Genomic DNA, 131,389 nt, shown 5'->3' with positions numbered 1-131,389 from the left:
CGGCTGCGGGCTTTTGGCTGAACTGGTTTTATCAAAAAAAGCCCCAAAATCGAGCTGGGGACTCCCGCGGCTGCGCAGGGGCCGAGGGTTGTAATCGGGAGGGGATTGAACCGCGACTGCACCGGGGAGTCGTTCGAGACGAGGTGGTCGCCGATGCTCTGCCTCCCTTGGTTAAAAATTCTCCTCTATCGGTTAAACGCGCGTTTCGCTGCGCGATGGGGTTACGCTGTGGGTGGGAAGGCGGCTCTGCCACCCAGGCACCCTCTGGGAACGACAGCCCAAAAGCAAAGCGAAGCCAGGAGGCCTCCCAGGGCAGCCCGGTCGCCAGCAGCGGAGAAACGCTGGGCGAGGTTGGAAGTTGTGAGTCAGGTTTCGGGGTGAGTGCAGCTGCCCCTGGAAGCAGGGATCCCTCCCCGGCTCTCCGGGAAAGCTGCCGAGCACCGCAGCCCTTGGGGGGGATCTAGCCCCGGCATCATTAGGATGGAGAGGTGCGAGCGAGAGGGCAGCCAGTGGATGTGCGGAGCCCGGGGCGGGCTCCTGGATGGGGAGCAAATTCTCCCTTTCCAAGAGGAGCCAGTGCCCATGGGAGAGACTGGTGTTAACTGGTGGGTGATGGCGGGGGGGATGTCCCCCTCTGGGGTGCGTGGCGAGCAGTGCTGACCCTCCGCTTGGTCTGCCACAAGTTTGCCTCCTCCCTGGCCCTGGCATCCATCCGCCCTCGGCAGAGGCAGCCATGGGGGGCTCAACATGTATCACCCGCAGGCTCGGCCTCCACAGGAGGGGAAATGGCAGGGCCAGAGCGGGCGTGCAGGGCTTTACGCTGAAACCGCTTCGGCGAGACACTGGCAAGCCCTTCAGCCAGCGCCACCAAGCGCAGGGCCGCCGTCGGCCAACTCACCCATTTATTATTTTTTTTTTTAAGGAAACTCCAGCTTGGAGCTCAACCCGTCCCCAACCTCCCGAATTTCCCCGTGCAGCTGGTGTGAAGGGCAAAGCAGCGCTGCCCCCCCCCCCCCCCCCCCGCCCCCGGCAAGCTGAGCCAGCAGATGGCAATGCCATCCGTGCACTGAGGTGAGACGGTGCTCAGCGCTCCATCGCCGTGAGCAGGGGCTCGCTGCAGCTGGTTGAGCGGGAATCGATGCCACGCGGGGCAAGTCAGATAGAAAATGAGTTTATTTCCAGATGCTGCAGGGAAACTCATTTTGATTTAACAAGCAGGCAATAGTGAGGTATCTTGAGTTTTTATTTCAATCCTACTCCACAGAAAACAGCATTCACTAGCGTTATCTTCCTTACGTTTGTTTTTAATTTGACCCAGTACTGTGTTAAATAGAAAATACTGATTGAACAAGAACGGACGGTGAAAAACACGAGATGCTAAAAAGTTCCCCCAAACCCTCCTCCGCAGACACCCTGAATGTTACGAGTCATTTAAAATTAGTATAAAATAGGAGGACTAATCTGATAACCTGCTCTGTGCCTCCCACCCTGCTTTGCAAGGGAAGGATTTGGGAAGCAAGAGAAGAGAGGGCACTTCTCAATTACAGAGGAGCCCCCCCAGCAAATCCAGGCCCAAGGCAGGGTGGCAATGTCCCCAACAGAGCCCGGTCACCCATTCCCACCCGGGCATCTGCCCTGCCTTGGGTTTTCAGCAGGGAGCTGAGATGAAGTGGCCTCGGAAAGGTCCTTCTGGCACCTCCCTGTGCCTCGGGAGCACCCAGGATGGATTTAGGGCTGAAAGCCCCACTGGCTTCCGAGATAAATCCCCTGGGATGAAGACTGGATAAAACACGATGGTTGTCCCTGGGTGTCGTCAGCCCCTGCCCAGGGACGTTGGCCCAGCGGCTGGGACTGCTGTGCGCACGGGCTGTCCCCAGGGTGGTTCCCCCATGGGATTTAGTGATGGAGGCGGGGAGACCTGGCCACACTGAGCTGCAGTTGTCACCGTGCCCCACGGTGGCTCTGGGAATCCGGTCCCCTAAACTCGGTGAAAATTGAAGCCTGTGTTTGTAAAGCACTGGTCGTTCTCCAAGTGCTTCACGGGGTCCTCACATGAGCCCTGTGAGGTAGGTCAGTGTCTTCACCCCCATTTTATAGATGGGGAAACTGAGGCACGGAGAAAGGTAATGACCTCCCAGACAGCAAAAATGGCAGCTCCCACTCTAGGACCCCATATCCCGCTATTCCAACCCCAAACGTGCTCCACCAATTGCTGGTTACTCACAGCTCCTCCCTCTCCGCCCCTCCATCTGCGGTAGGTGATGGAGCAAGGGCTGGGACGTGGGGGCCTGGGAGAGGGAGCAGCAAAGACCAGGCTCACATCAGGTCACTCACCCCCTGTCCCTAGGACCACCCATCACCCCAAAGGCTGTCTTGGGGTGCCCCAGGCAGAGACACACACCCCCCCCCGCAGTCCCATGCCAGGCTGGGGGGCCGGGCGCAGCACCCAGGGCTCTTTATCAGAACCTTCTGCCTATGGAAGTGAAAACCCACCGGATTTTTTTGCCGACCCGGTGAGCCCAGCCACCGCGTCAGGAGGTGATGAGTATCTGGACGCTTTCTCTTTGGTAATTTGCTGCAAAATGGCACGGCCCTGGGGAGACGGTCCTGGGGCGCCGCAGGCTGGGGGGACCCTAAGCTCTGCGGAAGGTGGGACAGAGCCGGGAGCTCGTCTCCTCGGCACACTGCCGGAGAAACAGGAGATGCAGGACGGTGGCCGTAAATCTCCTTCGCTTGCCACGTCACGCCAAGACTGCTGCAGCTGCGATTAATCAAGAGGCCGAAGAGAGGTGATGGGAAATCGATGCCTTTGGGGGCTCCTGGGGAAGGGCTGAGAGCGGCGCCGCTCTGCCACCGGCTCCCAGCACAGACCCCGGCACACACCAGACCCTCCCGGCTCCAGCAGCTCTGGCGGCGTGTTTGGGAGTGGGACTGGGTGTGGTTTTCCCATTCCGGCAGCGTCAGGGCTGCTCCTGATGGCTGGGCAGGCACTCCATGTCCCATTATCCTTCCTCGAAGAGCACCGTGTAGCCGTGGTTAGGGGTTTAAAAACCAAGCGTCACTGGGACCTCCCCATCACAGCTCACCTCCCAGCATCACGCAGATGAATCCCTTCCCTGTGGCATTCCCAGGAATGTCGGAAATCCTCCCAAAAGTAGGTTTAAGTCTGCTACTGAGCAAGAGGGGCTCATCAACGGAATGGGAGCAGAGAAGGCAGGCAGCCCCTTGATCCCAGTCCAAGGAGGTTCGCTTCCCTCCTTGGAGGAGAAAGTAAATCCCCTGGTGTGGATGGGCTGACCCCAGCCAGGGGGATGCCGGGAGCCGGAGCCCCTGCTCTGCTCCCCATCAGGAGAAGGCACGCGTGTGGCAGAGCCTGGGAATGGGGCCGTGCTTCGGGGCTGCCGCCAGCACTGAGACCAAAGAGGAAAACGTGCCCCAGGGACAAAATGTCCATGGGGGCTTCAAGGGCCCATCCAGGAGGGACATACCAAGTTGCGCATTTAATACTGGCTTAGAGAAAGGGTTTTCCAATGCTCAGGGGTTCTGGGAAGCCCTGGAAGAGATTCAAGTTTCAATCTCGTGTAAGGCTTTGTTGACTCTGGACCTTCCCATCAAAAACTTGGGAGGGGGCAGTTAATGCTGATGTGACTTAGGACCATTTAGGAGCCAAGCGGGTGGTGTGGGGGTGCCGATGTGTCCCACTCCCCGTCTAGGGAGCCCAGGGGTTCCACGTCTCTCCCCCCATCCCAACTCCTCCAGTCCCCTGGCTGGCCCCTGCTAAGTGCTCCGGTAGCCTAAACCACGGTGTCACTAGCCAGGGGTGTGCGGGACCAGGTCCCCAGCTCCCGCAGGATGCTCGGGGTCAGGTGGGTGAGCGAGGCCTCCCCAAGCCCTCGGTGAGCGGTCGCTCCCCTATCGCCTGCAGCCCGGTGGTCGGTCACCCTGTTACGAAACCTTTGCTTAAAAAAAATAAACAGTTCCCGAGGTTAAAAAAGAAAAATCTGTTTAAAATCAACCTCCAGGATCTCCTGTCTGTGCAGGAAGGGCACCGGTGGCTGCTGGCCGTGGGACGAGCGGGTGGCTTGGGGGGATCCCATGGTGCAGGCTGCCTCCCCGCTCCCCTCCACGTCCCCACGTGCCAGTTGGTGGAAGTGATGTCTTTAAGGCATCTACCGAGACGTTTTAGCCTCCAGCGTGCCGGGCCGGTAGAGGTACCTCCAAATGGCATAGTAGTGGATGCCAGCTCCGATGGCCACGAAGAGGTGCCAGATGGCATGGGCAAAGGGGATGCGGCCGTCACTTTTGAAGAAGACCATGCCCAGGCAGTACGAGAGTCCACCGGCCACCAGCTCTGGGAGGCCATCCCTGTTGGGCTGGGAGCAAGCAGGGAGGTAGGGCTCAGTGGTGGCCGTGGTGTCCCTGCCCTTTTCCTACCATTCCATCAAGGTCAGAAGCATGGTCCCAGCTGCAGGGTGCAGGCAGGACCCTGGCTCTGCTTTCTGCTGCACCCTCCCCTCCAGCAAGGCAGCGGGGGCCCAGCAGCCCGGCTTTGCCAGGAGGGTTTCAACCCAATGGAGCCCAGGCAAGAGGTCTGCTGGAGATGCACGTGGTATCTGCTGGGCACCCAAAGGACTTGCAAAACCAAGCCAGGCCACATCGTATTTGGGCATGGCTTTATCCATCACACACCCTGGACTCCGCCAACCCACCGGAGACAAACCAGCCCCGCTGGGAATTGTCCCTCGCGCTGAGCCCGCGTGCTTTCCAGCAGTGGCTTACCATGGATAGAATGACCAAGGCAGGGAAGAAGCCCATGATAACGTAGCACACCAGCTCCACCAGCTTGTACCTGCAACGGATAGAGAAGCTGCTTGGAGGCAGGTACAGAGGGAGCATTGAGTTTTATGTGTGTAATGTCCACTGCCATGCTATAGGAAAAGGGATGGAGGTGCCATCACGGCAGGTCCCATGTCCTCATGTGCGAGCCACACCACAGCGGTGGGGTGGCACCCTTCTCCAGGGGTGATGGACCCCCACCTTGGCTTAGGGAGCTGCGAGCTCAGGGCCAGGCGCTTGGGGCTTCAGGGAGCCATCTGGGGCCTTTTGCTTTCTATTTGGTGCCACCATGTGGAAGAAGCAACTCATGGCAGCACTCCTTGCTCCCACGTCCCTTGTCCCGCATCCCTCCTCCCACATCCCTGCCACCAAAGCTTCTAAAACCGGGGTGCGGATGGGGAAGAATGTGGTCCAAGGAAGTTCTCCACTGTCAGTTGACCAGGAGGCTTCCCAGGGACCCTGTACCCATCTAGCTAGCTATCTCTATTCTTCTTGCTCTCCCCTGCAGCTCAACTATTGTCAGGGCATTAAGAGGAGCTGGCAGAGCTGAGCTGGGCTCTGCGAGACCCACCATCGCGGGGCCAGGAAAAGGCACTCACCGTTCATGGAAGAAGAAAACATACACGGTCCCGATGGATGCCATGATCCAGATGATCCAGCGCATGTGGGAGGCCCAGGGACCCAACTCCCGCAGGTTCAGCCTGCAAGAGCCAGGTCTGCAGTGAGGTGGGTCTAGGGCAGCACCCCGGTCCTGGCTGCGGGCAGCGAGGTGCCAGGGAAATGCTGCCTTCACCCCCATGGCTGTCCCACCAAAAGGTCCTCCCAACTTGTCACTTCAACTTAAAGGGGTTGAAATCTATAGGATAGGAAAGTTTTGTGAAAAGGGGTAGGGTACAGCCTCCAGCAGAGCCAAAGCCCGAGAGGGAAACCTTATTTGTTGGAGCTGGGCTGATTTTCTCCCCTCTAGTGGGGCCAAGCAACAGCTCCCACCCACCGGTAACTCACCAGGGAGCGTATGATGCCGCGATGAAGAAGTAGATCACCATCCTGTCGAACATGTGCAAGCAGTGCTCCACAGTCCTGCGGGACAGACAGCCAGACGGGTCACAGCCTACGGCATCGGGGGCCTCCGGACCCTCTCCCCCTTCCCGAGCCCCAGGCAATCAGGGCTGGTACCTGAGGTGCCTCTTCTTCCAGGAGATGGTGTGGAAGATGGTGGAGACGATGAAGAGGCTGGACAAGCCCAAGCCATAGATCCAGGCTGAGATGGTTTCCCACTGGTCATCGGAGAGGATGTAGAGGATGGAGCTGCCAAGGATGCTGGGAAGGATCCAGAACTGGAAGGGAGATGCAAACCTGGTTTTGACTTCTGGGTTTCCATGGAGCAGCTACAATACAGTCTCTGCTTTTCCTTTTAGGTGTTTCTTTGGCTTCTGCTCAAAGCTACCACCCATAAGGGGCAGACAGGCCACCCACACCAGCCAGGAGGGTCTCTCCCTGCGTGGTGCAGCTCCAAAATAGCTTCTCCAGGTGGAGACAGGGAGGAGGAGGAAGGCACAAGGAGGATGGCTACCTCCGAGTCATCTCCCAGGGCTTGGAGTGAGAGCTGCCAGCTCCTGAGGGAAACCCTGATGTGGGGAGCGCTTGCTCCTGCCACCACGTAGGCAGCCCCATAGGGCACCTGTCACCATTCCTGCTGTGAAAAACACTCCATTTTCAGGGAGCTTTGCAAAGTATTCCTGCTCCACTAAGCTCACGGCTGGCTTCCCCAGGGACAAGGGACCACGGTGAGTGAGAGCGAGGGAGATGCACACCAGCTTCCCAGGGCAGAAGGAGGGAGAGCATCCCCGTTCCCCGGCAGCACCTGGGGCACATCTGCCTCATCACAGCCCCAAGACCCTCAGGAGCTGCTCCAGGGCTGAACACAGACATTTTCAGGTGTTCCTTGAGGTTCCTCAGGGGATCCCCAGAGACCTGAGCACCATCCTCCCTCACCCTGGGACAGAGACAGGGACTCACTGCGTGGGTGGCACAGTTTGCCGCGTGCTCGTACTCCGTCGGCTGGTACCTGCAGTTGGACGGGACACGGTGATTCATAAACCTGCAGCGAGAAGGACGGGGAGAAACACGCTTAGGGGATGGGGTTTGGGGGAAAGCCTTTTGGGAGGGGTCTGCACAGGGACACCCACCAGCCCCAGCGTGGAGCCCCACCTCAGCTTTGCTCCAGCTGCCCCTGCAGAAGTGACCCCACACTGGGGACAGCTTGTCCATCTGGCTGGCTCCAAATGCCAGGACCCCAGGTCTTGTTCAGCTACGGCTCAGGCTGAAGGAGCTTGGAGACCAGAGGGCAGGAGCCAGCTCTGCCTGCTGCTGCGGGCAGGAGAGGGCAGCGGTGGGAAGGATGCAGGGGAAGCTGCTGCAAGGATGGATCGATAAGGTGTGGAGCATCTCCCGACCTGTCCCAGCATGGGGCACAGGTGACAGTCAGCAGCATGTCTGCCTGCCTGCTCTTGTGACACCGGCACCTCACACCACCTTCATGTCACAGGCGGAAAAACTCAGACACCACGTAACGACACGATCTAGTTACAGCCCATCCGCCCCAGAGAAAAGGGACCAGCACAGCCCTGGCAGTGCAGAAGGCGGCATGTGGCTGCGCGTCCATGACCCATCCAGTGGTGACACCCTCATGTCACAGCAGCGTGCCCGGCTCCGACAAGGGTATCCCCATGATGCCTTTGGTTTCTGGGTACCACCTGCAGCTCCCCCCTACCCACAAGGGCCACGTGTCCCGGCACAGATTGGTGCCAGTGGAAACCCCAACCGCGCTCCCTTGGAAACCTGTAACTTTATTTCTGTTTCTCTTGGTCTGAGGTATCAGCTTGCTCTTGGTGTTTGGAGGAACGTATCGATTTCCCCTGTCGGATCAACACACAGCAATAAAAAATAGTGTCAGGCTTGGCTAGTCCACTGCTTGGTACGTGACACGGTATTAAGAGGCAAATTAAATGTGCATCCGTGGTAACAGGTTGGAGCAAAGCCTTGCTCAGCATCCTCTTCTGGCAGGGCCCGGCAGCGGAGGCTTAGCAAAAGGAAATAAGGAACAGGCAAGGAGATAGCGATCCTTCCCTGCCTGCTCCTGGTAACCAGGGGTTTAAAGACCTTTTCTGCTGCGGCTCAGGTCAGGGCAGCCGAGCCGAGCGGGCGCCGGTGGGGCTGCCTGGCAGGACCTGGGCTAATTGCTTTCTGACCCTGTTTGCTCTCGGCTCCGGCACCATCTGCAGCGCGTTTCACAGCTGAGCGGCGCCCGGCGAGGGGGCTCGGGGGCTGGCAGGACCTTGCTGCTGGGCGCAGGGTGACCCCTCGGCCCGGGACACAGCGAAAGGCACCAAAAGTCCCCTCTCCCCGTCCCTGAGCCACCCACGCCCACGTGTACTCCTCTGCCATCTCCTGCCTGCTCAGCCCCACCGCCTGAGTCACTCCCTGCTATTAAAAGTGAGCCAGGATGGATTAAATATCTCAAAGAACATGGGTTTGAGCATGGGGGGGAGCGTGGCCGCAGCAGGCTCGGGCATGCGAGGCGTTCCCCAGCAGGCTGCGGTGACAACCCACGCAGGGACCCTGTCCCCAGCCCTGCCCTGGCGCTGCAGGAAGAAGCGTGGTCATGATGACCCAAAAATGTCGTGAATTAAGAGGGGGAAGCGGAGGGGATTAAGCTCCTACCACTCTGCAAATCGAGGACCCATGCTGGGTAAATCAGGGCTTAGCAAGGCTGCATGGCAGGGAAGCAGCCCGGCATCCCGGGGGACACGGCTGTGCCCGGCGTGCCATTGCCTCCGTCCCAGGTGGTACCAGGGATGCCCTCCCCATCCCACCGCTCCGGCCACGAGGGCTGGCCAGGCTCCCCGCGCTGGAGCCATGTCCCCCTGGCAGGAGGACAGTACTGTCCCCAGCGTTGCCAGGAGACTGTCCCCAGCTCCCCTTTGCTTTCTGCTTTCCTTTCTTTTCCCTTTTAATAATAAGGCAGCAGGGGGGGGTGGGAAGGCCAGACATCCCTCGTGACGTCGCGGTTGCTGAGGAAACATGCACAAGGCCTTTTCCTTTAATTTATTTGTTTTAACAAAGCCCTGCACCGTCTCCCCTCTGTTCTGGCGGTTGCTGTTCAGAGCAGTAACAGGGAGCAGCGACGGGGCCGGTTCCCACAGCCCCCCCACGGGGACCGAGGGGCACCTGGACCCTTTGGGAAGGGATCCCTGGGGTGCAAACATCCCCCCTAGCTCTGGTACAGGGACGGAGAGGCCAGGAAGGGCCACCCCTGCCATCCCTGCGGGATGAGGTCAAACAGCATGCGTGTCCCTGAAGCCCAAAGCGGTGGCACGCTGCAAACACCTGCTTTTCCCGCAGGGAGAAATAGTCTTGAGGAGGATCTTCTTTTTTTTGACCTGGGGAGAGATTGCTCTTGTTTTCCTGCCCTGCTTTCCATTAAGCATCACCCTGTGAAGGACGGGAAATAGAGCATCGTGAATGCGGGACCTGGCTGCAAAGTGCTGGGCCAGCCTGGGCACAGCCGGGCCCTCCCGGAGCAGCCAGCGTTGCAGTTTGGGGCTAGTTGGGCACATTTTGGTGCTCAGGAGCAGAGCTGCGCAAACAAGCATGGGAGCAGCCGGAGTTTGCGCTTCTCCTGGCAGGGCAGGACGAGTCCCTGGCTGCCCTGCAGCATCTTGCTCCCCAGAGAGGCCGTTTCCCCACCTTCTCTTCTCTCCTGGGACTGCATCTCCCTCCCAGACCACCCTGGGATGGCAAGCATCCACCCAGCTCACGTCGTTGTGGCTGTGGGACAGGACATGGGGAGCCCTGCATCATTCCCAGCCTGCAGAAAGTTGCCATACCGGTGTGCAAAACCAAGCTCAAACCTGAGCTGCAGCCCGGACAGATGGATGGACACGCTTGGAGAGGGCACCCACCACTCTCATTAGAGCTGATGAAAGCCCAGAGCAGCCGAGAGCCCCAGGGGTGGCTGCGGCGTGATTCCCAGCCGCGGCTCTCTGCGATTGGGGTCGGGAGAAGGGGAATTGCTGGCAGCCAGGCAGAGCTCTGGGGTTTTTCAATTCAAGAAAATAAGGAGAAGAAGAGAAACACCTCCCCAGACTGAGATCTGATCCCTGCAACAAGTCTCCTTGACTTCAGCCCGGCCGGCTGAATGCACGGTCATCGCCAGCTCCGTGTCATTGCACCCATATGCCTGGGGACACGCTGGCGGTGTCCCTGGGGTGGGAGGAGACGACAATGGCTTGTCCCCAACAGCCTCCAGCGTATGCTGCCACCTGCCCAGGGACCCAGGGAAGCTGCAGTGATGTGTCTCGCTCGACACGGCCGGTCCGGGAAGCCGCGGGCAGGTGACGACACACCGTCTGGGTGCTGCAAGGCATTTTAGCAGGTGCTTTGGGATTGCAAAGCCCAAGAGACACAGAAAAGTTCAAAACCTGCACGGCAGCAACACGAGCACGTTCATTTTCTAAGGATGCTGCATGGGAAGCAGAGACCCGAGGGGCTCCCGAGCAACTTTTTCTCTCAGTCCCATTCCTGGCAGACGCTGGTCACACCGGCTGTATGAAGATGGGCGTCCGAGCAGGGGTTATTCACTGCAGCCCCGGGCTTTTTGCCTGCCCGGCTTGTGCCTGCTTCCCCCTGGCCCCTTTCCCAGGGAGGGAGACTGAAAAGGGCCAGTGCAGCAGGCTCCGGCCGGGGAAACAAAGAGCCCCTTGTCCCAGGCAGCCGAGGCAAAGTGCAGAGCTGCCTTCCCAGGCTTGTTCCTTTCTCCTTCTCTTTCTCCCACTCTGGTTTGTTTTTTGGTTGGGTTTTTTTTTTTTTTTTTTGTGGCTTTGGGGTGGGTTTTCTGGAGTTTTTCAAAGACTTTTATCCAAGAACAAAGTTCTGACCTCAAAAATCAGGCAGACCTGCCTGGCTCTTGCTTTGCCAGGGTGGGGGAGAAGAAGGGGATTAAATTACATTATTCCTCGGGATGGCTCATGTGTGAGCGTTGGAGCATCCGAGCTCTTCTGAGGGCACCAGGGCAAGGTGCATTGGCCACTCCATGGGCACCACGCACTCACACGGGCAGAGCTGTGGGACACTTTGCAGGAATGCTGTCCCCTACATACACCGGGGGGCGGGGGGAACAGCCCCAATGGAGACCCAGGCCAGGGTGCCATTTGGAAAAGGTGGGGTTTAGTCCTGCCTTCGACACTGACTCTCTGGCCAGCCTCTGCCACATCACTTCATTTCCCTCTCCAAGTGAGGATGATATTTTTGACATCCTTTAGGCAAGCTGGTGGAAGGATAACATGGGGAGGGTGTAAAATCACCACTGAAACACGGACGGGGAGGTGCGAGCTGGGGGGTTGCCTCTACTGCCATTGAGCAGCTCATCCCTGCTCTTGCAAGAAGCCGGTCCAACACCTGACACCCCCAACCCTGCTATAAACCAGGCTATATACATGACACATGGCTGTGTATCTGCGCATCGCTGAGGCCGTGGCCACGGCTGTGACACTTGAAGAGTCACCACATCCCCTTCACCACCCGTGAAACACTAAATGCTGGAGCCGTGTTGTGGCACTGTGGGGACAAAGGAGCAGCCGGCGTATTCAGGGTTGCTCCCAGGTGATGTGAATCTCCCCAGACCAGCTGATCTCTACAGGTTTCACCTGTGAACAGCTTATAAAAGGGCTGGGCTTGCTCAGCATCTGGCCTCATGTTGTTGGAGACAGGGTGCTGGTTTGCTGTGCATCCGCTCTCCTGCCCAGGGAGCTGGGTTGTTTCCAGGCTGTGTTCCCTGCTGGGCGGCTTCCTGGAGATTTGGCTGCAAAATCAGGAGATTTCCCCTTGTGACTGGGTGCCACAGCTGGCTTTTAAGTAACAGAGGAGCTGTTGAAGGATTGTATCCTGATGGTGGCCTCTTGTCACAGAGGAAAGATAAGGTTCAGCCTCGAGAAGAAAAAGGCTTGAGGGAGACCTTATCACCATGTTCCACTGTTTAAAGGGTGGTTACAAAGGAGATGGAGACTCCCTTTTTACAAGGAGTCATGAGGAGAAGACAAGGGGTAATGGATACAAATTACTCCTGGCGAGATTCCAATTGGACACAAAAGGAAAATTTTTCACCACGAGAACAATCACCCATTGGAATAATCTCCCCAGGGAAGCGGTGGATTCCGCATCATTGGACACTTCTAAGATTCAGCTGTACAGGTCATGGGCCATCTTCTCTGGACCGTGCTTTTGCCAAGAAAGGTTGGACCAGACGATCCTGAGGTTCCTTCCAACCTGGACTTCCAGAACAGAGATAGTTGGATGCTGACCAGCGGTGGTGGTAAGTCCTGCTGGGGCCCTTTGGGTTGTCCCTTGGCAGAGCAAGTGTTGTGATGCCCGAAGTGACAGTGACAGAGCAGATGTGTCCCTGCAGGGCAGACTGGCCACAGATGCCTCTACGGTGCGTGCTCTGGGTTTGCCCTAATGAGCCCTGTGGCTGCATGCCCAGTGCAGATGCCAGGGCTTGGTCCCCAGGCTTGTGCTCATGTGTGAGTGGCTGCGGACGCACCCCTGTAAGCTGGGGCTTGGCGTGTGCTCAGCTTCTGACCCGTAATCCGGTAATGCTCCAGCTGCAGCCCCTGCTAAGAGGCTTCATCCCCTTGAGCTCCTCCGCGGCTCCTAATTAGCTCAGTACCAGGGAGCTGCGTGTGACGGTGTGCTGCAGGGGACAGGATGCCAGGATGCAGGAGACAGATCAGGACCACAGAGATGTGCTCAGCCACCCCACCCCCCATCCCCCCTCCTCAAGTGCAGGACAAATTCTGCAACTCCATGATGTGGGACAGGCTCAGCAGCCCTCCTCTCTCTCCCCATGGTTGCAGCTCCTCGTGGGGAGCCCCCAGACTCTGCAGTACTATAAAGCTGCTTTATCCAGCCCAGGAGCACAGGAGAAATCTGGCTTTTCCTTCCTACCCATTGACACGGGAGCATTTGCCACTGGGAAGCAGAGATGCGAAGGCTCAGGCTGATGCTGCCCAGCGTTGCCATCTGCAGAGCCACCCACGCCGGCATGTGTACGGCTGCGCGGCACCCCGTTAGGAGCTCAAACCTCTATTTCCATGCCTGTTCCTCAGCGCTTGCATGCTCCTACGCGAACATATGGCACTCCTGGTTTGGAAAGCTGAGCCGTGCGTGCTGTAAACTCGCGGGTCGGCTCCCTGGGCTGGGGAGAAGGGACAGCCAGGAGAAGCCTGCTCCGTGGGATACTCCTTTGACTCTAGTCCATCCCACGTGAGAAGCAGCAAGATGGCACGGCATTTTCTTTTGTGCTGCTTTCTGGCACCGTGCAAAGAGCTGGCAGCTTGGGTGGGGAGAGACCGAGGCAGCAAACTGAAGGGCTTTTCAACTAAACCAGCATCTCTCAACCTTTCTTATGGGTAAATTAGCGGATCACCAGATTTCTGGAGTAACCTGCCCAGAAGGCGCTGGTGCAAGCCTTGCTTCCACAAAGGAAGTCAAAAGGCGCTGCAGACGGAGTGCTCGTTTATCACCTCTGATTACCCTCCTCCCAGTTTCGCTTGCTCCCAGCACCCTGACATGTGGAAACACCCTGGGCTGGCTGTAGACCATCCCCCGGCACTATATAGCCTGCACGCCATGAGAAATGCTAAACAAGTCCGCTTGCTGGCTTAGAGATGCTCCTGGATGGGGACTGTGTGCTCAGCCATGTCGATGCTCTACCTGCCCTGAGCTGCAGGCACAGATGTCCCCTGTGAAGGGACAGGGAAGACCCCAGCATATCCTGCTGCCACAGCAGTGGGTACACGAGGGGCTGAGGCTGGCGGGGGGAGGCAATATGCTGCTGTTATTTCCCCAAACACACCAGGGACCACACCACGGGTATGCCCGATTCCTGTTCTTTGCTCCTCACCCTAGCAGAGATGAAGCACGGGAGGGTCCAAGCCAGGCTGGGTGCAGGCATGGACCATTTCTGCACCCATGAGAGCCTATATATATCTAGCAGGGCTTGGATGGTGGGTGGAAACTCAGCAGGTCATTCCCAGCAGGGTTACAACTGTCCACGTTCCCATCCTCTCTGCAGGGATATTTGATTTTCTGTCCAGCAGGATCTCTGCTCTTTATGTAGACGGTATCTCAAACTCTTCCAAGGCAATTCATGACCCTGCAACTACAGCAGAGCTGTTTGTTTATTCACAACAGATGGGATTGGTGAGTGTTTCCCAAATTACTTTCTGAGCTGGGACTTCTTGTTTCATTTGGTACTCGTGAGACCTCCAACAACAGCTGATTAGTCACAAAATGACTCTGATGTCCCAGGTGTTTTGTGAATGTTAGGAGGACTGTTTCCAGAACTGAAAATTCTTTATTATTCACTATTTTTCTCTTTGGAAAGTCATTGTGCGTGTTCCTCACTGCCTTGCCTGCATTGGCCTGAGCACAGAAGTTAGTGGGATAAGTCCTGAGCTGGCTCTGCCGGCTTAAACTCTGGGACAGCCCCAGGTGGGCAGGACTGAGCACAACCCTCTGCCTGCTGGCAGAGGATTTGGGCACTTTGGGGGGCTGGAGCCTTCCCAGCCTCTGACCCCAGCTGCCACCAGCTCTTTGGAGACCCAGCTTCTGCCGTGACATTATGGGAGCAGGTCATGGTTTCTCAGGTCCATAAGGTCTCCCTATAGCATTCCCTGAGAGACAGAGAGAGCCTGGCCCTCACTGGGGATTCCTGGATGCTACTGAAGTACAAATGATACCTGTAAATTCAGCAAATGCCTCTGGAGAATGAATGCACAGGAGGAATGTTAGGCGTTTCACCAGCCAGGTAAGCAGATACCAGGATTTCAATTAGTATCATTACCAACAGAGAGCAGGGCTGCGTCTGCTGCTGCGGTACCAGCCAGTGCTGCTGAGCACAGCAGAGGAGGGAAACTCCTTGCCCCTGACCTGCTGATCTCTCGCTGCACAAAATCCTTTCCTCGGCAGCAGCCGAAGCACAGCCCGGACTGTGAACTTGAACAGGATCACAGACGTGGACCCAAACTCTCCTGAAGGTCAGCGCGGCTCAGCCCAGCTAAGCGGCACCTGAAGCAAACACCGGGAGCATGATGCTTGTAGTTCCATGCTATCATGAGAAGTCGTAGTGTATCACATCGAGCCCATCGGACTCTGGATTTTTCACTGCATGAAAATGTTGAGGTTCAATTTCACCTGGAGAACCCCGAAGGGGCTCCTGTGCATGTGTTTGGTCGTATCTCCTCGGCCTTGCTCAGCCCCTGCTCTGGCCGTCCATCCCCTTGCAGCATCTCTCTGGGCACCCAACCTCCTTTTGCAGCTGCAGCCAAGCACCCTGCAAGAGCAATGAACTGAAAGAACAGTTGTGCTCTTTTCCCTTCCCTTCCATAGGAGTTCTAGCTGGTTCGCATGGCTTTGTCCGGCTGTGGAGCTGGGTGCGTGGGAAGGGAGGCGGAGGGGAAGACGAGCCTGGGAGCAATCCTGGCAGAGCCCTGTTTCTCGCATCCACTGACCTGCCGCGCTGGGCAGTGGCTTGAATTTCTCGTGCATCGTGTTGGCCGCTTCCTCATGAAGCTGGCCATAGTGAGCTGTGCCAAGGAATCACATCAGGCTGATATCCAACACCAGCTGAAGGAGGGAAAAGACCATCAGGCATCCGCTTCCCGGGCGGCCAAAAGACTATTCTTCCCCCAAAAGCATGGCACTTGGCTTGCCAACTGCTGTGTGTCTCCAGTGTGGTGATCCCCCACCTGAGCCTGTCCTGCTGGGTCCCCCGACTCTCCCAAAGGAAGGAAAGGGGCAGTATGAGGGGAAAACCCCATGACAAAAGATGGCAGCTCATCAACTCTGAGTACTTATTGCCTTCCAAATACCCGGCTCCAATAATAACTGCACCCTGGGCTTCTGAACCTACATGAGATGAATCCTACCAGTGCTATTTTAAGAGGCTATCTGAATCAAACTGGCCCCACAGAGCAACCAGTATGGAATTGGTCACTGACATCAGGTGATCTTGGTTTTCCCTAGGTATTTTGGGGGCCTCCACATCTCTTGGAGGCACTGCCATTTGCAGAAAGGGAATCTGCTCAGCTGGGGGCAGCCCGGCAGGTCTTGCTGGGGATGGTGGGATGGGGATGGTGCTTGCATGGTGAGGAGCCCCAGCCTCTCGAGCAGCTCCGAGCTGCAATGTCAATGCTGAAAGCATTTCCCTTCTCTCTGCTTCATCTCACGTGGGCTGTGGGGGAAGCAGAGCTCTTGGAAAGCATCTCGGTGTGTGTGGGAGCAGGTGAGGGCTGCTCGTGCTTTCATCGCAAAGCAAAGAGGGATCAGATCTCCCCAGTGCGGTAGCTCTGCTCAGGCTGTCAGCCTGGCATTGCTTTTGTTGCGTGTGGGGTCTGAGCACCCCAATGTTTCCTCTCACTCCTGTTCCTGCTGGTTCTCCTCTCCCTCTCTTGCCTGGAGATGCTGGAGGAGGTGAATGTCTCCTTGCTCAGTAATTACAGGTGCAGGGGGCAACAAGGAAGGTCTTCCCAGATGCCATTCTCCAGACTTGGAGGATTTGCTTTTGAGCAAGTGTAGAGCTCAGATCTCCATCCCCTCGTGCCACTGAGGAGGTGGCAACACCTACATTGTGGACACCAGGTAGGAGCGGACAAGCCTGGACCACGCATCTACAGAGGCCCCTGCTCTCCCTAACCTCCTGCTGTTTCTGCGCCGAGAAATTAATGTGGATTTTCCTGGCTGCTTCTCTTTGTGACTCTGCACAGGGCACGACAAGCAAACGCAATAAGATTTAGAGGTTTTTACATGAACAAATCAAATCGCGAACTGCTATCAGTTAATTAGGATGATTCAGTGCCCTGCGCAGCCTGCAGCTCCCAGCAAAGCCCTCTCCATGGCTGCTCCGGAGCTGCTGAAGCCAGCCAGATACAGCAGCTCCCCGCTTAATCGCGTTTCCTTACAATTACGGCTCTGGATGGCCAAACTCCGGGAAGCATCTTGTGTCCCTGCAGGGAGATTGGGGCTGAGCCACAGCCCCATGGTAGCTATGTGGGCAAGGGGCACTGGACCATGTTTGAGTGAAAAAGTGGGCCAAAGCGGGGTCAAAGCCATCAGTGAGGTGTAAGGAAGGGACTGGTTACTGGCTCGGTGTAACCTGCCTGATGACACTCAATGAGGATGCGATTTGCACCCATCTGTTGCGCTGGGGGGAAACCAGCACTGATTCGGTGGAGGAGGAAAGGAAAGGGTGGAGCGAGAATGGGGGAATAACTACCTGATGGTTGGATAAAGCAGGAGGAATCACACCTGCTTGCTCCCTGTAACTGCACGCTGCTGCCGGCGTCGTGGCTGAATTTGGCCTGTCGGGCAGGAGGTGGATGGCGCTCGCCATGACGCAGGCTGTCAGGGAAAGCCTTGCGGCAACAGCACACCGTAACTCCCTTTCCCCACGGTGGCAGACGATGGAAGAGCCTCCTGGACCCCGCAGCAGAGCAGAAACCACCGACAGCCTCACTTATAACCACAACCTGCTCAAACAGCATTGCTGTGCGTCCCTATTCCCACCACAGCGACAGCCCCCCCCCCAACTTGCTTTCTTCCCCTCCACCCCAGCCACGATGCTCTGTCTCCGAAGCCCAGCCGTGAAGGATTCGGGGACATTCCCGTGCCCCTCCAGCCCCAGGTTTTCTCCTGGCAGTTCACAAAATGCTCCTGCATTGATTGCTGCCTTTTATCTCTTTGTTCAAAGCCCGGTGCCTTTGCTGCAGCTTTCACACAACAGGTCTTTCATCACCGCACTGGTTTTTATTTATTCCTTTTGGCGGCTGTATTGATGGCCAAGTTCCTCCTTTCTTGGTCCTCACTCAAAATTAGATAAAATGACATTAAAAACGAAGCTGTTCCAGGCTCTTCCACCACAAGGAAAACTTTCTGATTTTTTTTTTTTTTTTTCCCCAAGGAAGGCCACAAGAAAGCCTTTTTCATCCTCTGAGAAGAGGGTGCATCACAAGATACTTCTGATGCCTTGAAGGGTATGTGTCACCGTGAGCTCTGTGGCTCCTGCTCACACCAGTCCCTGTTGCAGAGCCCAGTCCCAGTTACTTGCAGCCCAGGGAAGCCGACAGAGCATCTCCATCACAAAAAAAAAAAAAAAAAAAAAAAAAAAAGGAGTAGCTTTCAGGGTCTCTTTGGGGATATGCCACGGCAGAGCATTTTTGTGGAGAGGAGAGCTGGTGTGCACGGAACGCGGGGGGGACGGGGATTAGCCAACTGTTATTTTTAAGCACTGGGCTAAGCGGATCTCTGCGGTGATGTAGGCAGCTCTGGGTTAGCATCTCGTGCTGGTGATCGCCTTGAGGTGAAAGCCAAGGGAGCACCCATCTCCTCCTGCTCCCCGTCCAGCCCTGGAACCCAGCGGGAGGTGGAGGATGCCCTGCAGACCTGCCCCACACATGGGCTCTGTCCCTGCAAGGCACTCTGTCACACCTCATCCCCATTTAACAAGTTGTCTCCAGAAAGGACAACAACAAAGTCTGATAATTTTGGATAAATCAAGCAACAATCAAGCAACAGGCTGGCACATGGGTTCTGCTGGGGGATGAATGAGGTGGGGGACAGCCCCTGCTCTGCTGCTCGGCTCCCAGAGAGCCTCCACACCCTGCTGTGGGGTAAAGGTATGGTTTTCCTCCTCTGGGGGGACAGAGCTTTTCTCGGCTCCATCTCCCCTTGTCTCTGTTCTCTGTGTGCCAGCTGGGAAAAACAGGTTTGAATTCTCAGCTTTCACAAGGAGTTTTGGACCAGATGCATTGTGTAGACCTGCTGGGTACCTCCTGCATCTCCCCCGGGTAAAGGTTCTCAGGAGGCAGCTGCAGCATCAAAATAGTCTTTGAGAGGGTGCCCACATGTTTCAGGCAGCTTTTAGAGGTGCAAGTATGGATTTTCCCCATGGGACGCCTGGGAGGAGAGGAGCTGAAGGTTTGGGGGGGGTGGGAGGGAGATGATTTAGCCCAGGCAAATATCCCTCAGGGATGCTTCTGCCTGGAGCAGGCAAGAAATGCCATCACCACTCCTTTCCAGACAAGTTTTTCTCTGGTATCTGACTCTTAACAGGACCACTGGGAGTCTGACAGTGGCAGCAGCAGAGATGAATGCCCCCAGGAACTGTGCCAGCCTGTGGGACCCTGCACAGCCACAAAAACATGCCCACCACAGTCACAGGGAGCTGGGAGCAAAGCCTGCCCTTGGTGACAAACTGGGCACCCCCTGAGCCCCCTCTGGCCATGCATCACCCAACGCTGTGCAATCTGACTCATCCTCGGCCACCCAGCGTGCCGGAGGGCTGCGGGCAGCCACTGTCCCCGCGTCACCCACCAGCTCCCTGCTGAGGCCACATCTGATCCCGCAGCAGCATGCATGGCCGAGTGCCCTCTGACCCGTCCCCAGTGGTCCTCAGGTTTCCCCCTCCACGGGCAATGCCATGAGGTTTCCTAACACACCTGAGCTGTTAAAACAAGTTCCTGCTGCTGCTGGAAAACCTCCCTGGGCATTTCACGGAGAGGGGAAAGAATCCACCACCGGTGCATCCCATAGGATCCCTGTGGAGCCCCCAGGTCCAGGCTGGGGGAGCCACCCCAAGGGGTGGGTGCAGCAGAACCCAAGGCAACGTCGGTCCCTCTGCGGAGGGTTCATGGCTGGTGGTGGGGTCTGTTCCTGCGGGGAGCTGGGCTCCTGATCCCCCAGCAGCAAGAAGACAAGGGTGAAGTTAGACCCAACGGAAGGCAGCGAGGGCTGCCAAGGATGCTCAGGATCCCTTCGGGATGCAGAAAGGCACAGGTAACCTTCTCCCAAAAGCCGAGCCCACACCTGCCCTGGGCTTTGGGGCACTCAGCAGCTTTTGAAGGTCCCTTCGGGCTCCATCCCCGCCGGAGCAGGGGCAGGGGCAGGGGCTGGGGCAGGGGCTGGGGCTCCGCAAGCACCCGGGGGTCGGGGACCGCCGCACCGACGGCTTTACCTGGCGTAGCGCGTCTTCTGGAAATCCAGGAGCCGGGACGCGAACATCGCGGCAGTGCCATGGGGGGGTCCCGGGGGGGGGGGCGGCGGCTGCTCAGCCCCGGGGTTGGGGAAGGGGAGGGAGGGAAAGTGCCGCCCCGGGGGGAACCGGCACCAACTCCGCGGGCTCTGGCGGGGCGGGGAGGAGAAGGGGCGGCCGGGCCGGCCCAGCCCAGCCCGGTCCCGGCCCCCTCCCGCCCCCCCCGGCTGCTCGGGAGAGCGACACCGGGAAAACAAAGGCGACCTCCGGGAGAGGGGAGCCAGCCCCGCTGCCGCCCTGAGATCTGCAAAAAGGAGGAGGAGGAAGAAAAAAGGGGGGGGGGGGGGGGGGGGATCCCGTCCAACTCCGCCCGGCCACAGCAACCTGCACGATCTCCCTCAGCCTCCCCGGCAGTTTTAAGCACAGCTAAAAATATTCCCCACCAACACACACATCCCCCCCCCCCCCCCGCCGCCACCCCCGGAGGATCAAATAGCAGCAGATTTGAATTGAAAATGTGATTAAAGCATGGCGGGGGGGAGGGAGGGAGCGGGGAGCGCAGGCTGTCCGCCCGCTCCCCCGGCCACGCTGCCCGCGGCAAGGTCCTCCGGGAGGGGACACCGAGATGTCCCTGCCCGCACGCTGCCAGCCCCAGGGCAGGGCCAGCCCGCCCCGGCCTCCCCAGGGAGTTGCTTTGTCTGGCTTTGCTTTTATTTATTTGATTTTAATGCTTTTTTTGTGTGTGCTTTTTTTTGTTTGGTTGGTTTTGTGTTTTTTTTTTTTCCATTATTTTCCAGGGGCCCCCGGCAGGGGTGGATGGCTCTGCCCCAGCCCCATCACTGTGGGGTGTCCATCCCACCATCCCTCCCTGCTCGGGAGAAGGAGGAGGGAGCAGCATGACAGCAAGGCAAGGACTGGAGACCCCAGGATCCTCACCCCATCTCCATCCTGAGCCTTCACCCCTCCGTCACCCAGGGAGGCTCTAGCAGGTGAGATCCCAACGTAAATCTGAGGTTGGGCAGCTCAAAGATGGGCTGTAAATGACGATGGGGGCTTGTCTGCAGGCGGATGGCCGCATCTTTGCCCACCCTGTGCCACAGACTGCAGGCGCCTTCAGGCCAGCAGCTAAGGGACAAGAAAAGTGACGTAAGGCCAGCAGCAAATGGAAGAGGAGAGCCCTGGTCTCCCCAGTGCAACCTCTCCTTGCTGATGCTCTAAAAACATTGATGGGAGGAAGGTGGAACAGCCGAGGACACCTCGACACAAATGGATCATGTGGCCATTTTCATAACAAATCACACATACATCTTCCAAAAGCCAAAACAGACAAAAAATTAAGGGGTCCCTTAATCCAAGGCATGAATTAATCCTGGCACCCTCTGCAACCCCTTCCAAAAGCAGCTCATCTCCCCCGGGGATGCAAAAGGAGTGATGCTCCGGGCGCAGGCTGCGTTGTGGAGTGTCCTCAACACACACAAGAAGCACCCCAGTTCCCTGATGCCGGGACCTGGCAGTAGGGTCAGCCTCCCTTCGTGGATGGAAGATGCTGTCAGGGACCAGGCTGGTGACAGTGAGATTCAAGAGATATGTGGGGAATAAAATAAGCCTCATCTTTGGTAGGACCTTCCCAGCTTAACTGGGACAGCCAAGTCCCGGCTGAGAGCGACAGGTCCAAGCTCAGATGCAGAGTGAGATCATCTCCAAAAACCTCTCCCACGCTCTGCCACTTAGCCGGGAAGATTTTTTTCAAGTTCCTTCCCCAGCCTTCTAGAAGCCAAGGCTTTGGCAAAGGCTATTTCATGATGCCCGTGCCCTGCTTTACCTTTCTCTGGGCCTGAACAGGGAAGGGAGAGAAAACAGCGATAAAATGCATTTAACAAAATAACCCCCATCCCTGAAGCCCTCAGCCCGCCACCGGGGGTGCTGGCAAGGGACACCTGAAGTGAACCATCAGTCCCGAAATAGATCCGTCTCAGAGGGCAAAAGGCAAATTGAATGAAAAATAAGTTACTATTTTTGAAGCCTGAATCCAGTTGTTATGGCAACCAAAGCCTTGCGCATGGTGCTGGGGAATGGCTCCAGCCCCAGCGCTGCCTCCAAACCCAGCGGCCAGAGAATCGCAGGCAGCCGGGGGCTGCCCGATGGTGGGGTGTGGAGATGTCCATGCTCACACCACCCGTACCCTGCTGGGACATGTCCCCTCCCCACATGGCAGCTCCTCTCGCGCCCTTGCTTTTCTTTCCTCCTCCATCCCTGGTGCTCTTCCCACCTTCTCGCAAAGATCTGCGTAATCGTAACGATGTCAAGGAGAGTTTCCAAGATTCAGGGGTGCCCCGAATGCAGTGACATTTTTTAATGTCACCAAAATGGGGGGTGTCTTGCAGAGTTTTCCCTTAGCGGAGGAACGGGACACGAAGCCCGGTGCTGCTTCCTCCCCAAAATGCACAATGTCCCAAACCCTGCGGGAGTCCCATAGCTGGAGACACCTCTGTGTGTTGCCCCCCACTCCCGATGATGGGTCCCAGCGGGATCCTGCGAGAATATCCGCACTTTTGGGTGCTACGACGACGACGTCGGGCTTCCCTGGCAGCACACCAGGGAGGGAGGTTTTCCCGCGCATTAAGCTGCTGGAGCCGGCAGGTAAGAAAAGCGACAATTTGAGATGAAAAGCTGTCATCTTTTAGTAGGGAAAGCCCCCCCGTGAGAGAAGGAACTTTGGATGGGTAGGAGGAGTTACGGGATGCATGGATGGGTCGGCAGAGTGGGGGCAGAGGCGAGCGTGGGGGGCAGCATGGGGGGCAGGACGGGCTGGGGGTGTCCGTGGCAGGGTGTACACAGGGCAGAGGGGTGGTGGGGCAGGGCCACTTGGGTTTAAGCCATTTGGAGGGATCTCCTTGCCAGCAGCTGGAAGGATGTTAAACACGGGGGAGCCCAGAGCATCCCTTATACATTGGGGGGCCTCGGGGGTGGTGAAGGAGGTTCCTCCTTCGCTCCCGGCTGCGGTGTGTGCATCATTCACCAACCCCCACGGATGAGCCAGCCCCAGAGACACGAACCCCAGCGCACCGGGCTCCACAGCGTGGCTCATTTTTCCAAGATAAACTCTTTTCACGACCAAGCCTTGATTTCCATCCAGTTTCCAGACATCCCGAGTTCGGTTTCCCTTTCTTTGCTTTTAGTTTACTTTCTCTCCCCACAAGCTGCTCTCTGGATCTGGCAGCCTGTGACTCCCCTCGCCCTGAAACTGCCTCCTGCCCACGCCTGGCTGTCCTGCGAGCCGGGGACCACCAAAGGCCGACGGGCCCCTGGCCACGACGCTCAGTTGTGAGCTCCCCGGGAGCGGAGCCCGCTGTCCCCCGCTGTCCCATCTGCTGAGCCCTGGGGACCTCCCGTGGCACGAAGCAGAACTGCAGAGGCGCCGGCGGGCGGGGACCGCGCGGAGTTTGACCCTGCAGTGTCTGCAGGGACCGCGACAGTAACGTGGCGGTGGCGGTCAAGGCTGGCGACAGCGGGGACACGTCCGAATCGGGGACTCCCGCCGAAGCTGTTCTCCCATCCAGCCGCCGACCCCCGCGGGCCCCGCTTAGCTTCAGAGCGCCGCTGCCCCGCCCCTTTCTCCCAACTGAGTTCGGCGCCGGCGCCCGGGCGCATGCGCTGGCCCCACCCGCCCCGCCAGGCGAGCGCATGCGCGGCGGCGGTACGGTGGCCGGCAGGAGGGCGGGCGGCGGGGGCTGACGGGGAGGGAGGGGGTGGCGCAGGCGCGGGGCCGCTCCGCCGCCCGCAGCGTAAACAAGGGGCCGGCGGGGATGAGGAGGCCGCGGGTGTGCGGCGGGGGCCGGGGCCGCCGGGGCTGAGGTGCGCTGCCTGCTGGAGGCGTTCCCCAACCCCCCCCTACCCCCGCCGGACGGGGGTGGCGAGGGCCGTCCCGCCATGAACTTGGCCAGTCAGAGCGGCGACGCCGGCAGCGGCCATCTGCTCTTCGCCAACTTCAACCAGGACAACACGTAAGGGGGGATGAGCCCGGCCTGGGTTGGGGGGAGCCCGGCCTGAGGGTGGGGGGAGCCCGGGGAGGGGGTGCCTGAGGGGGCCGTCCCCGGGGGACGCTGAGGAGGCCTGGCTGCTGGGGGAGGCCCGGCGGGGTCCTCCCTCTCCGCCCCGCTGCCAGCCCTTCCCGCGGGTGCCGGCCTCTGCCCTCGCTGCCGTGGAGTGGGGACGGGGTCCCCGTGAGGGGGGAACAGCCCCACGCTCCCCCCTCTCCCCTTTGGCTTGTGCGCGGAGTTGCGGGGTGCGAGGCCGCCCTGGAAGGGACCCGCAGCAGAGGGCCGCTGGGCCGCTGGAGCTGTGGTTGTAGCGTGTTGCCTTCTCCCTCCCCCAGGTTGTTGCCCTGGGGAGCGTTTCGCTCTTGTATTTAGGATCATTGCTCGCTGTTGCTTTGGGAAGGGGAGGGAGGGCTGGTTCTCGTTCTTGATGATGTCCAGCCTTCAGCAGAGACTGAGATACCACGGAGACCCAAGTGCTCCAGGAGATACAAAGACTTCATCTGAAATCTCATTGTAGCTATCTTTTCCTACAGCTTTTTTATTTTCACCTGCTGTCTGCGTTGAAGCAGTGTACCTTAGGCTTTAAGATATTTTTATAAGCCCATGCTTCTTTGGGCTTTGACTTTTGAAAAAGAGGCCTTTCTCATGTAGTCATTGAAATTGTACTTATTCGTGTTTCAGTTCTAGAAAGGGTCGGATAGTTCGTGCTGCACATCTTGCAAGTTGTTTAATTGTTGCAGCATATTTAGATTAATAATGCATATTAGGTTTTATATGTGGTATTAAAAAGCAATATTTTTCAATTTAAGAAATCCCTTATAGTGGGAATGGGAGCACTAAGGTTCCTTTAAAGAAGGATTTGACTGTCTTGCATACCGAAGAGATGAAACTGGGGGGCAATAACTGAAAGAACTTGTACTTCAGAAAGGAGACGTTTTGTTTTAGGAAGTGAGTAAGAGGAAATGATCTCAGGTTGGCATCACAGAGCATAATCCACATGTGTGGTGTTCTTTTGTTTTAACAAGTACTTGTTCATTTCACAAGCAGCGATATCTTATTATGAGGGAGAGATCTTTGACTGTCTTCTGCATGTACTGTAGCATATGGGAATTGTGAAGGGAAGAAGATTATTTATGGTGACTGTCAAGATTGAGGAGAAAGGTCACATCGCAGAAGGAAATACTCTTTGCTTTTGAAGGTTTTGTTGGGGGTGAAGAGATGAACAAGTGGAGCTGGATAGGTTTCAGACAAGAGACTTTAACAGTAAATAACTTATGATAAATGATGGGGGGAAGCAATAGTCTTCTATGTATTTGTAAGTAAATCATTATCCGTCTGTTGATTCAAGCCAAAGACTTTTGCAACTACTTTTCACTTTTTTTATTGAGTACCATATAAAGCTCACTCTGTCATTGTGCGTATAAAACATACCCATGTTTTGCTCAGATACCATCCATTTCTTACCTATTACTAGATAAAACAAGTCATAATAACTAGGAAATCTGTCATCTCTTTCTTTTGTAGTTTATGAAGGTCATTATATTAGGTTTTAGGTTAAACTGTGATGTCCACATTGGTGATCTAAAAGCTTTACTATTTCTCCTTCCTTAAAGCAACTGCCTGTTTTCAGTTGCACCTCGGCTTTGTGGAGAGCTGAATATATTTAAAAGATCACTGAGTCGTGACAAAACAAAATTTCTTCTGAAGAAGAGAGCCGCAAGCTTGGCTTGAGAACAAACCCAAGGCAGAAGTGAAAAGATAGCAAATGTAACATAAGCTTATCTAGCTGGTCTTTGGCTTGTACACTTTGAAATCTTTCCTCAAGGAAGAGTAAAATTTAATTCCTTCTTAAATTTATGGGGAGGGGAAAAGGGACAAGTGGCTAATGATTTCTTTCTTGCTAGTCCTCAACTGTATGTGCTTCTTCACTACTCTTCTTAATGCATTTTTGTAAATATCCAGAAGTGTTCTTCAATGTCTGTGCTATAGCTGATTCTTCTGGTCTTCAGCATTTTAATGCTCATTGTGTAGACAGATTAATATATTTACATTAGATTAGCTGACAAGAGAATTTTGGTGATGATACAGTTTATCTTTTTACGTGACCCAGACTTGGCCAATATATCTTTGTAAGTCAAAGTCTTGGGATGCGAAGTCTTTCTTGTCATCTTGGCATACTTTTGCATTTTCAGATATCCATTTTACCTAAATAGAAAAAGGCTCCTGTTGCAATTTTTCTGTCTCAAAATTGCGAGAATAATATAAAAGGCCACTTACTTTGAGACAAATGAGATGGTTGAATGGTGTGGAATAAGTATCCCTTCTTTCTAATAGTGTCTCAAAAGAAATCTTTCCAAGAAAAGTAGTAAGCATAAAACAGTAAGCCTTTCAGACATCTTTGCAAGCAGCCTCTTAGTCAAACACTTGTCTGATGTGGTAAATGACCCAAATAATGAAGTCGCATTCTAGTTCTTAAACTGAGTAGAACATAGTGGTTGTGTAAGTTCTTTATACCAAAGTTTATTTGATTTTTTTCTTTTTTTTTTTCCATGTGTGACCTTTCTTCTTTTCTTTCTCGTTTGAATAGAGAAACAAGAGGTCAACTCTCTGGGTTTATTAGTATACTATTCTAGATATCTAGATCATCACCACTTACCAGGTGAGAAGAGCTGAAAAGGACTTATTAGGAATGAATTACACTTTCCTGCTGGGCCTCAGAAAGCTTGCTTATTTTCAATTTATATTACAAGAAAATGGAGTAGTCTTACAGACAGGCAAGGTAAACAAATGCATGTTCTTTCAGCCAGTATATGAAAGGCAAGCTTTGTTTACCTCTTCCCAGTCAGTAGAGTTCACATCATGTTTTAAGGTGTGCTTCAGTAATTAGAAAAATTGCTGACAGACAAAAATGGAAAATAAATGACATGGGTACATTGTTGTTATTACATTCAAAGCTTTTACCTTCAACTTAACAAGGTGCCAGTTCAGTTCATGATCAAATGTGTCTTGCTTGCCTAGACAGCAGAGCCGATTGCCTTGTATTAGGAAAAGATGGTACCTGTTGCTTGTAAAAATAGGTATCAAGCTAACTTTTCCTAGGCTTTATGAAGGATTAGTAATAAATTATTGTCTTCTGTAGGAGGGAGATGAGCTTCATGGTGGCTTTTAGTCTTGGGAAATTGGTTTGCTGGTAGTTAGAAGAATGTTGTCAGCATAAAGGTTGCTGTTGCTTTTCCCAGTTGTTGCAATCCCTGAAGTAGATATCCTCTATCTTGCTTCTAGTTGTTTTGGGTTTTTTTCCCAGCTTAACTTTTTTTTTTTAATGTTCATTCATGGATGCTGTATGTAGTGACAGTGTCTCTTGGAATAGTATCTACGTTATTGCAAGTGTCGTCTTGCCTTTTTATTCCGTATTGCCCTAAGCTTTATTTACATGAGAGTTTTGAGTTATTGCCTGGGACTGGAACTCTGCCTGAAAACACTCCACCTATAACGCAGCAGAAGCGGTTGGTTTGTGGCTTCTCTTTGATATAATGTTTTCATTAAGTAAAAACATGGAGAAGGTCATTTTGAGAAGATGTTAGTCTGCTTGTTTTGGAGCTAGCCCTTTTACCCAGTGAATCAATCGTTGCACAACTCAGCATGACTGGCATTCTCTGATTGAGAGGCAGAAGCTCCAGCTTGAAGATAAAAGGGAAGTAGCTGGTCAGAATTCGGGTATCCGAGCAAAACCATGCAGGAGAAGCTTGTAGGTGATCTTGGTGCTAGGAATGGTTTAGTAGTTAGAAATCCTTAAGGATGGATGTTTGGTAAGAAGGACAACTTAAACCTGTGTGGTGTTTCTATTACTTCTGGGAGAACTACTAAAACCGAGTGTGGATACATTTATGAAAAATTACACTCATCTCTCAAACTCATACAGGCTTTAAAACCCATAAGGGAAATGCGTTAATATCATAGAAGTATGTAACTCTTTACCCAAAGCATAACTCCGGATCTCAAAAGTTTACACGTATCCATAAAATAGGTAAAACTTTCAGTCTTTAAATTGTTACACAAATATTCCCAGAGAAATGCTTCTGGAAGAACTTAAAAATTAAGTTCTGTGGTCCCGTTGCTGTAGTTTTGAGAACAGACTCATGATGACAGGACAAAGCAAAGCCTTGCATCTGTATTTCTTACGAAAACACTGGTGTGTAGCTTATTTGCGAGGGCTTTAGTCTCGGCTTTCATTTATGTGTGGAGTTACATGGGACAGGTATCTGTCCGTGTATCTGTTCTTTCTGATTTGGTTCTACCCTTTTTTGCCCAAATCAGTTTGCTTCTGTGTTCTGAACAAATGCTTATAGTTCTAAAGCTGGGTAGCATGCTTCATGTTGCAGAAGTTGTATTCTAATTCCCTTACCATGTGATATTTGGATCTCTGTAGTAAACAGCTTGTGTTGAGAGGAGAAAAGAGGTAGGGCTGAGCATTCACTCCTCTGCCTTTGTTTCTCCTAGGTTCAGGTGTCATTCACCTGTGATCCTTGAGGACAGAAGAACTCTTTATTCCAAGGAGGCTTTAAAGCTAAACCAAAAAAAAAGGAAGGGAAGAGCGATCGCAGAGTTCTCGTGCTCAGGGAAGATAGCGGAGAGAAGCAATCGTATGTCGTGTTACTCGCTGTTGTTGATAGCAGCGGAGGTGGGCTTGCCAGAGGAACTGTTCCTCTGCGTGTGAATTTGGCCTGAGAGCAGTGATGTTTACTTGGATTATGAACTTTCTGTTGTCCCAGCCTATTGCTACATGTTAATTGATGAGCAAGTGCGGTCTGCTTTTGCTGTGGCAGATCTAAGTTTGGGTTAGCTTGATTTAATATAAGAACAAGGGGAAAATTTCCTGTCGGTTGTCAGAGTGTTGCTGACAAATCTGTTGAACGTATGAGTTTCTATGTTTAGCTCTTGTCCAAAATAATGACATTCTTGACCTTTCTTTTAAGACATGTCTGTAAGATGTTACGACTTTGGTTTCAGCAGACATTTGGGAGGGGGAAATAAAGCAAAGTTAAGTTCCTTAGTAATTCTTTTCTTATATTGTTTCATTGATTATTTTTTTTCCCCCTCTTAATATTATTTTCCCCCTTCTTCATCATAAGCCTTTGTTCGCAAAACGTTTTGTCTTTGGAAATTTGCATTGGTTTTAAAATGAGGTGCAGCATTAATATAATAAGACTGTATCATAATGAAGGTAGGTTTAATTAACTAGTTATTTAAAATAGTAATGACTTCTGGAGTTGCGTTTATACTGCAGCTGCCATTGATTTTAATCTGAGAACTGGCCTTAGTAGGATCTTTCTGATTAATGTAGAATATTTCTGATTAATAGTTAAGGTCCTCTATGGTGCAGAAAGGGAAAAACTGGTTTTCTTCCTTCTGTATGTATATTAAAGCAGCAAAAGAAAACCTGCACGATTCTAACCCATCTGAAAAAACTTGTTTCTAAAGAGCCAGGGAGATTGAACCGGCTCATTTCCCACTCTAGGGGAGTGCACTTAGAGTGAATGTCAGCATCTTGAAATGCGTGTGTGAAATATCCCATAACACCACTCACTTGATGAGGTTAGTCTTTAATTATTTATGACAGCCACTCTTGAAAATACTCTCAAGTTTTATGTAGTCTTGGATGAGACTACAGTATTATCTTTGGTGGGGAAAAAAGTGGGTAAACACAGTTTCATAAATCACGGCTATATTGGTAATTTTGTACTGTGTGGACAACCTTGGTGATGAAATAGCTCAAAGTCTACAATCTAAGGTGCGTAATAGAGGCTACAGATAATATAGCTAAAAAAAAAATACCTGTGTGTAGCATAATGTTAGAAGAAAAAAGGCAAATTTCTTGGGTATTGATTTTATTTTCAATTTCAGTCTCTCATCGGCTTCTGAAAATTGGTGATAATAAAGCATAACACCCACACTGTAAAAGGAGCTTCTGATAAACTACAGTAGCTTCTTGTTGGCTACTGTCTTATTTGAGCAATAGCTGAATGGCTTATTGATCATATTTCTTCCCCATATGGTTGCACATTTTTTTGGAGGTGAGGTAATTTTGGCTAGATACTTGTTTTGTGGGATTTGATCATTTAGATAGCTATCAGGTGTCTTAAGGGCTTAAGTGTAATATCGGTGCGGGGGAAGATGGGGGATTTAAATCATTATGATTATGCTGGTGTAACTCAGCCTAGTAAGTTCTCTTATTACATATAAAGAGCCCATTTCCAATAGTTTCATAAGAAGTAATTTGAGTGTACATTAAAAAAAAATAAAACACACTACAAAACAAATCCAAACCCTCCAAAACCAAGAATGTTGTTTTAGAAGAAAAATGGGTTGTTTTGCAGTTATGCTTGTGTTCTGAAATGGATTTAATTATACTGACTCGCGCTGTTCTCTGTAAACAAATGATTTGTGACTTTATCACCTTGATCCTGAAAGAAATAACAAAAAGCCGTTGCCATGGATGGAAAGGTCTATTCTGTGCTGCTTCATCTTGGCTTATACTCAGTCTAATGATTTTTATCATGTGTACCACTTGCTTTTGCCATTGTCTAAAGCTTATTTAAATGAGGTATAAGTAGTTGGTAGGACAAGAAAAATGGTCTTGCTTACTGGTTTCGGTGATACTGTCAGTAAAACAGTGATACAGCAATATTCTGTATTTAAAGCTGCAAGTACAATGGAGGAATCAATTTGGCCAAGTAATACACTGAGAAATAGCTGCTATGTGGAATTCTCCGTGAGGAAACTGTCCTGTGTCTTTTGTAGGTAGTTTATATTGCAAAGAGTCTTGTGACTCCCATTTATTTTTAACTCAGTTGAGTGCTTGTTTACCTTTGTGAAGTGACAGTTTTAATGTCATTCTTTGTTAAACTTTCTTTTGAGGGAAGCAGTAAATGATCTAAAAAAAGCTAACTTATTACTCTTTTTTTTTTTTTCCAGATTAGCTTGGTATTTTTTTTCCACAGCATTTGGATTTTCATTGAGTTGTGCAAAAGTAGTTGAGGAAAAAACACTGGAGTGTCTTGGACGATTAATCAGATACAATCTGCTGAACATAGTGATTTTGTCTGAAATAAAATTAAATTCAGTATTTCTAAGGTGATTTAGAAGCAGCAACAAAGTTTGTTTTATAGTTGCTTCTCTGTCTCTGAAGCCTAACATGCTTTTTTTTAATAACTTGGTTATTGAATCTGGGGAGGCTTACTTCTCTTGTCTGGACGGTGCATATTTTAATTCGAAGGTTTAAGCCTTCTCAAATATAATTTCTTAACCAGATTGTGCCAGTTGTATTTTTTTTTCCCTAGAAGAGAAGGTCATACCATCATACGGAAGTATGATGATAGCTTGGGAATCTTAATTTTAGAGGGTAAGCCATTTGAGGAACAATTTTTATTCTTCCGTGTAACTTGAAGTTTAAAAAGGGCTCACTTTGGAGCCATGGGAGGAAAATACAGAAAGAGCAAGAAATCTAGGAATCTGTATTGTATTCTAAATGCAGAGCTAATGGTTAGTGCATCTGAATGATAGCGAATCATCTTACTGAGTTCAGAAGGGCATTTTGGCAGGGTGACTGGCAGGGTTGGGTTTTAGCCTTGTATTAAATGACTTGCTGCAGTTTGGCGTATCGAAATACATTTTTATTAGAATTTAATTAGCTTCTCTCCATGTGTCCTGGCAGTAAGAAGTATGTGAACTATAAGCATACTAATACACTTCTGCGCAATTGTATTTACTGTTAAGTTTCTCTTTCTGTGGCATAAAATCATCCTCTGCATGGGGAGGGGAAAATAAGAATGTGCCATTGTCTGCTGCCTTCATGCGTAAAGACATGCAAGACAACCCTAAAGGTTTTTCTAGCTAAAATTTAAGACCTGTCTTTGCCTCTGACTGGAAAAGTAATTAAATGGTCTGTGAGCTAAGTGTGAAAATAGAGTAATGGAGGAAAAAGAAGGGTTTGTAGTCAGTTTTTTAATGTTCTACTATTGTTAAAATCTGTTTAACATCAGTGACTAGCATTTTTAAGAGGGTGCCTCCGATCAAAGATTCGGCATGGGTATTTGTAAGACTGAGATCTGACGATGTTCTTTGGAGGTGCTTGAATATTGCCAACGTTAGAGTTGGCAGTCTTTAATTCCTTTTCGTTTCTTTTTTTTTTTTTAATATGATAGCTCTTTCGGGGTGTTTGGGGAAGGTTACAGTATAAAGAGCAAAAAAAAAATCCCCAGACAATGCCAGTTTAAAAGGTCTTGGAGGTCACCTCTCATTATGAGGCAGTGATGTAATTGGTTTGCATTACATTATTCAAGTCATCATCTTTCCTCCACACTAAAGCTTTTAGTTTGTGTGGAGAAATCGCCAGTACGAACTGGGCATTAGGCTTACATTGAGCTGTGAACTCTCATTTCGTAAAATGTGAAGCAGGATTCCACACCTGGGGTAATTCTGAAGCTGTTTGGCCCTTTCAGGATGGAGGGAGCTAACCGGCTTTTTCGGTCAAGCTTTTTATTGCTTTTCTTACTGAGCTAACCCAACTGGAGTTTTGGAATAGGATAAGAATCTGTCCTAGGGTAATTCACAGATGATTTAATTTATGTTCCTGACTGGCTTGTTTCTTTTTCAGATCCCTTGCAGTTGGCAGTAAATCAGGCTACAAATTCTTCTCTCTTTCTTCTGTGGACAAATTAGAGCAAATCTATGAATGCAGTGAGTATCTTCTTTTTTTTTTTTTTTTTTTTCCTTTTTCTTACCCCCTCGTTTGGCTTAATTTGGGGAAGAATAAGGCATATTTCATTTTTTAACAGGTTGTTTGAAATTGACATAGGAGGAACCTTAAGTGTATGACGAAATATCACACAAATACAAGACAATTTATTACTGGCAGGGTAAAACTGTGTACCAGTGTTCTGTATTTAAATTTCGATGGTATGTTATGAAATTTGGTAATAGCTATGAGGAGAACTCTTTGCTTTTCTAAGTTTATGTCAATAGCCAAGTTATATAGCAGCTGGGCATAAAAAAAATATTTACTGGTGTGAGAGTGTGTCTTTTGGGTTTTTATACTTGCTATTGGGGCAGGCAACCACTAATATACCTTTACCAAATAAGAAAGCAAAGCCTTGATTATCTTTTTCTTTAATTCTGATATTTGCTGTTGGAAAAATACTTTTCTAACATGATAGCTGCAGGTTTACTCATCCAAAAGGGTGAATAATCCAGATTCCCGTAACTTCTTAATACTGACCACAGTGGCGTACGATAGGAGATGAAATGGAGACAGGCTTGGGGAATAAGTGGTACTCCCTGTTTTGCCAGCAGTTCATAGACTTACCTTTTTTGAGGTGCTAGTAAGTAAACTATGAATGCTATGCATGAGCGTCCGTGCTTTCTTTAAACTCCATGTGAACAGATGGCACCAGTAGCTGTGTTGTCAGCATTTAGTGTAGGATCCCAGCATACCATGCCCCACAGCAGACTTGTCTTCAAACTCCATTCCTTAAGTGACCTGACCCTGTGGCATCTTAAGCTTGAAAATGGTGTGTGATTCACATCACCTATTACCTGTGGTAACAGCCTTTTTCTGTATACAGTCAATGAAGAGAAGTAATCGTGAGGTTCAAATTAGGCACCTGTGGTCAGGTTAAATTGTGTTGCAGCTACAACTGCCTGTTTGAGTCATGGTCTGGTTGTACTGGTTAATTGGCAGCTTGAATTCCATTTTATGGTGTTGAGTTTAGGTACCTGACCTCTGCAGTATGTTAGGCACTTACAGTATCTGGCCTGATACCGCTCCAGGAGACACAGTGAAGATGACTCCTGTTACACAAGACACTGAATAAAAGTACCGAGAGAGACTGAACTGAACTTTGCAGGACAGCTTATCTAGGTAGTCCTTGAAAGAAAATGTACGGGTTCGATTGGCCTTACTCAAAATCTTGCAGTAAACTGATAAAGCAGCTGGGATTGGAATTTAGACCTGCTGATTCCAGTCTTGTCTTCAGGCTGTTCTGGGATGGCTGTGTTGGCTTAACCTCTTCGATATTGTAAATTTTCTTCCATGAGCGTGAAGTCCGTAAATACAGAGCACAGAGTGCGAGGTAACATTTAGTAGAAAACTTGATGGTTTGCCCTGTGTAAGCTGTCTTCACCTTCGCTCATAGAACATGCAATGTCTGCAGCAGACTTAAATATTTGAGATCTTCATTTTTTATATGTAGTTAAATGAATTTCAGTCTTGGGCTTGCAAACCATGCCTGTTTAAAACTTGATATGGGGGTGGTGGGCTCCCTATGTATTAGGTACCTCCTTCCCGCAAGGAAAAGTATCTTGAGGCCTCCTGGACAAGTGCCTCCTGCCTCCAAATTTAGTTTAAGTGGGTCTAAAGACTTGGTGTTGTTTTGAGTGAGCACTTGTAAGGACCCCTCCCTCTCTTCTGTAGGATTGATCTGACAGTTCTTGTGTAGGTGTCTAAAGTAAACTACAGAGTATAGCCCAGCTGTCTTGTGTTTGAGAGAACGACTGAAAAGAATGGGAGGTTTCTTTGTCTACTCCCATCACTGACTTCTTCTGTGACTCCGTACAAATCGCCTAACTCCCTCCTCAGCTGATCCCCCTGTAAAAATAAGTATTAGATTGGAGGGTGCTTTAAGGCTTAACGAATGCTTATAACATGCTTCTTGTTCTTGTATTAAAAATGAAATAAAAGCACAGCTGATCATAATCTAGCTGGTTCTGACTAGCTCTTGTCTGTGATGCTACATGCTTGTGTTTATGAAACTGTAATCTTGTTATGTATTTGCTCGTTCTCCCCACACTGCTGATACTTAAATCATTTCCCAGTCCTTTTTGTTCTTGCTGTATTTTGAATCTGAGTTTCTAGTAGTGCTCACTTGTGTAGTTTAAAGGAGAAAATACAAACAGAAAAAACTGTGATTAACAGCATTGCTATAGGACTTAACTAGTACTTCTAAACATGATTAATTTGGGTCAGCTGGATGTAGGATGTACAGGATGGCCTGGTACTTTATTTGAACAGTTGCTCGTTAGGAAGTATACATGACTTGGCAGCCGTGAAGAGATTTTTATCACTTCTTCCTGTTAGGGGAAGACAAGGGAACAGAGGTGCATCCTGTATTTTTCAAGTGAATTTAATTAAAAGCCAATCACAAAGCCTTTCTATAAAGGTAACTGTGTATTATAGTAAGCCTTTTTACGGTTAGACTGAAGGATTGTCTCCACCTTTTAAGCATTTTCCCTGTTGAAAGCTTGGGTTTTTTCTTTTTGTCTTTGTTTTTTCTTTTGTTCTGTCTGTGACTGCTCGGTTCCTGGCGTTGCTCTTCCCTGTGTGCCTGCCCTGCTGCCTCACCTGCATCAGCGCAGTGTAGGACAGCACTTTTTCCGTCTGAATCTCTGCTGTAGTTCCTACTCTGGAATACCGTTTCTCCTGCCTGCCTGGGAGAGTAGCAAATCCCAGAAGCTGTGTCTTACACAGTTGCCCCTAAATGAGGAAAGAAGCTGTGCTTGCCCGGGAGCAGGGAGCAGCCAGACTGTGGTTTTTGGGTCTCTGTGTGCTGGTCTTCGACCCTTGCAAAAGGATGCCATTGTTATGAAGGACTCCAGGCTTAGATGGAAAGCTGGTAACCTATACTGTAAAATATTTGAGAATCTTCTACGTTAGTAGTGTGGTTCAAGGAACATGGACCTCTGCGTTTGAAAGCCTATGCATAAATTTGTTGAAGTGGCTTTTTGTATTTCTTTTTCATGTGTTGTGTGTGGCATCAGGAAAATGGAGAACAATTGCTTGAAAACAAAATAATTGCTAAAATGCATTATCCATGTTGCAGAAGTGAGGAAATTGAATTTTCAAAGCCTCTGTGAGCTGTTTTGTCTTCTCTGGAAAAGTACCGCATTAAATACGAGATTTAGATAAAAGTCGATTGTATTGCATAGAATACTGAAAATGCTTAGTATAAACCTGTTCTTTTTCCATAAGGAGGTTATTTCTCTCAAAAGAATGTAGAACATTAAATATTTTCTGTTCTTTTTCTTGAAATAACTGACCATAAAAAGCACTTTCAAAGCAGACTTGTCACACAGTGTTGTCACACAGTGATGACATTGTCGTATTCTGAGAATGTTGGACAGAACTTTTTTCGGGGAATTTCTGTCATTGGTGATGAGAACAGTGACAGTTATTTAATGTGTCTCTTGGCCAAAACAGAGGCCTTCAGACATAAGCTTTTTTTTTACTGGAATATGTTAAGCATTGAGCTAATCCAGATACTGATTTCTGAAAAGTTTGGTTGTTTTGATGGAACAGGGCCAAAGGCTCAAGTTGCTTGTCTTGATTCAGTTCTGTAATGGAAGGGCAGATGTAGCCGGTAGCAGTGGGAGAGCTGCGGAGAGTGGGAAAACTTTCTCCTGCTGTGAAAACTGTCCACGATGTCTCTGGGGCTTTTGGAAGGGAGCTTCAGGGGCTGGGAGGGGGAAGAACACATGCCAGGGTAACTGGTGGTGGGACTTGGACTCCTACCAGCTTGGTCCTATACTGTCCTATAATCAAATGCTCTTGGAAGTGCTTCTTTGCCAGAGATCCTGGACTCTCCTCCCTCCTCCTGTCTTCCCTGCGTTTTGAATGGTGACTTGTGTTCCTCCTTTGCCTCCAGTGCTTCCATAGCAGAACACATGACAAAAGCAACGCTGTTTTATGGCTATGCGTACACGCTGGGCTTTGATTCCTGTACTAATTCTTTTTAGGGGCTGTCAGGTAAAAGATGGTATATGTAAAAAATACTAATTAGTGTCTGAAGCAGTCTTATAACAAATGAGTTTACCATCTGCTTTGAGTACAATAACCTTTCTTTCTTCATGGAGAGCTGTGCTGAAACTCTAGGGTTTTTGGTCATCAAAACCCCTTCCATGCACAGTATAGCTTTGAAAACAAAACACACAAAAAAAAAACCCCAACACAAAAACCTTTTGCATTCCTAGATTTCTGCAGAGGTAAGAGAAGATTGTAAGATTCTGGAATTTGACAGTTTGCTATTTTTTGTATCTTCAGGATTTTTTCTTTTTGATCTTGGGCAGGGGGATGTAGACACTGTTCTGAAGCGTAAACTTGCATGACCCCTAGGGGGGGAATGGGAAATCTTTGTAAATCAACATTCACTGTGTAGATTTTCTGCTTTAAAAAGCTGCCCTGCATCCCACCTTGACTCTGAGCTGTTGTGGCAGAATGTTTGTGGTGTTAGACTGTTTTCTTAGACAGTATTTCCTGTTGATGTGTGTCATTCTTCTTGCCTGAAATCTCCTTCTGTATTTTTCCCTCATTACTGTGATTCCTCAGCTGACACGGAAGATGTGTGCATTGTGGAGAGGCTGTTCTCCAGTAGTCTGGTGGCCATAGTTAGCCTTAAAGCTCCACGCAAGCTGAAAGTTTGTCACTTTAAGAAGGGGACAGAGATTTGCAACTACAGTTACTCCAACACCATCTTGGCTGTCAAACTCAATAGACAGGTGAGTAGTAATTTTGACTATGTGAAAACATGGGAAGGGGTTGTGGATCTTATTTTGACACCTTCTCTGTTGATGGATGTCTTTTCCTTTTGTGACAGAACTGCTATTTGAAATTAACATGTGCTTTTCCAACTGTAGCTTCTGTATGGCATCTCAGCACACTCATTTAGTTAAATATTTTTGGTTCTATGTTTATGTATTTACTTAGGAAAAAGCCCTTAGTAAGCTGGGCATGCTTTGAGCAGGAGGTTGGACTGGAGATCTCCTGAGGTCCCTTCCAGTGTGAATCATCCTGTGATCCTAAATGTGAAAGTGTGTGAAACTGACAGTTTCTGTTCAGGCCTAAACTTAAAGTTATTATCTCTTCACTTTTTATGGGTTTTAATACAGTTTGACTTCTTAAAAGAAGAAAAAAATAATAAAAAAGAAATCACTGAACTGGTGAAAGCTTTGAATTAAGTGCCTGGAACCATAGTTTTCTGTATTACTAAATCATTAGTAGACTCTGCAAATACAGACTTTTCTGTCTTCAACCAGTTCATTCAAAGTAGAGAGAACGGCATCTGAAGGAGAAAATCTTAGTGTCCGTTCCCTCCCCCAAAATCAGGTGTGGGAGGATGGCATGCATTCCTGCTTAAAATCATAAGGGAAACAGTGGCTAATTTGGTTTTTTTGCATAGTGAGGTAGCATTAAATGAGTAACATCTTTTTAGTCACCCAGATGTAGTCTACGAAAGTTTAAATGAGATGTTGAAGAGCTTAAAGTTTTTTAAAAAAAAAAAAAAGCCTCTCGAAATTATTTTGAGTAAGTAATAGGCTCTATAAATGGTTTAAAAAGTCTTGTATGTTTTTCTGTTTAGCCAAAGCAGAAAATAATTTCCACATGTGAATTGGCCTCTTGAGGCGAGGAAATACATAAGGGTAGGTACAGAATAAGAATTAAATAGCTTTAAATGAAGGTTTCTGGCTTGCTGACTTAAACTAGTAATGTGAATCATTTTCGTTTAAATCAATTTGCACTAGCGTGGTTGAGAGAAGTCAGTTCAAGTGACCGAGTGTAGCATTGCGCGGTTGAAGCCTTGTCAAGAGGTGTATCTTGTGTATCTTCTATCAGACTCTTATTTCTTCCCATCAGGTGGGTACTACCTTTTCTCTATTGGAAGGTACCTACTGCATTTTGGATACAATTTTTTCTTTTAGGATTGATAAATTAATATAAACTGCAGTTTGATATCAGCCTTTCGTCCTCTTTCCCATGTCTAGAGACTGATAGTATGTCTGGAAGAGTCTCTTTATATACACAACATACGAGACATGAAGGTATTACATACAATCAGGGAGACACCTCCCAATCCTGCAGGTGAGTATGTTGTTAGAAGCTAGTGTAACTCTGAAAAGTGCATTCTGTGTCAATGCACGACGCTTCCTACGGGGAACTGTAGCATTGTTAATTCCACTTTCAAATAAAAGTAACAATTAAAAACATGAGTGTTGTCTTCAAGCCTCCCCATTCAATACAAGTGAGGTTTTTGAGAGCAAATAGCAGGCTCTGCCTTAAACTGCATCTTCACAGTGTTTTAGTCTCCTAGAGCGGTTGTCTTTAATGTTAGAAGTAGTAGAGGTACAAACTGGATTTTGCCAGCACTTGATGTAGTTAAAGACTTTGTCAAGTTAATGCTTTAGGAGTCATGGCAGACATGGGAAATTCTACTGCTTAATCAGTTATTGTAGCTCTGTTAGTATTCTTTCTTCTCTACCTTATATTAAACTTTAACTTACGTTGAGTAGTTAAATATGTTGCATGTTGACTCTGAGATTGCTCATCCGTGTTCTGCTTCTGTTGCTACCTTGTGAGGATAACTTCAGTTATCTTTTAACATTCAGACATAGAATCAGAAAGTTCTGCTGCTTAAGTCTTGGAATTTGTCTCTTTCTGATGATGTTTCTGCCTTGCTTGTAGGGTTGTGTGCTTTATCAATAAACAATGATAACTGCTACCTGGCCTATCCAGGAAGCGCAACTATTGGAGAAGTACAAGTCTTCGACACCATCAATCTGGTAAGGATCTTTGTGAATGCTGTTTCCATTTGTAAAGATGCAGGTGTTGGAAACGTCTTGCTCAGAAAGGAATTCCTAGATACTCAGTTAGGCTCCTCTGTGTCAGTTTGCAGTATCCTTGTAGCCAGGCTTCACGGAACATCAGCAAATAACATACAGACGCTGATATTAGATTTGATGTACAGTTGGGCAAATGGGTGGAGCAAAGTAAACTAATTTCTATTTGGATTGTCTCTTAAGTATCCTTCTACCGCTTCATCTCTACGCACGTGGTTACGTCATAATTTTATGTACTTAGCAGTTACTGAAACCAATATTGAAGCTGTTGTCTGTAAAATAAGACCTATAGTTGCCTTGAATGCTCTGAAATATGCAGTCTTAAGCTGCAGACATGTAGCTTTTAACCTGTACTGTACTAAGGTTCTATCTTATTGATTCACTCCTGCAGAGAGCTGCTAATATGATCCCAGCTCATGATAGTCCCTTGGCTGCTTTGGCATTTGACGCAAGTGGTACTAAACTTGCCACTGCATCAGAAAAGGTAAGGTGGCTTTTTATTGACTTGCTGGCAGTGATAAAAATGTAATTTGTTTCTAAGCATTTTGAGTAAGTTTAAGCGTGCACAATTCCATGCGCAAGTGCCAAAAAAGAAGGCTTACAGTTAGAGTGGCAAATCTAAGTTAAGACCTGTTAATGGTATTTGACACAGCTTCAGTGCTGTGAAGTGTTGGATAATAAGGTTATTTAAATAAATACTTTTTAATCTGGTTGTAATAAGGGCAATCCTCTAAGTGTTTCTCCCTTTAGTGCAGGATATGTATTAGAAGTTAGTTGCCTTGTTTTGATGTCATCTTCCTAATGAAAACAAGACAGTTAAAGTCAGAAGAGAGAAGTGTCATGCCAGTCTTTGGCACATGATGACGAATTGTCCATCTAAATTGTATAAACTACAAAGTCTGAAGCCTCTGCTCTTTGAGTAATAAGCTTAGAATATAAGGGTGTAACCGATTGCATCTGATAAAGGCACAAAGACATCCAGGTGACTGTACTTGTGGGACTTGCCTAGTGTGGTCATTTTCATGATGAAATATAAGAAGGGCTGTTCTTGATGCACAGCTTGTTCTCTCAATTAGTAGGTCCCACCTCTTTTTTTTTTTTTTTCTCTGCTCTTCAAACGCATTCTACCAACAGGCTCCATAAATCATGCTAGTATCTGGTGTGCATCAACGTTATTAAGTTAACAGCAAAATGGTTTACTGCTTGTAGCTGTACTCTGCTCACTAGAGCTAATATACAATGAACAAACCTGAAATGAATTATTTTTTTTTCTCTACAGGGGACAGTAATAAGAGTGTTTTCCATTCCAGAGGGGCAGAAACTCTTTGAATTCCGAAGGGGAGTGAAGAGGTAAAGTTCAACTGGGCTAATTATCTGAAGCTCATTCCTTATGGTAGATCTCCAGTATGTTCTGCAGTTGAGCTGGCATCCTGATTTTTGCCTATTTTCATCTTCGTTCATCCCTGCCTGTATGCTTATAACAGCGTCAGCCTGAATGTCTTCCAGTTTCGCTCCTTCGGACTTGACTATTCTACAAATCAATCCTGTCAGAATTGCACTCCCTCTTGCCTTTTAAAAATTTATTGGTGAGGGAACTTGTTTAAAGTGGGTCACCTTTTGTGTGATGTATTGTATCCTTACGGCAATTGGAGGCAGTAGTACATCTAATATTCTTGCTCTCTTCTAAATCCTGCTAGTGCTGTGATCATAGTAGCCATTGTGAAACAGTACTGTGATTTGTAGTAGTAGTTCTGTACTGTATACAGAGGTAAGACTGAGTTCAGATTGTTACTAATTGACCCCCGTATCTGGTACACATCAGAGTTGAACTTCGTTAATGGAAATCTTGCTCTTGAAGTGCTTTAAGAAGGTGTCAGAGAATTCAGAATGCTTACTATGGAAATGTTCTTTTTTCTTATTTGCAAAGCGGTGGTGACTGAGAAATCTGCTTAATTATTAAATAAGCCAAATACTTTGGCTTAATTGTGAGTCACCTGCAGTCACTAACAGAAGAAGAGCAGGTGCGTCTGCTGTGCAGCCGCAGTTCCTCGCAGCTCTCTCAGTACAGCTTGTGTGAAAATTATGGAGCTCCTTAGTGGTGAATGTTCAGAAAGACTCCTACCTACCAAAACAGAGAAGTAATATTCTCATTTAAGTCAACTCCCATGAGTTAGTTAACATTAGCTTTCTTCTTAAACCAATTGGTAGTACTAGTATGTCAAAAATAATGCTTGATTGCCTGTCCTTCTTTTTGTTTCCCCTAGGTGTGTGAGCATCTGTTCGTTGGCCTTCAGCATGGATGGCATGTTTCTGTCTGCGTCCAGTAACACAGAGACGGTGCATATCTTCAAACTTGAGACTGTGAAAGAAAAGTAGGTTTCAGAGGTGCCTTAGATTTTACAAGGAAAAGGCTTTAAAATCGATTATACTCAACAGGATGAGTTCTCCAAAGTGTAGACAGACTTCTTTTGAACCCTTCCATAAAGTAAAGGGCATAAGAAGTTATTTATGAATCGGCAACTGCAGCTGAGCTGCGTACGGTTCTCCTGGTGAATAGAAAAGGTATTTCTGCTGAAGAGAAATTGGCCATCCTTGGCAGAGGAATGCAGAGCAGTTAACATTTTCAGTTACATATGTGTTTCACCTCTCCTGACATCCATATGGGAAGAGCTGTCTTAGCAATGCCTTCCAGCTGCCTTTGGGGCTTTAAAAGGTGCCAGGTTATAAAATGTTCCTATTTATGATTTGAGAGGAGAGTCTGTCTTAAATTTCTGTGGAAGTTGTTGGAAACAATGATTTGCTTGGTGGTAAACAGGCGGATCAAATCTTGAAGTGTAGTACTTCCCAGTAGATCTTGCTCTTGTATAATGAACCTTATGAAATAACAGTTTTATAAGCAGAAGTATCAGTTTACAATCAAATATGCTTAAATAACAGGCTGAGGGTATTGTAGGACACATTGTGCCTGTAACATAAATGGAGTGTATCAGAGTTCTCAGGGGTGTTTTAGTTATTTCTGAAAAGAAACAAATAGCTGCTTTATAGCTTTAAAAATAAAAAGATGTTTCAAAGTGTCTACGCGCCTTTCTCTAACGTGAAGGCAAAGTCAGTCACTTTTTTCCTTCTGACTTGTAGACCTCAGGAGGAGCCTACAACCTGGACAGGTTACTTTGGAAAAGTGCTGATGGCCTCAACAAGCTATCTGCCCTCTCAAGTAACGGAAATGTTCAACCAGGGTAGAGCCTTTGCTACAGTCCGCCTGCCGTTCTGTGGGCACAAAAACATCTGTGCGCTTGCCACGTGAGTAGACAAATTGAGCCTGCGTTTCCCGCCCTGCTGGGTTGCCGTGTTGGGCTTTGGAGAGAGTGACACCGTAGAACGTAACCCCATCTCCAGCGGAGTGGGGAGCACCCAGAGCAATGGATCACCTGTAATCATTTCAAAGCCTCTTCCCGTTTTAAGAGCAACGTGTTAGAGCTAACACCTCCCAGTCCTGTGAGGGGAGGAGGGAAAGACGTAATATTTGGATGAGAATAGACTATTTTTAAGGTGGTTTAAAGATGTCTTTTAATTTGGAAAGAATAATGTTGAGAACAGATCCGTGGGCTCATGACACTTGCTTCCATTAGTGCTAGGGGAAGTGATGCTGAATGTTATGTTAGTACAAAATTAGGCAATCCAGGCTAACCATTAAAGAAGTCTTTGAAAGCAAGTTCATATTATTTTTGTCTCTAAGACAGCATAGCATTCATTAAAGTTAATTTGGAGGACTAAATTTTTATCCTCTCTTCACCAAAGGCAGGTCCCATTTGGCACAGCTACCAAAGCAATAAGCTGAGCAGTAGTAAACTTATTTTGTGGGGGGTTTTTAGTTTTTATGCTACATTGGCTTCGTGTCTGCACTCTCACTCCTGATCTCAAAGCACCACAAATGTGGTTATGCCTTACATTTGTACACACAATTCTTTCCGAGGTGCTCTCTCTAACTGTTAACAGTGTTCCCTATCTGGAAGCAAAAGGGTGGGAAGAAAAATGGCTTAAAATCATGGGAGGAGAGTGTACTTTCTTAAGTTCATATTAATCTGTTGCTCTCCCCTAAACCTTTCTAGGATCCAGAAGATTCCTCGTTTATTGGTGGGAGCTGCTGATGGGTATCTCTACATGTACAACCTGGACCCCCAAGAAGGCGGAGAGTGCACACTAATGAAGCAGCACAAGTAAGTCCGCATTAGCTGAGGCCTGCTGGATTTTATTTCTTCACAAAATCCAGTTTGTTCTTAAACTTAGTTCTGTTGTGTGAAAGTCTGACTTAGAACAGCCCATTTCTTTAAACTAATCTTTTCCCAGACCTCTGATGTGAAGGAGTAACTTCAGAATCCCCCTGCGCCTTCCTTCTTAGTATCTGCTACACTAAGCACCGCTTTACCAGCCGAAATTTAACACTGTCCAATTGCGGTGAAGGATCAATCGCTGTTAGCTGCGTGATCCTCTTTCCTCTTACTTGGCAGTCTGAGTTGAGTTACTTAAACAAGAACTTGAAACATCTGACACCGTCCTCTTCATCAATAAATGAAGCGGTTACAGACATGAGAGAGAGAGAGATGTTACGCTGACTTCACAGAGGGGAATCTGGCCTATGAAATGATCAGTATTCTCTCTCTAGCGGTGTCCTTATTAAAATTCCTTGCATATAGGCCAACCAGCTAATGTTCTGCAGCAGTACTGTAGAAATCTTAAGGAAAATATGACAAGGCATTGTTATTTTTTAATAAGGCGTGCCAGGAGAAGCTAGGGTAATATAGTTGGGTTATTTACATGATTAGTCATAGAATTAAAGCCAGTAACTCACGATGATAATTAAGGTTTGCAGCTTTGGTAAACCTGGTCAAAAAATCCTAGATTTATCTGAATGTTTTAAGGTATGACCTCTGGCTTCACTAGAGAGTTTTCTAGTGTATGTGTATGAAGCAACCCCTTCTGTTGTGGACAGAGCTCAAGAGACAATATGTAATATTGCTGATTGGAATGTGTTGGGGATTTTTAATTGTGCACTCTTGTTTTCAGTCTTTTTTCCTATCAGCTGCTAGGATTTAGATCTTGATGCCGTATCAGAGGCAACGATGTCGCTGATGTGTCTCCAGTGATAAATATGAAGTGTTGTCAGATGCCTTCTTGACAGTCCTCTGGAATGGAGGGACCAAGTTCCTCCTGTTGCATGTGTATATGTATTATTCTTGCATGTCTAATGAGATATTCTTGTGTAGCTGCCACCTAAAGCTGTTTTGTGCCCAGGTGGATCACCTCTCCAGCTAACCTCTCTCTGCTTGGTAGGCTCGATGGCAGTATGGAGCCAGCCAACGAAATTCTAGAGTCTGCATCCCATGACCGGCCGTTGGTAGCGCAGACATACAGTGCCGCTGTGACTAAAGGTACATATGTGCCTTCCTCACCCACAAGGCATGGTAAGGAGAAGGCTGGAAACAGGGCAGAGAGCACCTCTGTGTATTGCTTCATTCTAGATGGCTGCGTGAGCTTCTCTACTTCAACGCTGAGCTTTTCATAACTGCGGGTGTGATGGGGAGCATTGGTGAGCAGTGGGAAAAGAGCACTTGTGATGTGTAGTAGCTTCCTGTAGATGAATCACTCATCTTTGCTGCTTTCTGGGTAGAACTTTGTCTCAAACTGTGGTTGGTAAAGATAGTGGCAGCACTTGCCACGTGGCTCTTGAGATGCCCTAACACAAGTATCTCATACAGGAGTTCTGCACCCAGACCTTGTGCAAAGCATCTGAATTATAAACCCCCCTTCCTTTTTTTTAGCAAGGTCGATAAGTGCTTCTGTCATTCCTTTATGGGAACAGTGAACCTTTTAGCCTCACTTTGCTGCTCTGTTAAATTAAGAGGATGAGAATTTTGTTAATGCGGCAGCTCTCCAAGTGGTGCTTTTTATCCTTTGCGTGGCACTCAGCACGGTGCTTCAGCTGCAGAGGAAGGACAGCCTGCATGTATAGCACCGTTACTGCAGTTGCAGCTGTAATGCATGAGAGGAGATTATGGAAAACAGCCTGCCCAAAGTACCAGTATACATTGCAGGACAGAATAGTTGAATTTTGATCATAAACTGCTCTTGGCTTGGAGACTCCTGGTCACGATGAAGGCAAACATAGGGTGGCAATGAAACTGTTGCAAGTAACGTCTGGTACTCCAGCTCTAGTCATTCACTTTGGTTCCAAGCTTAGTTTGTGCTGCTGTTCCCCCAGCTGCTTGTTCCTTTCTCCGCAGCCTATACGGATGACCTGGGTGCCGTGGGTGGAGCTTGCCTGGAAGATGAAACCAACTCACTTAGATTGGACGAAGACAGTGAGCATCCCCCCATGATCCTTCGGACAGACTAAACTTTGACCTGTGAACTCACTCCTGAAGCAGAGAACACTGGCTTGATGTTTCTTGAGGAATCTCGTGTTATGCTGCTATGAACTTTGACATGAGTTGGGAGAGAGGATGACAGACTCTTACAGTTTTAAGTCGTAGCTGTAGTTCTAATTCTATACAATTGGAAAAATATATGGTTTTCAATTCAGTGGCTTTTAATCTTGCTTATCTATTTTAGCTGTGTTTATTTTTTTTGTTGCCAAAGCCTGCTGTTTGTGCAGCCCTCGGAGCCTACTAGCTTTGCATGCATTCATGTGCCAAGCAAGCATAGGAGGGGGAGAGAGAGAGAAGCCACTTTATAACAAACTCAAGTTTGTATTTTTTTTATATATGTATATAATATTTAGCTTATATAAGAAAGGAGTAGAGAAGTGGTTCTGGAAGCTGAGACTAGTTCTGCACTGACAAAGGTCCAAATGGTTTCCTGTGCATGGGCTTGCAGGCATACCTAGTGACTGACATGCAACCTTTCAAATGCAATGGCCTGTTTTTTTGGGTTCTCCCTCCCCTTTCCTGGACCATTTTGTTAATTAAAATTCCTTCTGAATGTTGTGTGTTTGTGGGACTGTTCTGTTTGTTGAGATGGAAAACTGGAAGTGTTTCCCTGCGTAAGGATATGGAATATAGAAAGTGCCTTTACAGGGAAGAAAAATTGCTGCAGGAAGAGAGCTAGAATGAAGGAGGAATTGCTAGAGACTCTTGTTTGTATGCCTTTAGTACTTGAGTATCTATAGCCCAAAGTGTCCGATAAGCTTGTGGGGTTTTTTTAGGGAAGACTTGGAATGCACTTGCTTTCTCTCCTGTAGATTGTCTTATTTCCTTGGCAGAGTAGCAATAACCATTTTTTATACTCTTTAAAATTATCCAAAGCAAGGATCCTGTCAGGCTGGATGGAAGTCGCTGTAGAGTAAGGCAGCCTCACTCTTTAAACAGCCTTAAGGTTTTCAGCTGGAAGGCACAGCTCTCCATTCTTGCTTCTCATCAGTCTGGGGCTGGCTGTACTGCTCTGATAGTGAAGGTTCATGTTTTTTTTTTTTTTCAAGATACTGATGTAAATATAAATGATTTTGAAAGATTAGGTTTTTTTCTGGGTTCTCTTCTGATGGATAATAGTGCTTTTTATTAATTTTTATTTTTTTATTTCCTCTTTGATCAGAGTACCTCTCGTGATGCGCTCCAGGGACTGATTGTCTCTTTGGTAGTTTTGGGATAAATCCTTAACTGCCCTCACCCTGGCTAGGGCTTTCCAAGGCTGAGCAGGGCTGCGGACTATTTTTAGGGTTGCGATGTGCCTTCTCTTAAGTCTTGGATAACAGTTAGTGAGCAAGTGATTAGCAAAGTACTTGGTGAGTGTTACTTTCCTTGGCCAAAATGAGCCTGCCTTGCCTTTTGTGTAGCAATGTGGGTTGCTTCGTTTTCCCTCTACTGACTGCTTGCAAAGAAATGAAAATAAAAAGAGACAAGGCAACTGCAGATCTTGAGAGGAGGACAGAAGCTGAGGACTCCAGCTATGTGTGAACTCCCTACCACAACTGAACAGTGAGGTGCTCTGGGGATTTGGTACTGTGAACAAGGCTTCCCTCAAGCCATAGCAGGCAGTGGTCTTTGTCGCCAAAGCCCTTTGTGGGCAGGTGGGCTTCACCTTCCTCTGAAAGTGCAGAATATGGTGGTAGCCCCTGCCAAGAGAGCTGCCGGTATCAGCGGGGCTGCTGTTAGTCTGTGTATGTGGAAGATGTTCTCACGCGAGCGCACGTGGGAGAGAAGGGATCAGGCTTGTTCATTCACCGAAAACCCTTGACTGTTCTGAGTAGCTGGCTGGAGTGGCTTGTGGTGTCCTCCCTAGAACCCAGCACATCCAAAGCAAGCCGCTGAGATATTGCTTAGTCTCTTGACTGTAAGCTCTGGCTGAGGACTAAGTTCTGTGGTTTGGAATTGTGTTTTTACTGCAAGTGCTGTCAGCTTTGTGGAGCTCACGTCTGCAGAGTAAAATGCAAGTCTTGAAGCATATATAATCTCAGTGTGCTGGCAGACTGAACCACCCGGGAGCGTCAGATGTCTGCTTGTTCCAGGCTAAAGCTGGTAATGTTCCTGATAACGTACTTGGAGGCTTGGCGTAGACTCCACAAGTAGAGTTAGTAGTAAACACGCATAAACAACACAGATCTGCTAAGCACACAAGTTTTACAACTCTTGAGTGTAACAAAGGCCATCTTACGTAGTAACTACTGACTTACTCCTAAAAACTCAGAACACTTATTGTACTAATTTTACCCTTTTCTTAACTTTTACACCTTATCTTCCACAGGTGAGTTGGAGATCCCATATTCACTGTAGTTGTGTCTTCCATATGCTGTAGTGTGCTCCTGCTCGTGAGCCACAAGCTGACTGTTGAATCGCTGTGCCCTGCTTGGTTTGCTCTTAAGTAGAAGCTGGAAGCCAGTTAAAGTATCTGTCTTGTTGTTGTTACAGCTGGGAAAATCTTTTTAGAGAGCGAAAGTATTGATATTCTGGGGTTAGTGTCCAGCATGAAGTTAGTAGGGTGGAGCAGGTGGTTTCTGGTCCCCACTGACAATGGGGAGTGGTGACAGTAGTTTGTCTTAAGTTCATTGCACGAGGATATAAACTTTTCCTCAGATAAAACATGACTAATATTTCCCTCTGATGGCCTTATTAGGTCTTCAGTAACCACCCTGTTGTGGTACGCTACCAAAGTTAAAGCCTTTCATGTTGGCGTTTCATCCTAATGATGCAAAGATGTATTGTTGTTGTTTTTTTTTTCTTAAATATACCAGAAATGCTGTTTGCAGCTGCATCCTCACCTGGGTATGGAGCATTGATTGCAGTGTTACGCTCTGCGGATCAGGTGCTGTCTAAATGTTTCTGTTCTGATGGTCTAACAGCCCCGGATTGCCCAGGGCAAGCCAAGGAGGCACTAGCCCTGTGCCCTGGCCGTGGGCTTCTAGTCATACGATACGGGAACACCTGTACAGCCCCTCTTGTTTTAGACTGACCTTCCTTGGAAGGACAGTGTTTGTTCTGTGACGGTGCGTCTCTCTCTAGATACAGACTGCAGCTGATAGCTTTTTTTTTTTTTTTTTAAACTCGGTAGAGGCTTGGGGGCAGAGATAGACAACTGAAACAACCAAAGCTGGGGAGGGGGGGGAACGCTTATAAACTTGGAAACCTAAACTCAGGTCTTAGATTGCAGCGGGATCTGTTGCCAGTGAGCACCGTGGGCAAGGAGCTGTTTTGATGTGCAAACAGGTAGTGAGTGTACGTGCTCCGCTGCTGTCTCGACATCGGTCTGTTTACCCTATTTTGTGTTTCGAGTTCCGAGGCAGAAAGCTTTTATCTGCTCCGGACTCTTCTTATGTCACTGTTTCTGAAATACAAGTGATAGATACAAATCTAGCAGTTAAAAGGCTGGGCCTGACGGAGGAGGAGGAAGTAAAATGAGGTTAGTAAAAGCTGTTTCTTCTGAGGCCCTGTTCAGCAAGACGTTGTGCGAGTGCTCCCTCTGGGATCAGATGCGTGCCTGCGTCTTTCTGCTTCAGGTCCTACGCAAGTGAGTTTCTTGGGCCTGTTTCTACAGAGGGTGGGGGTAGAAGGGGGGGACTTTTCAAGTCTGCCTGAATTCAAATAAATATCTGAGAAGGCTCTTAATACAGGGACAGGTGTCTCCACAGAGGAAACGTGTGTCTGACCTATGCGGGATAGTAAAAAAGGGAGGAATGCACCGGAGAGCCACCAGCTCGGTGAGTAGGTCAGCGTAGAGCCCTGAGGAGCCGATCAGCAGAGCACTTCGTTACATCCCATGCTGTGCTTTCTTGGCTCCAATAATGGCGTTAGCACCAAAGCAACGTGCAAGAAGACGGTAGAATTTCTTTCCTTGTAGGTCGCTGAGCTATTCAGTCTACCCCTTGTGTGTGCGGATGCTCTGCTGCTGTTTGCAGAGCAACAGGAGTCTTTGTCCAAAGCACTGGCGGGGATTAATCACTGCGGAGATTTGGAAAGTTTTATTCTGTGCTCCAGCTATTCTGGCTAAGAGTCGCCTTGGTTTAACCTGTTAACATCTGAGAGCAAGGCAGAGGGTCTTCTCCACATGTGCAGAGCAGGCCTTCATATTTTTTCTGGAATCTGTGCTGCCCCATGAAAGGCTTGCAATGAAGAAAGCATGGCTCTGACTGTAAATAAATCCTTTCAGATGCCAGTTGCGCAACCAAAGGAATTCAGCAAATTCCTGTATTTTATTTTTTTTCTAACATAACATGCCTTCATTTTAACACACTTCAAATTGGCAAATCTCATCTTCCACTGCCTAGAAAATAATGGACAAGAAGTTTTTATTCTGGCTTGCAGATAGCTGCGGTTGTGCTCGTTACAGATGTCTCGGTGCTGTGGCTTGGACCATGCGGCTGCAGCCATCCGTACGCTGACTCCCCCTGCGCTGCCTTTGCATGTGGCCGACTCCTTTCTCGGGAGCGGGGAGTCGTTCCCAAACCTCTACCACTGGGTTTCTGTGGGGCGTTGACTCAACCCTTTGTCTACCTGGATCTATTTGCTCTTGCATTTGCTTCCTCGCCTGGAACAAACCCTGCACCCTGCAGCGCTCGCTCACTCTGTTCGATAGCTGTGTCAATAAGTGGAAAAAAATCTGTCTAACATTCCACCTCACCAAAGTGTCTGGCTCTCGCTGCTAGCCCATCGCTCTTTGTAATTTTATAACTGCCTAAGAAATTAAATTCTGTGTTGTGATAAGTATCCTGTGTCTTCTTCCTTTTGTTTGCTGCTTGGAGATGGGGGGGCCGGATAAGAGCAGGGTGATGCTATGTGTGTTCTGTACTCTGTGGCCCAAACCCAACTGCCAGCAGTAACGAGCCCTCGGTCCTCGCTGTGCTTTGTAGCCGCTCTCGAAAGACACCGTCAGCTTGCGTTTTGCAGGGGCTGGGAAAGGACAAGCGGAGTTTCTCCTAGCACATTTTGCTTGCAAATGTAATTTTCCCTCTTGTTCCTCCTTAAAGCTCCTCCTGAGGGACTTGGGCTCATGCGTTTTTTTTTTTCCCCCTCCCGCTCCTCAGGTAAGTTTAGATAATTTCCTTTATTCTTTCTTTTACGGATTGCGTCTGAAGCACTGCTTTCAGATACGCGCCCCACTCACTGTGCTCTCATTCCAAGCGTGTTGCTCCTCGCCTCCAAGCCCAGGAGGAAGACCTGGAGCGAGCCCCTGTGGATGGGTGAGGAGGCATCTCCTTCTGTGTGTACCCTTCCTCTTGCAAAGCCGTGATGAGCACTGATCAGAGTGGGCAGAAGAGGAGAAAAAGCCTTTTTGCTCTTGCTAGCAACGGTGGAGCATGTCGTGATGAGACTCTCCTGGTTTTACGTGGCTGTTTCCTAGCGAGGGCTCAGCTGTGAAGCTGCAGACGTCTCCTCTCCTGATCTGGCTCTGGAGGGCAATGCTGTCCTGTCGTGCCGTGTGTGTGCCTCCGTTTGCTTCAGGCAAAACAGGTTGTGTTAGCTCAGATAAGTGTTTCTAAACTGTTCATTCGGCTGCCGGTGACTGTCTTCTGCCCGGAGCAAACCGAGGATCTGAGAGAAGCTGCTGGTGGATTCGGGAAGCGGCAGCAACTTCCAGCTGCGGTGGTGATGCCAGCAGCTCCTCTGTCCCCCGTGCCCCCGATGGATCGTCCACACCCCGCTGATGTTTCGGGAGGTCCCACTGCCCCTCTGCCTCTGCCCTAGGAGAGCAAAGCAGAATATTCTGCAGTAAGCAGGGGAAAAATGGTAAATACTGGGGTGTGTTCAGATGCGCAGTCTGGTGTCTGTCTGCTGTCACTGACTCTGGCCCATGAAGCCGGAATTCCCAGGGAAGGGACCAAGAAACCTCCTCTACCATTATTTATCTTATTACAAGGGTAGGCACGGACTCATGCCCATGTTCCTTCCCAGCGTGCTTTTTTGTGGGATTGAGTAGGCTTTTGGGTTTAGCCGTGCCGCGGTGGTCTGCCAAGTGATCAGGTGGAGACCCTTTGCTACGCAGGACTCCAAGATGAAGTAACTCGGAGCAAGAGCACGATTCTGGTGTAAAGAGCCCAACGTCATGGGCTGTGGCTGTGCCACGGGCGCCGACAGGAGCGGAACGGCTCTGGTGGGCTCGCGCCGACCCCAGCCTTGATGCAGCATCACTGGTTTTTAGAGCAAGTGGGTAGAAAGCAGATGCTGGGATGGTGCTGGGGGAGCAGCAGGCAGAGGTGAGCATCCTCCGTGCTCTGATCCTGCCCCTGTCGTGCTGCAGCTCCCGCCTGAATGCTCTCCTGTCCCCGAGCACGTGCCTTTGGCGTTACCGCATCCAACCTGGCCTCGGACAGGGCTTGGCAAAGGTCTTGGATGCGGTTCTGCCAGGCCCTTGGCAGGTGCTCCTTCAGCTAATTAATGGTGTGGTGTGAGCTAACGAGGGCTCCCTGCCCAATCTCCTGGCGCTGAGGAGATCTGATGCCTGTTCTTCCAGCACCTTGTTTGGTTTGGTTTTGGTGTGTGTTTGTGTGGTGGGGTGGCTCTTTTTGTGTGATGGTTGGGTTTTTTGTGGGTTGTTTGGTTTTTGTTTTGTGTTTTTTTTGGGGTTTTTTTTTTAGCAGTGAGTTTTATTAAGTTACAGGTTATAACAAAGGATTTGGAGATGGCTAAGTCCAGGTAAGGCCATAACACAGGCTCGAGGCTTTTGATGGTATTCCGATATTCTGGATACTATCTTGCAGGGGGAAGGACGGCGCTGGGAGAGGGAGGCTCGTGTTTGCAGTCCAGGTCCGTCCGGCACCCAGGGACGCAGGGGAACGGACCCACCATGTCCACGCGGTGGGTGCGGGCTGTCACCTTTGGGTGCCGGCGTGACATGTACCTGCTTAGCACGTCTCGCTGAACACAGGCACCCCCCCCTTGTCACCCCCTCCTTGTCACCCCCTCGGGGCAGGCGGGCGGCGCTTGCAGACCCCTCCTGGCCCTTCACAGCTCCGGGTCAGGGCTGACGCGTTATCAGCGGAGGGCAGACGGAGCGATATCCCCGCGGAAGCCCGGCCCCTCCGATGGTGAAGGGGAGGGCGCTGGGGCCGGGGGGGGCCGCGCTCTGCCGCCGCGCAGCCGCTAGAGGGTGGTGCGGGACCCGCAGCCGCGGAGCATCCCTGCACCGACCCCGGCGGCATCCCGGCCTCCTGCCTCTTCCCCGGCAGCATCCCGGCCTCCTGCCCCCGGAGCATCCCTGCACCGACCCCGGCGGCATCCCGGCCTCCTGCCCCCGGAGCATCCCTGCACCGACCCCGGCGGCATCCCGGCCTCCTGCCCCCGGAGCATCCCTGCCTCTTCCCCGGCAGCATCCCGGCCTCCTGCCCCCGGAGCATCCCTGCACCGACCCCGGCGGCATCCCCGCTCTTTCCTCCCATCCCTGGCAGCATCCCGGCCTTCTGCCCCTGTAGCGTCCCTGCTTCTTTTCCACCAGCATCCCGGCCTTCTGCCCCGGAGCATCCCTGCTTCTTTTCCACCAGCATCCCGGCCTTCTGCCCCGGAGCATCCCTGCTTCTTCCCTGGCGGCATCCCGGCCTCCTGCCCCCGGCAGCATCCCCGCTCTTTCCTCCCATCCCTGGCAGCATCCCGGCCTCCTGCCCCTGTAGCGTCCCTGCTTCTTTTCCACCAGCATCCCGGCCTTCTGCCCCCGGAGCATCCCTGCCTCTTCCCTGGCGGCATCCCGGCCTCCTGCCCCCGGAGGATCCCCACTCTTTCCTCCCATCCCTGGCGGCATCCCGGCCTCCTGCCCCCGGAGCGTCCCCGCTCTTTCCTCCCATCCCTGGCGGCATCCTGGCCTCCTGCCCCCGGAGCGTCCCCGCTCTTTCCTCCCATCCCTGGCAGCATCCCGGCCTTCTGCCCCCAGAGCATCCCTGCTGCTTCTCCACCAGCATCCTGGCCTCCTGCCCCTGTAGCCTCCATGCTCTTTTCTCCTGTCCCCGGCAGCATCCCGGCCTCCTGCCCCCAGAGCATCCTTGCTTCTTCCCTGGCACCATTCCAGCCTTCCCCCCCCTCCCTGCCGCTGGAGCATCCTTGCTCCTTCCCCAGCAGCATTCCCAGCCTTTACTCCCAGGCACATCTGTGCTCCTTCCCTTGTTCCCTGTTGGAGCATCCTTCTGCAGCAGAGCTCTGCAGCACCTTCAGCGCGTGCTCAGGGCACCTTCTCTGTGCTGGTGCTCTGTGACTCAGAGCAGAACAAGAGAGGGGGAAAAAAGAGAAGAAAAAAAACCAAACAAACAAAAAAAAAAACCCACCCACCCAAAAAACCGCCTAAATGGTCTGTGTTCGCCCTTGCCCAGCCCTTGAGCCAAAGCTTGGGGAGGCTACAAGGCCCCTGCGTGGGAAAGCTGCTGTCAGGCTGGAGAAGGAGCTTATCTACAGCCGTGCCAGGCTGGGGGGACCATGGTGGGGCAGGCATAGCGGAGCCGTGGTGTGTTTAACTGTGTCTTTAAGCTGGGAAGATGTTCTGCTAGACTGTCCCGCTACTCTGCCCTCTTTTTCCTGAGCAAATCCTATGGCAGCTTTTGAAATTGGGCCCCAAAAATCGTGTCCTGGCAGGAAGGGGACAAAGCTCTGGGCTTCACCAACGCCCACAACCCCTGCTCTTGTCTGGAGCAGGTCGGGTTTGTAGGGAAATACCAGCCCTGTGCTGTGACCCCTCCCCGTGCACCATCGGGGTACTGGGGTCTTTGCTCCAGGAGCCCCCGAGAGTGCCCCCCCCAGCCCTTCAGTATGCCCTCCGTATGGGCAACAAGCAGGGCAAAATCGCAGCGAGCATCTCTTCTCTCCTCAACCGAAAACAATTTTGAAAACGAAAGCAGGGAGGCAGAGCCGGAGACGTTATCTCGCTCCTTTTTAACGTTTCAGATAGGAAACAGCAGCCTTTCATCTGTCCCAGGGCATCAGGCAATTTGCATTTCAAGAGGTCAGGAGGTAGCTATTCCTTTTTACCGTCTGCAAATAGTTATTAAAAGTCTATTTGGAAACAAAACAACGCACGCATGGAAAGATGGCCTCTGCAGGCTCCAGTTAACTGCTCCTGTCATCCCTGATTTCCCTGGTTGCTGCTGGAGGATGCTGAAGCGAGGAGGTACGGGCACCGCCGGAGGAGGTACGGTGCGAAACCATGAGCTTCTCTGTAGGGCTGGGGCTGCTCCGGCCGTGGGGGACCTGCCGGGCCAAGGGGGACAGGGGTGTCCCCTGGGATTTGGGGAGGCTTTTCCCCCTGCTGCCACGCACAAGCTTGGCTCTGGAAAGGGCACCGCAGGGAGGATAACTCAATAACCATCTCCCCGTCAAACCCTGCCATCCCTGCCCGCTCCCGCGCTCGCCCAGCAGCGGCACCTCCGCCTGGTCCCGGCAATCCCGTTCTGCTTCGTAAAAAGGCTCTGGCAGCCCCCGAGCTCGGCCAGGGCTGGGCTTCGCTGGGCGCTTCTGGCTTTGTTTTCTCAGCTGCTGCCTCTGCCCTCCCCGAGCTCGCCGCCGCCGCTTATTTATATTGGAGTTTGCATTAGCAGATGCACTCTGGGATATTCAATTACCTGTAAGGAGCTGTAGCAATGTCAGCCTTTGCTGGAGCCATCAAGGGGGTCGGTTGGTTTTGGTTTGGGTTTTGTTTTTTTTTTTTTCCTTGGTTTTGGGTGTTGTTTTTTTGTGGTTTTTTTCTTTTTCTCTTTTTTTTTTTAAATTGCTTTTAAGAGAGACGCGGGGATGGGTAAAGCGGTGGTATTGAGGGGGGGGAAAAAAAAAAAAAGCAGTGGAGTAAAGAGGGGGAGAAATAAATAAATAATCCTGTTTATGAAATGAAAGGGCCGGGTAGAAAAATGATCTCTGGGAAGAAAACAGCTCTCGGGGCTATTTTTAGCTCTTCTGTTTCTTTTTCTCTCACACACCCCCTCTTTCCCCCCCCCCCAACAGCCCTGGCTGTGGGTTTGGTGCTTGTCAGTCCCACTGCTCTCCCTCACCTCTGCAGTGCCAGGTGATGCTTTTTTAAATTTTTTTAATTTTTTTTTTTTTTTTTGCATCTTATTTACAGCGCGGAGGCAGGGGGAAGGGCAGGAGAGGCCGCGCAGGCATCGTCCTCAGCCCTGGCTGGGAAAACTGAGGGCAGGGGGGAAGAGACAAGGGGACGGTGGGGGCCGTGTGTCTCCTGGTGACCCCAGAGCAGGACTTGAACTCCCCCCCCCCCTGATTTGCTCCTCAGCAGCTTCAGGGGTGCTGTGACCCCCCCCCGAAGTTCCCTTTGCCCAGACCCCGCGTGGTTGCGGTTGCTGCGCTTTCCGCAGCTCCGGGGCGGGAACCGCTTTCGGTGGGTTTTCATAGAATCACAGAATGGTTCCGGTTGGGGGCCTACAGGAGAGCTGGGGAGGGACTCTGGATCAGGGAGGGGAGCCATGGGACAAGGGGGAAGGGTTTTACACTGAAAGAGGGGAGATTTAGGTGAGATCTGAGGAAGACATTCTTTGCTGTGAGGGCGGTGAGCCCCTGGCCCAGGCTGCCCAGAGAAGCTGTGGCTGCCCCATCCCTGGAGGGGTTCAAGGCCAGGTTGGACGGGGCTTGGAGCAACCTGGGCTGGTGGGAGGTGTCCCTGCCCAGGGCAGGGGGGGGCACTAGATGATCTCTAAGGTCCCTTCTAACCCAAACCTTTTCAAGCCTCACGCTGTCGCAGCAACCAAGGCTGGAGGAGCCCTGGAGGTCCATGGGGTCCTCCTCCCCCGGGCACCATTGCTCTCCTCACCCCCCCGGCAAACCTTTCCTCCGCTGCCCTCAAAGGCACCCAGTGCTCCAGCCTTCCCCGTCCCCAGGCATCACCCCCTCACCTCTATCCTCCTCCCTTGGCCCCACATCTCCCACCCCATCCCTCCTAGAAGGTGCTGCTGCCCCGGGCCCCTCTCCCTCCATCGCCTCTGCCCCCGCTCCTCCTGAGCCAACATCCGCGTGGGCTCCCATCTTTGTGCCTTTATGGAAGAAATACATAATTCTTTTATTATTCAATTAGGAATTTAACACACAATCAGGTGATCGCTTTAAGAGGATTTCCTATAAGGCAGGATTTGTATAACCAGGCTACGAGTAATATATTCCCTTAACTGGTTTATTCCTTTATCAGATTTTTTTTCCCCCCCCTAAGCACTTTAATGCATTTACTTTCCCATTGTCGCCACTTTTCTCCCCGCTCTTCCTCCCTCCCCAAGCTTATGCAAATCCCCCGTAAGGCGTTTAATGCGATGTGTGTGTCAATAGTGCCGAAATCTTCGCGACGGCATTAGGCTTCATGCATGCCCCGGCTGATTAAGAGGGGTTGGGGGGCCAGCCCAGCCCCCCCCCCCCCCAAGCCCCCTTTCAGCCCTCGCCGTGGGGCCGGGGAAGGGGCCCTCCGGGCTGGGAGCTGCATTTTTTCTAGAGAAAAGGCTGGAAGCTGAAAATAGTTCTTTTCTTTCGCAGGGGGAAACGGTGAATAGGGAGCGTGGGGCTGACCTGCCTGACGCTGTTTGCTGCCCCGTCGCTCAGCTTTCGGGGTGCCGGGGGGGGGTGTGTGTGTGTGGAGGAGTTAAACTGATGGGGGGGGAAACATCTGTGGGTGGGGTGTGAGCGGAGGAGGAAGAGGAGGGTGGCAAAATAACCCAGGAGCCAATCTCGGCATCAGTTCGCGTGCACGTCGCCTGCCCGTGGGGCGCCGGTGCGTCGCCCCTGGGTGCCCACCCGCCTTTCCGAGCCCTGTGGGAACGGCTCTGCAGGAAAAGCAGATTTTTATTTTTATTTTTTCTCCCCCCATTAATTGTGCTGCCGAGGGCTTAGGTCGGCTCAGCCGCTGGCTCTGCCCACGGCCTCCGTGCTGGGCGATGCTGCCCAGCCTCCCTTTTGCCGCTGGTTTGCTTCGCGAGGAGGCAGCGCCTTGTCGGCAGGGCTGGTTTGCTGGTCTCTGGGGCTTGGTTTGGGGGGGGTTAACAGCCTTCATGGCTGCAGGGATCTAATATACCTGGTTGTGGGAGGGAGAAGTCTGGAGCGCTGGCCCTGGGGGATGCGATCGCCCCGCTCAGTGGAGCGTTCACTCTGAAACCTACAGGCAACAGCTTGGACGCCGCAGATGGGGAGGTGGCAAAGGGGTTGTATTGCCTGGAACTGGTGGTTTCCCCGTCACCGGAGGGGCTTTGTGGCTGCTGGCGAGGACCTTTGTGAGCCTGGCATGGGGCGGGGGGAGGAAAACCACCCAAGGGTGGTGGCTGTCACCATTTTCTCCTTCCAGAGAAAAATCTCTTCTCTCAACCTGAGTCTTTAAATAGCCGGGTGAGTGGGAGCGAGCTGAACCCGCCCTTCCCGGCCCTTCTTTCTCTGCGCCCGCTGCTGATTGTCTCCTTTTTTTATCCCGTCCTGTGCGTGCAGCAATTATGCAAAGTTGCAATCAAGGAGCTGAATTAGCAGCTCATCTTGGATTAATTAGTGATGGATGCAAATCTCTTCCGACAAAGAAGTGGGGGCCGGGGTGGGGGTGGGGAGGAAATGTGAAGGCTGTGGGTATCCTCTCTGGGTTTCTCCGGCTCCCCCCCGGGCCCATTTGGGGATGGGAAAGACGCACAGAGTCTCCCCTTGCAGGAGAATCGAGGCATCCACGTGGAAGGCGTTGGTCCTTGGCCTTGGGATGAGAGCTGGGTGTCCTCAGACAATGTCCTCATCCCTAACTCGGCCCTTGCATCTCCCCAGAGCTCTTAAACCCAAGGCTTTGGGCTCAGAACAACTCCTCCTCCCACCCCAGTCCCGTCGCAAAGCCTGGGGAAAACCCAGTTAATCCCCGTGGCCTCCAGTGCCGAGCTCCCGCCAGCACCGGGGATTTCTCTTCGCCTGCAATCGGATTGCGACAAACCCCTCCGCTGGCATTGAACAAATTCCCTGGCTGCTCCCCGCTTCTCCCAGGCCCCGATAATCCCCCAAGTGTGACTCCGGCCAAGTGACAACATCCCTGTTTAATCCTCACCGTCTCCGTGCAAAGCCGGTGCTGCCGAGGATGCTCCCGGCGCCGGTACGGCACGCTCGGGCGGAATTGGGAGCAGACCCTGGGGAAGGATGCGAAGGCTGCAAAGCTATTTAAAGGAGCTTTTCCAAGAGGGAATTGCAGCCTCCCCTCCCCGTGAAGAGGAAGAGATGGAAGCGCAGTGCTCCCGGGAGCGCTGAGCATGGGGATGCTGGGAAGTTTCACCCCTTTGCTCGGTCCCCCCTGCTCAGCCATCACAGGTACGGTGTCACCCACAGAGGGGACAGCGATGGGCACGGAAAGCCTGGGACACCCCGGCAGGGTGAGCACGGCTTGGTGAAGGAGGTGGGCTTTGCCGCTGGGTTTCTGCGGAGCGGGTGCTGGAGGGGCCGGCGAGTGGCTGTGTCCACAGGGATGGGGACAGCTGGGACAGCTGCTCCCCCGGGGTGCAAAGCCATGTTTTCTGGCAGTGCGGTGGGACGCGGACACCTGAAAGTTCTCTCCTTCCTCTCACCTCTGCAGCAGCAATGATTAATAAAACCTGACTCCGCTGGAAAGGCAAGAAGGAAAAAAAAAAAAAAAAAAAGGCGATACAGGGCATTTCTGGAGCCTGTCCTAATCCAACATCTCCAAGCCAAATGAATCAGCAGCGTCTTATTCCGCCCGGCGGGATTAATCAGTGTTCGCCCAGGTTCCAGGAAAGCGAGGTGAGGCTCTGAATAGCAAGGAGCCGTGGCGAGGCGGCCGCGGGGTGTTAGTTGGTTCACGGAGCCGAGCAAATCCCTCCTCGTAATCCAGCAAACGTTGGTGGGATGCACTCGCTCGTGCCGGGAGCCGTGGGACGGCAGGGAGAGGCAGGGAAAGGGGAGAAGGCAAAAATACTTCTAAAAGGCTGCGGTGTGGGTGAGGGATGCTCTGTGGCCTGTGTCGCTGGATGCGGGGGTGCAGGGGGAGACCCCAGGATGGGACTGTGTGTGGGGAATGTCCCTCCTGCCGCGGGCACCGGGGCGTCTGGGCCAGCTTCGCCCCGTGGCAGGCGGAGCATCGTGCCTGGCAGGTTTTCCTGGCTCTTAAAGTGGGTCAAGCAGAAACCCAAGGAGCATCCGAGCTCACCAACCTCGAGCCAGCTCCGTCGAAGCTGAATTATTCAGGGCCAGCTTAAAAAATTGAAGAGCCCAGCAAAACCCAGGGAGAGCCCAGCTCACGGGGCCACCCCCCCACCCCGTGTCCCCAGGGCACCTTGGGCACTTTGGGAGGGTGGACGGTGGTGTCGTTTGGGTCTGACGCTGCCCTTGGGGAGGGGGAAGGCAGAGACAAAGCACTCGGAGAAGTTCACCCTGTTGGATTCATCTCCCCGTGGTGTCCCATAGCCCTCCAAGCCATAGCAGTGTCTTTGGGTACCCAGCACAGCCCCATTGCACCCACAGCAGAAAGGGGACCCACTTGTCCCCCAAAAGGGGGATGAAGAGGTTGTTTGATTTTAGACAGGATGGTAAAAGTCAGGGGATTGTTATTTGCCACGAGGTGTTTGGTCGCAGCATCTCCCCGAGGCTCAGGGTGCACCGAGGGCATTTGGGAGCTGAAATGCTCCCCTGAGCACGGTCGCTTTTACAAGACACCCCCCCGCCCCGGCTCCGTACCTGGGGCTTCGGGATGGGGAGAACCGGCTCATGGGGAGAATCCCTGCGGGAAGCGGTGAGCATCCCTGGGGGAAGCAGTGAGTAACGCTGCCTGGCGAGCGGGGAGGCAGCGGGGCCTCGCTGGCAAGCCGTGAAAAGGCAAGCGCACATATGCTTCAGCTCGTCCTGCTCTTTTTGTAGCGCTCTCGCACCCTCTGGGTGCCAACCCACGGCAGGCGCGGCCAGGGAACCCCCCCACAACAGTCACCCCCTTATCTTAACTTTCCAAGGCAGCTGGAAGGGGGAGATGGGGTCTGGTGTAGGGCAAGGGGACATACCCCAAAAGGAGTGAGGTGCCTTGAGATTTTACGATCGCGCTATCGAATTAGAGCTGAACAAACCCATCCAAAACAAGCAGCCCGAAAAATGCCCGCCTTGCACCCGTGCACTGAGCTTTGCAGGTGCTCGGCCAAGGGGGGGAGCGGGAAAAGCTGAGCCCCTGGCTCAGGCAGAGCTCGGCGCAGCAGCCAGGTTTGCTCTGAGCCAAACTCCGGCTATTTCAGCCAAAGGCAAAACATGGAAATTTCCACCTGGCCTGTTTTCCTCCCTGCGATGGATTTGCGGGAGCCCCTTTGCCGCCCGGCAGAAGGGCGGCTGAGGAGTCGCAGCCGGTTTTGTCTCTAATTTTCTCTGGTGTGAGCAGCAGCCGTGCCTCCCGCCGGCCCTGCGCGCTGATTTATACCGCACAGCAGTTATTGACTGGGAGAAGATTGTAATTCACAGCCCGGCGCGTTGCAGCCATGGCGTGCGAGCAGGGAGGGTACCTCTCCTCCTTCCCAGCGCCACCGCCATCCTCCCACACGCCGGCTGGGGAGACCCCAGCAGGGACTGGTCCCCCAGGGCTCTCACCAGCTCGGTGGTGGAGGCCACCTGCTTTGTCCCTGCCCCGTGCCTTGCTGCTCCTGCAAGAAAACCCAATAACATCAACTATCGGTGCTTGGGAGGGGTGGGGATACCTGCGGTGTCCCTGCCTGGAGCACCCTCCTTGGGAATGGGGGTCCTCTCACTGGACAGATGTCCCCACCACCCCGTGCTGTTGGCTCCTTCCTTCTCTGCTTCCAACCCCTGGTTATGCTGGAGAGCAGAGACACCATATTTGTTTCCTCCAAAAGCTGGGGAGGCTGCTGGATTCTGCTAGTCAGAGTTGCAATCCATCCAAACATCCAGCCATCCATCTAGTCATCCATCTGTCCTTCTGACCATCCACCTATTCTTCTGTCTGTCCCTCCGTCCATCCATGCATCCATCCTTCTGACCATCCATCTATTCTTCTGTCCATCCACCCATCCATCCTCCTGACCATCTGTCTATTCTTCTGTCCATCCACCCATCCATCCTATCCGTACATCCATCCGTCTCTCCATGGGACGGCTCCTGCTGACCCTCTTGGCCTCTCTTACGCCAAAACCGTTGCCAGGGTGGGAAGGAGCCCACCCCTGCAAAGCTCATGTCCTAAGTGAAATTACCGGGGCTTTCTTCCTAATTAATCTCTCTTCGCGAATCGCTCCAGGCCTCCACAACCCTTCAAAGCACCTATAGGCGGTACCTATAGGCGGTACCTATAGACAGGGGTACGAATACGCCCTGTTCATTGGAAAAACCTTTCCTGCCACCGCCGGGGCTGGCGGGGGGGGGGGGGGCGCTGGGGGCTCCCCGTCTCCCGCTGCACCCCCCCGCGCCGGGAGGGGCCGGGGCGGGGTGGGGGGGGGGGTGGTGGGAGCGGAGGAGGAGTGAAGGGGAGGCGGGAGGATGGGGCGGGGGGGGGGGGGGCGGGAGGCAGGGCCGGGGCCGCCCCTGCTCCTCGCTGGCAGCCGCCGCACTCGCTGCCGGCCTCCCCCCGCCCCGGCTCCCCGCCGCTTCCCCGAAGAGGCTCCGGTATGGCGGGGCCGGGGGCCGGCGGGCGCCGGTGCTGAGCGGGGCGGGGGCAGCGCCGATGCCGCAGAGCCGCCGCGGCGGAGGGAGGTAAGAGCCGCCGCCGACCTGTTGGGCACGGCCGGGACCGACCGGGCTCGGGGAGTGGGGGGGGTTGTGAGGAGCCGCCTCCCCCGAGCCCCCAGCCCCCCCCACCCCACCCCCGGGCCGCCGAGCATCCTCTCCGCCGGGGCGGCCGGGGACGCGGTTCCTCCCCCCCGCCCCCGCTCCAGCCGGCCGCTTCTCCTTCAGCCCGGGGAGGGGTGTGTGTGTGTTGGGGGGGGGGGTGTCACGGATTTTTCCCCCCTCTTTATTGCAACTTCGCCGCTTGCAAGATGTCGGGGGACCCTTCGGCCAGAGCGACAATCGCTTCTCTGCCCTGTCGCGGGGTGGGGGAAATCTGCGTTTTCCGGGGGTCCCCCCGCACCGGGATGCAGCGGGGATGGGGTCCACCCGCTCTGCCCGGCCCTGCGGGCGCCCTGTCCCCGGGTGAGACCCCCTGGCCGTGATGGAGGACCCCCCTCCCCTCCACCCTGGGTCCAGAGGGGCGGCAGGGCCCGAGTCCCCTCCCGTGTAGAAGGGTGTAAATCCAAAGGGAGGGGGAAATCTGATTTATGGCGGCACAGGGATGCTGGGAGCAGGTGGGGCGGGTGGGTGCTGGAGGTCTGATCCAGCGCCGAGCCTCGCAGCGCATCCCGCTCTGCTCCCGGCCCCAAGAAGTTTGGGCTACAGGAGGTACGGGGTGTTTTTAGCCAGCATGTTCTCCAGCTGGGATCTCTTCCATGGAAAAACCCCGCAACAGGCTTTCCCAGCATCCCAGGAGGTGTTTCCCACTGGGTGTTATCGCCTGGGGTAGCATCAGGCGCAGGAGGGTGCTCGGTGGAGGGGGATCACAGCCAACTCCTCCATGAGCAATGGGATGGAGCGGTGCCTCCAGCCAAAACACGTCCCGCTGGGTTCTTCTGCCCGCGGTGCTCGGGGATGGGGGGGGGGGGGCGTCTTGGGACCCCCAAGTGCAGGGTGGGGACCCCAACCTTGCCCCTTCCAGGTCCCCACCAGCGCTGTGGCCTCAGTGCAGCCCTGGGGCCGTGGCGGCACTGCCCTGTGCCACCAGCCCCTGCAGCCAGGAGATGCATTTTAAGCTCTAGGATTGCGCTCGCAGGGCCTGTGGGCACCGCGTTTGACACCCACCCCAGAGCCCCCACCCCCAGCATCCCACCCCTCCTGGGGAGCAGCTGGGGAGATGCTGGAAAAACCTCTCTGCTCCTGCAAACGCCACGCCTGGCAGGGAGATGGGAGAAATCACTGACATTGATTTTTCCTGCCCCATCCTGCTGCCGTGGAGGAGAATTATCGCCCCCCCCCCGCCTCCCCCGCCGGTTGGGTGGTCGGCGGGCGCGGAGGCAGGCTGGCATCTAGCGACTGTCGCCGGTAATACAGAGCAGCCCCCCCCCGCCCCTGCCCCGGGGCTGCTCCCCAGGGCTTGGGCTGGGCTGGCCCCAGAAGGATGAACCACGTTTTGGGTGGCTCTGGTGGCGTCGCTGGAGGATGCCAGATGTTTTGGCAGCTCATTTTGAGGTGCATTTGGTGCAAACCCTCTCGGGCAGCTGTTGGGGGCTCTCCGGTGGCTCTCCGAGCACCTCCCTGCTCTGCCATGGCCCCTCGGAGAAGCGGATCTGAAATCCTCACCTTAAAAGCCAGGTCGCAGCCCATCCTCTCCCTGAAAAGGTTTCAGGAGTGTGTGCCCAGGCCGATGGCTCTGCCCCAGCCCCGGGCAGCAGAGATGCTGAAAAAGGGCACAAACCGTACCATAAGCGTGTGCTGCCTGCGGAGAGCAAGGGCTTCCCGAGGCAGCCGGGATCTTCCCCAGCAACCACCCTCCGTGAGTGGTTTTCACCCGTTAATTTCTCTAATTGCTTTTGGCAATCGCAGAGGCATTTGGCAGCGGGAGCATCCCAGCGAGGTGCTGGGCCGGGCTGGGGCGAGCGTTGTGCCTCGGGGGTGGCTCGCGTGGATTCCCCCCCCATTGCCGCTCCCCACCCCACATCCAAACAGGAAAGGGACCGTTTGGTGGAGGGACCACGCTCTCCTCGGGAAAAGCATCTTTCCAGGTGGAAAAAAACACCGGCACCGCAGCAGTATGAGGGGGTGGTGAAGGCTCAGGGCCACCCTCTTGCCACCTGTCCCTTGCAGACCCCTGGCGTCACCCAGGGGACGATCCCCAGGGGGGACACAGGAGCCGTGCCCGGGGGTGTCACCGCTCTCCCTCCCAGGTCGGCCACCATGGGCTCGGTGGGAGCCGAGCGCTTCAAGGAGCTGAGCCCGGTGGGGACGCCGGAGGGCAACGTGGTGATGAGCTTCAGCTTCGACAGCTACCAGCTGGAGGAGGACGAGCTGCAGCGGGGCAGCCAGGCCAAGGGCGTCCTCACCTTCATGGAGCCCGGTGAGGGCAGGCACAGCCCCAACCCACAGCCAGCAGCTGGGTTCCCTGATGGTTTCCCACCCATTTAGGAGCTTTCTAGGATGGGTTTCATAGCCACAAATGGCCTGAAATGCCATAAAATTGCCTAATGACGCCTTTTTTTCGGACCTGTTCATACCCACGTGAGCTGCACAGCATCCCGTGGCAGCGGGCTCTGCAGGTTGGCGAGGCGCTGAGGGTTCAGGCCCTAGTTCTCCTGCCCGGCTCACCCCCAGCCTGCAGCTCCCCCCTTTCCTATGTGGGGCTCAGGGATGCCCCTGGGATTTCCCCCAGCCCAGCTCCACATCCCGGGACAGCCCTGTCCACCTCCACACCCCTCCGGCACCTCGGCTTTGGCTGTCACCGACACTGCTTGGAGCTCAGGTTATTTGGCTGCTGTTAAAACTCATCAGCCCCCAAAGCCCGGGGGTTTTCCTGCCTCCTGGGCCTTTATTTAGGGAAGGAGTTCCTTGGGGCTGGGAGCATTTATTTGTGAGAGCTGTGGGGTGCTGGGCTGCTTGCTGTGGGTGCCCTCCTCATCTGCCACAAAGGATGTGGAAGCACCGTTCGTCGCCCCACGGCTGGGGTCTGCTGCAGGTCCCATGGGTGCAGCAGCGCCGCTGTCAACGTCTTTTTCTCTTTCTTTCCCCTTTTGGGGCAGTTACTGAGGATCCTGAGCCACAGGATCGATACCATGGGATTTACTTTGCCATGCTGCTGGCTGGGGTAGGATTTCTTCTGCCGTACAACAGCTTTATCACCGATGTGGACTACCTGCACCATAAATACCCAGGTAGGTCTCCAGCAGCTGCAGCACTTCCCAGCCACCCCAAACCTGGGAAAGCTCGGTCCCGCTTCCAAGGAAGCTGGATCCCCACCACCTACCTCTCCACAGGGACCTCCATCGTCTTCGACATGAGCCTCACCTACATCCTGGTGGCCTTGGTGGCCGTCATCCTCAACAACGCGCTGGTGGAGTTGCTGAGCTTGCACACCCGGATCTCCGTGGGTGAGTAGGGGTCCCCACAGCCCCCAGTAGCACCAACCTCACATTGGCCCCCACCATCCACTTCTATCTCCCACCTGCAGGATACCTCTTTGCCCTGGGGCCCCTGCTCTTCGTTAGCATCTGCGACGTCTGGCTGGAGCTCTTCACCCGCCGGCAAGCCTACGCCATCAACCTGGTGGCCGTCGGGGTGGTGGCCTTTGGCTGCACAGGTATGTGGGACAGCAGCTGGCGCTGGGGCAAGCACAGACCTTCAGAGAGGGGTGAGGAAACATCCCCATCCCCAAGAGCTGTGGTCTTCCGGGACAGTCGCTTGCTCCAGTCCCTATAAGCTGACCTTCGCGTCCCTGCTCCGTCCCCTCCACCTCTATCCAGGCACCGCGGGACTGGATGGGGGCACCAGCACCAAACCGTGCATCAGTCTGGGGCAACACCATAAGGGGCTTTGCCATTTGGGCCACCATGGTGGCTTCCCAAGCCCCTGCACCCGGTGGCCACTCTTGGTGGGAACAGCCATGGTGGGGCATCGAGGGAAGGGCAAAAAGCCCCCCCTGCTTTTGGGGCAAGAAGGCTGTGGGTGCTGTTGAGGAAGGGTACAGCTCCCGGGTGGCACCCGCCGGGGTTTCTTCCCCCCCCACCCGGCATTTCGGCTGCAGCAATAATCCCTCCTTCTCCCCTCGGCGCCTCTCTCCTGAAGTGCAGCAATCCAGCTTCTACGGCTACACGGGGCTGCTGCCCAAGCGCTACACGCAGGGGGTGATGACGGGCGAGAGTGAGTACCTGCGTCCGCGTTCAACCCTGCGGGGTCCCTCGGGGGGACCCTCCTCTACTGTCTCCCAAGGCCACGCCAAGCTGGGGGGTGGGAGTTGTCTGCCAGGACCTGGCTCCACTGCCCCCCAAAAAAATAAATCACTGCTTGTAGCTACTCCACAGCTGGAGGCATCACCTCCATACGGTGGGGGGCTTCTGGGGGGGGGTTCCCGAGCCATGGGGCTCAGCAGAACCCAGTGCCAATAGTTCTCCCATGCCACCAGGCACCGCTGGGGTCATCATCTCACTCAGCCGCATCTTCACCAAGCTGCTGCTGTCGGATGAGAAGGAGAACACGGTCATCTTCTTCTTCATCTCCATCGGCATGGAGCTGACGTGCTTCATCCTCCACCTCCTGGTGAAGCGTACCCGCTTTGTCCGCTACTACACTGCCTGCTCCCGCAAGGGTCTCCCCGAGCCCCGGGGGGCTGGTGACCATGGGACGGGCTACCGCATCCACCACGATGTCACCACCGAGGACGTGCGATTTGTAAGCCGAGGGCAGGTTTCCTTGATGCCCCCTGGGGTTTCCCTCCCCACTGGAGCTCAGCACTGGTGTCCTCTCTCTCTTCCGCACAGGAGAACCGGCCGCGGGGACAGCTGAGCTCCCCCCGGGGCAGCCCAGGCCCCGAAGCTGAGCTGGCCGGCAGCGGCACCTACATGCGCTTTGATGTCCCTCGGCCCAAAATCAAGAGGAGCTGGCCCAGCTTCAGAGGTGGGTGGTGGGCTCAGGGGAGGTGGGGTGGGCGAGCCAATTTTGTACCATTTTGTGGGGCAGAAGAAGCGATCGGTGGCCTAGGGCTTTGGGGAAGGGACATCCCTTCTTAATGAACCCAAAACCATGGGGCAGTCATGTCTTTGGAAGACACTGTTGGGGTGCAGGCAAGCCTTTCAGGCTGTGCAAGGGGAGGGCTGTGGGTTTTGGCTGAGCTGTGCTGCCCGCACCTGCCAGACATGCTGCTCCACCGCTACGTCGTGTCCCGGCTCATCTGGGCCTACATGCTCTCCATCGCCATGACCTACTTCATCACGCTGTGCCTCTTTCCCGGGCTGGAGTCAGAGATCCACAACTGCACGCTGGGGGAATGGCTCCCCATCCTCATCATGGCCATCTTCAACCTCTCCGACTTCGTTGGCAAGGTAGGAGAGAGGTGGGAGGTCCCTTCCACTCTGCCTCCTTTTTGTGTCCTCTTTTAAAGCCACTTGGCTCCACCAAGGGTCATCTTCACTCCATGGGTGTCTAACTAGTGTGAGGTTGCTCACTGGCATGGCTGATGTTGGGGTCCTGCAGCAGGTGGTCTTGCCACCATCTCATCTTCTCCTCCCTGCCCCATTTTGGGCACCATGTTGCCCTCCGCAGTCTCCTCAGCCCCCACAGCATGGTCTCTGCTCCTCGCTGCAGATCCTGGCTGCCCTGCCCTACGACTGGAGAGGGACCCACCTCCTTGTCTACTCCTGCCTCCGTGTGGTCTTCATCCCCCTCTTCATCATGTGCGTCTACCCCAATGGGAAGCCCACCTTTGGCCACCCTGCCTGGCCCTGCATCTTCTCTCTCCTCATGGGTATCACCAACGGCTACTTCGGCAGCGTCCCCATGATTCTGGCCGCTGGGAAAGTGAGCCCTGAGCAGCGGGAGCTGGCAGGTAGGACCAAGTCCTCCCAGGGACCCCACGTGGGGTGGCCAGAGCACCCTGACACCCCTTGTCCCTTCCCGCAGGGAACACCATGACCGTGTCCTACATGACGGGCTTAACGCTGGGCTCTGCCGTGGCGTATTTTGCCTACAGCCTCACCAGTACCTCCCACAGTACCTGTTTCTACACCGAAACCTCCAACGGCTCCTTTACGTCGGGGTACTGAGCCCCAGGGCGGGGCGACGGGGACGAGATGGGACCTGCTTCCCACTATGGTCCCCACCGCCCCGCTTGGCCCATGTCCCTCCTCGGGGAGGGAGCCTGGAGCCAGAAAGCTGCCCCAGGGCAGCCAGGGACAGGCATCCCATCAGCATGGGGCCGCGGCATCCCAAAAATGGCCAGTGCCGCCCAGCCAGGGCCAATTCTTGGGATGACACACCACCCCCCCAGCCCAGGGGATGGTCCCGTTGCTCTTGGGGGGCTCCCCATCAGCGATGTGCAGCTCTTCAGTGGGGAGGGGGGGGGTATGTTCTCCTGTTTGAGCCAAGCCATTGCCAGGTGGAAGAAACTACTGCCAAATCCCAGGGGGAACAGGACCACCGCTGGGGAGGAGGGTGATGGAGGGCCGGTGAGGAAGACGAGGAGCAAGAGATGAAGGAACTGCTCCTTCAGGCCCCGGAGGCTCTGGGAAGGTGGGTCTCGATTGCCGGTGCTGCAGAATGGCTTGAAATCACGATCCCTCCCCAAACACCAATCGCTGTGTAAAAGACCCAACTCCCTTCTGCTGGCTGGCAAAAAGAAAAAAAAAAACAAAAAACCAAACAAATCAACCTTTTTTTCTGGTTGTGTCCTTTTTTTTTGCGCCCCCCCCCCCCCCAAACTGCGAGAGAGTCAGGGTCTTGCCTCCCCTGCCCCACACTGTGGGTCTGCCCCATCACCTCCCTCTCCCGGCTGCAGTGGGGCAGAGAGGGGGGGGATCCTGATGTCCTGAGGAAGGGTCTTGAGGCCACAGCCCTGTGGATGCCACCCACAAGCCATTGCTGAGCTTCAGGCTTTTATTGCAAGGGACATAAATGAAGCCGATGCCAGATGAAATGTCTTTGCAGCGATGGCGGGTCCTTAGCTGTGACACCGGCACAGCCCTGGCACTGCAGGCACTCGGCTGCTGGTGTGGGCTGGGCTGGCAAACGCACACGGGGTGACACCAGCTGCCTGTCCTGTGGGGCTTTGGGGTGTCCCTTGTGCTGCTCCCCATCGCCAGGGTCCCCTCTGTCACCTGGGGCAGCTGGATTTGTCACTGGGTCCCATCGAACACCTGCCAGCCTGCAAACCACTGCTGAAGTGCAACACATTTGAGGGCAGCAACCATCTGGAGAAGGTGCCACCACCAGAAGCTGCTGCTTTTCAGGACCGGCTGCACCTCATTGTGCCAGGAGTCGGCGGGTGCCACCTCCCACGGAAGCGAAGCCCAAGGGCTGGAGGTGGTGGGAGCAGGAGGCAGCGAGCACCAGGCTTGGCACCCCCGACCCAGCCCCACCAGCACCAGAGGGTCTCGCCCTACCAAGCCCCCGGCTGGTTGAACCACAGCTCACACCAAAAAGAGCAAATCCAGCCTTTCAGCCTCAACACATCGGCCCCACAGGGCTCAGGAGTCACCGTGACCGTGGCTGCGAGGGAAGAAGTCGCACCTCCTGCCCCACGGGCCCCAGCGAGCAAAGACCTTCACTCCAGGGTCCCATCCCGTCCGTCGGTGCCACCCCACAGGGGGACTGTTGGATGGACGGGGGCTCCCCAAGAGCCACACGGCGCCTGGGTCGGGTCTTTCCCCGAACTCCAGGCAGAAGCTGAGCCAAAACGCGACCGTTGTCACCAAGGGGAGAAAAACCCCGCAGTCAAGACAAGCGAGACAAAGAAAGATGCTTCGTTGGGTTGCTTTTTTTCAATTAATTTTTTTTTTTTTTTTATGAAAAAAGATCACACAGAGTTCTCCAACAAACAGAATGCCAAAAAAATTGTTTTAAACAAAACATAAACAAAACAAAACAACAACAAAAAAAAAAAAAGACAAAAACCTGGCTCTCCTTTCCTCTCGATTGTCTGAAATATCCTTGTGTTCCATAGAAGGCAGTGGGTTTTAAGTGCTTTCTATTTAACATTAGCATAAAATCTCTCTCGCGCGCTCTCTCTCTCGCTCGTTAAAATATGCTCACACAATTTGCTTCTAGAAGTACAGTACACTTTGAGCGTGGGGGGTGTGCCTGTTCCCAGATCATTTACAATCACAATCCAACAGGAAATAAAAAATAATATTCTAAACGTCAGACTGTGTTCATTTCTGTCGTTGGTTTTTTTTTTTTTCCTTTTTTTTTTTATAATTTCATAATTTTTTTCACAGTTTTAAAAAGTTTATATTTATATATATATATTTATATTTATATTTATAATTAAAAAGTTGAATCCATTTAAAGACTTATAATACAGGAGGGCTAAAGAGTCTTTTGGTACATTAAAACTGTACAGGCTAGAACCGTGACTATCCGAGGCGCCGGCGGCCCGGGGTGGAGATGGTACGAGCTCAGCACCATGTGGTTCGTTTAAAGGACGAGGGGTAAATTCGCAGGGGTGTCCCCCTCCCCTGAGCCCCGGCCTCCAGTCTCTGGTACGCAGCCGATACCAGGGCGGATAGTTTCCAATCTGTCCTTAAGCGTCTCCCCACCGGAGCCTGGGCCGTCGCTCCCGGCCGAGCCGGGCCCCGCTCCGCGTCCTAGCAATCTGTAGTGCGAGTCGGTAGTTGCAAAGATCAGTGCGTCTCTTGGAGTTGTTTTTTGTTTGTTTGTTTTTTGTTTTTTTTTGTGTGTGTGTGTGTTTTAAGTGCAAGGATGGTGCATCGTTGCGTGGTTCTCCTCTGGTGTCCCCTGCGGCCGGGTGCAACCCTGCTGCGGCAGCGGTGACGCCACGGGTCCGGCGTGTGGCCAGCGGGAGCGAGACGGTGGGTCAGCTCCGCAGAGGGAGGGAGCAGGCGATGGCGGCGGCTCTCCGGGAGCCATGGGGAGGTTGGCCGGCTGGATGGAGCAAGCTGAACGGTCCCCTCCCCAAGCCCAAGGTGGCAGTGGGGCTCTGGCTGTGGAGTCGCCGCAGGGAGGCATGGCCGGGCTTCACGCTCTATCCCCCTTCCCTTCAAATGAGGGGCGAGGGCTTCCCAGCAGCTCCACGTCTGTGCTCAGGCATATCATGGGCGGTAAAGCTGGGTGAGGGATGCCAAAATCCAATGGCCTGTGGTCTCCTCTGCTCCAAGCACCGAGCAGCAGCTTTTCCCAATTATTTTCTGCCCTCCTTCACTGCACGCTCCAAGACGAGTTCTTTGTTCGCCAAGTGTCACCCCATCACCATGCACTTGCTCCCCCCAGCACCTTTTCAGGGCAGGAGGGATGCGGAGGGATGGGGAAGGTGGGTTCAGACCGTTTGTTCAAGGCAGGGGGAAGGCAGCATCCCAGTCTGGATGTTGGCTCATCTTCCACACAGCTCCTGCCAGCCTGGAGGACCTCTTCTGCCATCTCCGTGCTGGGGCCAGCTCTGCCATGCTCCACGCTGCCGGCCACGGGCCTCCAGGGAAAGGGAACCGTAAAAAGGCGCTGAGAGGATCGAGACGAGGCGCTGAGAGAGACTCATCTCCTTTCTCTTTCACCCTGTCCTTCCTAAAGGGTCATGCGAAACTAAGCAGGAAAGGGAATATAAGGACGGAGAGGAGCGTACGCAGAAGGCTAGCGGGTGTCCTTCCACATACAGGCAGCTTCCGAGTTACTGATGGGGGCAAATGACACAAAAGGGATCCCTCCTGCTGGGGGGGGGTCCCGCTGGTGAAATGATCATGAGACCCATGTGCTTTCCTGGACCAAAAGGAGGAAGGGAGAAGTTGGCCAAGTGTCACCTTACTTAAAGCCACTTCCAGAAGAGCCTTGGGGTTCAAACACCACCATCACCCAAGGGCATCTTCCTCAAGTCCTGTAACTGCTCCCCCAATCCCTTTCTTCAGCCCTCTCCTTCCTCCTTGTGTCTCTCGCGCTCTCCTGTCTGTAGTGTGACACAGAAGTCATGAGCATTGAAAGAAACAATCATGTCGTCTGAACAGGCACGTCCTCAGGTTTGTCCCGTCCCTTCCCAGGGGGTGGCACGTGTCCCCTGGGCAGTCAGCAGATGACAGGGACCCCGTCGGTGTTGAAGATCATGCCCGTAGTGGGCTCATAGGTCCCAGCAAGGTAGTAGAGGTCCTCACTGTCTTGGTATTTCTTCGTCTTTAGCATCTGCTCATATTGGTCCAGACCAACAACAAGACACTTGTGTGAGATGGTCTGGACATCGTTTTCATCCACGTGAGAGGACTGGTAGAGGGCTCGCTGCATTACAGGAACAGAAGGAGGGAGACGGAAAGAAAAGGCGCAATTAGATCTCACAGCATTTACAGCATCATCTTCAATATGCAGGAAAAACGTCCATCGCAACTGCCCCGGGCTTGTGCTCACACTCAAGCAGAACTCCCCACTGGGGGACGCTGGGAATCTGCACGGGCCCACGGGCAGCGTGGACACAATCTGTCCTATGTACTAAACCCGAGCCCTCGCTTCCACTCAGCTCCCACCAATGTGAACGCTGCAGCACGTGGACAGGGGAATACGGAGGCCAGGAATTTGTCATCCTCACTTCATGGATGCAAACGCAAAGACGAGTGCCGGATACCAGCTCTCTGTTCCTCCCAACACCCAGCACCTGCAGCTACTCCCCTCCTCCGAGAAACACCCATCCGAAGTCCTGGGCGCTGTGGGCTCAGCAGATGAGGCAAAAAGCAAGAGCCAGAGAAGCTCAGGGGGCAGTGCCCCAGCAGCGTTTGTTATGGGGTCCCCAGCGTCCCCTTCCCAGCCCTCCCTCAACCTCACCAACCTCCATAAAGTCCTTCCTCTGGTTGGATGCCTGCAAAGCTGTGGACAGACTCCTGCCCGATTTCTGATCCCAGCGCTGCGCCCAAGAGGAAAAGAAAAGAGAAACGAAAAGCAGGTGAATGAGTTGTTTTTCCATGCTACCACCTCCTGCCCACCACACACGCCTTCACAACCGCAACCCCCGTACACAGCTACTGGTAATAAATACTAAGAGCCTGCTGTAAACCCCACTGCACAGAGGAGCAAAATCCAGCGTTTCTGAGCACCAGGCCAGTCGTTTTTACACCATAAAAAGACCTGATCCAGCTCTTGATACTCTTTTTGGACCAACGGAAAAGTCTTTATTTTCTAACACTATAAAACCCACCCTTTCCCTGCTCAAGGTGTAAACACCAGGCTTGTCCACACCACAGGCAGCCCCCGCAACAAGAAATGATGGGACCACACCTGTTACAGTACCAGTAACAAACTGGGCCAAGGATGCTTTCCTCATCCTTGTGGGAAAAAAGGGACCAAGCAGCTTTGCAGCCCTCTCAGCAAAGACCACCAGCCTACCTTGCCTTCATTGAGTTTCTTCCCAGGGTTGGTTTCTTCTGGGTGATAAAACCATTTGACTCGGACCACCATGTTGTTCCCCCACGACTCCCACATGCTCTGGATCCGGCCAATGTAGGGCAGGTTGGGGCGGCCGGCTGAGAGGAAGACCGCACAGTCTCCTATGCGGATTATCTCTTTGCCCCGAACGATGGCCTTGTAGAAGAGCTTCCTGGCCTTCCCTTTCATTCCTCGTCTCTGCCAAGAGAGGATCACACAGGTGAGCAGCCAGGGATTGCCCGGGTTTACCCACCACCACCACGGCTTGCTCCGTCCCGCATCCCGCCCTTCACTGTTGGCACAGTGTCCACAGGCATCATTCCCAAGAGAAACAGGGCAGAGGGACTCGCCACGCAGGATGGCTCCCCCAGACATACGGAAGGCCAACTGCGATCTCCTTGCAAACTGGAGACCTTGGCCAGAGACACACCATGCCATCAGAGTTTCACCACCCCGGCAGAAGGGAAAGCACATAGGCAAGAAGCATCACAAGGCAAACGCAAGAGCAGAGCCGTATGGAGTGGTGGGAAAGGCTCTGTTTACCTGTGTGGGTTTCCCAAACCACTTCCACAGCTGCCGTGCGGGGAGAAAAGCAGCAATCTTGGGCCTGTTCTCCACCGACGGCAGTCGCTGGCGCTTGGCCAGCTCCTTGGTGGTGGGCAGGTGGATGCCCTCGCGTTTTTTGGGCCTGCTCTTGTTGCCGCTCTGCTGTGGTGCCGGCTGTTGCACCGGCTGCTGCGCCGGCTGTTTCTGGCTCTGAGGGTGGGAGGACGCACGGGATTTCCCTGCCTGCTTGGTTTGCTTGGGTGGGAGGGTTTGCTGCACTGAGGAACTTGGCTGGGCCTCAGCTACTTCGTCATCAGAGCTACAGGATGAGTCTTCATCCGTAGTGGAGGAGGAAGAAGAGCTGGAGCTCGATGAAGAAGAGGTCGATGAGGCCGAGGAAGATGAGGAAGAAGAGGATGAAGAGGAGCTGCTGCTAGATGAGGAAGAGGAGGAGGAGTTGGAGGAAGAGAGAGGGGTGGATGCTCTTGAGCTGGCCGAGCTGCTGTCCTGGGCTTCCCCTTGGTTCTTCTCAGCCTCCTCTTCCCCCTCCGACTCTGAGCTGCTGTCGCTGCTGTTGCTCTCGGACTCCTCCACGGCTGCTGGAGCTGCCGCCTTTTCTTCCTGGTCCTTCGAAGCAGTGAGGCTTTCCACTGAGCCATCGAACTTTCCTCCGAAGCTGGCAGGGGAAGGGTCTCCCTCAGCTGCTTTGGCTCGGGAAGATTTCTGCTTGCCCTCCGCACCCACTGCAGGGGAATAGCCCAGGCCCAACAGACTCTTGCTGTCTCTGCGACTGGCCAGGTTTGAGTCCTCCAGCATCCTCATCGCCTCCTTCATCTTCTTTGTCTTTGGAGACATCACGCCCTCATGGTCCAGCTTGATCAGGATTTCATTGTCATGCTTCCTCTGAGCCTTGACAATGGCGCCAAACTCCTGCGTCTCTTCCGTGGGCCGCCCTTTCTTGGCCTTGGCTTTCGACGCTGAAGCATCGCTGGAGCCGAAGGCCGCCAGCGTCCCCGGGAGGTCGCTGTAGGGCTCTGTGCCGAGGATGCTGCCAAACACAGCAGGCTGGTAAGTGGGTTGTGGGGGGCTATGCAGCTTAGTGGAGATCTTCATTTTGCTGGCTTTTGACCGCTTTTCCTCTGTGGGGGCAGGAGAGCCTCCAGTCGGCAGCGGTTGCGATTTTCGCGACCCCTTCATGCTTGCCTTGCCCAAGCAGGCTGGCTTCTCTGGGACTGAAGAGGCAACAGGTGAAGGCTCAACCTGATCCTTCTCTTCTGGCAAGGAGGCCTCTTCTGCAGAGGGGAAAAAACACAAAGGCATGATGGTATCCACCCAGATGGGTACTTTTTAGCTCAGACAACCCCAAAGGGGCACAGGTCCTCCCTGCTCACTGAACAGCCTGGTCTGATGCCAGCGCCCATGAGCAGCTGATAGGCAACACCCAGCGATGCTGCTTCAACACAGGGGAACCAAACTACAGATCTCCTGCATCTTTGGCCCTACTGATGGCTGCTGAGATGCTCAGCTGAAAAAGGGACCCTGCTCTGGAACACTGAGTGACAGAAGGAGGCTCTCGCAGTGCAGGCTGGCTTCTGAGCCAGCCTCTTGCAAACTGTAGCCACAGCAGAGCGAGCTGATGAATGGATGAAGTGCATCCATTCCCCCCCAAACCTTGCCCCAAGGAACAGCTCTAACTTGAGGAGAATGGTGAGCAACTGTGCAAGGACTCTCTCAACTCCAGGTCTGGCAGTGGTGACAACTTACCAGCTTTTGCCTTGACGCTTGGCTTTCTCCCTCGCCCTTTGCCCTTTGACACGGGCTCCTCTGACCCCAGCGTAGCTCCCTCTTTTACTTCTCCAGTGTCTTTGCTGGATTTACGGCTACGGCGCTTGGTGCTGGGCACCAAAAGGGCTGGGGAAGGCTCAGCACCTGGAAGAGGTCAAAGAGATGGTCAAATAACACATAAACCAGAGATGCGATACAGGCAACATATCCCTACCAATTCTGCAATAGGGACTGACTGGGCCTTTTTCCCTATGGGTTACATCCCACCCCAGCTCTGCAAGTCCCTAACTGACAGTGCAATCTTCCTAATTGAAAGTCTGTGAACTCAGCCCAAAATCTCAAGAGGCAGGTGGCCGGAAACTCCCTACATTTCATAGTGGGAAGCGTCATGCAAAAAACTGAACAGCCAGACTCACACTGGATCTTGTAGTCAGGCGGGAGAAGCCGAATGTGAGACAGTGGGATACGTCCCGTGTCACCATCATCAAACTCTACTGTGATGAGATCACCATCTTCCTCCAGATCCAGGGCTCCTGTGGGATGGGGGAGCAGAAGATGGGATTAGGAACAAAAAGAGTATAAACCCTTTGTCAGGGAAGTGGGGACATGGGGGAAGACAAGGATCCTGCACCAGCTCCAAAGCATCCCATTCCCATCTCTCCCGGGCTGTGCAGGGAGAGCACAGAGGCTCGCTCTGCAATGGTAAGTCCCTGATAACACTGAACCAGCCCACACAGTGTAACATCTCCCAGTCAACAGCACTGCTCCAGAACATAACAACTATTCCAGTCTGACTTCCCACCTCTTTCCCCTATTTTTCTCTATTCTTGCAGAAATTCACTTCTCTGTTTTCACTGCAGTATCTTTTTCTTTCTTTTTTTTTTTTTACCTGCATTTTGTAACTACTCTCAGCAATCACAAACTGTTGCTTTTCACTTTCTCTCCAGGAGAAATAAGCTGTGCTCCCACCCTCCCTTCTTGCATCAGCATCATTGGTCTGTAACTCATAAGAAATTCTTCCTTTTCACACATGTAATGTGACCAACAGCCCAAAAGCAAGAACAGCCATGGTAGAATTGTCCAGGGCTCTTCCCTGGCTTTTTAATGGGACCAGAAGGGGGTGTTGATCTGTCAGAGCTACGAGTGTGCAGGTGATTTAGAAACCTCTACAACCTCAGAAATCTTTGGTGCCGGGGTTGGAATTAATTCTGACTTTTTGAAGTGTTGAATTTCCCTGGTACTTGCTCAGACCACTTCCTACAAGAGCACATCTCCTGGACCAACAGGATCTTACTAAACCAGCATCATGACTGAGTTGGGCATGACCTGGAGGAGAGGAATGGGCCAGTCTCTCATCTCCAGGACACTCACAGCAGACCTCAGGGTTTCCCCAGACAAGCCTGACATCCCTCGGGACACACAGGACTGAGACATCCCTGGTTCACAGTGCAGAGCAGCCAGGGTGGCCTTACCTCGGACAACTGTCCCTGGGTAGAGGCAGCGGTACTGCTGGCTCCAGTAGGCTGCAATCCTCGTGCCCTCGGGCAGGAATCGCACTGAAGGTGGTTTCACATCAATGATCTGCTCAGGGCAAGAGGAAGGCAATTACTGATGTTCTTGGTACCAGCACAGACCATCCCACCACACCTGGTGTGTAGCAAAGCTGCTCTGGAGAAAGCAAGGGACAGTTTCCCTGCTGGGAAATGGCTTCCTGTCTGCTCACAGGGCAATGTGAAGAACTACCCCTGCTGGCACACAGGCCTAGTGCCCACACTGGTCACGGAGGCAGGATCAGAGCACGCCTGCAGCACCAGCTGGGCGAGGGGGAAGCTTCCAGCTAGCCTCCTCCACCCCAAAACAGGGCTCGGGCACCAAGAACAGCTACCCTTCGGCCTCACATACCGCTTCCTGCAAGAGCTGCTCCAGACAGTAAATGTGGGGACGGTTTCCCCTCTCGCCTTCCACCACCACACGGTATCTGAAACACAAAGGCCCAGTCAGACACGGCACGTGGAAGACATCACCCTGACGAGCTAACACCTCCCTCTGAGCCCTACCACCAATTTAGTTGACAGCATTTAATGAGAGGTAATTGGATTTTCCTCAGCACTGATAAAGCACAGTGAACTCTCCTTCCCTCCCTGCCAGACTGTCAGTCTCTTTCCAGCCAGCTCTACACAACCCCCAAATCCATCCCTGTATCAGCTACATCCCCATTCATTGGCAGAGTCCAGGTGGATACGGCAGCCCCTCAACTCACATGTCTGGTGAATGCACCGTCTTGACATGCCCAGCATAGAGCAGCTTGTCATCCATGGGGATGAGGACACGCAGACCGTCTTTCAGCTCATCCTTGTCAATTATGCAGGAGCGGGGAGCTGTGAGGTGTTGGAGCAAGACAGGGATTAGAGAGCACCATACATGAAAAAGTGACTGCAAGGGGAGAAAGAAATCTCATACTCCCATCATCACCCTCCCCTAGGAAAAGGCCTGTAAGGCCCTTGCAGAAAGGGTGCGCTCTCTCTGGCTAGCTCCTGGCAGAGGAAATTTGCCCTCTTGGTAACAGTAAAAAGTCCTCCCCTCTTAGTAATAATAATATACCAGTAAATGAAAACAGGGCAGCTCAGAGACTGGACTTCATCTAGCTGTCGCAGTGGGCCACTCTGACAAGGTTGTTTTCGGCAATCCAAACTGACTGGAAAAGTGGTATCTCCACCCCAAGGACTCATGGCTTTGGATGAGGAATGTGTGAAAGCAGTACAATCTCCTCCGAGCAGCTCTGGAAAACTTGCCCAGCTCTTCTACCTGTACAACGAGGTCCCCCGCCCGCCCTGCTCTCACCTGGTGTGGGCGGTCGCTCGACCAGCATGCTCAGTGGGATGTTCTCATCCTCTGAGAAGCTGCTGTCTTGGTTGGGTTCAAAATCCTCCTCTGCTGCCATGCTCTCCATGAGCTTGCTGACAGCTCCTCCTTTCCCTCGGTTCTGCAGGAGAGCAAGCAGCATGTCAGCTGGATGACAACAGGCTGATCCCATCTCACCTTCCTCCAGCAACAAATAACCTGAGGGTACTGGGACAAACTTGTGTCCATCCTCAGCAACGTTGATCACAGAGAGTTAAGTGAGTGTACCCAAACTTGCTTTTTGGTTGAACAAAGACCTTTTGTTTTTCTGAGTTTATTCCCAAGCATCACTGACAGCTGACCAAAAGCTATTTCATACATCCTAGCCACATCGCACTCCTGGAGGTTAGGAGAGATGCTGCGGAGCAGACAGCTGTAGTTCTGCTCTGCATCCACCATCCCTCTGCACAGTGATCCCGAGCCCCTGTCTTCACTAAACAGGCAGCAGGCACTGTTCCTATTTCTTCTCAAAGCCCCATGAGCCATTTCTTGCTGTTACACACCAACCATAAGCCTTACACTCAGAAATCATGTGAGTAGATACAGTAACGTGTGTTACGAGAGAAGACAGGCTACAGCAATGGAGCAGAAACCAGTTGTGACCTGGCTCACCCAGTGCTGAGCAAGGCAACTCCGTCACCATCTCCTTGGTCCTTGCTATCCATAAAGGCTCTCTCTCCACCCTGTGGCAGCCTTAGAGAAAATTCTGCCTGCTCATTAATTTGGGGGACAAAGGCAAACGAACACCAGATGGTAGCAGCAGGTACCTGATAGTCTTCCTTGGATTTTAGGCTTCTCAAACCAGCATTCTGCCAGTAGCATGCCCAGCAAAACCTGCATGTCTGTTTTCCCTCCCTCACGCTGCAACAGTGCAGGAAAAGAGCAGGGCTCTGCCAGCAACCTACTCATTCACCCGGACTAGAACCAGCCCCCTCACCTCTTTTTTCACCTCCTTGGCTTTCACCTTGGCTTTGCTCTTCTTGGTAGAGCCCAGGGCATTTGCCAGGCTGACACGAACATCGGATGGGGAGCTAGGGATGCCAGGAGGAGACATGGAGGAGGAGGAGGAGCAGCATGGTGTTTCTTTACCCTTCTTCCGCTGCTAAAAATAAAAAGAAAACACTCCTAATCAGTAAGGAGAGGACTGGTAAAGATCTAGGCCCACGGAGAGGCGAAAGGTGGAGCAAGGCAGGCTGTGCACAGGTGGGATGACTTTCAGCCAGCAGTTAGTTCACTGACCGGACCACATCCTACATCTCCCAGCTCTGTTTTCGGGCTTCACACGTTTTGGGGAGAGCTTTCATTACCCTGGAGACCAATTCCTGCCCATCAAATCTTCCCCCAAAGAGCTCTAAGAAGATCCTAGCTGGCCTCGTGTCACAGCTAACTTGTCTAACTCTCGCCACAATCAGTACTCCTCCGTAACGCTGCCATGAACTGAACCGGAGCAGGAGGGAGCCAAGCTTCCAGCCAAAATGAACAGCCAGCAACCCAGAGATCACTGCCACCACCAGCCAGAGCGAGCTCTCAGAAGACACCAGGTGAACAGCTTTGGAGGCCAGCATGGGGGGGCCACAGCTCAGCAAGCGGATAAGGCCATGCAGAGAGTGGGAGAGAGATTTCACAGATGTTTTAATGCAGCATATCCACTCTGGCCAATCCAAGCAGGATGGATTTGGGACATGGAGGGTGACAAAAGTAACCTGCCCTGTTCAAACATAACAGGCTTTTACCCCCTGCAAGTCAGATCCAAGCCTGACAGCTCCTCCAGGTGTATGTGGGGTTGGCAAGGGTGACAAGGGCCATCCAAAGAGCACTGGGGCAACCGCTGAGACAGGACTCAATCTCCTCTGCCCAAGCGAAGTTAATCACCCTCCCCTCACCCTCAGCTCCTAGGGGTCCCACACCAATTCTGCCAGCGCATTCCTCACCTTGCTTAGCTCTTTCCTCTCCTTCCCCTTGCTGCCCTCCTTTTTGGGGCTCATAGGTGCCCCCTTGCCACAGCGTCCAGGCTTGGAGACAGGAGTGGAGCTGGCAGGCGCCACGGGAGTCAGCATGGCCGAGGAAGTGGTGGCATCGTGAAGGAAGATCCGCTCGCTCCGGCGCCGGTTCCACAGGTCATCATCGCTGGCCTCCAGCCCAAACTCAAAGCTCAAGTCCTTGGGAGACTTGAATTTCTTCAGCTTACGGCCTTTCTCAGACCCAAGCTTGGCCTTGTCAGCACTTCCAGATCCGGAGTCGAGGCTGCTGGGGGCCTGGCTTGGTGGGATGCTGCTTGCCTCCAGCGGCCCCTTCTTTCCCCGCAGCAGCCCTGAGGGTGACTTCTTCCTGATCTTGATTTCGCTCTCCGAGTCGGTATATTCAAACTCTGTCCCTAGGTGCAAAAGATTCAACCATCAGTCAAAGCCCTGGCTGAGCCAGGATGGGACACATCCTGCTGGAAGCTTTTGGGCTCTGTGGGAGATGTCGTGCCTGTTCAACAGAGCCCTTGCTTGTTCCCCTTCCCAATCCCCACCATCCCTCAAATCTGCATTTTCACCCCATAAAACACTGACTTCCCTGAAAATAAGTCTCTCCCACCCCAAACCAGAGCCCATCCACCCAGGCAGTGTGGTTCAGTGTACTCCCTGCCTCGACTTTCTCCCTTCTCCCACAACCAAAACCCTGCAGGGAAGCTGTGAAGAGAAAAGATACTCTTAACATTTGCCTCTCCACAAAAAGAAGTTGCTTAGCTGGAGTAAAGCACAAACCCCACAAGCTGAGCCTTCCTCCCCTCCCCGTGGGAGTCCTCTCCGGTCTTCCCTTCGTTTCAGGAGAACAATGTCTTTAACGAATTGAATAAACCCGTATTTCAAGCTTATTTCTTCCCATTGGCTAACAGACATCACAGATCTTTTTATTGGCTCAGTAATCGCCTTTAAGTCAAGAGAGGCAAATGATCTTTTGTCTGTGGCAAATGGAAATCCCCTCACACCAGCCTCCGCTGAGCATTACGGGCACAGCAGTACCCAGAGGCCTGAAATATTGTAATAACGCCAAGACGTTCACCACCTTCAGTGTGTTTCCCTCCCCAGAATCTGATAAAGGAGAGCATGATCATACACTTCCAGGGGTAGAAGGGAAACTGAGGCAGGACCTACACACCCAGCAATATGGGCAGGAGGCAGGCAAAGCCATGTGGCTGCACAGGCACTGTGTCATCAGTGGGATGCAAACAGCCAGGAGGAAACTTGCCCAAGGTCATGCAGTGAGTTTATGCTGGAACAAGAGACTGAGCACAGATTTTCTAAATACTTTTATTTCCCAGGGCACTGGACCTCCTAGGATGGCAGAGCACGTCTGAAGATGTGTAGAAACATCAGCAGAACCTGGTTCTCCTTTTCCAAAAAAAAGCATCAGCCAAAGGTCTCTCTCGTACCCTCCTCCAACCTGCTGTGGATCTGCCCTCTCTGCACACACATCTGCGTGACTCTGCCTTCAGACCAACAAGGTCTGAAATCAGGCCTCGCTTGGCAGAAACTCTTCTCAAGCCCAACAGTGAACAGTCCCTGCTGTGATAACCACTGCTTGCAGAAGACCCTTGAGAAAGGACATACAGCACTGAACAAAATTCACAAAATGAAATGAAAACGTATGAGGCACAAGCATATCTTCTCTCTCAGACTTTCTTTCTCAAATACACTCACTTTCCTGGGTAAATTCAGTCTGAAGGAACCTGCTCTCATCTTCTACCCAAACCTCCTCCCCTGAGACAGCCCCAGCACGAGCAGAAAAAGAGCAAGCCTGTCAAAATCAAAGCTGGCAAGGCTCGAAATGAAAAACCCATTGGAAATTACAACACTCCTTCTCCTCTCTCACTGCCGCACGAGGCAATTTCTAGACACTTCCAGTTTCAAGGAGGGCAGGTTACAAGATGATAAATTCTTAAGAGAGGCTGTTGGAACAAGTTGGCAAAAGCCTAATATAGCATGGAAACAGTGCTAAAACAAGCCGGGCTCCCAAGGAAGACATCATTTTCCATTCTGAAGCAAGCTATAAATTCCATTATCACTTAATAAATATTAATAGAAAATTTATAAATGGAGCCCATATAGATCTGTCTGACCATGAACGATGTCACCAACGGGTACTTGTGCAGCAGGGCACAGGATGGGGAAGAAACGGAACTCCAATTATGTGTAACACACTGAAACTGAGACAGAGACGGGGACAGAAACACAGGGTCTGGCACTGCAAACACATGAGCAGAGGAAGGCTTCAAGACTCTCTGGCCAGTTTCTATAAGGAAGCTGATGGGATGGGCTGACTGAAGGCGTTTTTTTTCTGCTTGGGTCTCTCTGCTTCTCTTGGGTGTCTAAGATCAGCTGCATTTAGCACACGCTTCCTTCCCTAAAATGCAACAGCACTTCATTGCCTTCAGCGCTGTGTCCAAGGGGACACAGTACCCCATCGCTTGCCTTTGCAGCATGACTATAAAGGATTTGCCAGGTAGGAAAAGAGGAAACTTTGAGAAAGCCACAGGCAACTACCCCTAGGGAAACAATGGCTGCAGCTGCATATCCATGACTGGTTCTTGTTTTCTTGTTGGGCAGTTCCCCCTGCCTTCAGCATCAGGACCAAGCAGCCAAAAGCAAGGAAAGAGCAAGCCAGTGTCTGGATAACAACCTGCTCCCTTGCAGCACAGTTGGGACCTCCTGAACATTCCACCTTGCCCCCATGGCACCAACCCTAAACCAGGCAACTCACCCATCAGGCTCTGCCGCTCCTCCTTCTTCTTTGCCTTCTGCTTGGCCTCCAGCTGGATGATGGAAAGCGGAGGGGGGACAATGGGACTGGGCATTGCGCTGGCGGCAAACCTTGCTAGAAGGCCCAGGCCACTCTCGTCAAGGGCAGGTGACGAAAGCCTGTCGGTGCCGTCGGTCCCATAGTCCTCTGCTTCCTCCTCTTCCTCTTCATCCTCCTCCTCTTCTTCCTCTGAGCTAGAATCTAGCACGCAGAAAAGAGGGAGCCCATTACAAATCTCATGGAGTTGTGTATCAGCCACATTTCCACCCCGAACCGATAACTCTCCTGCTTCTCTGTGCTCACCTAAGTAGCACTGAGCCACCCGTGAGCTGAGCCAGAAGATGTTGGCCATGGACATATGTGTCCTTGCAGCCATATAGCCGCTATCACCCTGCCTACCACCACCCTTGAAGGACACAGCAATACAGGGTACGGCAAAGAGGACCCCTTCAAGGCAAGGGAGGGAAGAGCAGGGTGTTGGCAGAGATTTGAAAAGGATGCCACGCACCCCTGCAGCTTTCAGGAGGAATTAAAAGCTTAATTCCTTTGAAAATCCCAACCTTGGAGCTGTGGGATTCCCCTCCCGCCCACCACCTCTTCCTCCATAACAAAATCCATTAGCGTAATCAGAATCAGAGATCAGCATGGAAGGGGAATACCAGAGATCAGCCTGCGCCATGGCGGGAGGCAAGGAGGACACAGAGAGGAGAAGGGGCAGGAGGCAAAAATGCAAAGAGGGGGAGGGAAATAATAATTTGAAAGCAATGGATTTGGAATGCATAAGGAGGGAAAGTGTAGGTAGTGTTGGAGACGAGGAGTGTTTAAACGCTCTGCCTCAAAACTCTCCGTGCCTTTCATTTCCCTCTCTACAGCTCAGGCTAGAGAAGCCCAGCTCAGCACAGGCAGGATGAGCTGCCCACAGCCCAAAATCTAATTCCGGCAAAGAAATCAGCCTTGATACCTGCCTCGGCTGACACCTGCAGAGAGCAGCAGGCTGGGGTTTTCCTTTACAGTGTATACATACAGCAGGTATTTTGGGGGTAGATGCTCTGAGAGTGGCACCCCTCCCTTCCTACAGCCCTTCCCAAGAGCCTGTCATCAGCTCAAAGGCAATTAATTTTAACGGCATCTCATCCAGTTAGCGCTGGTGAGCGAGAGTGACTACACAAATGCACGTATACCACACACATACATATACACACACATATATGAACACGTAGAAATATATGTATCTAACTGCAAAAAGTGGGGTCTGGAAAAGATATTTCATTTCTCTTGAAATTGAGGGCTTAAGTAGGATCATGAAGGTGGATGGAAAATTTCCACCGCTAGCAGGAGCCCTGCTCTCCCTGCCTGAGCCCACTCGGCAGCTCCCCGCCAGCCGTTATCCCTGCCTCTGAAAGCCAGCCAAATGAGAAACCAGATCCCTTCAAAATGAGCTGGAATGAACACGAAAATCCTTTTCTTTTCACGTATGCCCTCTGGGATAGATCAAAAACGTCCTCAACGCTTCGTTGTTCAAAAAAAAATTATACAATAACACAAGTGTTATTTTTCCACTTTGGGTTATTTTTCCATGACATTAGAAATAACAGGAATATCAGAAAAGAGTGTTCTCATCAACGTTTTATCAACTGAAGTAATGGCCAGCTATTGTGTTTTTTTTTCCTTTTTGTTTTTTTTTTTTTTTTCTAACGAGGAGAGCTTTTCTCTGTAGCATACATCAGATAGTCACAGAATACTAATTTTTAACCGCATAAAAATCCCTTCCTCATTTCAGTTGCTCAGGATGGTTCCTGTGATACAAAAATGCTACTAAACCTACAGTCCTGCAGTAAATACCAAGAAATCCACAGCCCTGCTCGCTCCTTGCATAAAAACCACATGCAAAAAAAAAAAAAAGCGCAGCAAATTAGGATCAGATTCCTTCCCCTACCAGAAAAAGGGGCACAAATGCTGTTTTTCTGCAACGTTTTGCCAAAAAGAAAACAAATCCAGATGAACTCAGCTATTCCGAGATGCAGAAACCACCTGCCTGAAAAGCAGCAAAACTGTGCCCAAGTTCACTGACACACCATGGGGTATTGAGACCCCCTCCACGCATCCCATTTGGCTCCGAAATTCAGTAATTCTCAGCAGAACCAGAAAAAAGAATTTAAAAAAATCAACTTGTGCCGCCCCTCATGCCAGACCTAGAGAGCCAGCTGAGCCGAGAGAAGCTCACTGAGCAACTGGGGAGGAAAACAGGCCAAAAAAAAGGGGAAAATCTGCAGGAAAATCCCTCCATGACCTGTCCCGCGCGAATCCCCCGCAGCACCCTTGGCTCAGCCGCAGCGACTGCCCAGGGGCTGCGCTGAGCACACGCAGCACCGCTCCTTCGGCGCTTAAAGACTCGGCACGCGCGAGGGCACAAGGGTGCCCAGCAGCTACGGTATTTCAAACGCACCAAGGTAAAACAGATTTAAAAGCCAGGATGAAAGCTGCTATTACTCACGTGGCAGAAAATGTACGCTACAATAACATACCTGGCACTTATTCTAACCTCCTTCAAATACACGGTGTCGCACTATGGAAAGACAACTGAAGATAGTCTCTTGTCAGCATTTTTACCAAAACACTCATATTTTTATCTGCATGAGATTCAATTTTCCGCCTGAAAATAAACAAATTTTAACACATTCACAGCACAGATCTATCCTCCTCCACCTCTCATGGCGAGGGGCAGATCTTGCTAACTCCACTCTACATGCACAGTACAATCCCTGCTCCTGATTTTCCACGGGACAAAAACTAAGAAAATCAAACAAAAAGAACACATTTGGGGCTCTGCTCCAAACCCACGTGCTTCTAAACTAAGTCCCCAAATTTACGGTCATGGTGGCAAATAAGCTGTTGGTGCTCTATGGCCATCTGCACGGCTTCTTGGAGAGCCTCGTGATGCCTGTATTTTACTCCTACGGTACCCAAATTCTGTGTGGGCTTAAAATGAAGTATGCACAGATGCCTTTACACAATTGAAGCCTCAATTTTTTCTCCTGAAAAGGTGATTTTTAGTTAACAATGGGGAAAAAGACATTTTTAAAAAATCATTTTTTCCTTCAACACTAGTTCTGTTAACACTGAACAAGCTTAAGGGAAAAATATCCAAAGTTTAAAATATCTTTTCTAACTGACATTTTTAAGAGCATGTATATGTGTGTATATACCCACACACGCAACCACACATGTACATACAACTCTACAGCCAAAACAAACAATGAATTCATATTTAAATGCTACTGGTGCCAGATAAACCGGAGCCGAAGATTTTTCTTTTCTTTTTCTAAAATTTTTACCTGCATTGAATTAAAAACCAAACCCAATTCAAAATACTAAACTTTCTCTTTGCTTTTAACAGCTAAGCTGCCATGGTATTTTACTGTAGGAGAGCAATAAATGAAGATTTGTTAATGATGAACAGAAATTGGTTAAGCAATTTGGTTTTTAAAGACTGATGTAACAAGACAGATTGAGGGGGATGTGGAGAGGAAAGGCTTGGGAAGGGGGGAGTAAAAACACACACTTAAAAAGAGTCATTTCACATTGTAAAAAAAACAGCATGATTTTCTCATAACACCAAGCAGGCCTACAGCATACAAAGCAGGCTAAGTACAGGCAGACTTTAGACAGCTATTGGGTCATTGACATCTCATTTGTGTGATCTGTCCAAATTCTGGAGGTTACTTATTTTTGAATGTCCAATTTAAGATTTTACCTTTTTTTTTTTTTGTCAAACAAGCCAATTCTCATCATTGAAAGAATTTTTTTTCCCCCCATATGTGCTGTGCTGCTGACTCCAGAAGTACTTATAAAAATTAAAAATATTACAACTATCACATGGGAATGACTGTGTAGGGAAGGAGTTATTCCTTACTGTTTTTTTTTACTGGGATAAAATCGTCCTCCAAGTCAGGAAAAGGAAAGCAGGGAAGAAGGTACTAGTTTCTTAGTAGTTATTGAAGTAAAACAGAGTATTGAGGAGGAGGAAGTATTAGTCTTCAGCCTTGGAAAGCTCATGGTATTACCTATCTGATAGTTTTCAAAGGTCCCATGTGGCTTTGGCCCACATTAGCAGTTTCCTCTCCAAGGTCACTGGATGAAAAACCACAAGCTTTGCCCATTATCAGAATGGCAACGTGGCGTTTGCTCTGCAAGAAAGGTGTGTGTCCCTACCTCTTCTAACTCAAACCAGACGAAAACAGCTCTTCCTGCAGCTGCTCCTACCTCTGACAGACATTGTCAGGGACGTGGCTAGCCAATTACCCTGGTACTGGGACAGTCTGCATCGTGGCCCAGAAGCCTTTAAGGACAGCGGCAGAGCCTTTGCAGGCAGCGCCGTGGCTTCCCATCTTGGACCCAACTGCAAATCCTCCTCTTTGCTGGGTCAAGGGATTCTTCAAAGGAAGTTCTGCAAACAATAAAGCATTTCTGGAGTCCTCAAACACATACACACAAGCAAACCTTCCATGCAAGACTCTTCATGGACAGCGGAAAGTCAAAAGCAGACAGCAATCATCTTCAGAATTAAAATAACCAAGAGAATGCAAAGAGCTACGTGTCATTATTCATGGAGGCAACATCGAAACATCTGAGGCTGACAGATGACATAAAGAAAAGTTATTTTGCCTACCTACATAACAATGGTCAAGGTTCGGGTTCATGGCTAGTGACCCTCGCTGAGAAGTGTCTGCCCTACAACCAGCCAACCACTTTGCTTCTTTAGTGCAGCGTGAGAGCAAATGCAAGAGACCGACACAGACATTCAAAGCATCATGGATAGGGGCAGGGGTGAAAGGGTTGGTCAAGCAGCTGCAAGGAGAAAGCGAGCACTTCTAGAAAAGCTGAGGTTATTAATCGGTTTAGTATCAGGGAAAGCCATTAGAAACCCTATTACCCAAATATCCCTTCAAGTAATGCTTCTGAGAAAAAACAACCAAAAAAAAAAAAAATCATTTGCAGGAAAAAAACGAAACTGTAACCAATAATCCCTCCCCGCCTCCCCCTCCATGCCCACCTCCCACCCCAGGAGGTTTTGCATCTTTGGTTTCCCCACCATTAAATGACACCCCAGAGGGATTTACAATGCATTTCCCCATTTGTTCCAGGTTTCCCAACCTCCTCCCAATCCCTTCCCCTCCCCAGGCTTTATCCCATAAAACTGGGGTTATTTTTTTAAATTTTTCTTTAAAGCAGACAGGTTACTTGAAAAATAGAGAAAGCCAATTAGGGACAAGTTACCTATCTGCTTACCTGGAGCAAAACCAAAAAGCAAACCCCAAAAACCCTCAAGAACTTGGCACCTAAAAGGGACTGATACCCTCAAAATTTCCAACAGCAGCAAAATAAACAAAGAAAAGATGCAGGAAGGAACAGGGAAGGGAAGAATGGAAGTTAACGCAGACTCTTCATGGAAATGCGGCAATCTCAGCCTTACACAAAATCCACTATCTCCAGAAATTTTTGGGTTCTCTAAAGAATAATTTTGTTGGTTTTTTTGTTTTTTTTTTAACATGTATTTCTCTCCTTTGGATTTTCTTTGAAATGCATTGGTCCAGTCCAGGGCCACATCAAACCAAATCAGTGTTCTGTATCTTTCTGCCGTTGTTTGATAAATTTTTTTTTTCGCTTAAATTATCTTTCTTTGGAGGTTGGGTTTGGAGGGAAGAAAAAACAAACAGGTGCATGGAGGAAATTAACATCAAAGAACTAAGAAAAAACAAAACAAAAGCAAAACTATCTAGCCCCGTTTTCAATTAACGGCCGTCTGAGCAGTGTGAAATACTAAGAGGCTTTTGCTGTGCTACATCCAGATCTGCCGTATAACTTAGAAGATAACAACTGGGGATGCTCTTGCTTAGCATTCAGCCCAGATGAGCTACTTTCTTTTGGGAGCTGAGGGCTCATTAAAATGACCTTTCCCCATGATTATTATTTAATGAGTACGCTCTAAAACAGAAACCCCTTGTGTCTCTGGAGGAAAAGTCTCGAGTAATCTCTTTTCCCACTGAAGTACTAATGACAGGCTGACAAAAAGAAGCTGCAAGAAAAAAACTGGGGTGAGGGTGAGGGAGGGAAACTGCAGAGTCAAATTTAATGCGGTAATTGCCACATCCTTGAACACCGTGGGTTACGTCTGGGCATCTAAAAAAAAATTACCGCCCAAAAACTTGCCATATACATTTTAAAAAGTGAAAAAGAAAAATTTCTGGCTGCTAAATAATGGGGACCTTACACCCAGCACCCCCCTCCTGCAGCGGCAAAAAGGACCAAGTGCCTCCATGTTTTATCTGCCTGCCTCGAGAGAGCCTACCGACAGAGGAAACAAACTGGAAAAGAAAAAAAAAACCAAAACCGGGTGAAGAAAATAAAAATTAAATTAAAGGGGGTGGGGGAGGCCAGGGGCGGGGCCGGGGTGGGGGGGGAAGGCCTAGGCTTTATCTGGACAAAGGCAGCAGGGATATTTGAATAATAGAGAGTACCCCAGACTAGGTTAATTCCAGTTCTACTCATGGGGAGTGGGAGCAGGAGGGGGATGCAGAGCAGGATGAAGTGAAGCGGCAACCTAATCGCCTGATAAGAGACACAGCAAGAGAGACAAGGTACACAGGTTTAGTTAAAAATGAACTCGATATGTTTAATAAAGCTTGGTATACCAAATCGCAGTACAAACATCAAGTCACACGGCCACACAACAGTATCCCGGTATTTTTTTTTAAAAAAAAAAAAAAAAAAAAAAAAAAAAAGAAGGAAAAAGGAAAAAAATAAGGAAAGTAATTTTAAAAAAACCAACTCCTTCCAATCCTCTACAAGGCTCATGCCAAAATAAAACAATACGGAATAAAATAATATGAAATAAAATAATACGAAATAAAATAATAATAATAGTAATAAAATATTATAATGGTGGTGGTGGCAGCAAGGAAGAAAGTGAGGGAAAAACTGGAGGAAGGGAACAGGAAAGCAGGGAGAGGTGGAGACTAAAACCCAGTTGATATAAAAGCTCTAAAAGAGCCAGCCAGTAATAATATCACAATGATACAGGTACAAAAAGGATAAAAAATAAACGTCAGGCTGATAAAGCAGGCTACGCTGCCAAGAACAAAGATGGCCGCCCTGGCTCCGACCATCAAAATGGCTGACCCCGGCCCGCCAGGCCCCTAACTCACCCTCATCCCCCGCCCTGCCCGCTCCCACACAGACATGGCGGAGGGGTGCATTTGGGGTTGCGTTTGCTATAAGCTAGTAACCTTGATCGAACGAGTCCTCCGAGGAGTCGCTGAAGGAAGATCCCGCCTCGGCCTCCCGCAGCAGCAGGCAGAAGGGCTGCTTCCGGCCCGCCACCGCCTTCGGCTTCAGCGGCCGCCCGGCCGCCGCACTGCGGGGGGCTGCCTTGGGGCCACTGGCCGCCCGGCCGCCCTTCCTGGCCGCTGCACTGTAGAGACTGGGCGGCCGCGGCTTGGGAGCAGACGGGGGCTGCACCGGCCACTCATCCCTCAGGGATCCCTCCTCCTCCTCCTCCGAGTCCGTATCTGTGGTCAAAGCGGGTGGGAAGAGCGTTACATGAGAGAATGGGGGGATTGAGGGTTTTTGGGTGCGTTTTTTTTTTCGGGTGCTTTGATGCGTCTCTTTGTGAAGAGGCTGTAAACCAGTAGGGGAAAGGGGCTGCAGGAGGGGCTGTGTGCCACCATTTTCCACCCCTGCCAGGTCCCTCCATCACAAATCTCGGGCTCAGCAAGTGGGAGCCAAATAAACACAGAAAAATACATGTTTCCTTCTTTTGGTCAGAAATAGACACTCTCCACCTAGGCCAAACGATGCCTGTCCTCCCTTAAGACAAGATCCAAGGAGTGTTTTTAGCTTAGGAGCAGAAAACTGAGGTAGACGTTTCTGCTATGAAGATGTCCACCAAAGGTGCCACAATGCCAACAAGCCGGCCATTGACCCGAATCAGTCTTAACCACAGTTATGCTCAACACTCTGACCTAAATCTCCTTTTCTACACAAACCAGCTCTCCCACAGGCAGATGGAGCGAGCCCAGCTGCCAAGCGGGCAACACGTCTAACTCCTAACACGCCACTCCAGACGCTCTGCGGCGTGCAATATAAAGTACACCAACATGGAGCAGGGACCAAAGCCACTCCTTGGTCTGCGAAATACAGCTTTACAAAGCTGCCAAGTCCTGCTGGCAGTGAAAAGTTATCCCTCTGGCATCTGATGAGTGGAACAAGAAGCATACGGTACCCCTGGACATAATAAAAGCGGGTATGAATTGTCACCTTCCAGCTCATGAATGCACCGTCAGCTCCACAACGTTACAGACATTGTGGCGGGGACCGTTCCAGCCCGTGAGGAGCAGCACATGCTCTCCAGTGTCCACCCAGGTTGGGCACCGCTTCCCACCTCCACTGTGTTGGTTGTGGAAAGGAAGAAACGAGGGACAGCAAGTTTAGGAGGCCTAAAGCCCAAATACGCAAATAGTTTTGGGCATCTGACTTCTGTTAAAATCTGTGGGAATAGGATGCTCAGCTTGTCCTTTGGATCTATGCCCAAGGTTTTCAGGACTCCAGCTAGAAAATCATGAGGTTAGGAGGCAGAAGGACTTGGCGCCAATCCCACTTCTCCTCCCCGACAAGAGCAGCCCACCAGTCATGGGAGGTGCTGCCATATGCTCGACCTGCCTCCCCAAATCCATCATGCTTCAGTGACAAAATGACAGGCTAAAGCCCTTTCCTTGAACCTGCGCACAGCTGAAAAACCACGTACCAAAGCTGAGCCGTTCCAGACGGTTCCTCAGTAACAATGATCCTCCTATGCTGAGATCTGTGTCGTGAGGGGGACATTCCTACACCAGGAGACTTGCTGGAGAGGAGAGGGGTGAAACAGCAGCTCCCTTAGGTCCGGGAGGGAATTTTTGTTCATGAAACCACAGTACCAAGTGCAAGGGCACTGCAAAAGCACCCTCTGCCACAAGCCAAGGCTTTTAGCTCCAGCAACAGCCCATGCCTCCTCTCTCCATTAGCTCCAGAGCTCCCAGTTTAGGAGCCACGCGTCTGCCCCTGGGGATGAAGCACCTTCAAGAGCAGAACTGTTGGGTGATTTGTACAGCACGACCAGCCAAAGGCTGTGTTCAAGTCCAGGGAACACAATGGCTCCTATTTTGCCATGTAAATGGCTAATTTCATGCCAAACGGTTGGAGAATAACTAGCTCATCACCTTCCCCATCAGTGAAATTTCTAAACCAGCGTTGCACCGAGAGATACATTTGTTATGCATACAAACACCCCAGAAGGGTTTTAACATGGGACTTAAATAGCTGCAACCAAAGGTAAAGATGCGTATGCAAGTGAGCTAAGACAATTACACAACCAGTTCTCAGACCATAAACTCCAAGTCCCCCACATGCTCTCTGCCTCAACCGTTAAAGACTCTTGGACCTCTGGCTCTACTGTCTTCCCGACACTATCTGCGATTCAGATTTTTCCTTCTCCAACAGCGGTCCCTAACTCTGCTCCGTCGCAGGAACCTTTGCCTCAGGTGCACTTTGGGTTCAGAAAGAGCAATCGGTACACGGGATGCTGGCGTGGAGATGAAAACTGATGAAACAGACGGGAAGGCTGAACACAGTCAGCCAGGAACCAAGCCACGACACCGAAGGGCAGGAAGATGCTCACAAACATCAGTGCCCCATGGCAGGCTTTGCCTTCTCTAAGTGACTCCATGGCACAATCCTAAAGCCAATCCCACCAAACTCAACAAGGACTTCGAAGTCAACCATTAACCATCTCCTGGAGGAGAGGCTATGAGTGCTCATCTGACAGGTAGAAGGAGAGTGTCTACTCCCACCGAAAGCAAAAACATGGGTCAACTTTGTTTTCAAAGCATCCTTCCCCATTGACGATCAGTACAACACAGGGCAGGCAGAGATGCACTGATGCTGGCTACCTCTTGGACAGCAAGTTGGGCAGACAACTCATGCTGACCCCAAAGATGCAGCAGCACTGATGAGCCAGGGAGCAGGCCACCCTTCACTCACGAGCAAAACCAGATTCATCACCAAGACCCCTTCCAAGAGGCCAGAAACCCCCACCACAAGCCCCTACAAGAGACTACACTGTAAGAAGAGATAAAAGAGGCGTTACTTACTATAGGAGTAGCTGCTCACTTCAGATATTGCTGGTGAATGGGAAACCTTGAGCTGATTTTTGACTTTTAACCCCACCTCCATCTTCTTCATTTTGGCAGCCACTTTGTTTTTACCTTCCTTGGTGGTTTTCAGTGACAGGCCCAGGTTCTTGGCCAGGATCTTCTTCTCCTCCTTGCTCGGCTCATGGGATGGCAGGTACCTGCTGCCACCTCCACTAGTTTTCGGCTTTCCCCCAGAGCTGTCAGCAAACTTGAAGGGGGATTTGAGCTTGTCTTGTTTGGTGAGCGACAGGGCCTTGTCAAGCTTGCTGGCCAGCTGCTCCTGATCTGATGGCACCTTCTTCTTTTTGAGCTTTAACTGCCGAGGTGAAAGGAAGAGACACAGGTGAACACAGAGCAGGTATCATGGCAGACATGAGGGATTTTACTAGCCCTCATAACAGCCTCTCATGCACGCTAGTTAATAAGGCCTCAAAATTATGGTCTCAAGCCCCCATTGCCATAACCCACCATGGTACTAGGGAGGACGAAGAGGAAGATGTCAGCAGACAGCACAGCTTTACCCTTATCGAGCACTACAAAACTGCAAGAATAACTCAGAAAACTTGAATTCCCTTCCAAAAGAAGTATGTTCGTAGAACAACATGTTTTGGAGTTCTTTTTTCTCAACACCCTCTGGTTTTTAGGATATATTCGGGTTGGTTTTACAAGCTTTTCTCTAAATCACGAGGATTAAAAATCTTCTTTACCCAAAACCCCAGCCAAATAAATACGGATTTCCACATAATCAACCAGCTCCAGAGGCTGGGATGCCAAAAAGACCCAAATTCCTCTCAGCAAGAGCGTCAGCACCACTGCTTTACAGCCAGGGCTGTTACATCCTTTTCAGTATTTTCTCGCTTCTTGAAAAAAGTAAATATATTTTACATGTGCTACAGCTAGATAACAGCAGCTGTAACTTGGTACTTCGCCTGTATGCATTTAGGATTTCATCAGCAGCTTAAAGCTCCAGTAAATATCTCATTGCCTCCACAGGAGCAGAAGAAAACCCTGCATTTAAAATAGCGAGGTTGCGCTCCCTCCCTTTCCTCCCTGGCTTCGGGAAGTCCACTCCCCTCCACTACCTCGACAGGCAAAGGGGTAAGACAAGCACCGCTCTGGATTCAGAGCCAGTGCAACGCTGCAATGCTCTGGCTGGCTTGAAGGCGCTCACCTCTCTGCTGCCTACCAAAGAGGTCCAACCTCCACGAGCCAACTTTAGCCTTTGCAAACACCCTTCTGCTGCACAGTCCTCTCATGAAGCACTTCTAAACCCACATGAACTGAGAGCAGACGGTCTAAGATCAGAACGAGTTACCCAGCGCAAGCCAACAGTAGCAAAGCAGGAAAGAGATCTGCTTTTGGTCCATGGCTCCATGTTCCCCATGAGGGCACTGACCTCATTTGAGAAGCTGGGAGCCGCATCGTGCTCTTCCCAGCTCTGGTTCTTCCCTTTCATCTTGCCACTGCCACTCTCCACATCTTCATCCTCCTCCGGGAGGGCCCCTTTGTGTCTCTTCTTCATGCCCTCGCCCGTCTCAGAGTCTTCGGAGAGCAACAAGGACTTGCTCAGTCTGCAAGCCAAGCACAGGATGGGTCAAGGTGGGGGGCGTCCCTCCCTGTGATCCCCACCAAGTCCAAAATGCCTCCTAGGAGGGGATCCTCAGCAGGAGCCAAGTCCACTGTGAAGTGACAACAGTTTGGACAAGTTTTTCCACCAAACAGGAGAGCCAAGGAGCCCTTCTTGCACACTCTTGGCCACCAGCACGGATGAGAGTGCCTGAAATCAGAGACCTGCAAGGTGGTCTCTGAAAGGAAGTATTTGGTGTCTTGAGTAAACGCCACCAAAAAGTGCCCGATTTGGTACAGATCAGCAGAGGGAAGGACAGACAGCTGAGCTGGCCCTGCACGTCTTTTCACACCTCTACTTTCATAGACTCTGTAGGTGTAGAAAGAGATTCCTGAGGCCCAGGGAGGTGCCTCACTGCCCAGAGGCTTGTTCTGGTTGTTTGGGTATGAGCAAGGAGGTGGTAAGGAACTGTCACACCAGGTGGCACGGGCAGACAAGGCCACTGCAGGGACTGGCTGACTCAAAGGACAGGCAAACTGCTTTACAAGCCTGGCCCCCCTGTGAGAGGCATTTGTGATCTGCGTCTTCGGTCTCGCTTCAGGATTTGGGGGGAAAGGAGAGGGTAAATAATTAAAAAAACACAAAAAATAAAGTAGGTGAGACTATAAGCACATCTTCCACTGCTCCCCAGCTGTCTCCAGAAACTAACTGATGGATGGAGAGATCAGCCAACACCTCAGAGCACCTAGAAGCCTCGATTAAAAGTTCTCATCTGCTGCCTCCTTCACGCTAAGCTTGCTGGCTGAGGTCATACCATCACCACCACCGCCGCCACCTCAAAGCCGCTGACACGGGGCAGCCTGCTCGGCTTCCAGGCATTTCCCCTCCCCTCTGTCCTCTCTGCTGACCTCCACAGACACCTAAACCAGCACCTCAAGCCCTGGACGCTGGCTGAGGGTGCATCTCCATCTCCCACACCAGGCTTTTCAGGCATTCCTGCGACGTGGGGACATGCACGCGCAACACATTCATGCACGCACAACATGCACAACTCCAGCCACCTCTGGATGCCTCCAGCCTGTCTAGCCATCCGAACAACAGAAGCAAAAACACAGAGCCACCGAGAGGACAGATTTTCAGAAGCACATGGTCAGTGGGAGCTGGGCACCTGAATCTAATTTGTAGTCTTGAAAGGACATTTGCAAAAATACACAGCACACAGGGAGGCACCTCAGAGGTGCCCTCCCATGGGGGAGAGACTTGGCCACCTATGCATGGTTAGATGGCCAATGGTGGTGAGATCCAGGCATCCAAATAAGAGCAACTGGACTTGCAAAAGAGGAAAAAGCAGAAGAGCGAATGATAAAGACACTTGAAAGAGAGAGGTCAGGCGAAACCAACTCCCACTGATTAAGGGAACAGGAGATGAAGACAGCAGAAATACAGCAGAGAGACCCTACAAAGCAGACAACCTGGAATAGCCCTGTCCTTCCAGTTTTTGACATCAGCATCCCTGCAATTAGCTCTACAGCACCCGCTTGCACCGTCCGCTCTCCTGAAAGCACATGAGGACACGCTCCCCAACACTAAGAGCTCACCTACAGGTCCCTGCCCAGCCAGCCGCTCCGTGTCACCTCACCGCTGCTCAACTCAGCCTGTCCTACTCGCACCCAACACCACAGACATGTGCTCTACCAGCGGGGAGGGAGGAGGCTGGCACCGTATTCCCACTGTAAGGACACACTCACGTTAAATGCACACGCTTCCACAACACCACTGCTGCCGGAGACCGGCCTGCCAACACAACGCCACGGCGAGCCCCCACTGCATCCGAGATGCTCTCCCCACGTAAGACCCTGGTGCAGCGACCCTGCCGTTTTCCCGTCTTCCCCAAATTCCAGCCTTACTTTCCACTCTTGCTGTCACTCTTCCCTCTCTCCTTAATGGGTGACAGAGCGCTTGATCCAAGTTTCCTCTTCCTGGGCCTTCCAGGGCCTCTTCTCGCCAAGCTTCTACTTTTCTCGTCATGCTTTTCCCTTTAAAAAAACCACACGCTTCACTGTTAACCAAGGCAACAAAAAAAAAAAAAAAAAGGCAAAGGAAAAAAAAAAGCAAAATCAAATTTTGCAACCAAAAAGCAAAATAAACAGGGGAAAAAGAAAAGAAAGGAGGCAAACAAATCCAAAAGGGAAGAAAAGGGGAAAAAAATTAAAAGAAAGCAAGCAAGAACGGGAGCCAACCCAGAACCTTCGCCTGTCACCAAACTGCTAAACTGAGCTGCTGAAGCCAAGGTTGTCTCTAATACGGTCTCCCAGCCGCATTCACCAGTGATCAGGTTGTCGTGTCACATAGTCTAGGAGTGTGCTGTGCAAAGCTCTGGCGGGCCGTACCAGGAGGAGAGAAGAGGAGACAGGGAGGGATGGAGGGCTGTTTTCTCTCCTGGACTGAGAGGCAGTGAAAGTGCCCAGCTGGAAAAAAACCAGACCGAGTGAGCAGCCTGCCACTTACTCGGAGTCCCTGCGACGCTGCAGCTTCACCAGCTCCCGCTGCTTCTCCTTGTACCGCCGCTGCAGCTCCGCCAGCCTCATCCTGTAGTCCAGCTCCATCGCATCCATGTTCTCGATGGCCGATTTGATGGAGTACATCTAGGTGAGGAGGTAAGAGGGGGCAAGAAGGTCAGGACATGTCCAGGCCCCCACCCAGACTGAGGTGGTGCTCATCTGGGGTGCCCTTGCCATGGCCAAGATCTGCAGCCTGGCAGCAAAGCCCTCCATGCCTACAGCGGAGCAGGGCACCCTCGCCCACAACAAGCACAGCCCTAGAGCGGTACCCGAGCAAAACTAGCCAAGCAAAGACGTTCTGTGGCTTATGCGTGGGATGGTATTACCTCTGAGGGAGAGCAGCCCTGGGAAAGAACCTGCAGGATAAAACACACCCGCAGAGTCTCTTTTCCCCTATTTAAAAAGACAAATCGAAATATTCCCTGTCTTGGAACACTTACTTGCAGGATACAAAATAATTTGTCAGTCTCTCCCATGGGGAAGAGTCAGCAAAGAAAGAACAAAGAAAAACCCTCCTGCCACTATCTTTATTTATCCCCCCCTCCGCCAAAGCAGTAACACGCGAGTTCCTGCGGGCTTTGTATTACAAACACCACTTCTAGGGCTGCCGAGGGTCCTGCTGAGATCAATGGTGTTGATCCACAAACAAGGGAGGAAGCTAAATCGCACCACGCTGACTCCTGCGCAGCTACGAACGCTACACGAGGGACGCGCCGGCCCGCTTTGCTGAATGCAGAAGGGCAGCGTAAGCCGGGTGGCAAACTGCGGCTGGACGAGCAAGCTGCGGTTGAGTGGATGCACTGTGGCTTTTTCAGGCTCAGCCACACTAAGAGCTACTTACGGGTTCATCTTTCTTCTGCATCCAGCTGTATTTTTTGTTGGGATTCAGCTCTCGAGGCAGCCGGATGGTTTTCAGACTTTCCATAAAGGGGGTGGAAAGTACTTCCATGAGCATGTGGGTGCTGGCAGCCAGCAAACTCTCCAGCGTTGGCCGGACAGGGAAACTCTCTGGACCTGCTGAGGATAGAAAAAAAAAAGCTATAGAGGTTCACTCTCCATGACTGCTCCTCCAGCAGGCACAAGGAGAGGCTGATGTCCCTTTCTGGACCATGGCAGCTCAAGGAGCCTTCCAGCCACCCTTGGCCCCCACTTGAGATCTCCTGTTGTACCCAGCCATGGTGCAAATGGCAGTTCCCATCACGTCTCGCCTCAGGAAGTTACTGGAAGGTGAGATCTTTTCAGGACCTGCCAAGCTCTTGGAAAGCATCATCTGGAGCTACTGGGGCCTCTTGTGCCAAACCCCGACAGACTGTAGACTCAGAGCCTGCCAGAAGGGTGTTACCCTGGCAGCTCTCGGCAAGTGGGGCTCCGTTTCCGCTACGCATACCACAAGCTGTCTAGACATGGCAAGGGCCTTTGGAGGGGGAGAGAGGTACAAAAGCCACACGTAGCTCAGCCCACTGCAACAAAACCTCTGCTCCAACGCCATCCAAAGGACCAGCCACTCCTGCAATTCAAGGCAATGCTCTCCTTGCTGCCTGGCTGAGGTTGCGAGAGATCCCATCCCGCTCTGCTCCTCTGCCCTCGCAGAGAGCACTGGGGCTCTCTGAGACCCAACCTGGCCCAAGGCCGACCAGAAAGCCTACTCACAACTTACTTTGCATTTCTTGTTTCCTTTTCTCCAGCTCCATCTCTGCAATTTCACTCAGCAAAGTGATCCCTTGCAGGAAGGAGTGCTCCAAGGCCTGGTCAGGTAACACCTCTACCTTCATCTGGGACGGAGTGATGCTGGCGGTAGTCAACAAGGAACACGCCTGAGGCATTTCTGTGGCAGCCACCAAAGCATTCATCCCAGCCAGCGGGTCGCCCGGCTTGATGTCCAGAGCTGGGATTTGGCAAGAGATTGTCTCTTCCGTGTAGGAAGGGATCTCTGGCCCCTGCTCCCTCTCCTCAGGGGGCAGGTTGGGAAACTCCCTCCCATGGGGCACATCGGCACTCTGCAGATCCATGGCTACAGAGGCCTCCTCCCGCTGGGACGTCAAGTCCATCTCAGGCGGCTCATTCTCTGTGTGCACGAGCGAACCGTCATAGTCCATGTGCACAGAGCAGGTTTCTGCTCCGCTCCCAGTCTCTGCCTGAGCCTCTGCTTCTGCAGGGCAGGCCACAACCTGGTAAGGAGGTGGGCAGCCCTGGAGGTCTTCCTGGTCCTGCTCCATAGCACCCAGGGCTTCACCTTGATGCAAGAGGAGATTGCAATTGTCCACGTTCTGCACTGGGACAGCTGCGGAGGTGGCGATGTTCAGAGTCCCCATTTCCTGCTCACAGATGCTTTCTTGGCTTTCCTCCATCTGCACCTCTGATTTCACCCTCTCTTCCAAGGACTCCTCTTCTGCTGCTGCCTGGATGGGCTCTAGCATTTTGGACGGAGACAGGTGGATGGGCTTGACCTCTGGGGAAAGCTCCATGTGCTCAGAGCCTTCAGCAGGCAGCGGGACGTCAGGAGCCAGTCCATCCGCATCAGATGCCGCAGTGGGCTGGAGGAGGTAGGGATAGTGTCTTCCAAAGGAGGGAGGCAGGGACTGGAATGGATATCCTGGGGGGATCTCTGCAAGACATCAGAAGGGACAGGCTGTGTATTGCCTGGGTCTCCAAAACACCTCTCTCTCACTAAAGCATAGAGACGGGTTCCCTTCATCTCTCCTATCTTCCTATTCTCAAGCAGTGGCTGCTTTAGGCACCTCCCTCCTGGCCAAGATGCCACAAGCATCAGCACCCCAGAGGTCCCTTCTGCACCTTTCCAGCACTCTCCTGCAACGTGAGAGAGATCTGCCTCCTGCATCCTTCTCCCACTGACACTTCAGCCCTGGAGGAACCAACCCAGGCCTGACCCAAGGGAAGAAGACAGCCTATAGCCCCAGGTGCCCCTAAGATCCAGGCATCAATCCAAGCCCATCACACCACCCCTGGTCCTTGCCTCTCCCCTGCCTTTTAGAGGAGCTACGTGGATTTCTCTAGGGGAAGGGATGGAAGCAGGAAAAGAGCTGAGGAGAAATAGGGAGGCAGGCACAAACACAACGGGACTCTGCCAAAGCAGGGCTCTCTTACCTGGGAACAAGGCCTGATATGGACCGGCAGCCTCTTTTTCCAGCTCCAGGTCTTTCTTCTCCACAGTCTCGGGCGCCTCTTCCTTTGGAGGGATGGCAGGGGCAGGGGGTGGAGAGGCGGGGGGCGGGCTGGAAGGATGGGAGCTGGGGGTGGCAGGGTAGGAGTAGGCTGGCTGCGAAGGTGGCTCCTCCATCTTTTGGATCACCTCAGCTTTGAGCACAGACACGGGTGAGGCCCTGGGAGAGAGGGGAGGTGGACTCACAGCCTTGCTGTAGGACGTGGAGGCGCTGGGAGACAGCACGGGTGGTTTTCGATGCACCAGTCCCGGGGCAGAGGAGGAAAGGCCTGATTTGGCACTGTCCAGGCTACGTTTCGTCACCTTCTCTTCCATATCTGCACGCTGCTCATTTGCCTTCAACCTCTCCTGCAAGAAAAACGGAGCAAAACTCAGCATGACATCTCTACCTGCTCCTGGAAAGCACAGACCTACCACAAACAAGACCAAAACACGGTCTTACCAAATGTGCACTGGAATACAACACACGTTCCCCAGTGCAACACCATCTTCAGACCAATCTAATGGAGGGTGACACTGATCTGTGGTAGCTCTCTTTACAAATTCCCAGCTCTGGGCCTCACGTGAAGGGTGTCTCAGCTTTCACTTGCAACCAAAGCAAACCATTTCTATTTCTAAGCCTCCAGCCTAGCAAGCACACATGTAAAGTGAAGGCTGAAAACCAGATGACCCCTATAAAAATTAAATGGACGTAAAACACCCAAATGAAAGCTCATGACTTCCAAAATCATTTGGTGAATGGGAGCTAGCCCCAGGACCCAGCGTGATTGCTGCCAGCATTGCAGCTGTTTCTCCGAGCTGCTCAGGAGGTTAGTTTGGAGGTGACCAGAGATGAAACCACTCAACTAAACACAGACATCCCTCGGGAAAGAATCAAGGTCGCGCTGCTGCTGGGCAGCTCTCCTGACAGCCCTGCTCAACAGCTCTACACCAAACCCCTCCAAAACCCACCCCAACTGCACAGAATGCCTCGTATCCCAGGGAGCGGGGCAGGATCGCTCAATGCATCCATACCCTTGGGACACACTTGGAATATTGGCACAGCTGCTTTTCCCCCCGCAACTTCAGGCTCATTTCACGTCCAAGGAAAAAGCTCCTGAAAACGTACCACGAGCTGGGCGCTCCTCTGTAGCTCCATGGCGTGGGCCGCCTGCTGCTGCAGGATGTACAGCTCGTGCTGCCGCAGCAGCTGCTGATGGGAGAGGAGCTGGAGCTGGTGAGCGTGCTGGAGGGAGCTCCTGGTCGGGGGGTACATGGCAGGCCACAGTGGGGGTGCTCGGTCCATCAGCTCCGCTGGGGAATGAGCAGAGATGCAGTCAGGGAGGCAGGAAGATGGGGACGGCTAGAGGATTCGGGATTGCTCAGGACGAGTGTCTCTTATCCCAGTCCCAGGGTGTGGGGGATGCCAAACATCAGGCTATGCAGAAATGCAATCAGAAATGCAGAGGGGAAAGGGTGCTGTCTTCCCCTCAGCAGCCCCGCTCCCACCACCCCACGGGTCCTGAGGCCGTCTGACTTGCTTTGCCCTCGAGGCACCCTTGGTTTGACTGATCCTGGCTGAGCCCACAGGTAATTTCTCCTAACCAAGGACACAAAGTCTACAGAGTCCTGCAGGGGATGAGGAGCCACTGCTGAAGATTACACATTTCCATCTCCAATGCAAACAAAACAAGAGGTCAGCTCACACCCACCCCAGAGCTGTGGCTGCTGGTCCTATCCAGCCCCCTCCAAAGCCTGTTTCCTCCATAGCTGTCAAAACACGGTCCTCAGGGATGCGCTCACGTCCTTACCGAAGTGTGGCAAGTGCTCGCTGGGGATCACAACAAGCTGCCCCGACTGCGGGTCTCTGGCAAACTGGTAGGCGGAAGGGAGAGCTCCCCCCATGGCAGGGGGGAAGCCTGGAGTCATGCCTTGGTGCAGGGAAGGGTGACCAAGTCCTGGAAGAAGAAATACCACAGTCACAACTCAAGTGATGCAGGCAGCTCCTACCCACGTGAGAAGTCATCTACCAAATTGATTGCTCCAAAATACCTCCTTCCCTTTCCCCTGTGATCAGACAGCAGCCTCGCTGGCCACTTAGCAATACCTCTCCCTGGACTGCACTGGTGTGAACACCCCACGGACACATCGCTCCCTCCCAGGGCACTCACCGTAAGGATGGCCGGCCAGCCACATGGAGGGGCTCCCCGTCCTGGGGAGCCAGGGGTGGGCTGCCAAGTGCGAAGCCGGGTCTGCAGACCAGCGCCCGGAGCCCGTCAAAGCTGGGCCTCCCGTCACCATGAGGTTGGAGTTCAAACCGTTCGTGGCACAGCTGGAGGGGTGTATCCGGGCAAAATCTGCCAGCTCCTTGCTCTCTCTGGTGATGGGGGAGGCAAGAGAGAGAGAGAGGGTCCGAGTGCTGCAGGTTACTGCGTGGCTGGAGAAGCCCAGGGTTATGGACCAGCCTGCCGAGCGAGTGTGTTTGCAAACCAGGGTCAGACACTCAAGGAGAGCTGCGATGGAGGTGATTAACATCATGTTCGGAATAAAACATTCCATCTCTCCATCCCTTTGGAGCAGGCATGGGTTTGCAGCAGTCTATTAGGATTGCTCTGCTGAGAATTCAGGATCTGCCTATAACCCCATGGTACCCCACTCAGCGCTCCCCTCCGCACCAGCAAGGCTGGTGCCAGCAGCTACTCCAGGATGGATGCAACCCTGTCCCCTCTCTGGACCAGCTGTCCCCAAGCACGGCTTGTGGTACTGCAGCGAGAGACCCCATCCCTCTCCGACCCTCACCTGAGCAGCTTCTCCTGATCCCGCTCCAAGCGCCCTGCCAGGAGATGGCTGTCGCGGTGGCGGCTCCTCTCATCCCCGCAGTCATCTTCTGAGCGTCCATGCCCTAGGAGACAACCCAGACATGAGAAACAGTCTGGGGAAAGCTGTCTCTGGGCATGGAGAGGTCCTGGGAGCCAGCACACCCAACGCCACTGTCCCCAAGACTGTATCAGGTTCAAGCCTCAAAGGAGAGGGCAAGGCTATCTATATCAAGATATTCTCGCAAAGGTGGCTCCTGAAAGCACCCAGCTGCAGGGGTTGAGTTTCACGTCTCCAAGCCATCTGGGGACCCAACTCGCCAGGTCAGGCCGGTCTCCCAGGACAGGACAGCCACCAGCCTGCGAACAACAGGACCAACGGGATCATATCTGCTGAAGGACAGTGGCAGATTTCCCATCTCAGAAGGAGATGAGGCCCAGCTAAATCCCTGCATTAAGCCACGCAGTCCTGCTTAGCACATCTCACGGCGGGGGGGATTTTATCTCTGCACCTTCTAAAGCACCTTTTGCTCTTGTAAACCAGTCTGGGAGCACTGGGTATGCTCCGAATCCTGTCCTTCTGCAACAGGCAGAACCAATGCTACAGACCCTCACAAAACCAGCGTGCTCTGTTCCACAATTCAACCTGTTAGCAGGAATCTGCATCCCCCCCAAGCCGTGCAACAAGAAAGGGTCTGGCGAGGCAGGGGCACATATGGCAGATGAGGGCAAGAGTCCAAAAAGGGGGGCTGGATGTTTGGCTTGAGAAACAGCTCGTCCAAAATCAGAACAGCTCTTGCAAATAGAGCCTGGCACGGTAACAGCCGCGTCTGCAAGAGGTTAGGAAGCACCTTCGCAGAAGCAAACAGGAGCTCCTCGCTGGCCCTGCCAGGACCAGGTATCGGGGTCACCCTTCCCATATTTTATCCCAGGTCTTCACCCCAGCTGCCTGATTTTAGGCTGGCTTTTTGCCAGTTTTTTCCCTAGCTGCCTTCTTGTGTATGTATTTTTTCCCTCAATTCCCTGTTGCCCCTCTCCACGTTACGCTTCGGTGATACAATCCGCTCCTAAATCCCAGCCCGGCTTGTCAGCGAGCCGCCAGCCAGTCTAACGGGGCTGGGAGGAAGGTATTTGTCTCTTGCCCCCGGCTCTCGGTGCTCCCTGCCAGCGCATCCCCTGCCCGGGCCATGCTCTGCACCCCGCAGGGCTCAGCGGCGCAGCGCGGCCTCGCACGGCTGCACCCTGGCTCCCCAGCAGCCCTTTCCAGGGTCCTCGCTCTCCCGTCTGGATAAGGTTTGGCAGACGGGAAAGCATCTCGGAACATCAAGTCTATTCTGCTGACAGGCAGTCTTTTCAAGGAGGACTCCGCTGTGTATTCCCACAAACCTGGACAGCCCGCGTTTTTTTTGCTGTCAAGTCTCCAATTCCCTCAGCTTTTACTGTCAGAAGGAATCCAGGAACAAGACGACATCTCTCCCGGCTCCTCTCCCCAAGGCTCCTTTCCACGGGCTTCAGGCAGATAGATAGCGAAGATGCTTTAAAACCTGGCACACGCCTCTCCCTCCCGAAGGACTTTCCAGGGTCACCACACTTCCCTTGCAGCCTGCCAGGACACCGCGTGCAGTGGCTGTCCCCAGCCAGCCCCCCCCGACTGCCTGAATGATGCCCTTTGCAGCCTCCGCTGCTCGGTTTTACTACCCAGCCTCCATGGCACGAGGCACCGGGGTTCGCAAATCCCTCCGGAGCCCTCCCTGCCTCTCCACCAGCATATCCCTGCTCTAACACAAACTCCCCTCTATCCCCTAGACCAGGTTTTCCCCCCTTGGAGCCCCTTTTCCTATTTATTTTCTCCAATGGATGCCCAACTGCCTCTTTGGCGTCAGCAATACGGAACAAGCCCTTGGTTAACTTGCAGCCTCCCTCCCCTCCTTGGCACAAGGTGAGTCGACACCCCCTCCTCCCCCGGCCTTTTATTAGAAACATATTATTTTGTTATTTTACCTCCGCTCCTCCCTCTCCCATCTACATTACTCGCGCTCCGTTATTTATAGACGGGCTTATCATCTTTTTCTCATCCCCCATCCAAACACACACACTTTCTTATTCGCCTCACTCCCGCCTAGCCCCCCCCGCACCCCGCCGACAGGACGTCCCTTTTCTGTACAGACCGATGATTGTCCGGACAGTGAATGATCATTTTGTCTATATATATGAACATGACGCACGGACCGCATAGAAAAATTCAATCAGTTATGCACGGAGGAAAGGCTTAGGTCCGTTTCCTTGACAACCAATGCCCAGCACTAAATACTTGCATTTTACTTGCCAAATACTACAGATTAGCCAACTAAAGCCTGCTTTCTCCTTCTTAAAAGGTCTAAACATTCAAGCACCGTCCACTCAGCGCAAGCAAGCTAATGTTATTAGACGAATATCTCCTGGCACACAAAGCGGGGGCAGCATTTGGGGGGCGAGAGGAGGAGAAAAGCAGTCTTGTTTTCTGTCTGAAAGCCAATTGCATCGCTTAGCAACGAGCCCAGAGGCCTGCCAGAATTCAACCCTTGTTTGCAGCCTTTTAGTTCAGCTCAGTAAATTACATTTAACGCAAGCTGGGAGGGTCTGGGATGATTGAACGGCTGAACAAACAGCTCCCTGTGCTGCCCACGAGGTCCTCGGTCGGCTCCCGCCTGTCCGTAGGGAGGCGATGGGAACGGGGAGAGGGGAGAAACCGCCGAGGTTTGGGAGAGGGGGGGGCGAAGGCAGAAAAATGGGAAAGGGGAAGGCTACAAACGGAAAGCCAACCATTGCTCGCCGGTCGCTCGCTTTGGCGTCGCTCCTTGGCACGTCCCTCCCCCGTGCAGGGCAGCCCCCAGGCGTTATCTCGCTACACAAGCCAAGCAGAGCACCGAAAAGCTCGGGGGAGCCAGCCCCCTCCTGCCAGCACCACGGCTTAAATCAAAACCGTGAGATTAAAACACCAGCACAGAGGTGGATTAAGGGGCTTCTCTGTCAATCCCTTTGCTACCGGGGATCAAACACAGGGACAGGGGTTGTCCTCGGAGGGGATGGAAGAGGGGAAAAGGGACTGCCGCCTGCATGGGGAGTCTCGCTCCCTGCTGTGGTTTACAGCGTGGCCTTGGCTGGGAAGGGGAGGCAAAGGGAGCTGAGGATGCCAAATTCAGCTCATGCCACACAGCCTGGTCCAGGTGACTGCTCCCCCCAGGGAACAGATCCTGAGACAGGTCTGGGGAACCTACCTTTGATGCTGCTGAGAGACAGCGAGCGATCCCGGTCTGCCAAGCTGGGCCCCAGTTTGCTGCTGCTGCTGCTGCTGTTGTCCTTCTGCCGGGCCACGGCCACGGCAATGCCGACGGGCAAGTGCCTCACCTCCACCTCGCCCTGGGAGCCGATGCTCTCGCGGCCAAAGGATTTGGCACTCTCGGGTCTCTCAGGGTCCCTCTTCAGCTGCTTTGCTGGCTGCTGCGACAGCAGCTGCTGCACCTTGGAGGCGCCCAGCTGCGAAGAGTCCAACTTCATGTTGCCCAAGCCACCAAAGGGGCTCTTCTTGCCGCAGCTCTGCCGCGATGCCGTCTCCTTGGCAAAGCTGCCACTGTACTTGATGAGGCTCTGCATGGCCGACCCTTCTCCATGGGAGGCGGGGTGGAGGACATCCGCGGCTCCCCGTGAGCCCACCACGGAGGACCGCGGCAAGCCGCTCGGGTCAAGGTAGACCTTCTTGGCTTCCTCCTCCACCCGGGTGACGTGGTTGTGCTGCGCGGCCAGCACCGCCATCTGCGTGGTGGCGAAGTTGCCCATCTCAAAGGGCTTCCACTTCTGCTCAGGCGGTTTCAGCTGACCGTGGTCCAGATGCTGCCGGGAAGAGTCCAAAGTGCCGTAGACCTTTGTTGCTTCTTTGGAGCTGGATCGCTGGAAGCGGTCCCGCTCACAGGAGCGATGCTCTGCCTCCGGACTTGGCTTCAGCAAGTCCTTGGAGGCCAGGAACTCCCTGCTCTCTGGAGAGCCCAGCCCCGGCCGGTTGAGGAAGGGCTCCGAAGTGACCTGTCTCTTCAGTGCCATGGAGTTCGCCCTGATCACCGAGCCCTTCTCCCGCAGAGCCTCCATCCTTTTGGCATCACTGTGGCAAGAAAAGTCCTGGGACAAAAGCGTGCGAGAGGCGTCCGCGAGGCACCGCTCCGTGGGCGACTGCAGCACCCCCACCTTGCCGAGGTCCTTGTCCTTTGCCTTGTTGTCGCGGGCCTGCGAGGCGATTTGGATGGGCCCGCTCCTCTCGTCGTAGGCTTCGACCGAAGGCACGAAGGTGGGGGCGATGACTTTGTGCTCCCTCCCCAGCTCCTTGGCCGGCGGGAAGATGGTGTACATGCTGGAATGGACGGGCTGTGGAGGGAATGTGGTGGCCGGCGTCATCTTCCCCGGCTGCGAGGGGTGCGGGGACGGGCAGCTGCAGGAGACGTGCAAAGCACCCACGGAGGGCAGGAGGGGCTCCCCCCGTTTCAGCCGCTCGGCATGGGCATGCGCGGAAGGCCTCATGTTCTCATCGTGCCGAGCAGGATCCTTGGCACAGCGATCCTGCTCGGCACCCAGGACCTTCAGCATGGGGTCCCCACCGCCATTGCAGTTGCTGAGGGAAGAGCTCTGCAGCGGATTCTTGGACTTGGGTTCCCCACCGCCCGCACCCCGATTTGGCATGTGCTCGGCCAAGAACGGCGAGAGACGCTCGCCGACCTTCACCGCCTTCTCCACCACGCTCACTTTACGGTCGCTGTCGGGCTTGGTGTCCTGCGTGAGGTCTACCACGCTGCGGGGCCGGGGCTCCTCCTTTGGCTTAGCCTCCTTCTTGGCAAAGGGCAGGGACAGATCGCTCCGGCATGCCCGTTCCTTCCCACCAGGGTCTTTCAGGCTTTCTTTCGAGCTTTTGTGCAGTTGCCCAAGGTCCTTCTCCCGCAGCAAAGTGCTCGACGTGTGGTTGCCCGCTGTCCTCGAGAGGGGAGGCTGTGGGTGCAAAGCGGACTGGCCTGCGTGGCCGGACAGGTAGAATCCATCTGCAGAGCAAAAGCAAACAAGATTACCACAGGCCTCCAAGCCCTTCAGTCCTACACAGAGACAGGCGAGAGGTGGCAAACTAGGAGGGAACAGGTTTCAAGAACATCTCAGACATGGCCAGGAAGGACTAGGGTAGAGGAGACCTGGCAGGAACCCCTACATGGCCCAGGTGGGGACGCAGGACAGCCCTGGCTCTGCTGCATGCTGAGCCTTGCGATGTGACAGCACGCGGAGGCTTTGAGGAGCCACATCCAAGACCTTGGTACTGCCAATACCAGGAAACATCCCTGGATGATAAGCCCAGGAGGTTCCTGCTCTTCACCCTCCACATCCCAGCAGCCAAGCAAGTCCCGAGGGCGAGCAGCCAGGGGTGACCAAGGAGCCAGACTCACCTTTCTGCGACTCGAAGAGGCTGTGCTGACCCAGCTGGGCCAGGAGAGGACTGCCGGCACTGGGGGGCTCGAGGTGGCTCAGGGGAATGTACGACGGGTAGAGGCCATTAGGCAGATGGGAAAAGCCTGCAGAAAATGGGAAACAGAAGAGGGAAACATGTTTCAGCCCAAGCAGCTTTGGAACGAACCCCGCGGGAGCACAGACTGTTGTGGCTGTCGGTCCCTTGCGTGCCAGGAGCGGCGGCTGCAGGGACGTGTGTGGCACCGCACACAGCCCATGGCGGGGTCCCCATTTGAGGTACCCGACTGCGGGTCCCCCAGCTCACCCCTCGCACCTCCGCGGGGCTCCCACTTTGCAGCCAGTGGGCTGCAAATGGAAGGTGCTTCTTTCTGAGCAGGGCCTTAAATCTGCAGGCAAAACGACCAAACCAACTGGCCGATAAGCTGCTTTATCACACGTGCAGCGACCTGTGGGTGAGGGCACTCCCCAACGCGCTTCCCGAGCAGCAGTAAAACCCTCTCGCCAACAGCTTTGCCAACACAGCCCGTCCCCGCGGCAGCTGCCCAGCGCCAGGTACGGGTTTTGGGGAAAACCTGAGAGCATCCTCCACAGCAGCTCACGCGAAGCATAGTTTCACGTACCCCAAACCAGCATCTTATCCCCGAGGAAGGCAAAACGGAGGAGAAAACCGGCTGCCTCCCCGGGAGCTGATACAAAAGCAGAGTGTCCCCAAGGCCCAGCTGCCAGTGGTCTGGATTATGTCCTGGACACTGGGGCCTCCTCCAGGAGCGGGGCCCCCTGCAACGTCCTCATGCAACTAATCATCAGCAGCATTTCATCAGTGAATACAATTACCGTAATAGTGGCAATAACACAAGATCTTGGCTACAGGCAAATTCTTCTGCAACACTGCCACCAAACGGCACCCGTGCAACACTACAAACCCCAGCACCGCAAGAACCAGCTTCCCAGTTGGTGCCATCATTTAAAAACGGATTCAAAGCCATCAGGAGAGGATGGAGGAGCCAGTCAAGCCCTCTGCAACCCTTCCCCCTTCCCACCACATCCCATTAGCAATCGACTTCCCCCAAATCCAACGATCCCGCTGAAAGCAACCAGGCAACAAGCTTGTCAGGAGTCCAGCATCCAACTGGATCAAAACAACATCCCACCAAAACCCAACGGGAGACAGAAGTTCAGTCCCTGAAGCTGCACGTGGAGCACCATCTGCGAGAGCTAGTCAATATTTCACATTATTTAGACAGCCGGGATCTCTTTCGCATACATGTTTGCATCCTGGCACATGTGCTTCACCGACGCGGTGCTCTGCACAGCTCCTGGCCCAGATCCATCGCCCGGCAGCTCCCGGCGGCATCACCCCCACACGCCAGCCCTCCAGCGGCAGGACCAGGGCAGCTGCTGTGCCCATAAAGTTCATTAAGCCCGTTCCCAGCAGGTAAAACTTGCCATTTAATCTTGTGCAGGGCGCTGTAAAGGCACCAAGTGTGCACACACGTTCACACCTCTCCTCAGTAACCCCAAAACCTTCATACTGGAGCATTTCCAAACACACTTTCTTATTCCAGGGCTGGAGAGCGCGGGGTAGCACCCAGGGGCACCTACCCCGGGTTCGCTGTGAGCAGCTCCGCTCCACGGCACATTTGCCTCCGCTGCGCCACCTCCACCGCTCCGGCAGGGCTGGGCTGGCGACCAGCCAGCGTCTGGAGCAGGAGCCACACATTTCCGAGGGAACGCGAGTCCCATCTGGCAGAGCACACGGTGGCAGCACGGCAAACCCCCTGCAGCACCTCATGCCACACCAGCCCGGCAGCCCCGGCCCCAGACATCCCCACATGAGCCCCTTCTCCCAGCGAGACCTCAATCCCAGCTGCAGCTGCTCCAGCAGGCGATAGCACTGGCACGGAGATTGCGGCAAGACCCATGTGCAGATGCCCACGGCATGTCCCTGTTTGCACATGGTGGAAGGACATGAAGCCACCTGCAGAGCCCCAGGAAGGGGACACGATCCAGCCCTGTCATCCAGCACAGGGACGCCTGCACGCAGTTAAGCTACTGGTACCCAAGGAGGCATTTTGGCACCAGTTACACTCCTGGTCCTACCAGGGCAGCTCCCTGCCTGTGGCATCTTATCCTGCCCAGGGATAACACAGGGTCAGCCCCAGCCCCAAATGCTCTGTAGCTTCCTCCACAACTAGCATTATCACATCCCACCGCTGGGATCCAGCCTCAGCCCGAAACTGCAGGAGGAGGAAGAGGAGTGGGAAGGTCAGCCAAAAGAACGAGGAGACGAGGACAAGGCAGACGAAATCCCCTCCGGCTGCTCAGCATAAGGCGAGCTGTCATAGAAACACAGAATAGTCTGGGTTGAAAGGGATCTTTAAAGGCCATCCAGTCCAACCCCCCTGACATGAGCAGGGACATCTTCAACCAGACCAGGTTGGTCAGAGCCCCATCCAACCTGACCTGGAATGTTTCCAGGGATGGGGCATCTCCCACCTCTCTGGGCAACCTGGGCCAGTGTCTCACCACCCTCATTGTAAAAATGTCTTCGTTATACTTAGTCTAAAATCCACCCTCTTTTTAGTTTAAAACCATTACTCCTCATCCTACCACAACTGCTAAAAAGTCTGTCCCCATCTTTCCTGTAGCCCCTTTAAGTCCTGAAAGACCACAACAAGGTCTCCCCGGCGCCTTCTCTTCTCCAGGCTGAACCCCCCCAACTCTCTCAGCCTGTCCTCACAGCAGAGGGGCTCCAGCCTCTGATCATTTTTCTGGCCCTCCTCTGGACCTGCTCCAACTGTCACAGAAGTTTTCCAGCTGCTGTGCTGGAGCAGCGAGCAGAGCGGTGACAAGCGGCTTTACGGACAGGTTCAGGTGAACAAGCTGGGGACCCTGCAGGGCAGTGTCACCACCCCAGCTAAGAAACACCAGCAGCAGAACCAAGCTGATGCCACCAGCCAAACCCCAAAGCCATCTTGCACCAGGCAGCCCTTCCCAGTGGCTCCAGCAGCACTGCTCCTGGGACAGCTGTAATCCCAGCATGGGGGCTCAAAGTCCATCCCAAAGTGTTGCGGGTGGGGAAACTGAGGCACGGGAGGATGCAAGGACCTGCCTGCATCACCCAGCAGCAAAACCAGAGAGCCACCTGAACCCCAGCCTCCGGTTTACCAGCAACGCTGTTTTCTCTTCCTAAATGCTCGGAGGGAGAAGCTGCCCAGGCTGTATTTACCTGGCCCGTTCCCCTGCCAGGAACCGGAGCTGGGGCAGGGAGGAGGGATCCGAGCCACAGCCTTCCTGGGGATGAACCCAATGCAAATCCCGCCCCGAGGCGCTGCCAGAGCATCCCTTCCTCCAGCAGCAACGCTGACGGGCTGGCGTAAGACTCGCACACAGCCCGAAACCTGCTGTCCCGCTCCCCCGGGCAGGACCTGGAGGTGATGCTGCTCCTTCATGCGCTAAGTAGCTGCATTTGCAGGAGGCGGCCGCGGGCAAGTCGGTCCCTCCTTGGATCTCCGTGCCAGAAAGCAATGCCAAGGGGAGAAACTCTACCGCAGTGAGCAACGCACAGCTCACCCCAACCATGGGCTTCTGCCAGGAGAAAGGGAGGGGAAAGGGGGAAACCACAACCATCTCCATCTGCCCGGGGCCAGAGCATTTGCTGAACCAGCGCAAGAACAGCTTCGCCCAGGGACACGCCGACAGGTCTGGGCAGGCTGAGCCACGCTCCTACAGCCGACTGCTTTCCCAGAGGCGGGCTGGCAGCACCGTGCGAGTCGGCAGCGCTGCCAGCACCAGACCGGCTGCGCCCCCCTTCCCTTCCCGGCCACGCCATGCCAAATCCGCGTGCCCATCACCGCTGCCTCTGGAAAGCCACCACCAACATGAATCCCATGCGGGCGCTTTGCCGCTGTGGGCACACATGATCCAAAGCAGCCCGGCTCGGAGGGTAAAAGGATTTAAAGGGCACAGAGATTGTACCTCGAGCCACCTTAACCCTGCAGGAAGGTGACAGCCAGCGGCCAAAATGCAGGTCCCTGCTCGGCTCCCCCTGCGATGCCCCAGTGGGTGTAGGGGACATAGGGGACAGGCACGGAGCAGGGACGCACACCCGTCCCCTCCTTCCCAGCTCCAAGATGAGCTGGTAAAACATACCTGCTTTGTACGATTGAGACATAAATGACTAAGGGCTGTTACTAGAGGAACTTGGTGGGTGCAGATGTGTCAGTCCAGTTGAAAACATCTTCTTCATCTTTGCTCAGCTCTCCAAAACGGCACGGGGCGGCGGGGGGGGAAGAGGTATGGCCGGGTGACTCACCACCGAGAGGGGATGTGACTGATGGGGAGATGAGATACCAGCGACCGCACAAACCGCACACCAAACGTCTGGAGGCCGGAGGTCGCGCTGGGGGAAGCGGCAGGGAAATGGGCCCCACGTGCTCAGCCCGCTCGGGGTTTGCCAAAAGCTCCCCGGGAGGAGAGAGCTGCCAGAAAACATCGCCTGGCCAAGGTGGCGACGGCGGGCGGGCGGGCGGGCGGACGAGCCCGCTGTGGAGCAGGCTGCCACGTGCCTCCCAGAGTTTTTAACCTGCGGGGTCTCCCCATCTTGGTCCCCCGGTCCCCAGGCCTGAAATTCAGCTCCAGCCAGACTGGTCGGCAGGAGTGGGACACGCTGGAGGGGACACGCTGGAGCTGAACGCATCTCCCCCATGTCATGGCTCTGGCGGACGAGCCAGGCTACATGCCTGAAGCGACATGTGTGTGTCTGCGCTGGGGCAGCTGCTCCATCCCAGCCCGGCTGCAGGCGACCGGCCAGCACCTTCACAGCATCCCTGTGCCACCTCCATGCCGGCTGGCGATCCAGTGCAGTGGTGACAGCTCACTTGGGCACCAACAAAGGGCCAAGGACAACAAGCAGGAGCAACGCAGAGACACCACTCAACAGGGAATTGCTACGCCAGCTCTGTTTTTTCCAAACCAGGGAGAAGCAGCACCCGCAAAGCCTCTGCTGGTGCCCAGGGATAGCTCTCTGGTCCCTGCCATCGCCTCGAAGGGAATCATGCAACACGACACAGCTGTGTGACCTGGTAGCCTGGACGGGCAAGCACTTTTTGACATGCGATACTAGTCAAAAAGTGAACCCCAAAGCCCATGGGCACGAGCCTTCTTTGCCCGAGAAGCCGCAGCCCCGTCACCAGAAAACCCGCGGCCTCCGGCACCCCGGGAGACGTGAAGTAACTCTCCTCCATCGGCCCTGTCTGCCCGTTACGGGTTTCTGCCACTTATGAAATATTTCCAACCGCCAGCACCTCGTCCCCTCCTCCCCAGGCCGTGATGGACGGACACGGTGCCAGGAAGCAGCCTGGCACCACCCAGCGCTGCACGAGGGGCTGTGGCCATGGAGGGGCTCGACCCAAAAAGCCTGGCCCTGCGGTCCTTCCAGCCCGAGCCCAGAGGGGCCAGGAAACACAGAGGCGAGGGTTTGGGTTTATTTCCACTGGATATTTTCAAGGCTGGGCAGCGGAGGGCGATTTGCAGCCCCTGCTGCAGCCGGGGTCTCTGCTGGGCTCCGGCACGTAGCAGGAGCCGCCGCCGCCCTTGGCTGGGAGCGCAGTCACCTCTTCCCCAGTCCAGTTCGCAGGCAGCCAACTGGGACACCAGTCCAGTCCACGAACGGCTGGATAAACACTTTACATCCTCACGACTCCCCTTTCCCCGCCAGGGAAACCGGGAGAAGTCCAAGCACAGAGAGTACTCGCCGTCCGCCAGCCCCCACAGGGTCCCCTCCCACCGCCACTGGCACGGCCGCTCTGCCAGCACCGCCTGCCCGTCCTCACCGGGGATCATCATCGCATCCCTGACCCTCTCCCGGCAGGAGCAGCAGCTTCCCAGGGCAAGGGGGGTGATTTTTTTAGGGCCCCCTCCCCCACCCCCGGCTCCAGCACGTACCTCCCCATCTGTGCCCCACGACACGGGGGCACGCAGCACGGCGAGGCACGGCCACAGCTATTTCTCACGCACGCAGTTATAGCTGCAAACAGCTGAGAGCCAGGAGTGCTGACAGCGTAAATCTTTGCCACCTCCTCCCTTGTCTGCTCGGGCGGCTCTGGTGACACCCCAGGCACCGGAGCCGCCTTGACTCCGTGCCACGCACGAGACGGCAGCGATACGAGCCCCCGAACACGCTGGGCTGAAACCAAAGCCCCCGGATCAAACGCGCCTGGGACCGCAGCGCTGGCCGGTCCCCGTCCCCGCAGCCCCAAGCCGCTGCCACCATCGCAACCCACCGCCCCAAAACCCGACCCTGCCGTATCTACACGCCGTGCTACGGGGCTGGCAGTTGCTTCAAAGCCTTAATTTACAGCCTCAATTCTCCGCTTCCCCTGAAGGCCTTCGATCTCATCCCCCGGATCTGGAGCAGCCAGATCAATTTAACTCCTCGTTTAATCTTCTAAGGGTCCCGGCGAGCTCGGAGACAGCATCCTCCGGCAGGGGGTCCATGCTCCCAGCCTTTGCCGGCTCGAACACCGCCGCGCCACTTTCCTTCAGCTGCGAAATCACTACCTTAAAAGCCAACGCGAGTTCCCCCCCCCCCCACAGCTCAGCGCAGCTCTCTATTGTTTCTTTTAATTTTATTTTATTCCACGTGGGAATCTGTGTCCAGGCTGCTTTATTTTTAAGTGGCTCTTGCTCAATATTTACTATTGCTCGCGGCTGCGTCAGCACAGGAACACCGTGCACTCCCTCCCGCCGGGTTTCCGAGGAGTCCTCCCGCAGCCAGCAGCACCCCGGGCTGATGCCGTGCCAGGATTTTAGCGCCCCGCTACCCTCGCAGTGAACCGCCCCGCTGCCGGCCCCCCCGCAGCCAAGGCACACCAAAGGGCACTGGGGTGTCTGCAGGGCTTCCCTGCCTCCGTGGAAAAAAAATACTATCATCAGGCTGAGCCCTACCGCTCACCTCCTCCTCACCCGGGAGCTGGAACAGCCCCAACGCCCCGGAGATGGCGGAGGAGGAGAAAATGGGAAGAAGTGGCTGCGAGCGCTCAAGGGATCGGTGCTCGCGCCCCGGCTCTGCCCCCGGCGTCCCGCGGACTCGGCTTCCACGGTGCAACAAAGCAAATGCAACCCCAGGTATCCCAGCGCTTCGGGGCTTGGGGCCACAGGAGAAGACACCGATGAGATGCCCTCAAGATCTCCCATGAGGTCGCTCCCCGCCTACTATGGGCACAGCCAGGCACAGTGACAGCGGGAGGAACCACCCAGGTGGGGACACAAATCCCTCTGGCAGAGGGAAGGTGGCTCTTCCTCCCGCTGGAGGGGCCAGGACAGAAACCACCCCACTGGGAGCCTTGACATGATGCACAGCCGATCTGCAGAGCCTGAAACACACGGTCCGGGAAGCACGGACCCGGTCCCACGTTAATCCTGACGCACAACCACTCGAACCTGTGTCAACGCTCCCAGGTCACTGTTGGGTGCTAGAGCAGAAGCGTCTCCTCTGCGTCCCCAGCCTGAAATCCCCCACCACATCGGATGTCTCTCCCTTTCCGCCGGCATAATTAAACCTCACACCCCAACGGGGGCCCACCAGAACCTCCAGGCGCTCGCTACGGAACCACACAGCTTTCCTCAAATAACAAGGAGCAACTCGGTGGTCTCTTCAGCTCCACATTTACTAGGATGCTGTATGGAAATGAAAAAACATTAAGTCTAACTCTCAAACTGATTAGCAGAATCCCCAGGAACGCAGAAACTGGCTGCTAGATTGTAGACTTGCCTTCCCCTCCTGATTTTCTAGGGCAGCATCAAAACGTCTTTGCTCTGGTCCACCCTTCATCACGGTGAAGACCCTCCAGCCACTGGTGGCCAGCACAAGGGGCCCCAGGGCTGACTCTGCTCCTGGCACTGGGCGCTGGCTTTCACTGCAGGTGCTCCCCCTCCTTCTTACGCACGGTAATTTAACACACCCTATTTTTTTATATTTCTTTATATTTTTAAACACCCAAACTCCGTACAGAAGAAGCGATGCAAACAGGCGAGCCCCCCCACCCCCAGCCAAGCCCTGCCCGCACAATTAACCCAACGACACCCACGCACTGGCTCTGAGCCACTGTCCCGTGCCTTCGTTAGAAAAAAGCTCGTTACCCCTCGCCAGGAGAGCTACAGGCGCTGGGTGGGGGGAGTTCTTGTGGGATGGCACGGGTGCCGGTCCCCACATCACCTGCACGGAGTGAGTGCCTGCCAGCAGCAATTAAATCAGCCTTCAAAGAGAGATCCCAGCTTTCCCAGCGCCATTAGCCCGTGCCCCGGAGGGAACACGGTCTATTTTCAGCCACAATGACTTAAGACCAGGTCACCAGCAGGTTAAATGGGACTGTGCAGCATTATCTCCCTGCCCTCCCATTGAGAAATTAAACACGGCTGGGCGATGGGCAGCCGCCAGCCCTGCGGACGCACGCCGGGGTGCCCATCGGAAGGTAAATGCCACCTGCCCTTTCCTGCCCTCGGCTTCCCATGGCCAGCTGCGGCCACCCGCTGCCCTGGCTGCCTCCCCTCTGCCTGGGGTGGTGGGTCACCGTGGGATTGCCCCTGGGTTTGTCCCTGCCTGTCCTCCTGTCCAGCACCGTGAGGACCGTCCCCACCATGCCCGTGCCCAGGCGTGCTGGAAGGAGCCTCAGCACCCCGCCGTTCTCCAAACCCGAGCCCACACGGTGCCAGACCGGGGCTGCTCATCTCGCCCCCTCCTCCAGATATCAGGTGGCCCGACGGCGAGTCCCCAAGCTGGGCACTGCCCCAAGCCACGGGTTTCACCAGGGTTTCACCAGAGAGGTGGCATCTCCCCACCAGAGAGGTGGCATCTCCCCATGGCAGCTCAATCCGCTTTGGAGGGAGGGGCCGTCACCGAAACCCAACCAGCCACCCCACCGCGAACATCTGGCGGGGAGGTGGCAGCTGGACACGGGTTTGTTTTGCCTCCCGGGCCCCCGCCAGGCGCAGTCAGCACGAGCCGGGATGACTCAAAGCCCTGGGAGACGCGGGCCCCGTCGCTGCTTATTTTAAACCTCCTTGTTTGCAGAGCGGCTGCCGCGGCTCAGCGCCTCTCGGGGCGCCTTACAAAGGGGGGTGGCACTCCAAGGGGAAACTGAGGCACGGGTACAGCACCCCGATCGGACCTGAACGCCGCAACACCAATGTCTGCACACTCAGTGAGCAGCCTGCGACCAACACACAACACGGGGAGCTGGGCAGCAAGAGGGGACCTGCTCCAAAAGACATCCTAGAGTGAGGACATCACCGATGACCCAACCGAGCCCGATCAGCTCCGGCTTTGTGTCTCCCACTCGGCCAGGTCAGGGCGAGAGCGCGGTGAAGCCAGAGGCGCCCGCCTGCACCCTCCGTGTGCCACGGGGGGGACGCATCCCTCTGCCAGAGTCCAGCGCTGACCTCCACAGCACCCGCAGGGACCAAAACCACCCCGGGAGAAATTCAGCAACGGGCTGCAGACATTGGGGGGGTGGAAGAACGAGATCCGCAGATGGAGCACGATCCCATAAGCCTCTTTTCCTTAGGAAACCAGGCTCGAAAGCTCAGCCTGTGCCCAGCCTCTCCCACCGACCTTTTTCCTTCCAGAGGCTCCTGCCCTCCCCGCATCCTCCTGAACATCAGCCCACGCCACCTTTTCTGCACCAAAAAAAGCGCCGAACCACGAAGCAAAGGGGTCTCCGCGGCCAGCAAACGCCCAACGCCACACATCTCCCTGCCGCCGATAACGGGAGATAAATGCAGAGGCAAATATTATGGCGGCGCGGTTTAATTCCTGATGAATTATGCAAATCCGTATTCAAATTGAAGCGCAGCCCTTGGGCTCTTGACAAATTGCCAACCTGGCCCCGCTGCCACAAGGCAGAGACCCCCAGGCCTCCGTCAGGCGAGGCGCTAGATGGATGCCCTATATACGTACACACACACACACATACGTGTCTGCACATCTCAAATGGGGAGACCGAGGAGCACCTGCAAGAACGATTCAAGAGTGACTTTGGCATTTCTCCTTCCTCCCTGCTGCCTTCAGTGCGGCCAGGGAAAGCCCCCGAGCTCTCCTGCCCTCCACAAGATGGAAGCGGCTTGGGTTGACAGCAAGATTCAAAGCAGGGAAAGAGATAAAATTCACCGTGGTTGGGGCTGGGAGGGAGGGGAGGCAGAGGGGAGCGCCTAAAAGGCTTGTGCCAATATGAAACGTCAGCCCCTGAATCGAAGGAAAAGAAGATGCGTCCACAGAACAGTCACAGAGAGGGCTCAGCTGATGGAAGTAGGAATTTCCGATCCCGCACAAACCGTGCACATCCACTAAAAGCAGCAGAAGAATCGCCGCTTTGTGTCGCTAATCTCATTAGGGAGAAAGCCCGGCTGTAGCGTGGGGATTGCTAAGGGAAACCCCGGCACGCCGGGCACACCGGGAGCGCGGAGCCCGGGAAAGGAGTGCTGGGCTCTCACTGGCACCCGGGAACGTGCCCAGCTTTGCTCCCCTGCCCGGACCTTTACTTGACAGATCACCATCCGCTTGGCTTGCGTGTGACACGGCATGTGGGACGTCTCCCCACCCAGCAGACCAGGACACAAAACACCAAAAATTACACACTTCGCACGGTGATAACACGGGGGCTATTTCCTTCACACCCCGCTACCGGCACCGCCTGCAAGCAGCACAGAGCCGAATCCCTCCAAAACCCTCCCTTCCCATGCACGCTGGCCATTCCAATTATTTTATTTTTTTTTTTTTTTAAATTAAAAGCAATTAAACCGAATGTTTTACAAAGCTTATTCAAGCCACCGGGGGTTCGGCCAAGAAGGGATAGGGGGCAGAAAGGGAAGCACGGGCGATACATCTAACCACCAAACATAAAAAAGGCATCTTCGCCCGCAGTAACGCGGCAGGGTAAGATGGATGGCAGCTGAAGAGCCACCTTTGCAGAAGTTGCCAGGGATACAGACCCAGAGAGACGGGGTCGACTACTTAAAATCTTCATTATTCCCCTTAAAAAGGCACATCTTCTCCCAAACATGCCGCACCGCTCCTTCCCTTGCTCCGAGCCCACCATGTTCAGCTCGCCTGCCTGCATCCAGCTCCTTCAAAATGGCTCTTTGGCCACTGCTACGCCGGCAATAAAAATTTATTCCCAAGGTCACTTCCATCCTTTCGCCACTATTTCAAGTCTCGCCGGATTTAAACAAAAACCCAGCCTCAGATATACCAAGCCCGCCCCCCCCACCCCTCCCCCCCCAGCCCCCTTTCTGCCCATCCCCTCCCTGATTTAGAGATACCGAACTCTCAACCACCTTTCGCTTCCCATAACCGTCAGCGGCAACAGCTGGAGAGGAAAAAACGGAGCATATTGTGCGCCCAACAGCTGATCCTGGCGGCGTGGGGAGGGAGCCCAACTGTCACTGTCACCGCCGCGGCGCTGCCGTACGGCAGGGCTCCCGCCGCCCCGTCCTCCCCAGCCAGCGCCGGTCGGGGTAAAGGGTTCCCGCGGTTGCCGTCCCCTCGGTGTTAAAGTGCTGGAGGGACGCGAACGATAAGCCGAAGATAAAACAGCAGGGATAAATAAAGATAAAATAGATAACTAGAAGGGAGAGACGGCGGTTTTTCCCCAGGCGGTGGGTGCGCGGCAACGGCTGCGGACACCCAGCTATGCCATCCCAGAAACGCCGGGCTGGGAGGAAACGCGGGGACGAGGAAAACCCCCAAATCCCCACGGCCAGGGCAGCACCGGAGCGCTCCCTGCCCAAACTTTGCTTTTTAAAGAGCATCCCCAGCGGGAAAAGCTAGCAAGGGGCTGCGGCAGCTGGATGCAGCAGGGAGCTGGGGGCTGCCCTCGGCTCCCCCCCCACCCCCGGCCCTGCACCAGTTCCTGAACCGACCGTTTTCGGGAGGGTTCAGGGCCCGCCACGCTCTCCGTTTCGGCAGCCAGGCAGGACAAAGCGTGCCCTTGTCCTCGGCACCTGGAGCAGGCGATGCTGGACGGCATTACCCAACCCAGACCAACGTCTCCTCGCCCCGGCAAGGCGGCTTCGTGTCAGCACATGCCGGGCTGGCCCCGCTTCCCGCGCCACCCCCCGCCCCGAGCTTTAACTGGACCAGTTTTAGTACACGCTGGAAAAACACACACGGAGCCTTGTTTCAACTCGTCGGGCGCGAACCCCAGCTAAAGGAGGTGATCCAACACCCTCCCGCCGGCGGCAGCCGCAAGGCGCTCACCTGGAAGGCTGCCCTAACGACGTTAATTCCCCTTAACAATGTTCATTTCCATATTCATCAGAAGATGGTGAAACGACAAGACGGGGGGTTATTTACTATATAATTATAAACTAATTTCAGCGTTACCCTGGGTTATCCTAGGCAGGAGATCTAAAATTTCCCTTACGAAAGCCCTGCTCTGCTAACCACGTCTGCAGCGAGATTAATTCCCGGCGATTTCCATTTCTCCAACAGCTGCTGTGCTGGGAAAGAACGGGAGCCTGTGCCCAATGCCGGGGACATGCCCGGTGCCCCGTGCCGTCCCCGGCTAGGGTTTCTTTCTAGCACCGGCACATCCTCCGGATCCAATTTTCACTGGCACGCCATCGGTCGGGGCTGGGACCGGTGGTTGTCCAACCCCACCAAGGAGACTCGGGGGGGGCTGGGTGGGGGGGCAAGGCTCGCTCGGGGTGGGAGAAGGGCTGCTAGAAACCAGGCTAATAAAGCACATCTCTGCCGGCGCCGGGCACCAGAGACAGGGCCAGGCTCCCCCGGTTCCGCTGGGGAAGGTATTAGAAACCCAAACACAGCGGAAGATCCCGCTGGACCTTGCTCCGAGCAAGTTTACATCGCCACATTGGCCCCTGGGCTCCCGTCCGTGGGCCGAGGCCAGCGTCCCACCACCAGCTACCACCACTCGGGACGGGAACTTCAACCGGGGGCCAGAGGACAGGGTGGACAGTCCTTCCCACCCCTCCTGAAGGATGGAGATGCCACCCCACCCGACCACCAGGACCTTGGGGAAACCACCAGGACACGAGGGAGAAGACTCCCCAGCACCTCAGGAGCGCCTGGTGGGAGACTCCCAAAAATGCAGAAGCTCCGGAGCTGCATGGACATCACCCAACGTCCGAGCTCTTCCTCCACCCCTGGGATGCCGGGTGTAAACGGGAGCGAGCGAGGGGTCGGGGGACAACATCCCTGCCCGGCGCAGCATCCCCTCCCGGAGCCCTGCCGGGACAAGCATTCCGGCTGCTCCGCCTGAAAACACGCATCAAAATGCATCTCGTTTCGCCAGGGCCCCAAGGGAGGAGAAACATCTCCCCAGGCAGGTCTCTGGCCCGTCCACATTCCTCCCTCCCTCCCGCAGCCCCTGCCCCAAGGAGCCCCCCACGCTCAGCCCCTCGCACCACCCCCTGGGCGGGCAGGGAAAGGGGGGGAACGGCGATTTCAAGGGCCATTAAACACCCACGGTATTTTTCCTCCCAGCATCAAAACGTGACCAAAAAAAAAAAAAAAAGAGCCGCCTGGAACCACAGCCACAAGCCCAGGGCTGGCCCAGGAGCCCCGTCCTCCCCAGTCCGGCTACTGGGAGGAGATGGGCACGGTTGGGTCCGTCGGCGTTATCCCGGCGTCTCCCACCAGCGAAGGGATTTTAGCGGGGATAGAGTTCGGATGAGCAAATTGTGCTGCTGCTGGCACGGCCGGTGGCAAGGCCTCCTCTGCAAAACCTGCCGGCTCAGCAGAAGCACAATTTTGCCATTATAAGGATGGCTACAGTGGGATTTTGCTGGCACAGCAAAGCTATCCTGGGCAGGGGGGGGAAGATTTCTTTTTTTTTTTCTTTTCTTTTTTTTTTTTTCCCTACGCTCCTACCTGGCCCAGCTGTCTGGGCAAACAATTCTCCCCGGGCACAGCGGGCCTGGAAGCAGGGATGGGCTCCAATCCGCCTTAAATCCCTGCATTCGAATGCACACGCTAAGGTGGAAGGGGGAAAGCAAGCAAGCAAGCAAACCAAAATCTCACACACCCCCTCCCCGAGCCCCCCCGCGGCCTGACAGCCCCTGCTCTCGGGCTGGATTTAACGCAAAGCCAGCTCCGCTCGTACAGGTGCGTCCCTTTTCCCAAGCGCCGGAAACTGTTTCTGAAGCATATTTTAATGGAGAAAAAAAAAACAAACAAAAAAACCCCCAAAAAAACCCCAAAACAACTAGGCATCCTTTTATACAAACGTGGATCTGTTCAGGTAGCGCCCCCCATTACGCATCCCACCCAAGAAAGGATACCTCAGTATACGGCAAAAAGCAGATTTTTATTATTATTATTACTATTTTAAACTCAAGAGGATATTATTATTTTTTTTCGCATGTGGACGGTATTCGCTCGCAGGCAGGGACACGGTCCCATCGCAGCCCTGCGCAACTGAAATCACGAATCCCGGGAGCTGCCCAGAACCAGGCGCCCACCGTGGGATGGAGCCCGGACCGGGACACTCGCTGAGGACCCAGAGACGGTGGGGAAGGGAAGGAGCAAACCTATCAACCCCCCCAAAATTTCCAGCCGCAGACCAGAGCAAGCTCGGCCGCCCGACTCCAGCAACTGCAAAAAAGCACCGTCTTCCCGGCGAGCTCGGCCGCTGCCAGGGACGAAATTCCATTGCGAACAGTCACCATCCTCCGCCATCCCTCGGCGGGGTCCCCCTCGGGAGCACCCTGCTGCTCCCCAGCCCCCCCCCCCCGGCCCTCCTGGGGGGACAGGGACGCGGCGGTGGCCGAGCATCCGCAGCCCCCGTGGCCGGCTCCTCTCCCGCCTCGGCCGCCCGCTCACTCCTCCCTCCGCGCTCCCAACAAAGGGGCTTCTGTCCCCCATCCCCGTGGCCACCAGGGAATAGAAACCCCCTCCCCGGGAAGAGCAGGGGGTCTGGGGGCCGCTGGCCGCAGCCCAGGCAGAGCCCGGATTCCGCCGTCACGGCTACGGGAAAAGCGAGAGGAGGGTGCCGGCGATAACTGGATCCTCAAATATGGCCAATCACGCTATTTTTACAGGGGCGTATTTATTTTAGGAGGACGCTGGGACGGAGTCAAGACTCTCTTTCTTCAGCCCGGCGGTATTTAAGGATCGGTTTGAACTGGCTCTATTTAAAGGCTTCGCCTCCTGCCCACTTTTTCTTAACCCCTTGCACGAGGGCTTTGCTTCCCACCCCTCCTAAAAACCCAAAACAACCCCAAAAACAACCCCACAACAACAAAAGCCACCACCGCACCAACATCGACACTGCAAACGCAAACCTACAAAGGGCCCCTCCGTAGCAGGAAGCAATCGTCATTTCAAACGATATTGTTAAAGCCATAAAAAAAACACAACAATAATAATAAAAAAAAAAAATCCCTGCCTATCCCGCTGCCGCGGTGTAATGGAAGTTTCGATTGTTAATTGTACGTAGCTTTTTTTAACGCAGTTGGGAACAGCCACACCGAAGCCGATCTCTCGGAGCGAGCTTTTGCCAGCCACTATCCCGGAGAACGCACGGGAGCAAGCCGGGAGCCACCGAGGGGCAGGCGGGGATGGGGGGGAGTGGATTTCAAAAATACTTCAGAAAGAGGAAAATAAAAATAGTAAGAACACGTTTAAAAAAATAATAATGGGAGGGATCACAAAACACATTCCCTCTGTGAAGGGCCCCAAATCCAGCAGGAAAGCTCTCGGATGGCGGCAGGGAGCAACACGGCGTTCGGCTCGGCCGGAGCTCCGCGCCTCCCTGCCCGGATTTCAGGGAAGCACCAGAAAAGGAAACTTTGGGAGGGGAAATAACAGGAGGGAAAAAAAAAAAAAAAAAGGGAAAAAAAAACTATCACCCAATAAAAAAAAAAATCAACAACAACAACAAAAAAAAAAAAAGAAACAACCCGCACTTGGTTTGGCTTGAGATTGTCCAGACAAATTTTTGCAGAGATTGCGTTCTGCTTTTGCAGGAGGTGGAGGGGGCGGGGGGGGGGGAGAAAAAAATACCCAGGACAAAAAAAAAAAAAAGGGGGGGGGGGGGGGGGGGGAGAAAAAAAAAATAAAAAGACAGACAAAAGGGAAGGAAAAAAAGGTGTCTGCCCATGTGCTGGGCTTCACAGCCTTTCGCTTTACACCTCTCCTCTTAGCACCTGGGAAATTGGCACTGCCACCTGGTCTGAAACTAATAAATCTTTTTTTTTTTTTTTTTTTTTTTTTCCTTCCCCCCCCCTCGATTCGGGCTGCTTCCTTCTCTGCAGATGTTGGCAATCAGGTTTGCAAATTTCAAAGTCATTCAGCCCGGGCGGCTGGGAGAAAAGCAGGTTTATTATTGCAAAACCTGTCACCCTCCCAAACGCCTAAAGTAAACTCCGAGTCACCTCTCCACGCCCAGGGGAAAGAAAAGGGGAAAAAAAAAAATAAAAAAATAAAAATAATAGAGGCAGAGAGGGAAATCAAATGGTCGGGAATCCTTCCCGTCCTCCCAGGCTAAGCGTGGTGGCTTCCCGGCAAAACAGCGTCCGGACTCTGCGTTAACCCACCCTGCGAGTGGCTGGGAAAGGGAGCTCAGAAAAGGGGAAAAAATAAAAATCCCTCCAAAAAAACGAAGTAATTTAAGCAAATAAATAAATATCTGACTGTGGAAAAAAAAAAATAATAAGCCCGGTACATTTCAAAGTCTGCTTGCCTTTTTTTTTTTTTTTTTTTTTTTTAAATGGAAAGGCAGCCGTGCGGCTGCTCGGGGATGGAGCACATCGAGAAGGAAAAAAAAAAAATACAAGGAGGGAACAGCCCCTGCGTGGAAGTTTTGTTTGCAGGCTTAAAAAATAATAACAACCCAGGAAAAAAAAAAAACAAAACACACACAAAAAAAAAATCACCAAAACCCGCAGCGCCGGCAGCGCTGCCCGGCAGCGGCAGGGACCGGGCTGCACCGCCCGCCGCGCCGGGGAATCACCAAAACTGCCCCTTTTCGACCCATTTTCCCAGCCCGAGGGTGGTTTTTCTGCCCGGCCGCGGGGCAGCGCAGCCCCTTCCCCCACGCCCCGATCCGCGCCTCTCCCGGCGCTCCCGAAAATCGCCATTTATTCCACAAAACAGCCGCAGCCGCCTCCGCGGGGATTTTCCTCGGTGCCAACAAAACCGTGCACTGGGGGGGACTTTTACCGGCCAGGAGCGATTTTTTCTCCCCATTCCCCTGTTATTTTTTCCCCACGTTCCTCTATTTTTTCTCCATTCCCCTATTTTTTTTCTTCGTTCCCCTGTTTTTTTCCCTTTCATTCCCCTATTGAATTTTTTCCCTCATGCCCCTATTTCATTTCTTTCCCTCATTCCCCCGTTTTTTCCCCCATTCCCGTTTTATCTTTTTCTCATTGCCGTTTTTTCCCCCTTCCCCTATTTTCCTCTCATTCCCCTATCCTTTTTCCTCATTCTATCTTTTTTCTCATTCTCCTATTTTTTTCCCCTTCATTCCCCTATTTTATTTTTTTCCTCATTCCCCTATCTCCTCATTCCCTTTATTTTTTTCCCCATTCCCCTCTTTTATTTTCCCCCCATTATTGTTTTTTTTTTTTTTTTTTTTTTTTTCCTTCGAATGAAAAACCGGGATAGGCAGAAAACCCTCGGGAAAAACACGCGAAAAAGCTGCAACCATCCATACATATATTAAAAAAAAAAATAAAATTATTTTTTTTGTGGCGCTTAAAGCCCGGCCGGCTGCGGGGGTCGGCAGGGGAGGGAAGGCGGGGAGTGGGGGGTCCGGGGGGGGTCCGCGGAGCCTTACCCGGGTGGGAGTGGAGGCTGATGCCCGATGCGAGGAACTTGCCGGGCTGGAGGGCGGCGGGCAGCCCGGCGGCCATGGGCCCGGCGGCGGGGGCCAGGCGGCCGGTGGCTCCCAGGCGGTGGCTCTCCATCGCCAACCCGGAGAGCAGCGGAGGGGGGCCGTGCACCGAGCGGGGGGGCCCGAAATCTCGGCCATCCATCATCCACTCGCCGGCTTCCAGGAGTCTCCCGGATCGCTGTCGGTGCCCGCCACCGCCTTCCCCCCCCACCCCCCCCCCTCCCGCCCCCCCCCACCCCCCTCCTTCTCCTCCTCCTCCTCCTCCCCCAAAAAAATCAGATGGTTTTCAAAAATAAGGCGTCCAAGCGTCCCATGGCGCGGTGCAGGGAGCCAGCCCCGGCGCGGCGGTCTCGGCGCTGCCTGCAAGAGAGAATGGGGGGGGGGGGGGGGTTGCGGGTGAGCCAACCTGCCCCGACCCCCCCCACCCCAAAAAAAAAAAAAAACCCCAAAAAAACCACACACCCCCCCAAAAGAAAAAAAATATATCCCCCCCCCCCCAAAAAATCCCACCCTTCACCTTCCCGGGGTGTGTGGGGGGGAGAAAGGGTAGGGAAAAAATAATAATAATCCAAGGAAAACTTGTGGCAAAGGGCGGAAAAAAATTGTTAAAAGTGTTTAGAAATATTTAAAAAAATATATATAATAAATGCCTTTTTTTTTTTTTTTTTTTTTTTTTTGAAAAAGGGTTTAAATTTGTCACCCGCAGAAGCGGAGCGCGGCCGCGGAGCGCAGCGCTCGCAGCCCGGGACCGGCGGGGGAAGCGGCACCTCCCCGGAGCGCGGGAGAACACACACACACACACACAAAAAAAAAAAAAACCCTAAAACAACAAAAATCCACCCTCGTTTTCCTCTTTTTTCAATTTTTTTTCCCTCCGTGGGGCTGCCGTACCCCGCCGAAAGCCGCCCCGGCGGCGGCGGCATTGCTTCCCCCGGCCCCGTTTTTCGCTTCTTTTCCCCCGTTTCCCAGGGCTCCAGGGCGGGGGTGGGTGGGTTTTTTTTGTGTCGTCGTCCCGTCCCCCCCCCCCCCGTTTTTCTTCCCAGCGCCTTCCCCCCTCGGGAAAACAAAACACGTATTATTTCCCGACAGAGCGGGGGAAAAAAAAAATATATATATATATAAAAAATTAAAAATATATATATAAAAATACATGTATTACTTGTAGCCTGATGAAAGGATTTCCCCCCCACCCCCGCCCGTCGGGTTTTGCACCGGGATAGGGAGAAATAATAAACACAGCGGGGAATAAGGTGCGCTTTTCTCTCTCCCCCCCCGCCCCCGCACCCCCCCGGTGCCGGAGCCCCGGGAGCCTCCGCTCCACCCCAGCCCCGGCTCCGCGCCGAGGGAGGATTAACGACAACCAAATTTAAAAGAAAAGGGGGGAAAAAAAAAAAGGGTGGGGGGGGATGTAAAATAATAAGAAAAATCCCACCGCTTTGTGGTTTGGTTTTGTTTTTTTTTTTTTTGGGGGGGTGTTAATTTATTTGGGTGAAATTTAAAAATTAAACGCTGCCTGCGTGGCTGAGCGGGGCGAGTCGGGAGCGGCCGGATCGCGGCTTGTAAGTACTTAAAAAGGCGGGGGGGGGGGGGGGGGGGGAGGAATGAAAAAAAAATGGCTAAAAAGGGGCAAAAAGCAATATGGGGATGGGGCGGGGGGGGGGGGGGGGGAGAGGACGCGCCGCCCCCGGGGACACGGAGGGGGGACACAGGGGGACCCGGGGAGGGGGGGGACACAGGGGGACCCCGTTCCTACCTCGGCGCGGTCAGACCGCCTGTTCGCGGGGCATGGCGGTGCGGGGCTGGGGCGGGGGGTGCCGGCTCGCCGCCCTGCCCGCCGCCCGGCTCCGCTCCGCTCCGCTCCTCAGCGCGGGAGGGACGCGGCGGCGGCCGCGCCATGGAACGGCGGGGCCCCGCCGAGCTGCAGCATCGCCACCACCGCCACAGCCACCACCACCACCCCCCCCCCCGACCGGCCCCGCGCGCGGCTCGGCGGCGCTTAAAAAAAAAGGAGGAAAAAAAAAAAATTTAAAAAAAAAAATAATGAAAAAAAAAAAAGGGAGCGCGGGGCGGGCGGGAGGGAAAAAAAAAAAAAAAACGAGGGGGAGGGGGGGGAAAAAAAAAACGGCGGCGCCGGGGCTATGAAACACGCATTGTTCTCGGCGCGGCCGGCCCGCCCGCGGCGCCCCATTGGTCGGGCGAGCTGCCACTCAGCGGTGGGTAAACAGGCGGCGGTTTCCAGGCCCCCCCTCCCCGCTCGCCCCGCCCCGCCCGTGAGGCGCTCCCGCCGCCGTTTCCAGGCCCCCCCTCTCCTTCCCTCACTCACTCACTCACTCTCCCGCCCGGAGCCGGCGGCGGTTGGCGGCCGCCGCGCCGCGACCCGCTCGCGGGAAGCGGCCTCGGGTGTCCCCCCCCCCGGCTTTGGGGAAGCTGTCGGAGGGGGGGAGGAGCCCACCCCCCGTTCCCTTCATTATCTGTGGGGGTTAAATCCTTCTGCCCGCCCGCCCTGACAGGCCCGGGCTGAGGGACGTGAGGCCCCCCCCACCCCGTCCCGGGCGGGCCCGGGCTGAAGGGACGTGAGGGCCCCCCCGCCCCGGGCTGGGCCGAGCTGCGCTGAGGGGGAAGTGCCGCCGGGCCCTCTCCCACGGCCTCGCCGCGGACAAAGCGGCCTTTCACGGGCAGGGGGGGAGGCTGGGCGGGGGGGAGAGGGCCCCCTTCCCTCCCTTGCGGGCCCCGCCCCCCCCAAAAATTTAAAAATAGGGTGAAAAGGAAGGCGGCGGGGTGGGGCAGGAGACACCACCCCCCCTCCTCATTTAACCAAAACTCCGCTTTTTCCAGCTGCGCGCGAGAAACGGGCGGGAGAAGTCGCCGGGGGGGGGGAGGCACGGCTCCCTCCAGCGCTGCCCGCCCGGCCTTGGGTTCTTCCCCGCCGTCCAGACCAACTTTTACTTATTTTGGTTTTTTGTTTGTTTTTGTTTTTTTTTTAATTTCTAATCTGTTTTTCCTTTCTACAGCCAGCCCTGAGCAGCGCCGAGCGCTGGTGGGGGGGGGGGAGCGGACACCCCATGGCTGCCAACACCCCCCCCATAGAGCCTCCCAATCCACCGCCCCGCTGCTTTATTTAATTAAAAAAAAAAATCGGCTTTTATAACGAAGGGGGGGAGGGGAAAATCTAATTTAATCCCGGTATAAATTAAAAAAAAAAAAAAATAAACCATCACACACACACACACAACCCCCCCCCCCCCCACGTCCCCCGGGGGAAGGAGAGTTTCGAGGCGCCCGCCGGGGCAGCGGCCAGAAAAAGGGAGAAACTGCCCCAAAAGCGGCAGCAGGTTCCCCCGGGACACACACACACACCCCCCCCCCGGCACTTTTCTGCTTATTTTTAATCGTTTTAAGAAAAGCGGCGCCGCGTTCCTCGAAAAGCTCTCACGCCCCGAAAGGCGCTGTGTGTTTAACGCGAGAAAAATAAAAATATATGTATGTTTTTATTTATATCTTAAGAGCAAAACCCGGCTGCGTCAGAGGCGAGGGCTCAACACCCCCCCCCCCCGGCCCATGCTTCGAGGGGGAGGGCTTTTTTTTTCTTTTATTTTCTTTCAGTCTC

General features: G+C 53.1%; 4 protein-coding genes across 12 annotated transcripts; 2 read left to right on the top strand and 2 right to left on the bottom strand.

Annotated features, from left to right (window-relative positions):
- Positions 1 to 1,225: 1,225 nt before the first annotated feature.
- Positions 1,226 to 20,243, bottom strand: MMD2 (monocyte to macrophage differentiation associated 2). Its single transcript, XM_063344232.1, has 7 exons — positions 19,907 to 20,243; positions 6,856 to 6,937; positions 6,013 to 6,173; positions 5,842 to 5,916; positions 5,436 to 5,537; positions 4,780 to 4,849; positions 1,226 to 4,373 (listed from the first exon to the last, which is right to left on the bottom strand). Exons 1-7 carry the CDS (start codon positions 19,951 to 19,953, stop codon positions 4,170 to 4,172), a joined length of 741 nt encoding a protein of 246 aa, XP_063200302.1. The 5' UTR covers positions 19,954 to 20,243; the 3' UTR covers positions 1,226 to 4,169.
- Positions 20,244 to 23,649: 3,406 nt separating this feature from the next.
- On the top strand, positions 23,650 to 46,610 carry WIPI2 (WD repeat domain, phosphoinositide interacting 2). Of its 2 annotated transcripts, none has more exons than XM_063343579.1 (12): positions 23,650 to 23,928; positions 32,621 to 32,703; positions 37,343 to 37,512; positions 38,776 to 38,872; positions 39,473 to 39,570; positions 40,019 to 40,111; positions 40,907 to 40,977; positions 41,892 to 41,999; positions 42,763 to 42,927; positions 43,737 to 43,844; positions 44,959 to 45,056; positions 45,909 to 46,610. In XM_063343579.1, the coding sequence occupies exons 1-12, from the start codon at positions 23,855 to 23,857 to the stop codon at positions 46,019 to 46,021; spliced, it is 1,278 nt and encodes a 425-aa protein (XP_063199649.1). In that variant the 5' UTR covers positions 23,650 to 23,854; the 3' UTR covers positions 46,022 to 46,610. The 2 variants fall into 2 exon arrangements, with proteins under 2 accessions (XP_063199649.1, XP_063199648.1); XM_063343578.1 differs by having other exon boundaries at positions 44,959 to 45,089.
- Positions 46,611 to 54,734: 8,124 nt separating this feature from the next.
- Positions 54,735 to 70,361, top strand: SLC29A4 (solute carrier family 29 member 4). 5 transcript variants are annotated; one of them, XR_010072189.1, is made up of 12 exons: positions 62,543 to 62,717; positions 64,940 to 65,109; positions 65,789 to 65,920; positions 66,023 to 66,136; positions 66,217 to 66,345; positions 66,831 to 66,905; positions 67,168 to 67,433; positions 67,523 to 67,658; positions 67,896 to 68,083; positions 68,346 to 68,586; positions 68,661 to 69,269; positions 69,986 to 70,361. XR_010072189.1 is itself a non-coding variant. In XM_063343344.1 (11 exons), exons 2-11 carry the CDS (start codon positions 64,950 to 64,952, stop codon positions 68,801 to 68,803), a joined length of 1,584 nt encoding a protein of 527 aa, XP_063199414.1. In that variant the 5' UTR covers positions 54,735 to 55,218; positions 64,940 to 64,949; the 3' UTR covers positions 68,804 to 70,361. The 5 variants fall into 5 exon arrangements, 3 of the variants coding, with proteins under 3 accessions (XP_063199414.1, XP_063199415.1, XP_063199412.1); XR_010072188.1 differs by having other exon boundaries at positions 69,863 to 70,361; XM_063343344.1 differs by lacking the exon at positions 62,543 to 62,717 and adding an exon at positions 54,735 to 55,218 and having other exon boundaries at positions 68,661 to 70,361.
- A 140-nt stretch (positions 70,362 to 70,501) lies between these two features.
- Positions 70,502 to 129,766, bottom strand: TNRC18 (trinucleotide repeat containing 18). 4 transcript variants are annotated; one of them, XM_063343316.1, is made up of 29 exons: positions 129,536 to 129,766; positions 127,726 to 128,142; positions 109,906 to 110,031; positions 107,710 to 109,512; positions 104,436 to 104,538; positions 103,808 to 104,013; positions 103,448 to 103,594; positions 102,766 to 102,950; positions 101,582 to 102,005; positions 100,134 to 101,081; positions 99,318 to 99,493; positions 98,424 to 98,560; positions 97,823 to 97,951; positions 95,745 to 95,919; positions 94,307 to 94,664; positions 91,409 to 91,690; positions 84,084 to 84,323; positions 81,269 to 81,711; positions 80,275 to 80,439; positions 79,278 to 79,419; positions 78,697 to 78,814; positions 78,339 to 78,414; positions 77,909 to 78,017; positions 76,853 to 76,969; positions 76,416 to 76,580; positions 74,649 to 75,943; positions 74,067 to 74,303; positions 73,513 to 73,587; positions 70,502 to 72,971 (listed from the first exon to the last, which is right to left on the bottom strand). In XM_063343316.1, the coding sequence occupies exons 2-29, from the start codon at positions 127,925 to 127,927 to the stop codon at positions 72,765 to 72,767; spliced, it is 8,790 nt and encodes a 2,929-aa protein (XP_063199386.1). In that variant the 5' UTR covers positions 127,928 to 128,142; positions 129,536 to 129,766; the 3' UTR covers positions 70,502 to 72,764. The 4 variants fall into 4 exon arrangements, with proteins under 4 accessions (XP_063199386.1, XP_063199389.1, XP_063199387.1 ...); XM_063343319.1 differs by having other exon boundaries at positions 81,269 to 81,705; XM_063343317.1 differs by having other exon boundaries at positions 99,318 to 99,490.
- Positions 129,767 to 131,389: the final 1,623 nt, after the last annotated feature.

Source organism: Chroicocephalus ridibundus, chromosome 8 (assembly GCF_963924245.1).
Source record: "Chroicocephalus ridibundus chromosome 8, bChrRid1.1, whole genome shotgun sequence".
NCBI lineage: Eukaryota > Metazoa > Chordata > Aves > Charadriiformes > Laridae > Chroicocephalus > Chroicocephalus ridibundus.
This window is presented reverse-complemented; position numbering and strand designations above follow the sequence as displayed.

Bases quoted from the DNA above. Each gene is read 5' to 3' on its own strand.
- MMD2 (XM_063344232.1), bottom strand. From the start codon at position 19,953: ATGTTCGCGTCCCGGCTCCTGGATTTCCAGAAGACGCGCTACGCCAG. The intron at 6,938-19,906 runs GTAAAGCCGTCG...TTCTCGCTGCAG, and splicing joins CAGAAGACGCGCTACGCCAG to GTTTATGAATCACCGTGTCC. The intron at 4,850-5,435 runs GTGAGTGCCTTT...TATCCGTTGCAG, and splicing joins GTTTTCTTCTTCCATGAACG to GTACAAGCTGGTGGAGCTGG.
- WIPI2 (XM_063343578.1), top strand. From the start codon at position 23,855: ATGAACTTGGCCAGTCAGAGCGGCGACGCCGGCAGCGGCCATCTGCTC. The intron at 37,513-38,775 runs GTGAGTAGTAAT...TCCCATGTCTAG, and splicing joins CTGTCAAACTCAATAGACAG to AGACTGATAGTATGTCTGGA. The intron at 39,571-40,018 runs GTAAGGATCTTT...TCACTCCTGCAG, and splicing joins TCTTCGACACCATCAATCTG to AGAGCTGCTAATATGATCCC.
- SLC29A4 (XM_063343342.1), top strand. From the start codon at position 62,689: ATGCCGCAGAGCCGCCGCGGCGGAGGGAG. The intron at 62,718-64,939 runs GTAAGAGCCGCC...TCTCCCTCCCAG, and splicing joins AGCCGCCGCGGCGGAGGGAG to GTCGGCCACCATGGGCTCGG. The intron at 65,921-66,022 runs GTAGGTCTCCAG...ACCTCTCCACAG, and splicing joins CCTGCACCATAAATACCCAG to GGACCTCCATCGTCTTCGAC.
- TNRC18 (XM_063343316.1), bottom strand. From the start codon at position 127,927: ATGATGGATGGCCGAGATTTCGGGCCCCCCCGCTCGGTGCACGGCCCC. The intron at 102,006-102,765 runs GTACGTTTTCAG...TTTTTCTTGCAG, and splicing joins AGAGGAGCGCCCAGCTCGTG to GAGAGGTTGAAGGCAAATGA. The intron at 79,420-80,274 runs GTGAGGGGGCTG...GCTCTCCTGCAG, and splicing joins CCAAGGAGGTGAAAAAAGAG to AACCGAGGGAAAGGAGGAGC.